At 41.6% G+C, this 118,486-nt stretch overlaps 1 protein-coding gene across 1 annotated transcript; it reads right to left on the bottom strand.

The window, feature by feature from the left end:
* Positions 1-20,415: 20,415 nt before the first annotated feature.
* HFM1 (helicase for meiosis 1) lies at positions 20,416-94,737 on the bottom strand. The gene is made up of 36 exons (XM_060233033.1): positions 94,641-94,737; positions 93,937-94,049; positions 92,576-92,618; positions 85,044-85,309; positions 80,476-80,523; positions 78,500-78,570; positions 76,236-76,368; positions 75,042-75,193; positions 73,211-73,288; positions 72,965-73,126; positions 70,067-70,267; positions 69,888-69,976; positions 69,016-69,059; positions 68,822-68,923; positions 61,448-61,593; positions 58,205-58,299; positions 55,986-56,119; positions 52,257-52,304; positions 50,270-50,350; positions 49,252-49,343; positions 46,898-47,004; positions 45,589-45,636; positions 45,254-45,351; positions 45,018-45,149; positions 44,635-44,720; positions 41,513-41,596; positions 37,334-37,491; positions 37,144-37,247; positions 31,669-31,806; positions 29,446-29,541; positions 28,806-28,924; positions 26,477-26,559; positions 26,233-26,336; positions 24,466-24,702; positions 21,771-21,876; positions 20,416-20,542 (listed from the first exon to the last, which is right to left on the bottom strand). The coding sequence occupies exons 1-36, from the start codon at positions 94,700-94,702 to the stop codon at positions 20,416-20,418; spliced, it is 3,987 nt and encodes a 1,328-aa protein (XP_060089016.1). The 5' UTR covers positions 94,703-94,737.
* Positions 94,738-118,486: the final 23,749 nt, after the last annotated feature.

The raw sequence follows: 118,486 nt of genomic DNA on the forward strand, positions 1-118,486 counted from the left end.
GGCAACCAATTAGTTCCAGCAGCTATTAAAGTATTCAAAGCCAAAACGCTTGCCCAAATCCTCTATGGTATCCCTATATGGATCTCAGCTTTTACCAGGAAAGTGGAGGGCATTCAAGCCTCATTCTTTAGACAAATTCTTGGTTTGCCAAAATGTGTGTCCTACTTTGCTCTCTGCTCTGAAGTGGGTCAGTCTTTGGTGGAGACAAAAGCCTGGATTGCAGTGTTTAAATTCTGGCTCAAAATTCATTTTAGAACAGATCCCAACAGCCTTCTTGATTGTATGAAAAGAGACCCATATATTTCGCCCTGGACAGCACTGCTTCTGTCTAAACTCAATCAATTGGGGTTAGAGGTAGATGATTTTTCTACCTCTGAAGAGTCATATATCTTCAGATGTATTAAACTGAGTCTGTGGGAATTGGAGGAAACGAAATTACGGCCAACTCTCCCTTATACTTGCTCTCCAGCTTCCTTAGGTCTTTATGCTTTTTGTGGCAAAATGCCCAATTATCTATCAGACCTAACCACTCCAAGTCATCGCAGGGCATTTATGCTGGCCAGACTAAACGCGTTTCCCTCCAAAGTTTTACAAGGGAGATATCAGCGAGTCCCTTTAGCCGACAGATTTTGCTCCTGTGGAGCGAATACCCCTGACTCAATCCAGCATATATTGCTTGATTGTTCTTTTTACCATAACCTCCGTAAAGATTTATTTGGCAAGCTTTCTTTTTCTCCAGATTTGTCTATTCTGCCACCCTGTTATTATTTATTGAGTGATACTGAGGGGTTGGTTAGTGAGGCTGTGGCAAAATTTCTGGTTGACATCCTTAAATTTAATTCTGACCATGTTTGAATGTATCTGTAAGCTCGGTTTTATTTTGATTTTATCTCCAATGTTTAAATTTTTATATTCTGTGTATTTTTATCTGAATCTATTATGCCATTAAAGGTTTGGTATGGTATGGTATGGCCTAATATGCAAAGGAGTTCCTGCTATTAAAAAAACCCATGGACACACATCTGAACAACACCTGGACAGCGTATTCAAGATTGCTACAGCACAATCATACCCCAGAGAAAGCAAGCAATGTTTACTCCGGTGCCTTGTCTTCCTTTTATATGACTCTCAGCAACTCTCCTGACTGTTCAGGTGTTGTTCAGATGTGTATATGTGTATTTGTAAAATGCAAACAAAACATTATAAGAGTGTTAATCTGTTAAGCATGTTTTAAGTTTTTTTAAAAAATCTTTGTGTTAATCTGTGTCTTCTATAAAGTTTACATCTCCGCTACCTGTCATTACATTTTATGACACATACAGTCCAGCCCAGCAAGGTCTCATTTATATCAGATCCAGCCCTCATAACAAATGAGTTCCAACACCCCTGAAATAGGGCATAGCTGTGACTCAGTGGTGGGGCATCTGCTTGTCATGCAAAAGGTCCCAGGTTCAATCCCCAACACCTCCAGTTAAACAGATTATGTGGGGGGGGGGAATTAGAAAGACTTGAGGCCCTTGAAAGCTGCTGCCTGCCACAGTAGAAAATACTGATTCTAACTCAGTGTTCCATTCCTACCTTCTACCATTCTTCTACTGCAAGTTAAGAAAACAATACAAAGAACATGACATTGTCTGTTGAAGGGAAAAAAACCTTCCCCCAACACACAGACTCAACCATGGGAGAATAATTCTGAGCTATAAAATTCACATGCTATGTACTATTGAGCTAATCTAATTGTTAAAAAATATGACAGCTTGAAATTTGGCAATTAATTTAGATGAAGCAATTCCCCATGCTTTAAAAAGCTGTGGCAAAAACATTACAAATGTGGAGTGCCTGCTACTCTCTGAAAAAGGTTAGACAACACACACTTTGACTCACTCAGAACCACAACATCCCAAAATGCATGTCAGTTGAGTATTTACAGCTGAATCCAGAAGGAGATAGTGGTTCTAACATCACTCCCATTAATGAGAAAAATGTCAGTCTCCAGGAGCAATTTTTTTTGCTCCTGGTTATCAGATCCTTCAAAAAGCTGATAACTAGTCTTTATAGATTGTGAGAGCCAGATATAACTCTGAATCTATTATTTTACTGGAGCCCTCGGGGTAAACTTATCACCTGGAAAGCATTTTACATGGACAATTTGACTTTCATGTGGAGTGTCATAATGTACCCTAGATGGAAATCTAAAATAAATTATATGGCATGCAGCCTTCCTGGTGCAGGAATTTATCGTTCCCACACTACAATAATTTTGAAATCTGTATCCCTTAAGCTACAAAGATGTGAAATATTATTAACTGCCTGAACTTAAAGAACATTCTGATTGGCTGGTGTAAAATGTAGGGGCTGGGATTAATTTCTATAGAACCACAAGCTTATCGCAAACTGTTTTTCAACCATCTAAACTGCCAAGTTTATCTTCTTGCAGGACACAATGTTCATTTTATCACCACCATCCCCAATGTATGCTGGCATTTCAGTAAAGCTGTTCAAGGAAGTGAGAATGCCCCAAACCATCCATTGGCGTGGTTCTGTGAGACAATCGTACCCCAGAGAAAGCAAGCAATGTTTACACCAGTGCCTTGTCTTTCTTTTATATGACTTCAAATTCTCAGCAACTCTCCTGACTGTAGAATGTGTCATCTCAAGCTGGCATGGGCTGAAGCATGCCTGTTTCATTACCCATGCTTTTTCCAGTGATGAAGAAAATAAAAGTAATTAAATGATATATACAAAGGCAGGATTGGTCTTGGTCAGTTGTGCCCATAAAGGAAAGGAGAGAGGTGGTTTGTATAAAGCAGGGGTGTCAAACTCATTTGTTATGAGGGCCAGATCTGACATAAATAAGACCACGTCGGGCCGGGCCATGTGTGTACCTGTTTAAGATTAGGTAGCAGAGATATAAATTTTATAAAGGATGCAGACAAACACAAGTAAAGATTTTTTTTAAAAAAAACTTAAAACATTAGCATGTGTTGGGTTTAAAGGTGCTTTTTCTGTATCTCTCCCATGCAATCCAGAAAACTGGGCAGAGGAAGGTCTGGCTCTTGCCTTTTCTTCCCCAGGGGACCTGGAGAGGGAAAGCCTCAGCCACTGGAGAAAATTGAGGTTTTGCTCTGCAGCTCCTGAGCTGTTAAACAAGCCTGACAAAGCAAGCTGCAATGCATAAGGAAGTTAGAGAGAGGGAGAAGGAAACAAATAGCCAGTTGCTCGGGGGCCTGATAGGAGCCCTCCGGGGGCCTGATTCGGCCCCCAGGCCACACATTTGACACCGCTGGTATAAAGTTTCTCAGCACTCATGGTACTGGGTGGCAGTCCAGAATAGATCCTCTGCACTGGGCTTGGAGTATCTTTTAAAATGGTCTTAATGCTAACAACAGACTATGTAGATAGATACATAAAGGCGCATGGCCAGATTATTGGTTCATCTAGCTCAGTATCATCTAATGTGAACAGGCAGGGGTTCTCCAGGGTCTTGGGCTTCTGCTAGGGACTGAACTGGGGACCTTTTGCAGCATTTCAAGCCTGTGGCAAGCCAACTATGGTTCCTACTATAGAGACAGGAATGTAACAGCAGTGGCGCAGCCCAACCCACAGTATTAAACTTCCAATTGCATTCAATATAGTTGCCAAAACTGTTCCTGGAGATTCTCTTTAATAAGAAAGATAAGCTTCTCATTAGAACTCCCATGAGTTGGAGCAGAGAAGAGCTGCTACACAATAAAGTGGGGGAAATCCAATCCTGCAAAAAATAACCTGTCAGACTTCACAACCTCTTCCCTCTCAGAGAAGCTTAAATAGGTCCTCAGACAAGAAGGGCAGGAGGCTGTAAACTCACCTATTTCCTCTTCTCGGGTCCAGTTTAGAGACAAATCCTTCTTGACCACCTCATGCCTACTGTCAACTCCCGTCTACATTCCTTGCTGGAGCTGCCACTTTGCTTGCTTATCCAGGACTGAAATACTGGATTTTTGTTTACACAAGAACTCCCCACATCATCTGTTGGTCAGCTGACAACTTCGATGGGCCAAGAACATTTCTCAGGCCTAGAGATGCAGCAAATGTTTTGCTTGGACCATTGAAATAAATATCCCTTTGTCTTTGGAAATCCATTACAGTAACTGAAGTGGCCAGTTTCAGTTCTTTTTGCTTGATTTAAATAATGATATTTCTCTAACACCGTGTCCTCTTAGAACAGGAGAGAAAGAATTTTCACAGTTGGGCATTTCTGCTGCTATCCTTTCTGAACGTTTAGAAACAGCTTGGATGGCTGACCTATTTTTTAATGTGCTTTTTTCCCTTAAAAATGGTAGTTTAATTAGTGCATGTTTAAAAATATACATCCTTTGACTGGATACATTGACACCACCTACACACATTTGGAAGTGTGATCAGTCGCTGCCACTGACAGGCAGTAGCTTAGGAAAAAAAATTACACAATCTGACCTTAATATGTGTGGCTCTCCAGGCTTTCACCGTAGAAATGTATATTTTTCAATATTCCTCTCTGAGCTGAAATCATGTCATTTATATGCAAATGAGCCCACATTCCGCAGCTGTTTCTTCTCTGCTGAAGCCCTGGGAATTATTTGCACTTAATAAAGCCTCATAAATAGGTTTTGCCTTTAAACAGGTGGGGGAGCAGCAAATCTATCATATCTATTTGCAGTTCCAAGCCTCTTTCATATCTTGAAAGTTATATGCATCTTTTAATAGAAAGTTTCACAGTTACAAGAGAAACACAATTGCATTTACCCAAACAAAAGCATTTGTCCTTCTTCCTAGCGTATGTTTCATTTTGCCATTGCCTATAGGAAGAGGGAAAGAGCTTTTAAACATTCAAGAATAATGTAATGTTTTACATTTACAAAAAGAATCACTGTGAGGCAAAAAAGAACGTCATCTTCCCAACCATCCTGGACAGTGATTGTCAAACCTTTTCTCACTACAGGGTGTGTGGGCAGCTTGCTTGCTTTAAGGATCTGGTCAAATAAGATGTAATATGGAAGATATGTGCTCAGGCTCTTACACTGCTTGCAGTGCTGGAGGTGTATTTAAGCTTTCTCTTCTCTCTAAATGAAGTGTGGCACAGAGGTTAGAGTAGCATAGAGAACAAAAACCTAGGATCTGGGAAGCTCATGTTTGAACTGAACCAATTTGTTGTGGATACTTAGTAAAGAGCCAGTATGATGTAGAGGTTAAGAGTAGTGGACTCTGATTTAGAGAACTCTGTTTGATTCCCCACTCCTCCACATGAAGCTTGCTGTTTGCTTGCCAGATTCATATATTTTGAATGGTATTTGTTTTGGGATTACAATAATCTGCTAGGTGTTTTAGAACTTTTTCAAAGTCATTCATCCCCAGCATCTTGGAGAGTGCCAAATATATACTTCTTCCCCCACACAATACAAACCAGAACTTTGTTTTTTTAAGGCAACAGAAATACTCACTGAAGTATATCTCTGTATAGGACAATGTAGCAGCAAAACCAAAATCAAAAACATCCTTATGGCCAGGGACCACTCTGAAGTAGTGATAGTAGTGATAAAATTGCCCTGCTGTAATCCAAGCCCTCAGGCATGGCAGTAGAAAAACACTTAAAGGGATATAGCTGTGGCATGGGACTACAAGACCCCATTGTGGTAAATAATGATAAAGTTAGGGAAGAGTTAATATTTGGAGGTGAGGCCATTTGCCTCCTGGTGCTGTCTAGAAAGAAGAAGCAGGGTTGTGGTGGTTAAGACAGCTTCTGGAGTGGTTGTGGTGGTTAAGACAGCTTCTGGAGTGGACCTCTAGACCAGGAGTGGGGAACGTCAGGCCCAAGGGCTGTTTGTGGCCCTCGAGATCACTTGGTCTGGCCCTTGGGGATTGCTGGGCCAAGCCGAACCATATGGCAGCCTCCCTGGGGCCTGGTTGACCAGTGAGGATTGTGGGACCCAGCTGCGCTGTGTGCAGCAGTCCCCCCCCCCCCAGGGGCCTGGCTGGCTGTCAGGGATTGCAGGGCCCAGCCATGCTGCACGGCCTCCCACCCATTTCTTTCTGTTCCTTGGTAGAAAAAAGGTTCCCCACCCCCTGCTCTAGACCCAACTTATATAATATGTAAATAAAACCTTTGACAAGTGGCTGTGATCAGTTGTTTGCGGAATAAGGATCTTCTTAAATTCTCATAAGACTCATAACTGGCAATGTACTGTTTATCACCTTTGGCAGGAGATCCAATACAAGGTGCCCTGGGCAGTCAGAGGGCTAGCTTTTTGAAGGGTGATTTCAAGGAATTCTAAGCAGAGGCTCCTCCTTCTAAACCAAATGATTTCAATACACTTAAAATGATGTAACTCTAATTAGGATTGTGCAGTTAGACCAGTCTCTTATCGGGATGAATTAGGTGATTTTAAGACCACAACCAGACCCTAGGAATTCATAGCTCTTTGATATTTTTTTAAAGCAACTTGGAAGAAGAGTCCTGTATGCTATTTGCTCAAGAGATTCCCCCCAGCTGATATTAGCTCTGGAAGGGAAAATAAACAGGAACCAGATCCCCAGCATTTCAATGATTGGTTCCTCATTTCAATGATTGGTTTAATCATGTTTGTGGTCTGTACAGCTTTGTACCACCGGCTCTGAGCCTAGCAGAACAGATATTTGAGTCTTGCTTGAAGCTGAGCTCATAAGACTGACTGGGATCTCTGTCACTGTTCACCTTACTCTGCTCTCTGAAATCTGGGAGATACCAACAAATAATCTAGGAAGGACAGATATGTAGTAACTTGAATAAAGTAGGGTTGAAAGGAGGTCGTTTGCCCTGCTTGTTTTCAATTTCCTTCTCCCTCCAATGTAATCTGTGTACACCATAATATTTTAGGATAATAGAACTACCATACAATCAGTGTTCTAAGCTGAGATAGCGTGAGCTAGCTCACAGATTTTTAACCTCCAGCTCACACATTTTTGTCTTAGCTCAGGAAGGATGACCCCAGAGCACAATAATTTATGCAGTAGCTCAGAACTTTAATGCCAGTGGCTCACAATTTTAATACCAGTAGCTCACAAAGTAGAATTTTTGCTCTGCAGCTTAGAGGGAACACTGCATACAATGCCTTGCTAAGGGGCATGCTGTTTTTATTGTGGCACAAAATCCATTCTGCCAAGTATGTTCTTCGCAGACCAGCTCCAGATTCAATCTGGTGCTGACATTTGTCCCATCTTCAGCTCCGCTCTTTGTCAGCCAAACTCAGAAAGCTACAGAGGGGTAACAAAGGAACTTGATGTGGGTTTCTTTGTCCAGTTCTACAAGACCTAATAAATATCAAGCAGCTAGTATGGAAAATTTCTTTATAGCAATAAATGTAATGGAACTGGCAATAGAAAGTGTTCTTTTTGTATCTTTTCATTACCACTTTGAACTCCCATGTTTTAACATCTACAATATAATCACAGAAAATAATGATAAAAATAAAACTGCATCACATTGTTAAAACACTGTGTCCCACTGCATTCATGAGCTTATCTGATGTGTGATATTGTATGCTTCAACGTGTTACTGGAAGCATGTCTAAGCACTGAAAGAATATATATTTTATGGCTGTCCTTTACAGATCCTGATTTTCAGCTACGAAGTAAAGTTTCCCCTCCCCCATGTTCAGGTGCAGATCTTGTCAACCTCACTTTAGAGTCTGAAATCAATATATCAGATCGAACCAGGAAACATATAAGGGAGCTGAAGTAAAATTAAAAGCAGGTATCAGCATGCAGTTTAATACAGAGACTGAAACGAGTAAGGTAGTAAATGTGAATTCTTGTTATATTGAATTTTGCTTTCCTCTATATTATGAAAGTATGGTTATAATGCAAATTATACAGAATCTTCTGCCGAATAATGACACAGTATTTTACTATATCACCTGGGGAACTAGCTATCCTATTCCTTTTCTTTCTAAACAAAGCCCTCATTTGATGTTACATTTCTGTTCAAGAAATAATACCTGTCTGCTTCTACAGCTGAAGGCCTTTGACTTATTTACTAAGTTGTAGTAAAATTGTCTGTGGCATGTAATTGTGTGTTTTAAGACCTACAATGCTCACAATACAGTGTGATAGCTGAAGTGTTCAGATTTAGCTATCATTATTGTCATTATAATTTCAAGGATTTATTACCACAACATACTATAAATAGGATGGTCTTTGAAGAAACTTAGAACAGGGCTGTAAACTACAAAGGGTCAAGGTAGTTCAAGACTCCAGTGAAATTTCCTGGCCTGCAATGAAGCGCAAGTTGGACTTGGTCTGCCTCTGTTTCCTTCTGCTTGTGAGTACAACAAGAGGGATTAAAAAACCCGCATTCTCAAGTGAAGACAATGCCTACGTTCACAGTTCTTTTCCTGAATCATGACTGGTACTGGCTGACAGAAGGAATGCGATTGGCTTCTATCTTAATCTTTGAGCTGTTAGGTACATAGCTAGGTTTACTTGTTGGCTTACAGTTGAAAATATCTTTCTCTGCTTTGTGATATATTCTTTCAACCATGGTATGGAGCCCTGATTGCATCACTAATGAAATGCACTGCAAGCCAATGTTGCATCAGTAATTATGTTGTTCTGGGCTGACAGTGGAATGGTTTGTGGGGGGTGAAGAAATGGGAGTGCCATAAACTTCAATTCCAACTTGTTGCAGCAGTGTTCATTAAACCATGTACCAAAATACCTATCATTACCTCAAAGAGATGGAGTAAATTTCATATGAGTGAGGTTTGTGAAAACTTCCTGTACAAGTTTGGAGAAATGCATTCAAAAGATAGCTTGGACATGCTTCCCATAAAAGTTTCCAGATCTTAGAATAAATACTACCAACTGAATATGCAAGTGACCTACCTATCCAGCCACTGTCATTTATTTTTAACAACTGGAGATACAATTCACAGGATTCTAATATGCCTACTACAGAGAGGCACAAACCAGCTTACAAACTAAAGTTCATCACTAATTTTGGCTGGCGGTTCATGGTTTAGGAAGCAATGTTCACAAACCGAAGAACTGCCACAAACTTCCACAAATTTTGTGGTGATTCAGCTGTTTGGTTTAAATGCCTCGGAGTCATTTAAACCACTGCTTTCTGCTCCTCATGAAAAGCCATAGGGAGCAGAAAGCAGGGGTTTCCAAACAGCTGAGTAGTGGTGAGCACCACTCAACTATTTGGTTTAAGTGGCTCTGAGCTATTCAAGCCCTGCTATCTGCTCCTTGCATAAAGCTGCTGGGAGCAGAAAGCAAGTGTTTAAAATTTAAATGGCTCAAAAACTGTTACAAATGGTTCAATTCGTGAACTGGTTTATCATACCAGTTCCAGTCACTGGGCTTCTGCTTTCCTCAGATCAAACCATGGATTCCCCACCAGTTGTTGTGCGGGCGCATTTTGACTCACGACTCCCTCCAGTTCTTCCTGATCTCTAAAAAAACAAGGTTGGGAAGGCACGGGGAGAACTGGAGGAAGCCACAGGTCAAGATGCTCCCATGCAGCAACTGGTGAGGAATCCATTGTTTGATCGCTTGATCTGATGAAAGCAGAAGCCCAAGGGAGGAGCAAAATAACTGCGGAATCAGTCCAAGTTTGTTGTTCAGCCATGAACCGTGCCCATCTCTCATGCTTACTAATATACAAGAGATACTTCAGTACAATACAAATCTTGTTTTGGCTTGGTTGACCAACCCTAACACACTCCAGTCTTTGAGGGCATTGACTGAATTATCTCAAATTGAGTAAATGGAAGCAATCAAATATCCCCTATTGGCTCACTACAAGACAATACTGTCCACATATCAGTTCTCCACCATGCATCACAAAAAAAGATCAAGTGCATTGGTTAACTGTGTACAGGATAATTGCCAGTGAGAATCTGTGTAATTCATGTTCTGGCACACACCCAATGTCCATTAGTGTCTGTATGTTCACAGGGGTTCTATCTGTGCCATGTTGCTCCTGGTTGTAGAAGTAATCTCAGTTCAGCAAGGCTTTCTCCCACGTGGACTTATTGGAAATGGCCTCAATTTCAATCCTTTTTTTTTTCTTTTAATCTCTTCTATAAAATGCACTTTGTGTCACTGTGTGCAAAACACTCTTAGGGAACCATGCTAATCGGTGGTTTTATCACCTTTGATCTTGATCAGGTATGACAATTACTTCAAAACCAAAAAGGTAAGCAACTGGAAAATGTGTTAGAAGAGTGGATGTAATATAAAAACTTCCTTTGAAAGAAGACTTCAGAATATTTTTGCTTCTATTAAAAATTTCAAACAATTTTATGAAAGGGAAATTAGACTTTAAAAGAAACAAAACCCAAGTATGAATAAGTGATGTTTAACAAAAATGACAAACAAAGCAAGATAGTAACCCCCTCCACAAAGTTTTCAATGGTAACATAGGCTTTGCCTATAGATCAAGTTTTTCTGGAAGACGTTCATTATGCAATCAATCTGAAGATGTGAATGTCAACAGTAAGAACACTGTATGATTCTGATTTGCTATGAAAAAAGTGATATGACAGCAAAAAAAAGTGTTTCAAATAACTCTTTAAATTAATGGAACTAATTTATTTCAAGGTATTTCTTCGACACAATCTACCGGGAAATTTTACTGCTCAGGACCCACAGAAATATAAGAGAACATGAACTTCCTGGCAGATTGTACCCTTGGTCTACGTCTAAAAATGGAAATTAAAGCCTCTTAAAATCAAAAGAACAGTGACAATATATTGCAAAAAGAAGTGAAGCTATTCCCCAATGTATGCAGGACAGATTATTGATGAGCAGCATATGAAAAAATGAAAGGAATATTACACAAGAAGAAAATGTTATAAGAAACTTTGAATTTAACTTTTGAAAATTAATCACTTTTAAGATTGAAATAAAAACATTAATAACTACTAATCCCCTCGCAGGGCAAGATTTAATTTATGAGGGGGGAAAGGAAGTAACTTGGAGAATAACTTTTTTTTTAACATGATGTTATCAGGAATAAAAAACTATGCTCTGTCTTACAGAAGAAGAAAATTGTACACAGTTAACCAAATCATATTTTCTTCTTCACTTAATTTTAGGGTTCAGACAGACATTATTGGTTATTACAAAAGTTATGAATAATAGAATCAACTAATCTCCAGGTTGCCAGCAGAAGGTGCCTAAAGCTGTTGCAAGTTGGTTACTTGGGTGTTTTCTACGCAGGGATAGGCATATGTAGTTTCCCCACGGTTGCTTCAGCTGCCAATACAGCGCAGCAACAACAGGCTTACACATTTCAGGTTTCCCTGTCCTGGTCCTCTAGCAGCAGTCACTCCCCACCTTGCACCACCAGGACAGTTCCAGTTTTTTTTTAAAAAAAAAAATCAGCAATGTAATATCCTTATATGTTTGAAGTATTATAACAATACATGTAACAGGTTCTCTAAATTCATAGGGTTTTTTTGTTTTTAAGAACCCTCTAGCCCATATTTATTGCCTTCTCTCTATCTCCACAACAAAGGTGCCAGACTTGCTTTTTAAAATGAAAGCTGGAAATTCAGATAATCTGTTACACATATTGTTATAACATAATATTGATATAAAGACACTCAGTGGCCAATTAATAACAAAATGCAACACACACAGTAGTGGGGAAGGGAATGATCTCTGTGGGGAAATTGGGTGAGACTGGAAAAATTTGAACTCCTGTGCCTACATGGCAGCCACCCAGGATTTGCTGAGACCTTTCCCAAAACTTTGGGAAAAACTGGAGAAAAGCCAGGGAGGTGCATAAATGTACAATGATGCTGTAGGGAAACAGAGTAAAAACCTTCTTCCCTAAAGCACTGAACCCGGGACAAACAACCTGTGTGAAAAAGGCCTTGATTCTATAATTGTGTGGTAAAGGTCAAGTATGCCAGAAACTGTAGCTCCCCAGTGCCGGCAGCACTCATGCAGCCCCAGACCATGACATTCTCACCACCATGCTTGACTGTAGGCAAGACACACTTGTCTTTGTATTCCTCACCTGGTTGCCATCACACACACTTGACACCATCTGAACCAAATAAGTTTATCTTGGTTTCATCGGACCTCAGGACATGGTTCCAGAAATCCATGTCCTTAGTCTGCTTGTCTGCAGCAACCCGTTTGCCGTTTCTTATGCATCATCTTTAGAAGAGGCTTCCTTCTGGGACAACAGCCCTGCAGATCAATCTGATGCAGTATGCGGCGTATGATCTGAGCACAGACAGGCTGACTCCCCACCACCTCAACCTCTGTAGCAATGTCATGGTCTGGGGCTGCAGGAGTGCTGCCAGCACTGGGGAGCTACATTGAGGGAACCATGAATGCCAACATGTACTGTGACATACTGAAGCGGAGCATGATCCCCTCCCTTCGGAGATTGGGCCACAGGGCAGTATTCCAATATGATAACGACCCCAAACACACCTCCAAAACGACCACTGCCTTGCTAAAGAAGCTGAAGGTAAAGGTGATGGACTGGGCAAGCATGTCTCCAGATCTAAACCCTATTGAGCATCTATGGAGCATCCTGAAATGAAAAGTGGAAGTGCACAAGGTCTCTGACATCCACCAGCTATGTGACATCATCATGGAGGAGTGGAAGAGGACTCCAGTGGCAACCTGTGACGCTCTGGTGAACTCTATGCCCGAGGGTTAAGGCAGTGCTGAAAAATAATGGTGGCCACACAAAAAATTGACACTTTGGGCCCCATTTGGACACTATTACTTAGGGGTGTACTCACTTTTGTTGTCAGCAGTTTAGACACTAATGGCTGTGTGTTGTGTAATTTTGAGGGGACAGCACATTTACACTGTTATACAAGCTGTAGACTCACTACTTTACATTGTAGCCAAGTGTCATTTCTTCAGTGTTGTCACATGAAAAGATATACTTAAATATTTACAAAATGTGAGGGATGTACTCACTTCTGTGACATACTGTACCTAGGAGGTAGATGATCTTTCCTTGCAGTGATAGCTCCTTGCTTCTCAAAGATGCTGCTCCAGAGAGCCCTCAACACTGAAAAAATGATTTATTTTTTTTTCAAGAAGACTCAGGAGCTACCACTGGAAATGGAAATGGGAAAGATTAAATCTCACAGGCATGTATAACACTGCATAAACATATGAAGCTGCCTTAAACTGAATCAGACCCTCGGTCCATCAAAGTCACTATTGTCTTCTCAGACTGGCAGCGGCTCTCCAGGGTCTGAAGCTGAGGTTTTTCACACCTTTTTGCCAGGACCCTTTTTTTTGAGATGCCGGGGATTGAACCTGGGACCTTCTGCTTACCAAGCAGATGCTCTACCACTAAGCCACCGTCCCCCCCCCCACTTCATTGTGCATGTGGCACAATGTATCTAAGACAGTATCTAGATGCTCACTTCTATATTTCGCTATATAAAAGTTATTGTAGTGATACCAGTTCTTTGTGGCACTATTCCCTTTGGCAACCTGAACACAGGTTTTGCAATATTTTGAGGAACATTCTTCACTGAAAATGTAAACCCAATGCTAAAGCAATAAAACATAATACAAATTCTGATTACAATCCTTAAAAATAATTTTGAGATTATAAACTAACATTGTTCCTTTTTATTTTTTAAACTCATTGTTTCACATACTATATGGGGATCACAAAACCAATTTAACAAGAATAATGGCAAAAATCCATATACAGGGTATTTTTCCAGATACAACATAGTAATTGTTTATTTACAAGATACATATTACAAATATAATCTTATTTCCCAGAGTAAAACTGGGTATAATTTGAAACCAACAAAACAAATAGTTTGGCTTATAACCAATCCCCTTTAATAACAGGGTTTCAAAGAACCTTATTTCCTACAATACTAGGAGCAACACTAGAAGGAAACCATGTGCCATTTTGGTCATTACTGTGTAGTGTATGCAGCAAAACTGTATATTAATGAATGGCTGTAAACAAGCTGATTTGTATTTGAAGTCCTCATCCTGAAAATGTGTTTATTTCTCAACCCTGCAACGTGCCTGGTTTATTTTAGAAAATGCCATCAAATATTCCGAGAAAAGGCTTGAGATCATCATCATCAGGGAAGTGATCCCTAGCAAAATGAACAGAATAAAATAAATTTTATGTTTAATATAGCAAACCTTAAGAAATAATAATATTTTATCTAGAGTGAAACCTAACATATTTTAGAGTGCAATCCTTGCACAGAAAGCTGAAGGCAGCCATACATGCGAGCTCATGATCTTTCTGAAATATCTGTTTAGATGCAATTATGCAAACTGAAGACAAAGCTCTGGCAGTGCATGCACAAATCTTTTTCATTACCTGAGATCAGCCTCTTTTGTCATTCCTTTGTTACAGATAAAAAAGTCCCCTTTTCCAGTGAATCTGTAAGATCCTGAGACTGCTTCTGAGGCTGTAGTCAACTGTGGTGAACTGTTTACTTCTTGAAAGCCAAACTATAAGAGTCATAAGAAACAATGTGAATTTCAAAATAACCAAGTTAAAGAGACTATCACTAAAACCAGGATTTTTTTTACACACAGAGTAGTATCAGACCTGATAAAGAATGCTAATAAAATGAATTTACCCACAGGATTTTTAGGATTCTATACAAGCAGGAAATTCAGTTGTACAGTGGGCAACATACAGGAGCTTACAAGGGGGTGTGACACCTCATTTCCCCCTGCATCCCTCTCCCTGCACTATTTCATTCTTCCCTCCACCTGGCAATCCTCAAATCCTCACCCTGCTCCTTTCTCTCCTTTCCACCCACATACCAACCCAACTTTTATATGCCTTGCTTCAACTAGTTATTAATTTACTTCATTTATACCCTACCTTTTTCTACCATGGGAACCAAAAGCATCTTACATCATTCTCTCCTCCCTTTTATCCTTAGAAAAAACCTTGTGAGTAGGAATGAAAAACCCTGGAAAAGGGGTAGGACTGCCAAGCCTCTAGTCCAGGCAGGAAATCCCCCGCCCGGGAGGTTCCCAACCCTACATCGCTGGCACGATGACGTCACCCAGAAGCAGAGGACTTGGCAACCCTAAAAAGGGGCCCTTCCCTCACCCTGGCCCTGTCCCCCAAAAAAGAAGGAGACAAAGAGAAAGATGCAGCCTTCCTGACATTGTTCTGACCTCCCAAAGGGGAAGGAAGTGTAAGCCAAAATGCCCTCCGAAGAGTTTGGGGAATTGACAGGTGGGCAACTTTGGCTCAAAAGGATCTAGAATCTATGTACACAGGATTCGACTTCCAGAAATTCTTGCTAAATTTACAGAGGACACTAATTAAGTAAAACAATTATGCTTTTATTACAGAAAACTATAGAACACACATCTCTCTCTCTCTCGGCTTGGCTTCGCGAACGAAGATTTAAGAAGGGTGCAATAGTCCACGTCTGCTGCAGGCTCGCTGGTGGCTGACAAGACCAATGCGGGACAGGCAGGTCCGGCCACAGTGGCTGCAGGGAAAAGTCTGATTTAGGGTTGGTGCTGTAGCAGTGCGATTCTTCCTCAATCTCCTTTTGTCCTCAAGACCAGCTATGCGTGCGTTCTCAAAAGAAGAGACAGCCTGGTGGATGGTGTGCCTCCATGCTTTGCGATCTGAGGCTAGGTCAGACCACTGGTGATGGTTGATGCGACAGGTGCCAAGGGATTTCTTCAAGGAGTCCTTGTACCTCTTCTTTGGTGCCCCTCTATTTCGATGGCCGGTGGAGAGTTCGCCATACAGGGCAATCTTGGGAAGGCGGTGGTTTTCCATCCTAGAAATATGCCCTGCCCAGCGCAGCTGCGTCTTCAACAGCAGTGCCTCGATGCTGGTAACCTCCGCCCGCTTGAGAACTTCAGTGTTGGTCACAAAGTCACTCCAGTGGATGTTGAGGATGGTGCGAAGGCAGCGCTGATGAAAGCGCTCAAGGAGTCGCAGGTGATGACGGTATAAAACCCACGATACAAGGTAATGGATACATATAACATACATACAGACCTAATAATATATACAGAGGTAACACAAGGATGGATGAACAGGGTGATAAATACCGATCGTAGTCTTCAAGAAAGGCTCCAATGGCAACAAATGAGGGAGATGGGGGAACGGACCGTCAACTGATCAGGTATCAGGGGTGTATTTAAACAGCAGGATTGGGGTACTGTAAGATGCACACCAATGGGGAGTTGGGTCAGAGGTTATAAGGACTACCTTGAGCCCTTAGGGGGTAGGAGGTGCAGGGGCGAATGACAGGCGGTCAGCTGGTACATGACCTCAGGAAAAGGGGAGGTGCGGTGGCCAATGGCCAGTTTATTCGGGGTATCTGATTGGATGCCCATATCCGGCCAATGAGCTGACCTGGCCCCAGTTGCCTGATTCGGTTTCTAGATGACAATGGGCAAGGGGGAGGCTCCAGTATGACAGTTAGGGCAAGGCATGGGTGGAGGTATTGGGTGGAGGTGATTAGACAAGCTATCCAAACTTATCTATAAGTGACAATAGAGAGTCAAATTGATACCTAAGGCGACACCCGATTTATACAAAGAACTCTGGCTCTGAGTGTAGATGTTCTTCCTCTTCTCTACTCCTCTACTGGCACCATCTTTTGTCTTGGGTTCCGTTGGACAAAGGCTTAGGCAGTTTGGCAGGATCCATGCCTAAGATAAGCTTGATTGCCTTATGCAGAAGTGACAGCTGTTGCGTATGTGAGCCTCTCACTTCGTAGTCATGGAGTCTGGCACTGCAGGAAGATGGTCGCTGATGATGTTAGCCTACCAACATGGCTTTCGTGGTCAAGGCTGGAAACCACTTGTTCGGACAGTTTCTGGCGGCGCAACTTCTTCCACTGCAACTGCTGAGATGGTACACGCACGGAGCGGCTGGAAACCCATCTGTTCTTTTGGCTAGCACTCTTCCAGAGATATAGAGTGCTGTTGTAATGCTGAGGCTGTTAGTACTCACATAAGTATCTTCTACTCTGGTAGATAAAACCCACATTTCTCGGCAGATGTGTGTGAGTTGAATCTCCAGGTACCCTGGCAACCAAACGGGTGATTACGATGTCCGTATATTACTGAAATTAGGGGTCTTTCGCTCACAGAAGGAGGCAGAGGCAGTCTCTCTAACTAATTATCTGGGTGCTGCTTTCATTGCCTTGAACAGGGCTTTGCATATCAAGACACACTCCCTGATGTAGCCAATCCTCCTGAAGCATACAGTAGACCCTGCACTAAGAGCCTTGTAGGCTCTGAGTCTTGGAGAATTGGCTACATCAGGGGTGTGTGGCCTAATATGCAAAGGACTTCCTGCTACAAAAAAAGGCCTGTCTGAAACTATAATCACTATACCATACTGGCTTTCATGGGGTAGCTACTATTGGAACATTACTAAGTATCTAAACCTAGGTAAGTCACACAAGTTGTGTGGTGTCAAGACACCCAATAGTTTCTGCTGCACGTGGCCATGATAAGTCCTCACTCAAAAGCCAAAATAGCACTGGAAAGGGCCTTGCCCCTCCCCCTGCCTTTTACTGACAGAAGCCAAGTCTGTTTTGTTTGCCTAGCAAATGGCCACTGGCATCCATTTCTTAATGCTACAGGTAACCCTTTTCATTGGGGGGGGGTGGTTAACCCCCTTTTAAACACCTTTTTCTGTAAATCCAGGGCATTTTTTCAGGTTTGTAAGATCTGTCTCATCTGTTTATCTCTGGTTTTAAGTATACACAGATTTGGCCAAGTTGTCAATAAGAATACATGATGATAATGATAATAAATGCTTAGTAAGAAGTGTAGTGATTCTATGTCAGAATTTGTGACCTAATGGCAGCTTTATAACCCGACTCAGAATGTTGCTCTGATTGACTACAGTGCTAGTATAAGTGTAATGGCCAAATACTAGTTGGTGAGAAAGCTATACTGTTACACAAGCAAACACAGGATGATATGGGATGTGGAAAGGATAAGTACCTCAAAGCCATTATGACTACCACAGCCTAGCCACCTCATATGTTTAGAATAACCTTTTATAATGCAATTACAACTGACACAAATTGTATGGGATTAACAAACATAAGATGCTACTATAGTTTTGCTGGTACAAGACACTGTGTGCATTGCCAGTACTATACATATGTATGTATATGCACATACGTGCTGTCAAGTCACAGTCAAGTTATTGTGATCACAGCAAGGGGCTTTCAAGGCAGGTCAGAAGCAGAGATGGTTTACCACTGCCTTCTTCTACAGAGCCTTATACATATCTTTAGCAATGATTAAGAAGATGGTAAAACTAAAACACAACTATGATTCTTGAAAACATTTGAGTCAATGGGAATCCTGGGTTTGAACTTTGTACTTATTATTGACCCTACTAGAGAAGGAGGGAATAAACTCAATTAAAACAATATTTATTATTATTTTTATATCTGTAAAATGGCTCAGAATGGGCTCAGGGCGGATTCTAACATGGTAAGACAATTAAAACCAGCAATAAAACAAACAAACAATCAAACAGTTAAAACAGTTAAACTATTAGATCAGAATTAATTTAAGGCAGCATGAATGGTGTGAACACATAAATAGAGACATAATTGTCACAGGCAACTTAGATGTTCAAAAGATGTTAACTGTATCAGCCCGATTTTTAGCAATCAAGATGGCAGTCAGTGCTGGGAGGCCAATTAGATGGTATAATAAAATCCAATATAAACACCAACTAGCTTTTTAAAAGATCCAGGTGGGCAGCTGTGTTGGTTTGAATCAGTAGAACAAAGCAGGAGTAAATTTGCACCTTTAAGACCAACAAAGTTTTGTTCAGAATGTAAGCTTTCGTGCGCTAGAAGCATACTTCATCAGATTATAGTATGGAATGGCAAACAGTCCTAAATATAGAGAAAGTGGGCAGGGAATTATTATGCAAAATCCTGGAAATATTTTTGAGCAGATTAAAAGAATCACAATTTGGGGTCTGTTGTTTGTTAGTTTGTGTTGACTGCTACAAATTATTATAAAACTTGGAACAAACACCTCCCCAGAACTGAAAAGGGATATTGTTTTTTTTTATCTCATTACATATACTAAATCCACTTTCACCAAGTATAGCTATATATCCATAGTATTCCAATGTATTTCTCTTTTAGAATAGTGTATCAGAATAATGGGGGGTTTTTTTGTATTGGCATACTCAAATAAGGGATATTGGCTGTTTATCTCATTACATATACTAACCAATCTTTCACTATATTTTAATGTATTCTTTTTTTCCTAATGGCAAACTAGAATGACGTTTAGGTGTGTGTTACATGTTTAAATTAACCTCTGAAAAACTAATACCCTCGTTTTAAACCTAGAGATAACATTACAACAGACTCTTATTTATTGCACTTCACGCCTAATGACATAGACATCAATTTGCTATTTTGATTTTTATTGCCTTCTTGCTGTTGCAGCCCAGTGAACACAAACTAACAAACACCAGACCCCAAATTGTGGTTCTTTTAATCTGCTAAAAACATTTCCAGAATTTTGCATACTAATTCACTGTCCACTTTCTCTATATTTAGGAGTTTGCCATTCCATCCTATTGTCTGATGAAGTGTGCTTCTAGCACACGAAAGCTTACATTCTGAATAAAACTTTGTTGGTCTTAAAGGTGCAACTTGACTCTAGCTTGTTAAAATGAGTTTTTGAAGAAACCTTTCCAGTAAATGCACATGAAATGAAACCCCATATATTCCCAGATAAACAACAAGAGCACAGAAACTTATAAATAACTAGTAATAAAATATTTGAAATATAAATATTCACACAGAAGCAAGGGGGTTTTTTGTAGCAGGAACTCATTTGCATATCCCCCCCCCAAAATGTAGCCAATCCTCCAAGAGCTTACAGTAGGCCCTGCACTAACAGCCCTGTAAGCTCTTGGAGGATTGGTTACATCAAGGGTATGTGGCCTAATATGCAAAGGAGTTCCTGCTACAAAAAAAGCCCTGCAAAAAAGTATTGACTGGCAAAAAAGATCTGTATTTTTACTTACATTGATTTTATTTCCATATTCTGTAGGTGATTTCATATATGATGGAGAATTCAAGGAGGAAATGTCAGGATTTTGTAGGCAGGTATCAAGTTTTTCTTTCAATATGAAAGAGCTTTAAAAAGTGAAAACAATAAAAATGTTGGGGAAATAAAATCTGAAAATGAGGGAAGTTTAAATAGTTTTAAATCTGATGACCCACTTGTGTTTGATGAGTTGAATACCATCTCAGGGTGCTATTAGTCTACATACACAAATGTGTACATTCTACAGAGTTACACAAATACATCTGTTTACATTGTATACATCTCTGCTTTTCCTGTACATTTAAGAGATGCAATACATTCAATGAGGAAATAAAAAACCATAGCAAGTTATGGTCCTTTATTTAGAAATGATGTGGAGCCTGCATGATACATTTCATAACTGTGGCACATGTACAGCTCAGAGCAAAATGTACTGCCTTTTCCAAAGACACTTTCTGCATACTCAAGCATTCTTCTAAAGCATGAAATTAAGAATAGAAGACTATTTTGTACATTCTTTTATTATAATTAATCTTTACCAATTATTGCCCAGTCTCCAAGGAAGGCTTGAACATATGAAGCACATTTCATACATGATTGTACATGAATATGAATTTCAGTTCTTCTGGGGTTCAGAAACTTTTATAAATCTTGATGGCTGTCACAGTATTATTAACCACTTTAAGTAGTTGTGTGGAATGGCTTTCTCTGGGCCAATGTGATATGCTCAAGTGGCTTTAAAACACCTGTGCCACTGCTATTGCTATTGAAGTCTTATCATATCCTAGCTGGCAGGCAGAGGGTGTGATCATATGGGCTTTCTGGCCTGCCATCCAACCTCCAGATTTAATAGGGGTGCTCTCATATGCGCACATCTGGCTCCTCATGCCATATTTGCTAATTATGCTTGCCTCAAATGAGAGTTTACAGGGGAGTGACAATTCTGACAGCTGATACGTTTATGCAGCAGTGGGTTCAGATTTTTCACTGAATCGCTGCTCTGAATTTTCTCAGGATCTGGAATAAGGTGTTCTTCATGGAAGTCTATGGGTTGTTCTCCCTCAAACTGTGCTTTGAATGGGTCTACAGTTGCATGACTTCCAGGGCAGGCTTATCTACTTCAAGGACAGTGGTCCTTGGGTTGGATTACAAGGTTTGAAAGTATTAAGGAAAGGTATTAATATCAACAAGTTCAATACACTGCAAAGTTTGTTGCCTTTGGTATCAGCTAGGATTCGAGCAATATACAGCAGTTCTAAATATATCAAGATAACACCATTAACCCTGTTAACTGTTTCTAATTTAATCTAATCAAACCTGTAAAACATCCTAACCAAATTTCTAGTAGGGGAACCCTATCAGAACTCCTACCAGAAAAATACTGAAATATAATTAATATTACTACGTATATACAATGCTTATTTTACTCAATCAAAACAATGGTTACTGTCACAAACATTCTCACAGTGTAATTCCTTCAAAGTTCAAACATTTATTAATCAATGTAAATATATTTCCTCAGGTTTTAGGATTTTTCTTTTTACTCTCCCATATTAAACCAAATATAAATAATTATATTAGCATGTAAAAGTTTTTAAATGCCCACTTTTCTAGCAGTTAGTTTTCCAACATGCAGTTGAAATAGCAGCCACACTAAATATACAGTTCATGGTTTATATGTAGTATCACTACATTATATTTACCTTTTTAAATGTGCATCTGCATATTTTCTCTGTGTATCATGGAAATGGTATTTAGTTCTTCCTGAGCTCTTAAGGCATGTGTTTCTAGATCCCAGGGGGGAAGGCTCTAAAATATAAAAACAACCCAAAATATGTTGCATTAGAGCAATAGGTCCATTAGAGTGGAATTCTAAGGGGGGGCAAACTAACAGCTACGTTGGCAGAAGGCCAAGTTGCGCCGCTCTAACCCCCTCCACACCTGCGCAAATGGGACTTGTGGATATCGTCAGGTGCCTCAACGTACGCCTGCCCATGGTTGCCAGTGGAGCAGCACCCTGTCCTTCCTGCAGTGCAACTGGGGTGGAGAAAGCCATGCTGACGCAGGAGGGGGTGGCCCCAGAGGCATGGCCAGCATTAGTCAGCTCCCTAAGACCTTCCATCCTGGGAACACCCCTGTGAGAGGTGTAAAGTTACGACAAGGAAAATGCTGGCATATCCTATAGACACTCATTGAAACAGAAAACAAGGTCCGCCACCACCACCACACAAGCTTGCAAACCCCTTAGGGAGCCATGTGATTGCCTCACCAAACTCCTCATGCCCAGGCCTTGGCGAGCCCCTTCCCCAACACCCAATCGCCGCTCTCTGCCTCCTAGTAAAGCTTCCGTAATGGCCTCACAAAACTCTTCAGGTAGGGTAGGGCATGCGGCACGGGACTTTGCCACGGAGCTCCGTGCCATGTGGACTTAGTGTCAGGGCCAGAGCACTTTGGTGGTGGGAGCTGCACAGAGAAGGCACATAGGCAGTACAGTGTGAGCTATTTGACTTGAGAGAAGAGCAAAGTCTCTACTCTGTGGATAACCTCTCCCGTTTCCAAGCACCAACAGATATCCGGCCTCGTTCCCACTCCTGGCAGGGCAACAGAGGGGTCTGGCAGCTGCTTCATTGCCTGTGGGGAGGCAGGTCAGCGACTGTCCCTTTAAGAGAGTCCCTGGCTAAGACACAGCCCCATGCTGCAGCTACCGTTGCTGAGGAATTACAAGTGAGGCAGGAATGCTTTAACCCAGGACAGGTGGGTGTGCGTTGGCTGGTTCCATCATGTGCTGCAGGGTTATTTTTTTTAATTCCCCCACACACCTCTGCTGCCCCTTTCAAGACAGGACCTCCCTGGCTGCAAGTGGTGTGGCACTCCTCCCCGAGTGCAATGGGTCTCTTTCTCTGTTTTGCGGGTGTGGATTCAACAGAGGCTTCCATGTGTGGCAATTCAACCCCCCCTCTACTCAGCCAGCTGTTCCTGCCCTCCCCTCCAAGTGCAGCCTGCTCTGCGAGACTTTCCAACTTGCACCCAGGATGCTCTTCTACTTGGTTGCAGCACAATAAAAACTTAGATGTGCAGCTACTTTGTCTCTCCTGCTTGGCTTCTGCTTCGCTCTTCTCTGCCCCTTTCCTCCCCACCCCCCACCACACTGTCAGTGGACTCCCCAAGGGAATGTCTTGGCAGGTGGGCTTGCTTGTTTCTTGGGGGGGGGGGACTATAAGCCATCCCACCACGAGGCTGGACAGGGGAGGGGGTCTTTGCCCCACACATCCCATGGGAAGGGGGGTGGCCTTGGGGCCATGTGCCACATCTCAGCGTGGCCAGCCCAACAGCCTGTCCAACCCCACGGAGCTAATAGAGTAGATGCATGGCCAATGTCTCGCACTCTGAGTTTTGCGGCCCATGGGGGAGGAGTTCCATGCACACAGCAGGGTGACATGGAGGGTCTCTGAGTCTGTGTTGGAGGAGGTTGCCTGTGGGACTTGGTGGCATGCTGGGACTCTGTCTGCTTGTTCCCGTACACACATTCCAGCTGCTGTGCTTGGAAGCGGACTCATGCACTTTGTGCTTCCTGTTTTTTGTGGCTCACCAGGGGAGCATGCCTCTGCCTATCTGCCTGCCATTGGCACGAGTCTTTGACAGTGGGTGGGCACAAGGGGGTTGACAGCCTCTCAGGGGCAGGCTTTCCACCTCCCCTCCTGGGCATGTGCAACAGACTGGCCAATCCTGTGGTCCTGTGCTGCTCTGTCCTTCCCCCCACCCCCACCTCAGCAGCGAGCCAATAGCGCACACGCAGGCAAGATCACCATGCTGCTGGCTTCTCTCTTGTGCCCGCTCATATGCCTACGCTCTCCCCCCCACCTGGCGTAACTTCTCCCCTTTGGAAGCCAACTAACGCCACCTACATTAGTTCTACACTCAGGCGAGACTCCGTGGTAGAACTCAGGATTGGTCTGTTAAGGTTTCAGTACTCTTTTAAAGCTACAATATACGATCCACACACAAGTTAGGCATTAAAGTTGAATCTAAGCTGTTTGTTTATTGGTATCAAACTCACAAGGACCAATTTTTACTTGTTTATATCCATAAATTCAACATATCAATTCAGAAAGATGTAATATGATTACTGAGACTAGGAACTAAAATGCACTTCATTGTTATAGGGGCCTGAGGATTACAGCCCGAGTCATCTGCCTGATGAGTGGCCATGACCAAATTGTTATCATTTTCAGAAATTGTGCTTTGCCTCCCCAGATTCAAAAGTACTCTTTGCATCTTTTGTACAGTGGGTTAGGGAAGAGATTTTTTTTTTTTGGCCAGATTCTGAAACTGAGTTCTGCACATGTAGCAAAAATAGTTTTTATATTAAAAAATGTATATTATAGGCAGCTGCTTTACCTGATTTCTCCATATCAGCACTAAAACTGCTGGCATGTAGTAAACTCCCTTCATCATAATCATCCCAAATCTCATCTCCTAATTCAAAGTTCACATTCAAAGGCTCTGAAAACAATGTGTTGCCTTTATCTGCATCTGTCAAGTTATTCATTAAAGATTCTTTGAGATTTTTGTTTGAAATTATTGTCCGATATCTCTTTTCCTTTAAAGTTGCAGGTTGTTTGCTTACAAAGAAACCTATAATCGAGCATAATACAGGTGAAACAGTAAAATGATTTGAACTAATTTAAAAAAAAAACTGGGGGATTTAAGATATACTTGAAGTACAGTGCTGTCTACAGTTTTTTCAACATAGTTTGGGGAGACAGGTATGAAGTATTTAAAAAGGAATAGGCATTATTTTAGAAATTAACCACATTATTCCACATCTCAACAGCATTTAAATTTCATGGGCTGTACAAGGAGTCAATTATCAATCAAACATTTAAAAACACAAGGTTGATTGGCTGAGTGATTCTGAAATCACTCATGGGCTGTACAAGGAGTCAATTATCATTTCATGGGCTGTACAAGGAGTCAATTATCAATCAAACATTTAAAAACACAAGGTTGATTGGCTGAGTGATTCTGAAATCAACAGAAATATATCACAAATATATTATAACAAGCAGAAACCTACAAGAACTTGTGGGAGGGATCTCATTCCCCCCTCCCCCATTATTTGCCTGCTTCATTCTCTCCTTCCCATGCAACAATCAATGTAACTTTATCTGACCTTCTGTCTTCAGCTCACCCCCACCCCCAGCAGTCTCTATCTAGGAAAACTGGCCCAAAATCACTCCATGAGCTTTCACAGAAAGATGAGGATTTGAACCTGGGTCTGCCAGACCCTACCTTGAAGCTCTAACTGCTACAGCCCATAGGCTTTCATAGGGCTGAACAGCAGGAATCAGCCAGGTAAAGCTGAGTCATGCAAGTCAGGTAGTATTAAGTCACCCAGTGGTTGCAGTCAGGTGTGGCCATGATGCCTCCTCCCTCAAATGCCAGAACAGTCCTGGAAATGACTCTGCCTATTCACCTGACCTTTTACTCAGAGAAACAAAGTCTGGAATTCTGTGGTTCCCTAGCAATGGCAACTGAAGGAATATGGTTCATAAAACTACAGGCGCCATTTTAATCATTTTGGAGGGTTTTTTTTTTTAAAAAACCCATGTATTTTAAAAAAAAATCACATTTTTCTGCAAACCTTCGGCATTTTCAGGTTCGTAGAAAGATCTGTCTTGCTCATTCACAGCTCCAGTAATCAGATTTAAGTATCCTCAGATTTGTACAACTTGGCTATTAGAATATACATGTAGGTAGACAAACTAAACAGTATCTTTTAAGAAAGCAAAATAGCTTTTATGTTCCCCAAAACTCTTTATCAGGCAAGAAGCTGAAGGACAAAAGGATATTTCAGGCTATGATTTTAAGGCCACTTGTTTGTATTTTGTACAGGATGTGTTGCTGTCTTAATTAGATTAAATTATGCTAGCTGGAGCTGGCAAGTGTACATTTGGCACAATCACCAAGTACTGGTTTTCTTCCCATGCTGCACTCCTGCCTTACTGACTCTTCAAGGGAGCTGGGATGATGGGGGCTATGGATGATAGAGTAGGTCCTTCCCTTCATTTTGATATGTGCTGTCCACTGATTCAATTACGCAACTAAGGTCAACAGGACTTAAAATGTTTAGTTTCAGTTTGACTAAGCTCATTGGCAACTTACCAGTATCACTGAAATCTTCAGGTTGCAGCTGAACTCTTCCAGGAACATCAGATTCATTTCCCTCATCTAATGAAGTAAATTCTGAATGTGGTGCATATTCTGACCTTCATTAAAATGAACATCAGCACACACAAAAAAATCCAAATTAAAAATAATTTTATATAGAAAACAAAATAATGTATGTTAATAGCAGAGATAGCAAGGAAACTGGACAAGAATTGCCATTGTTTTGGTAGCACTGTACCTTGACAATCTTGGAAGTAAAGATTTAGGAGTATAACCAAATTGCTTAAGCTGCAAATTCTGAGATTTAGTTGACAGATTCATCTAAAATATAAATTATAGATTATTGTTGTGTACACATATGATAAAATATATCTGGTAGGTATGTACAAATCAATCTACAAAGTGAATAATTCTGTCACCTTGTCAGGAATGAAAAAGTTACATATGAGCAACATTACTTTCCCCTACCTTATGAGAGAAGTTTTATATAGTTAGAAAAGTCTGCAGTTTTTTTTTTTAAAAAAACACTCATGAATTAAATGAACCAATTTAGCCAGCTACTGCTATGTAGGAATATCAGCAAGCCCATGCTGGCTATAATCTGTAATTTTACTAATCACATTTCATTCCCTATTACCACTTCTCTGAGTTACTCTTCTCTGAATTCCTGCAGCAAGAGAATAGCATTTCCAAACCCATATATATTTTACTAAGAGCAAAGTGATCCCACAGAAAGACAAACTACTTCATTAGGAAACATGCAGGAAATAAATTTTATTTCTGTCAAAATGTTAATTCTACTGTATGTTTTACACCCACACACACTCATATGCATTCTCACATACATATCTATTCATTCATCCCCACTTTGGTTTTCTATTCTGTTGCATATCCCATACAACTTAAATCAGACAATTTATTAGAGAAAAGTTCCACATTTCCAAAGGATTCATTCCTGGCAGTTAGATTTACTGATTCCAAAGGGGGGAGGGGATGAACTCTATTATACAGAAAATGAGTGGGGGAAAATGCATTTTAAAAGTTAGAAGAAGGCTCTTTAGATTGGAGGAACTCTTCACACTTGAGCCAAAATAAAAGGTGGGGTATAGTAAGTATTTAAATGCACACATACATACATACATACATACTCACATACACTAGGCTTCCCAACCCTCCCGCTCTGGCAGGGGACGCCAGGATTTCCACCCTCTTCCCCCGCTCCCCCAAAAAACGGAAGCGGGGGGAGGGGGGAAATGGTGCCACGACCATGGCGAGCCGCCCCATCCCGGAGCAGGCAATGCCGCCCCCTCCCCCCACAGCTGCTCCTCCGTGGCGCTGTTGGGCCAAAGGTTGCCGAGGGCAGGCAAGCAGGGCAAGGGGGCTCTGCTCTCAGCCAGCAGGGCGTAGCTGGAGGCCAGCACGTTCTTCTTGCCCTGCGCGCACATCCGCCCCACCACCCTCCCGACCACCTCATGGGGGCTGGAAACGCGCTCAGCGGCCGGCGGCGCGGGCAGCCCCACGAGGCACTGGGCCAGCAGGCCGCAGTAGGCCGGTGCGTCTCCCTCCTGCAGCAGCTCCCGATTCCAACCCAGAGGCGGAGCGCGCGACGCCGCTGCGCTGCTGCCCTCCCCCCGCAGCTGCTCCTCCGAGATGGGTCCAGCTTGAGCCCATCTCGGAGGAGCACCCACGCTCCCCGGCGCCGTTTTTCCCCCTCCCCCTAGCTCCACCCCAGTGTCTCCTGGCTCCACCCCCAAAGTCCCCAGATATTTTTTAAATGGGACTTGGCAACCCTAACACACACACACACTTTACTCACTGGACTGGAAGGATAGCCATAGGACACAGAACAATGCAGATACTAGCTCACAAAATAGATAATGATTTACTGGGAAATCAACCAAAATTCATTTTATAATACAGTGAGATATTACAACCACTGTACCTTATGTACAGAAACATCCTAGATCTCAATGCTACCTACTGACTTATAGTTGTTTTTTATTTGAACAATAAATGGGAGTGTTTATAGTTTACTTTGGAATTTAATTTTTAAAGAATTGTAATTTGTTTGTGGTGCATTGTTTTTTAATTTACTAAAAATTGTTTGAATTTTTTTAAAAATTATTAAAACATTTTTATTTAATGTATGCTGTTACTCAGTATTCCTATTGCTAGATATGTATTTTCTCAATCCCCAATATACACATTATGTATGAAATTTGAAATTACCTTTTTTAACATACATTTTATATATAGGCATTCTATACTTTCCTGATTTTTGATGTATCGATTACACCCTTTTACCCCAATCCTAAAGAAATCTGCTTGGAATTAAGTCCTAATAAATACAGTGAAAATTACTTCCAATTACACATGCATGGGATAATTTCCATTATCCTACTCTCTTTTCTGTAATAATTCTTAATCAGTTTTTTGCCTCTTACTATTTTTCAACAAACAGTTGACTACATTTCACTAATGTGCCTACATTTCACTAATAAAATGCATCTGCAAAATAAGTTTGTCAGTAAAAGTATAGTAATAAGACAATTACTGTAGTTGTGCACCTTTAATTGTTTGACTGGGGGAACAGCAGATACAGCATCCCGGTACCTCAAATCAGCAAGATATGAAGAAAATTTTGACTCTTTCCTCAAGTCATATTTCTTTGAGACTCCAATTTTACCTTTTAAAATAACATATTTCTATTTTAGACTTTTATTTAAAATATAGTACCTAATACAACATAAACACAATCATGCATCATAGTTTTAATACAAACAGGTACCATATATTTTAATAATTCTATTTTTATATATATTTTTAATATTTAAACTCAATATACTTGTATATATATTTGGTTTTTTGTTTTCTGTGATTGATTGTAATGGCCTTTGGCTATACACAATTAGTGCTATCACTAGTAAATGTATACATAATGGAAGCCAAGGGACAATGTTGTCTCTCTGCCACGTTTCTTTCCTTCTGTGTGTCCTGATGCATGTTCTCTCGAAGACCCCCCACCCCTCCATATATAATGGTGTACATGTTTGGAAAACTAACATTCATATTTCTATATGTAGGGAGCTGATAGGATCATTTCATTGGGTGGTTGTTTTTTAAAATTGCATTTCCATAAGTAAGCAAGCTGGTCCTTCAAAAATAAAAGTTACAAAAATAAAAGTTACAAAATGGGATGAAACTTACAGCAGTCATGTCCACATATTTCTTTATTTTTACAATGATGGTTGCATTTTCTGTTTCCATGCTTTATGTCGAGGATCTCTTTGTTGCAAGTAGCTCCTAAATTAATAATATGTATTTTTAATACAATGTTATTTTTATTGACATTCCTTAGATACAATATGGAAGAAATAAACTATGTTGTTGATATTTGCTCTTTCCTCAACAGGCCATGACTTCTTAAGTTATGTTAGTCATGTGAACACATGAACATATACTTTAATCATTGGTCAATCAAGTACAATCTACTCACTCTTGTAATGCCTGTGCAGAAATCTTGAACAAAAGTCTTCCACATCCCTCATGACTTGATGCTTTTAACTGGAGATGCCAAAGATTGAACCTGGGACCCTTTGCATGCAAAGCAGATGCTCTATCACTGAACCATGGCCCTACCTCTATAGGCACAGCTTCACCTCCATGTAATTGCAGACATTGTTCAAAAACAGGAACATATGAAGTAACTGCCTTATCCTGTCTATCAGTTACTTAACAATATGGAAGGCAATATGAAAAGTGATAAACCTGTTGCAAATTTTGGTGAATTGTGAACTCTTGTAAAATCTTTGTTCCTATTCACCTTTATTCTAAAGTTAATGTCATCAACTGACAGTCTTTGTGTATGAATATTTTATTTCTTAAAGCCCAGTACCAGTGAAGTCCCATTACTGTGAACAATGTTTCCTGAGGGAAAGTGGTTTAAGGAACATAAATCTTCTAAGGCATATCTATTTTAAAGAAAACATCATTTAAATCAACAGGGTTTAATTCTATTCAGGATCAAGATGTCTTCCTATTTTTTATTTAGAACAAAGTTTGAGTCCAGTGGCACCTTTAAGATCAACAAAATTTTATTCACAATATAAGCTTTCATGTGCAAGCACACTTTGTCAGATACATCAAAACAGTTTCTTCAAGTCTTATTTATAGCAGGTGGGGTGTTTGGAAGGGCCACTTAGAATCAAGGTGCATAAGTGCTGAGTGATTATAGCTGAGATTGGATGCAAGAAAAATCAGTGAATGGAAGTACATTAGCATACAAATACAAGAGTTAACAAACTGTGAGAATGAGGTTTAAGTCTAGTGGTAGCTATAACTCAAATAAAGGGTACAAGTGAGAACTGACTTAGTTTGTACACTCCTTCAGATTCACTGAAACAGATTTTCACAGATATTACATATAAGTACAGAGAGTTACCGGTAGTTGCCAGGAAGAGCTAATAAGAGTCAAGATGCATAAGTAACTGAGCAAAAATATGGCTAAGATTGGAATCACACATTAGGTAAGACACTTAAATAGCAGTAAATTTGTATACAGATAATAAAACGAGTTAACAATAGATGTGAGAACTATGTTTGATTCTAGTGGCATCTTTAAGACCAACAAAGTTTGATTTCTGGGTAAAAGTGAGAATTGAATGACTTGGCACTTGCTATATTGCTATAGCATTGGAAAGCTATAGTGACACAACAATCATTTTAAAGAGAGAGAGAGAGAGACTGGCCTTTACACCTTGAATGTTTGTCTGTGCTCCTACTAGGATTTTCCATTGACAACTGGTAAGGTAGATGTGCCTTAATCTTTGCAGCTGCCCACTCAAGCCTGGCTGGAGAAGAGCCCACCTCACCAGCACACAATTCCTCTGCCTCTCTAATGATCCACACAAATCTCAGTGCAAATATAAACTCAGTTCAATACTTTGCCCCCTCCCCCCACTTGTCCCTCTATTTCTCTCCTCCTTCTTGGCACTCACTTTCTCTTTCTCTCCCATGCACATGACAAACATGACTCTTTCTATCCCCAAGCCACTGAGAGTTGGGCAGAATGTGCACAAGGGTGGAGAAGGCCTTGCCAGGTGAGCCCCCCCATCTGGCACTGATTTTTTTTAAAGTCTAAAGAACCTCAATTAGAAGGGCAAATAGGGGGGAGCCCTAGAAAATGGCATTGATGTAGGTGGGAAGATCTGAAAACTTGCACCTCCTTATCCTCATGGTGACTAAGCCCACTTTTAGTACAATCTTTTTTGAGGGGGTGGGGAAATGCAGCAAGGAAAAGGAAAAACTGGAAGAGGGACAGTTGCATGATGATATTGTGTGAAAGCTGTGAGAAAATATGCTGCTGTTTGGGATGCTGGGCAAAGAAAATCATCTATGTGAAAGCAGCCATCATAGGAAACTCTTGCTTACCTTTATTAATCTTGGCTGCAGGTGAACTATCAGATGAACATTCACCTTCTAAGTTTCCATTTATGCTGATTGTTTTATTTCCATACCTCTTTGGTCCTATGTAAACAGCTTTAAATTTTTGCTGAATATCTAGACCAACTTTTACAGAAAAAAACCGCAAGGACTTATTTTTCAAATAATTCAGAATCATTTTCATAACGTTTCCTACCCCCCCCCCCCCAGCATAAATAGTTCAACAGTATTCATGAGTATTATTAGAAAAGGAAATGTATTTTACTCTTAAATATGAAGTACTAGAATTTTATAATAAAGCACAGGTTTACACATTCAAAAGAAATTTCTCATTCACTGTTGCATTTTTCTTTCCTCCATATATCAAAATTCCATAGCTGTCTTATGGAAATGTATGATCAACTTTGCTTTGGATGGGCTAATAAAAAAAAAAGTGGATGGGCTAATTTTAAAAAAGGATAAAGGTAGTCCCCTGTGCAAGCACCAGTCATTTGCGACTCTGGGGTGATGTCGCATCACGACATCTTCACGGCACACTTTTTTACATATGAACATCACAACATTTTCATGGCACACTTTTTTACGGGGTGGTTTGCCATTGCCTTCGTCTGTCATCTACACTTTCCCCCCCCAGCAAGCTGGGTACTCATTTTACTGACCTCGGAAGGATGGAAGGCTGAGTCAACCTGGAGCCGACTACCTGAACCCAGCTTCTGCCGGGATTGAACTCAGGTCGTGAGCAGAGCATGGACTGCAGTACTGCAGCTTATCACTCTGCTCCACAGGGCAAATTTAGTACAAATATTTACTGTCACTTGGTGTCATCTTTAGTCTTTGACGTTAAGCAAAGACCATCCTGAGACTCTGGCATTTAAAAGGTTATATGTATGTTTTGCTATTTTTGATTTAAATCTGAAACCTTTCAGTGATTACTACTTTACTGTTTCCAGGAGAAGAAACCCCACAAGCTCATCAGTTCTGTTTCAGTCTGTTTCAAAGCAACCTGGCTTTCACTGAACTCCAGCTGATTCTGCACCCGCTCCCCCACACTTCTAGCACCTGAGCAAAATACTTGGTTTACCTGATCTTTCATGCCAGCCTCTCACTTTAAACAAACATTTGAATCTTATCTAGGAAATTTCTGCATTTGTCCGCAGAGGGGAGAGCCAGTTATGACTGCAAAATGGAATGGGAAAAGCTCTTGAGCTATACCTCAGGGAAACATCCATTCTTTTAGAGATTTATCTTAATCATTGCTACCAAAGAGAATGCTATTTGAATAGCCATTAAGCAGCATAACTCTAACAGCACCCCTTAAGTGGCAGAGGGTCCAGGGAATGGTGCAGAACACATCCTGAATACCCACCAACAGCATGTTCTGTCATAAGTAAATTGTATAGTACAATATGTCTTTAAGAATGGATACAGACGTTTTCGATTAACTGGACATATATTATAATGTGAATTGTCACACTGAGAAACTTTTCTCCAGAAAATTAGTGCTTGGAATCTTGCTGTCCACTACTGAAGGGTAAATGTTGTGGTTTTTGACTTTTTATAACTGTTAAATGTCATAGATATGGACCTATTTGTGTACTATTATAGACATAGGATAGCAAAAAATGAAATGGCTGGACAGCGTTACTGATGTAATTAACATGAATTTGAGCAGACTTCAGAGGATGGTGGAAGACAGGAGGGCCTAGCGTGATTTGGTCCATGGGTCACAAAGAGTCGGAATCAACTGTGCAACTGAACAACAACAATAGATATAGACTGAAATTATGTCTCTCTGAGGAAGAATTAATTGAAAATGACTCCACAAGTCAATGGTATCCGTCAAAAGGCTTGAAAATGTCCATTCCATTGGGAGATACCTTTCTTTGAGAAATCACAGAAACATAATGTAAAAAACAGGATTTATTTGGAAGCCCTTTATTGAAATTAGAGGATCAGCACTAGCACATTTTGTACCTACTCATTTGAAGAGGCTGGAACATACTTCAAGGACTGCTATTTACTGTATATTCTATGTGGAAAGAACTGCACATATTTATTGTATTCTATGTGGAAAGAACTGCACACATTGCACTTTATATTGTCTTTATTGGATTGCTTTATTGGATGTTGTAACTGTTCTATAATTCACTTTTGAAATTAATATGTAGTGCATTAGTTACTTATATTCATGGCTTCTTATTTGTAGTTGCATCTGCTATACCGTGAATCTCTCTTGATTGTAAGCTCCAGGTGATGGCTGGAGATTTTCTGGGATTACAACTGATGTCCTGGTGACAGAGATCAGTTCAGCTGGAGAAAATGGCCACCTTAGAAGCTGGACTCTATGGCCTGATACCCCACTGAAGCCCCTCCTCAAACCCTGCCCTCATCTGGCTCACCTGCCAAATCTGCAACCTGGAGATAGTAACCCTTTTTGTAACATGCAAAAAGTTGTGGGAAACACCTACTTTGTTCTTATTTAATTTTTCAGACTAGCCAACACCCAAAATATAGCCATTGCAGTATTTTTATATATTTATGTTACTTACTAGGAATAAGGCCCATAGTGGGAATAAATACAATGGGCTCTAGAAAACAGTAGAGTCCAGTAGCAGCTTTAAGATTAACAAATTTTATTGTAGTATAAGCTTTCAAGAAATACAGCTCTCATTGTCAGATGCATCTGACAAAGAGAGCTATGTTTCTCAAAAGCTTATGCTACAATAAAATTTGTTAGTCTTAAAGCTGCTACTGGACTCTTTACTATTTTGCAGCAACGGACTAACATGCAAACTCCTTGGGCTCTAGAAAGAGGCTCAGGGTGAGTGCCCTGGCCTTGGCCAGGGAGGGAAGGAAGGAAAAGATAGAGGGAGGCAAGGCATGCTTCCCCACCTACTTTCCTATGGCTGATCTCCTTAAGGTAACTCTGATAATAATGAAAACAGCTCGCAAAACTTCTGAATTTCTAAGGTAAAAGGGTCCTAACTTCTTTCTGAAATATCAGGTGTAATTAACGCAGTGTCTTTGTATCTGAAGATTGACAGCTCTAACTTAGAGCAATCCTGAACCATTTATAATATTTACCCTTTTGTACCTTCTATAAAAGATCAGAATAACATTCATTATGCTAGAAGCTACATTCCGTTGTGGCTCATTTCGCTAAGATAGGTAAACAACTGTTCAAGAGTTCAGCATCTCTGGGCTGCTTTGAACTACTTCTACTGTGATGACAAACCTTCCCCATTAATTAAGAAATACACACTTCCTGGAGAAAAAAACTCTTGTGTGAAAAGCTGTGTAAAAAACTAAAAAAGGTGAATGCCACATAAATGCATTTTAAAGAGTTGAAGTTTAGTTTAATGTACTTCTGAATTCTCTGCCTCCATTTCCCTTTCTCTGAGATTGATATAGATCTAACATGTTTTCTGTCTTGGCTAACAAGCCTTAAATTAAGGAGGCCACCCCATCCCAATTTTTTGTTCACCCAATCTAACAATACTCAGAAAAAAAACTGCATTCTTTAAAAGGGGGTCTTCCAATGCAAATAGTTAGCATTAGGCACAGTTTTTTGTCTTAGCTTAGAATCGAGGCTCTGAGCTCAACACCGGACCATGGGCCACCAGCACAGTGACCGCAGGCCATCCCCCCAACAAGGGAGTTTTTCTTAACCTACACAGCTGCCTTCTTTCAACCTGTATAGTGTCATCACCCCCACCCCCACCATGAACTCAAGTATCCACAGTTTCAGTACCCAAACTCTGACACTGCTTCACAGAAAGGAAAGGCTCCAACCCCCAGCCTGATCTCTCCCTCTTTTCTACCCCCACCTCCATCCACAAGGAGCCTCCCCCAGCACCCTGCCCTGCAGCCCGCTCACATGCCTTTTAGAAAGCTTTCCACCTGTGAGGATCCCTTGCCTCCAGCTGTACTGGTAACCACTCTCAACTACCCAGAAAGCATTCCATTTGTGAGGAACCCTTGCCTTCAACTGCATGGTTAACCACCCTCAACTACATCAAGGCATTCCTCCAGGACACCCTCAGATTCCCTCTCCTCATAACATTATTTCACAACTTGGTGGTGATTGCCCCAGGCCTCCACTGCCTCCCTCAATGCCCCGTTCTCCTCAGGTATGTGCCTCTCTGGCCACACACCCCTCCAGCCACTGGGTGCCTGGACCAAACTTGGCCTTACCTTGGACTTCCAGCCACAACTGCCTTCCTGGGCCTCTCCTCACCTCCTCCCCCTGTTCCAATGTAGTGGCCTGCTCCTGAACAATCGCTTTCATGGGAAGCCCAGTTCCCTCCACCAACTGCCACCCAGCCTGCCATCAATGAGCCTTGCTTTCACTTGGTGAATTATCACCATGGCAACAGGGCCAGTCTGCATATGTCAAAAGTGAGTCATTAAAACATGGGTTGCCTTTTATATAAACAGGATAGTAGGCCTTTCTCACCTAGACTCGGAGTCAATATACGGAGTGAATGAGTAGGTTTTGTGGCCCAATTTAGGAAACAATCTACAATAGCTATCCTAACTGCAAAGATTTACAAAGCACTTTTATTTAAATAAGTTCCCACTTTCTTCTTATATACAGGAAACAGGTTTTACAGTAATAAAATTGAAAATGAAGAAATAACATGGATTCACTAATATACATATAAAAGGAATGAAATACAGTATAACACTTATTTTAAAATGAATATACCGTATTTTTCGGACCATAAGACGCACTTCCCCCCCCCAAAAAAAAGTGGGGGGGAAAGTGTGTGCGTCTTATGGTCTGAAGGTATGTACCTTCGGGGGGGGGCGAGGGGGCGATCTGCTGCCTCTTCCTCCGATCCGGCGCTTCCCCCGCGCCTGCTTGCCTGGCTCCATATTCTTCAGGCAAGCGTGGGATCGCTCCACGTGGCCCCAGCGCTTCGCAAGCGCCGGCTGCGGAGGGGGCAGCGTGCTTCCTACTTCCCTGTGTGCCTGCCTTCAGCTGTGATGTTTAAAGCAAGCGCTGGGATCGGTCCCTCCCCCCTCCGATCCCAGCGCTTGCTTTAAACATCACAGCTGAAGGCAGGCACACAGGGAAGTAGGAAGCACGCTGCCCCCTCCGCAGCCGGCGCTTGCGAAGCGCTGGGGCCACGTGGAGCGATCCCATGCTTGCCTGAAGAAGATGGAGCCAGGCAAGCAGGCGCGGGGGAAGCGCTGGATCGGAGGAAGAGGCAGCGGATCGCCCCCCAGGAGGAAGGTGCGTCTTATCCTCCGGTGCGTCTAATCGTCTGAACAATACGGTACTTTTATTTTACTTTTAGCAAAGTAAGCGCTTCTAATCATGTTTATTTGGAATTAACTTCCACCAAATTCAATTAACTGAGTCCCTGAGTACTAGGGATTTCAGCCTAAAGCAAGAGCTTCTCAGTTTAAGCAATTAGCACTGTTGGGTTTAGGATATGGTCACATAAATTAACTTACCATATTCAGAACTGATTAGATTAATGGAAAGCTCCTCAGATTTAACAGCTCTCCTTACTTCAATCTTTTTAGTCCAATTTCCAATTTTTAGCATAGCAGAATCCCTACAAAGTATATAAAATATCTAATATTAAATAGATACAAATGGAGACATTTTTTTAAAAAAATCAACATTATTGAAAATACTCACATAATCTTTTGCTTAAAAACCACCTGATTATCATCATCTCCAATTATTAAAGTTACATAGTGATAATCCGGAGCAGTTCTCTTTATCTGCAGCTGCTCAAAGTTGGTTAATATGACTGATACTAAGATTTCAGCTATTGTTTCACTGTATTTTGGCAACTGGAAAAAAATATAAAAAGAAATAATAAAAGTTATTATAATTTTCCACATATTATATGACAGGGCTTTTTTTTTTGTAGAAAAAAGCCCAGCAGGAACTTATTAGTATGTAAGGCCACACCTCTGACATCACCATCAATTGCATACTAGACCACACCTCTGACAACACCATCATTTTCATACTAGGCCACACCTCTGACATCACCAAAAGTTCTATTTTATATATATATATATATATATATATATATATATATATATATATATATATATATATATATATATAGCCATCCCAGAAAAAAAATCAAATTCCAACACAATACTCAATCACAAGAGCCAGCATGGTGTAGTGCTTAAAGAAAGACAGAAAGAGAAATAAAGCAAATAGAGGAAAAAGACTGACTTACAGAAAGAGAGAGAGAGAGAAAGAAAGGGGGGGGAATGAGAAATAAGGCAAACTGGGAAAAAGAAATATTGACAGAAAGACTGACAGAAATAAAGTGTGGGGCAATGGAAAATAAGGCAAATGGACAGAGAAAAAGAAAGACGGGCAGAAAGAAAAAATGAATGAATGAATGAAAGAAAGAAAGAAAGAAAGAAAGAAAGAAAGAAAGAAAGAAAGAAAGAATGAGAAAGGAAGGAAGGAAAAAGGAGGGAAGAAGGGAAAGAAAGGAGGGAAAAAAGAAAGAAAGAGAAAACAAAGGAAAAGGAAGAAAGAAACGGAAAGGGGATGGGAACAACTCACCTTAAAAACTGCTGACTCAGTGCCACACGGCTTGGCCCTCTGAGCTCCGCCGGCCTGTGCGACAATTGGAGGCCCCCACACAGGCGCGGCTTGGCCCCCTGAGGTCCCCCAGCTGTCACAATAATGGGAAGCCCCCGCACAAATGTGGTTGGGGCCCCTGAGCTTCACAGTCAGTGGGATGTCAGGAGGCCTCCATACAAATGCGGCTTGGCCCCCTGAGCCTGGCGGCCAGCCAGGAAGCTGCCTGGGGTGAGCCAGAACACTGACGTGGGCAGCTGGAATGCTGCTCCCGTCAGCCAGAACAGTGTTCCAGTGCATTCTGGATAAAAAACCCCCACTGTTATATGGTATAAAACTACCAAGAGTCTTATTGATGAACTCATTGGATAGCTGTGGGGTACATGAACATCAAATGTTTTTCCACAGGCAATGTCTAATAATATATACTATAAAATTTGTGGAGTTCCTGGGTGGAGTCACTGATTAAATTTCCACTCCTAGGATAACAGAGTCTCATTAAAGTGTTCACTTCACATTATTTGCAGTGTTTAGCTACACTATTATTTATTTATTTATTTATCTGAGATTTATATCCCGCCCTTCCCACTAGGTGGCTCAGGGCGGCTTACAACAAGTAAAACTAACATAAAATATAAAATTAAGCATTAAAATTAACATTTCATAATTTATAGTTAAAAATCTAAACAATTATATTGGATTGTTATAAACAATTATTAATCTAAACAATTAATCTAAACAATTAATCTAAACAATTATTATTGGATTGTTATAAACAATTATTATATACATAAACATAAAATAAATGTGCTTCCTTCTCATAATTTATAAAGTTCAAAAATACATCATTGTCATTTAATTTCCATGTACTGAGGTGCAGGGCTTTTTGCATGAAATACATGAAGTTTTGTCACCTACACAAAAACTACTTGCCTTTGCAAGACAATTGCAATGCAATCCTATGTAAATGTATTCTAGTCTAAGCCCACTGATTTCAATGGGTTTACATTGGGGCAACTCTGCATAGGATTACACTGTTAAAGGAGCTGGCACTTGCACCAGAAATTGTTTATAACAATCCAAATACTGAATTTTTTTTGAAGCATCTTCTATACTTTTCAACTTTCCCCCCATTTTTTTTCTGTAGAATTTCTTTCACACATATGCATCATGCAGCCATTCCAAAAACCAACACAAAGCAAATAACCTAGCTGGCAAACAGCAGCTGTGTTCAAGCATGGTTCCTTCTGAGAAGACAGGGCATGGTTGTTATATCAGAACAAACTGTCTATTCCTGTCAGCAAAGATCTACTTTTGGAGAAAATAAGCTCCTACCCATTAGGTGCTGGAGTGAGCAACTCAGCATTCATGGACAGTGTGGATCACTCTAAGTGCATCACTCTAAGTGTGTATAGGTGCTATCTCCTTTAATAGGATGTCTCTCTTTAACATAACCTGGGAACTGCCTTCTGACCATTCTTCGTTTTTCGCTTTGAGCTCTCACTCATTTTACATGGCCTTTCATGGAGACACATGTCTCTACAGGACAGTACTGCATGTACAATGCCCTCATACTCTTGTACACATGATGATGGATTACCTGGCCACTAGTGACGGGGGAAGTACTCTTTAAATTAAGCTTCTTTCTCTTCTTTTGACTGCAACATGAATGTGAATGGGATCTTCTTGAATAAACCTAAGTTTACCCTTTTTTGTAAACACTTCCTGGGAGATTTATTAACTGCACTCAGTATCACGCTTCTATGACTGGGCAAAACTCTGTTATATTAACCAAATATATCAATAGAAAGTCTTAGCTTCCAGTTTGCTCCCAATCTCAGTTCAAAGTATAAGCTTTTATTTTTAAAGTCCTGAATAGTTCAGGTGCACAGTACCAAAAGGACTGTTGCCTCCCCTATTACCATGCCTGAACTCAGAGATCAATGTATGGAGTTCTCTACCACGAACTTGCCTTGACCAGAAAGGACTAAGAGGAGAGCCTTTGGGGCTACTGCCCAAGCTTATGGAACTCCCTACTCTAGCAGGTAAAGGCGGCATCATCTTTTCAGGACTTTCAATAAATAAATAGATTACAATGAAACTACTTCTGTTCCAGAAGGCCGTTAGATAAACTGATGCTTTCGAACTCTTTTATTGTGTTTTTATCCTGAGCTCATTATTTTTAAATACTTACATTATTTTACATTGTTATGAGCTACTTTGGGGGGCCCAGATGGGGGTCAGAAGATGACATATAAATTAACTAAATACATAAAACTCCATAAGCATGCCAAATTACTGACTAATCAGACAGGTCTACTTCCAAATTTCAATACAATCAAGATGACTAAGGCGTTGAAGAACCTTTCCTATGAGGAATGGCTGAAGAGTCTGAGACTTCTTCTATTCATATTCCTAATACATCCTGTACTATTCTTTGCATGTTCTGTATACTACATACTACAACCATTAAAAAAAGTATCTAGAGACAACTAAAAAACAACACGGGGGGGGGGGAACAATGGTGCAGAAAAAAGTTTTAGACAAATCACCACTTCTCGGACTTATTTTGTTAAAAACCTCAACTGCCTATTTCTGTCTCCTTACATTTCTTCCATGCAGTTATCATAACCTTACTGTTATTAACTTGAATGCCTTATTCAGGAAACAACATGGTTGCACTGAACACAACATGAAAGAACGTTTTTGTGATTTTTAAAACAATTAAATAACCAATCTTTGTGAAAGATAGGGGTGGAATCCAAGGTGCTCTGCCCTCTGCAGATAGAATGTGTTTTCAGCACACAGAGGAAGTGTTTTACATCCATAATAGTGCAACGAGAAGTTAAATTAAATCCTGAGGTGTCCAGTGTTCCCTCTAAGCTGAGTTAGCGTGAGCTAGCTCACAGAGTTTTAGCCTCAAACATTTTTGTCTTAGCTCAGGAAGGATGACCCCAGAACACACTAATTTATGCAGTAGCTCACAACTTTAATGCCAGTAGCTCGCAACTTTAATACCAGTAGCTCACAAAATAGATGTTTTGCTCACAAGACTCTGCAGCTTAGAGGGAACATTGGAGGTGTCCTGTTGAACTATATGAACTACTACATAAATCCTTGTATAAGATTTTATATAAGCATTTTCAGAATAGTCCTTGTGACTGTTTTCTTTTGCTCCATAGAAATAGGTGGTTGGGTTTTTCTACCTATACATCTATTACGGAAGATCACAAAAGCATGGAACTGTACCAAATAATTTACCTGTTGTACAGTAAGTACATATTTTGGAAGATGAGCTATGGATTCTTTGATTTGATTTCCAAAAGGAGGGTGCCTATTCAAAATCTGCAGGTAAGAGTTCATATTAATTCACAAAGTGCTTTAATTTGCAAACATCCTAATAAGACACAAGATCGGTTCATAAAAGGTAGTATCAGTATGTGAATGTAATAATCATTGTTACCATTTTCCCCAAATCCATCCAAAAAGATTTTTGAGACTATCTAGTATATTTCAGTTGACAGCTCTAACCAAACGTCATAAATGTTCTAGAGCAGGGGTGTCAAATGGCCCACAGGTTGCAACCAGCCCACATAGGGCTTTAATCAGGCATGTGTTCCTGTCTCCCCCCGTTGTCCTCACCCTTTGAAGCTCCAAAGCAACCAAAGTTCCCAGTTCCTTCTGCCACGTCTTTGCCTGCTTCAGCAGGAAGTTCTTCTGGGCCTGAAAAGCTGCAAAGAAAATGCAGAATGAATTTTCCATTAAGGTCTCTGCACCCAGACACACTACTAGTCTATCTGGACCCAGAGACCTTGATAGAAAATCCATTCCATGTTTTCCTTGCAACTTTGTCTGGGCTGCAATGTATTTCAAGTAGTTTCGCTTTCCAGCGTTTGTATGGCCAGTTAAAGCTGCTGCTTGCTGGAAGAGTGCTGGTGACTGCTCTCTCTCGGCTTGGCTTCGCGAACGAAGATTTAAGAAGGGTGCAATAGTCCACGTTTGCTGCAGGCTCGCTGGTGGCTGACAAGACCAATGTGGGACAGGCAGGTCCGGCCACAGCGGCTGCAGGGAAAAGTCTGATTTAGGGTTGGTCCTGTAGCAGTGCGATTCTTCCTCAATCTCCTTTTGTCCTCAAGACCAGCTATGCGTGTGTTCTCAAAGGAAGAGACAGCCTGGTGGATGGTGTGCCTCCATGCTTTGCGATCTGAGGCTAGGTCAGACCACTGGTGATGGTTGATGTGACAGGTGCTAAGGGATTTCTTCAAGGAGTCCTTGTACCTCTTCTTTGGTGCCCCTCTATTTCGATGGCCGGTGGAGAGTTCGCCATACAGGGCAATCTTGGGAAGGCGGTGGTTTTCCATCCTAGAAATATGCCCTGCCCAGCGCAGCTGCGTCTTCAACAGCAGTGCCTCGATGCTGGTAACCTCTGCCCGCTTGAGGACTTCAGTGTTGGTCACAAAGTCACTCCAGTGAATGTTGAGGATGGTGCGAAGGCAGCGCTGATGAAAGCGCTCAAGGAGTCGCAGGTGATGACGGTATAAAACCCACGATTCGGAGCCATAGATGAGGGTTGTCATCACAACCGCTTTGTAAACATTGATCTTTGTGCCTTTTTTCAGATGCTTGTTGCTCCACACTCTTTTGTGCAGTCGGCCAAATGCACGGTTTGCCTTTGCCAGCCTGTTGTCAATCTCCTTGTCGATCTTGGCATCTGAGGAGATGATGCACCCCAGGTAGCTGAACTGCTGGACTGTCTTCAGAACTGATTCACCCACAGTGATGCAGGGAGGGTGATAATCTTCCTGGGGTGCAGGCTGGTGGAGAACTTCTGTCTTCTTCAGACTAACTTCTAGGCCGAATAGCTTGGCAGCCTCTGCAAAGCAGGACGTCATATGCTGCAGAGCTGATACCGAGTGGGAGACGAGTGCAGCATCATCAGCAAACAGTAGCTCTCGGATGAGTTTTTCCATTGTCTTGGAGTGTGCCTTTAGTCGCCTCAGGTTGAACAGGCTGCCATCGGTGCGATAGCGGATGTAGACACCATCGTCCTCATCTAGATCTACTGCGGCTCTTTGGTGACTGCAGTCTTTTTAAAAAAGACTGGAGGAGTGCTGGTAAAATAAAGGGTTGATGCCTTCAGCCTACTTGTCTCTGCTGAATGAAGCTGAGAACTGTTGTCTAGTGAATACTTTAACCTGGGAACCCACAGCCAGAGGGGGATATTATACTAGAGTGCCATTGCCAATCTAAGCAGACCTGGGGGGGGGGGGGGGGAGAGAAGCTTACAATGCCCAGCCGTTTCATGTTTTCCTGGGCTAAGAACATTTTATATTTTTAGTTTATATTTTTAGTTTCTGCTGTAATCCTTGTACTTTGTATTGATATTTTATTTTAAAAGTTGCATTGCCAGTTCCCACTATTCCCCCACCTTTCCATTTTAAATAAAATATTGCAAAAGTTTTACATATGTCTGTATTTTAAGAAAAAATAATGTTTTTAATTGTCTTTGTCTGTATCCTTTATAAAGTTTATATCTCCACAACCTGGCATTACATTTTATGATATATATGGCCTGACCCCACAAAGTCCCATTTATCTCAGATCCAGCCCTTGTAACAAATGAGTTCTACACGCCTGGTCTAAAGTATAATACCCTGCTTTCACACTGACAAATAACTGTGATTCAGAGAACATTTATACATGCTTACAAAGCATACACCATATACCAGTCTTTTTAGCTTATATGATCTTGTAATGCACTATGACCAGTGAAAATGCATATTAATTAAATAAATGAATAACAACAAAGGCCATCTCCATTCAGTCTGTTCTGAGCTTCTCACATCTCACTACTTACTCTCCCTCCCCCTGAGCTGTCTGACATCATTTTTGTTTTTCTTCTGCTAATTATATCAGTTTTATTTTTTGCCAAGGCTATACGTGGAATGTAAATTGTAAAACAATATTTATTGTGGAAAATGCTATAGATATTCTCTTCTTAATTACAGGTAATTATTTTTGTTAAAACCAGAACTTCTTTAGTATGGAATTTCAAGAATTTTTACTGCACTGTTGTGTGGGCAAGAAGACACTTTTGTACATGGCTTTAAAAATACACCCCATTATGCTGGCTATATACTATACTGTTACATTAGCAATAGTTCTATCTAGAATCCAAAGAATATATGTTTTTTTAAAATAAAAGCAAAAATTGAGGGGTCATGATTTGATTTCCTGATTCTAGATACGCAGGGCAACCAGGAGACTACCAATTTGAATGCCTGATACAGATAATGACAATTTCAAAATACAGGAGCACATTAATCAAAGTTATAGATTAATACTTGTAATACAGCTTTAAAATGAACAATTTTTAAAAATACCAATTCAAGTTCCCTTGCATTTGTATCTTCTATTTTTCTAAAAGATGTCAGGCCTGCACTCATCATTGCATTTGACAATGTCACACCTGTTGAAAATTGCACACTGTTAGCTGATACTTAATCAATTGCATTTTAATGAACTATAGCTGCCCTCACAAAGAGCAAGCAAATATGAAATGTGAACACCCATTTCTCTTAAACTAGGCCTTTCCCGAAGTGCTCTCTTAAAGTACTGCCGCAATTATTCATTATTAAATTCCATATCCCCAAAGAATTAAGCATGCCAAAGCTTCCCCATTGTCCTTTGCATCCTACCTGGCAGTGGAGGGACCCACATGGAAGTCAATTACAAAAGAAACTTTATACTTGGCTGTGATACTTACCAATTTTTTCCAGTTGTTTAGATACATACAATGAGCTTTCCCACAGTCTACACCTGAAGCACTTTGCTAAAATTAAAGCATTTAATAATGCAAGGAAGTTGTTTTGATGGGAGGACAGAAATTCAGACAACCCTACATAACAGAAAGAAAAACAAACATGGAAGCGCTGCCTCCATAAAGACTTGTAATAGAGATTATTAAATAGTTTTAAAAGTAATAGTTAAATTTTACCATACATTTTGTAACTCTTATGCCATTTCTGAAAATCTTCCCTATATCTTGTGTCAATGTAAAATCTTGTATGGGAAGGCATCCTAGCTGTGCCTGAATAAGACTGAAGGGGGGAAAAATATTTCTTCAAAATATAAAAAGCATTAGAATGCAACTACAATTGTAATATTCAGTAGTGCTATGGAGAAACAAAAATAAAACTCAAGACAAAAGCCACAGAATAATGTATTTAAAGATGGTATCCTGCCAGAATGAATTTACCACCTTTAGCATGTTGAGTTAAATGACAGCAGCCAGCACACCAATGTAAAAGAAAGAGCTAAAAGGACAAAATACTTACCAGTTCACTTTCATTTCTCTTGTTTTTATTTTTCCATCCATTGGATATCTGCACAGAAAATGTACATTTTATTTCACTTGAAATGGAATGGAAGAGTCTGTTCACTTACCATAAGTCTTCCTTCTCTGTGGTCCCAAAGTGGGCCAGTCCTTACTCCTGGGTAATAGCTTCTTGTCTGCCCTCGGAGAGGAGGAGCTGTTACCCAGGAGTAAGGACTGACCTACTCCTGGGACCACTGGAGAACACAGCACCCAGTGAAAGTTTCACGGACAAATTAGGACATTTATGTATTCAATTATGATTAATTTCCTACATAGAAAGTTAGTATTGGCAGAGGTCTTTCACATTACTTACAGCCTTGTCCTTTTAACAAGAGATGCTGGGGACAGAACCTAGGACCTTCTGCATACAAAGCAGAGACTCTTCCACTGAGCCATAACCCCTTCTCAGTATATACTATTCTGATGCATTATATCAGACATTATCCTTAACTAATGTTCCTAGATTGCTTGAAGAGCTTATAATACAGAGTTACATTTTGTAACTCTTATGCCATTTCTGAAAATCTTCCCTATATCTTGTGTCAATGTAAAATCTTGTATGGGAAGGGATCCTAGTTGTGCCTGAATAAGACTGAAGGGGGTAAAATTATTTCTTCAAAATATAAAAAGCATTGGAATCATGGCACACAAGGGGTTGAATCCTAATGGCCTGGTTTTTCCTGCTGGAATGGAATATCAAGCACACTGCAGGCCACAAGAAATGCTCAGTGCATCATCTTTATCATTGTGTGCCATAAGCCATGCAGGTCATTCTTGTGTTCCTAGAAAAGAAATCTATCAAAATTAGCAGAATCATTTTTTAAAAAATGCACATAGATATCTACAGCTATCAGTACCAACTGTTAGTTCTATTAAGTGCTATAATCCACCTGAAGAGCCCTGTATTTCTGCCACTCATCACAGCTGCTCAGGATTTTTCCTGTTCCAAATATGATTGCTTTATAGACAGAGGGTGAATGAGGAGTCAGCAGTACAGAAAGAAGGTCAAAATGGGGCTTTCCAAGCTGACTGTAGCACCTTCCAGAAAACAGTTCTATGGTCAACTAGAGCTCATTGACCACATGAAGGCTGTTTTTACATCACCTGGGTGAACTGTGCCGTAGCTCTCTAAGTCAGTGCATTTATGACACAGTTTCTATAAATGCCTAAATGAATATGGTATAAGCACATGTAACTGTATGCAGGATACCAACAGCCAATAATTAACATTATTTTATTTTGAATTAATCTGCTATATCATGTTATACCTTATGCTAATCTTGTTCTTGTCTCTATTCAAAGTATTCAGTATTTTTTTCTCATTTGTTCTTAACTTGATGTCTGAAAATTCATTACAGCTGGATAACAACGTGACCTGCAATGATTTGTTGCATTATTTTTAAATTTTCCTATCTTGCCCTTTTCAAAATGTTTTAATACTATTTTAAGCACAAATGTTAGAATTATCAAGTCACTTAGATGCAGCTGTTTAAAAATGTGTGATGCTTCCATTCCACTTGATCCAACAGTGTAAGAATAGCAGCACTACTTATGTTACTTCATCAACAGGGGGCTAGACAGGAGATCAAAATGTTTAGTGACAAGTTATAAATATAAGAGATTTGTGTAAGACAACGCTGTCTCATAACACATTATATTATTTTCTAGTGCTTTTATCCAGAATTAGAAAATTCAAAATGTCACAAGAATTTCAAGAGGGGTCATTCAAAATTTGGATCATACAAAACTAAAAGACCATTTCTGTGCTGCTTCTCATAATGTTCTATTGATCCACTGACTCAGGAGCAGATTTTCAGGTGGTGCAGGGTTCCGCAGGAAATAAAGGGAGGCAGGAAGAGCCATTTTATATGCAGTGTTCTTGCCGTTCTCTGGGCCCAACCAAATACATTTTGTTAAACATTCCCCCCCACACACACAATTATACTATGTGCGGAGTCAAGTGGCATGACTAAAACTGTAGTAGTGCAGACATATGCTGTGTATAGAAAGTAAGGGGGAGGGGAAATGGGCCAGAAAAAGGAAGTACTTTTCTCCCCTTCAAACAATGCAAGAACTTGTGGCCACTCAACGTAATTAATAAGCAGTAAGCTCAGAACAGATAAAAGGAAATACTTCTTTGCCCAAAGACTAGTTAACACATGGAATTCACTGCTGCAAGAAGTGGTTGTGGCTACAAACATAGACAGCTTCAAGAGGGAATTGGATAAACATAGGGAGCAGAGGTCCATCAGTGGCTATTAGCCTCAAGGTCTAGATGGAACACAACATTTGGAGTGTCAATGCTCTGTAGTCTTAGTGCTTAGGCAGCAACAATGGGAGGTCTTTTGGAGTTCTCACCCTGCTGGTGGACCTCCTGATGGCACCTGGATTTTGGCCACTGTATGACACAGAGTGTTGGGCTGGACGGGCTAGAGTTGCCAAGTCCAATTCAAGAAATATCTGGGGACTTTGGGGGTGGAGCCAGGAGGCTTTGAGGGTGGAGCCATAAGCAAAGTTGTGACAAGCACAGTTGAACTCCAAAGGGAGTTCTGGCCATCACATTTAAAGGAACCGCACACCTTTTAAATGCCTTTCCTACGGTAGAAATAATGGAGGATAGGGGCACCTTCTTTGGGGGCTCATAGAATTGGACCCCCTGGTCCAATCTTTTTGAAATGTGGAGAGCATTTTGAGGAGAGTCAACAGATGCTATGCTGAAAATTTGGAGCCTTTACCTCAAAAAACAGCCCCTCCAGAGTTCCAGATACCCCCAGATCAATTCTCCATTATATCCTATGGGAATTGATCTCCATAGGGAATAATGAAGTGCCTAGCAGACATTCCCACCACACCCTGGTTTCTGACGACTCTGAAGCGGGGGAGGGCCTGCTCCCACCTGGGGATTGGTATCTCTACTCATGAGTTGCTGAACATCCAACTTCTTCAAAGTAACACAGAGCAACCAACGGTTCAAGTTTATCTTTCCTATGCAAACGACTTCTGAAAAGATTGTACAACCAACAGAGGTTCTGGACAACTTTCACAGTCACTGGGAGCAGCCATGTTGTTCTGCCTGACTCCTCCCCCTGCCCCCATTCAGCCTTAAAGACACATGGTGGCTGTGGGGATGGGGCTGGGAAGGAGCCTGGGAAAGTGGGAGGAGCCTGGGAAAGTCCCCTGCTGGGACCTGGGGATTGGCAAGCCTAGGATGGGCCATTGGCCTGATTCAACACAGCTTCTCTTATGTTCTTATGTATACACTTGCCAGAATTATTGTTACAGTTGATTTTAAAGGTTTTTCATGAGAAATGCTGCGATATCAAGATTAGGAAGTTCCATTCATTTGACAAACACAGGGCTTTTTTTTCTGCTGGAGCCCACAGGAGCAGCCAAGTGGCAGCCACATGCCCCAGGCCAGGCAATGTGGCCTAACATGCAAATGAGTTCCTGCTGGGCTTTCTCTACAAAAAAAGCACTGGACAAATATATAATGCAACCAATATCGTATGTAACTCTCATTATGGGTTTAATAACTCTTTTAAAACCCACAAAACTATAAAAGAAAAGAGGTTATCAATTCAATCAGATAGATAGTCATAGTTTGTTTGAATTATGAAATTACCAGCTCAGATAAAGACTCTGTTCCCTTAATCATGAAACATTTTTTCAAGGTATCAAATGCAATATAATACCAAGCCATTAGTCTCCCAGCTTCTATGGAAAAAAAAATAAAAGCTCTTTTTAATGAGACAAGTAAATGAAGCATTCATTTTTTCTATATTATATACATGTTATCACTCATAAGAGACTTCCCAGAGTTTTAGTTACTCCCATTTTCAGAGGAGAAACATCACTAAGCATCACTAACAACAGAATTTTGTTCTGATAACAGAATTTTCAGTGTTTCTTTAGGGGGAAGGAATCCTGGCAACAATTACTACTGTGCCATTATTCAAGTGACGCATGCAATCCTGAGAAGAGTTACAGGTTCTAAAGAAGTCCCCTGAACTCACAAGAGTGTAACTTCGGTTGAAATTAAAATTCTGTATGAGAGTGTTTATTTGTGTTGTTACTTTTTTAACACCCCACTTTCCTCCCCAATGGGGACTCAAAGTGACTTAACATTCTCTCTTCTCCCTTTTATCCTCACAACAGCACTGTGAGGTTGATGACTGAGCTACCAATGTGGTAGAGAATACCCCAACACTACACTTGGGCTTATGTAGATAGTTGAATTTGTACTGGTCTTATGACAATCTTTCTTCAGAAGCAAAAGACAAACCATGTGGTTTTAAGGTATCACATGCTTGCCCAGTAGCTGATTCTTTGGCTGACATTCTCAGAGGACCAATGAGCATCAACAAGACAATTCCACAGTGAAGTAATACTGTACTCCAGCCTCTGGCATCAACACTCAATTTCTTATGCTTCTGATTTGAATCCATTTTGCATTTTTCATAGTTCACAGTTACAACAGTCTGAGACATATTTTCAAGAGACTGTGCTCAGGAAATCACAGTGGACATGGGAATTATGAAGGCCTAGGCCATTTTGATGACATGGACTTATTAAACAAATATTCTAAAGTTTACAAAATTAAACTTCTGTTTGTAATATATATGTTATGTAATAAATATTACCTGTTGGTTTGAAATTAAGTTCTTCATCCATCTTAATTAGATCAAATGATGATAAATCATTCAAATTCTTCAAACATAATTCTGTTCAAGTTGAAATGATAATTGTACAATACAATCAGGGGAAAAGTATATTTTATAGATAGCAGGGGGGGAGCCATTAAAAACAATACAGGGAATGAAAACAGCATAAACAAACACTGAGCAGCTTAAAATGGTATTAATAAAACAGTCCTCAGGTCAGAAGCAGTCATAATACAGCTAAATAGAACACCCTTCAATTGCAAGCTGAGTAAAAAATAAATGTTTTGGCTTGGTATTGTAGATGCTAGGGGAGCCCCAAAGGGAGTGCATTCCAAAAGGGAGATACCACCAGTGGAAAAAACCTCTTTTGTTGCCACCCAACTAACCTCTGCAAGCAGAAATACAGAGAGAAAAGCTTGAGAAAAGGACTTGAACTGATGGGTCAGAGGCTGTCCTAAAGGCCCAATCTGGCTAAAATGAAGCATGTTTGTCCTACTGCATTTAATAGGAAAGGTTTACACTGTCAACATAAAAACAGTTAAGTCCATTGACTTTAATGGACTTAGCAAAGCATAACTGCTTAAGACTGCACTGTTAAACACTTATTTAATTCTTCCTTTGATATCAAAGAGCTTGATTTTGTCTGGATAAACTAGCTTACAACTCAGTAACTTCAGCAGTTAACTTAAGCGCCACTTTTAGGGATGGGCTCGTACCAGAAAAGAGCACAGGAACCAAACCTGAACAGGCCTCACATGAATTGAACCAGTCCAGCAAGTGTAGTTCCCTTTCTCCTAGCTGTGAGGACTGCCTGGGAAGGGATTTCCACATTTCTCCTGGCTGTGGCTCATGAGGGCTAGTAGAAAGGGGGGATGGCCCAGGAAGGGGTTTCATTTAATCATGTGGTTTTGCTCCCCCACCCAAAGTGGCATGGAGCAAAACCAAAGGATTACATGATTGCCTGCTGCTTCACAGAATAACAGAGTTGGAAGAACCATCTAGTTTGTCCCCCTGAACAATGCAGGAAATTCACAAATACATCCACCACACACACCCAGTGACACCTGCTCCAAGCCCAGAAAATGGCAAAAAAAAAAAAAAAATCCCACAAAACCCACCCTCCAGGATCCCTGGCAAAACTGGCCTAGGGAAAAATTGCTGCTTGACCCCAGTAAACAGAATTTCCCTGGGCATGTAAAAAAGGGTCATGAGAACTAAGCACCATTGCAACTTGTCCTGCCCTCCTACTCATGATCTGCCTAAGTTCACAGAATCAATATTGCTGTCAAATGGCCATCTAGCCTCTGTTTACAAACCTCCAAAGATGGAGAGCCCACCATCTTCCAAAGATGCCTGTTCCACCGAGGAACCACTTTGTCAGAAAGTTCTTTCTAATCTTTAGTCCAAAAACTTTTCTGTTTTAATTTTAACCCACTGGTTCTTGTCCAAATTCTGGGGCCATAGAAAATAACTCCACACCTTGCTCTATATGACAGCCCTTCAAGTACTTGAAGATGGCTATTGTATCACCTCTCAGTTGTCTCCTGTCTAGGCTAAACATACCCAAGTTCTGCTTTGAAGGAGAGCAAAAATGAAGGGTTAAATAGCTGCCTGCCAGCCATTTAAATCTAACAGCTGAGTGGTGGACCCACTGGCCCCGAACCCAACTGGCCATAACATAAGTCTGCTAAATGTTCAAGGAAGGTGTCTTCCCCAAACAATGGGCCCAAGTTCAGCCCAAATATGAGCCAGTTCATTCTACAGCTTCATTAACATGGTAAAGTTCGACCAGTTCCAAATACTTTTATTGGCATAAATGGTAAAGTCCTCATATGGTGCCTTTGCCCAGTTGAAGGTGTTGGGTTTTTTTAAAGAAAAGAGTTACTGCATTCTGTATGTAGCAGATGGTGTCCTATTTAAAATTTATTACTCTTTTTGTTTTCCAGTAATGCAAAAAGCATCTCACCTTGTAATTTTGCTTCAATTGCAGCTCTGTCGCATCCAACTGAAAAACCTTCATGAAAAGAAACATTTCAATTTGTTTATGGGTTTAATAAACTGACTAGGACATAGCTGTTTCATTGTAAAAACACAAGTAAAATCTTAGATAAAATGATGATCTAATTTCAACAGATCTATATTATGAACATTTGATATAAAAAGTGCATTATTTGCTATAATGAACAGATTTTTTGCAGACATAAATTTCAGGCCTAATCAACAATTCAAAACACAGGAATGAATTGAGTAGTTACTGTAAAAGTGTGCAGACAACTTGATCAAGCCAAAGCGCAAAATCCTTAATCAAGTTCCCACCTTCTTCAGAATGTCAGATGTAAATGCATTTCATCTGGGTCAGATCATGTAAGCATTTTTTTTCAAGAGCTGAGATTTCATAAGAACATAAGAAGAACCATCTCCAACAAATGCATCCTATATTCACAGAATTCAATTCTCTGTCACTAGGGATCTAAACTCATGGTGATCAGCACTTAACTGCTAATAAAACAGCAATATTACAGTAATTCTGCATGTAACACCATTGCAACTTTGTGGTGTGTCAGATGACTTGTCAACTAATGACCTGAGGTATACTGGGACAGTTCTACTTGTGACCCAGCTGTCAGGGATGAGGGCAACTGAAATGTGGAAAGGGAAACAAGTTGTGAACATGGACCAGCTGAGAAAGCACTTGTCCTGTCCCTTTTCATCAGAGCTTGCCAGAGGAGTAAAGGGCAAGCGTCAAGGGGCTTGTAACTGTGATTCGTCACCTGAGGCCAGGTTTGAGCTCCATTAGCAGAAGGTAGCAAGAATTTTATTGGGTTATCTTCCTCACTGGAACAGTAAGGTCATGGCTGCTGTGACTGCCAGATCATCAATTAGGGATGAGGATAAATGAAAGCTGTAGCCATCTGGACCAAACTATGTTTGTTCACTATCTGAGTTAGCTGATTTTCTGAGCCAGCCAGAAGACCATTCAACATCTCTGAGGAAGGGTTCTGAGCAGAGGTGTACAACCCCCCAACCCCCCCCCAAAAAAAACCCCAATCTGGTATTTTTCTGGTTCAGATAAAAAAAAATTGGCATTTCCTGATATTCCCAAATCCCGATATCAGTATGTTATTTGAATTCAGTAAATGTTTGGGAAAGCTGATTTCCCCCCAGCTCCATTATACCCTTATGGGGACCATTATAATCAATAGTTCCCATAGGTTATAATGAAGAATACATCTTGGGCTCAGAGGGGCTGTTTTTTGAGGCAGAGGCACCAAATTTGCAGCATAGCTGTTGGCGCCTCTCCTCAACACTCCCCCCCCCAGGTTACAAAATATCAGACCAGGGTGTTCAATTCTATGGAATGTGGTCCCTTTAAATGCCTTTTGCAAGCGACAGCTGAACTCCAAAAGAACTTAAAAGGCTTGCAGACCCTTTAAATGACTTCTCCAAGGTGAGTTCACCCAGAAGGCATTTAAAGGGACTGCAAGTCCTTTAAGAACCCCATGGCGCAGAGTGGTAAAGCTTCAGAATTGCAGTCCTAAGCTCTGCTCACGACCTGAGTTCGATCCCGGCGGAAGCTGGGTTCAGGTAGCCAGCTCGAGGTTGACTCAGCCTTCCATCCTTCTGAGGTCAGTAAAATGAGTACCCAGCTTGCTGGGGGGAAAGTATTGATGACTGAGGAAGGCAATGGCAAACCACCCTGTTAAAAAGTCTGCCGTGAAAACGTTGTGAAAGCAACGTCACCCCAAAGTAGGAAACGACTGGTGCTTGCACAGGAGACTACCTTTACCTTTATTTTTTAAACCCTTTAAACACCTTCTGGGTGAACTTGCCACTTGGAGAAGGCACTTAAAGAGACCACAATTCCTTTAAATGCACATTAAGTTTGGCGATCTGGCAGCCCCAGAAATCCCAAAAGCATGTAATACAAATGGTAAGAATATATTATTATTTTGAACATTTCCTATTTATTTTTACAATGGTTTTATATTTGTCTTAAGGCATCAAAGTCAGCGCAAAAGCAGATGTAGAGAAAGGTGTTAAATGTCCTATATGATTTAAGGGCATTTCAGCAAAGTAACTATTCCGTTTACCACTTCTTCCCTTTATTTCACAGCTCTGAAAAGCAGCTGTTCAATGTTCAGAGAGATCCCACTGTGCTGAACAGAATGTCTTATGCTGCAAGTGCTGACAGCAGTTGGGATCAGTGCAGAAGTAGAGACTCTGCCTTTAGGGGAAAAATGGATCTGTTTTCATTCAATATGAAATGCTGTTCTAAATTTTAATGTCTTTATCTGACCTGCTGTAAAATAACTCTATTAAACAGAAAACTCACTTGGTATTCAATAAAGGTGAATTGTATTTCCTTCAAAAGCAGCCTCACAGCTTAATATTAACTAGCAGAGATGATACAGTAACAGTACCTCATTTCACTGTGCTTCTGATATTTTTATGGAATATTGTAAAAACACTATTCGTAAGGAAAGAACACTACTTTAAAATAGGCAAATCAAAATTCTACATCCTAGAAGGGGGAATTCAGGTACAAAATCTTTCTCATTTAATATTAGCTTTTCAGTTCAGGTTCTGGTCATATGCAACAGGTCTACCATCTATACTTGATAAAACCCCATTCTCGGCCCCAGGGCATCTAGGAGGCTACAATATATGATTGGTGTGCAATATACAGTTCAAGAACTGCATATTTGACAAGTTTCTTCTACAAACGTACAGCTAGATCCTAAAGATGCCCGCTCAACAATACATCCTACTGATTCCAGTAGGGCTGATTTCCTAAGTATTGTTGCAACCATAGCAGTACAAACCTTTTCAGAATTACCCCAAGTCCATCAGTGGACTTAGGATGGAACAACTGTAAAAGACTATTCTGTAGGGTTTCTTTTTACTTATTCCTGTTAACAGGTTTAGGAATTAGGACCCTACTATTAAGACCTGGAATGGGAGGTCTGAGTGCTGCTGTTCCAACCACATTACAGAATTTCACTAATGCTCCTCTACCATTTACTCTGGTGGTGTTCTAGCCATTTACCAGCTTGCCCCCAAACAGAAAAAGCAAACACAGTACTCATATATGATGGCACTTAGTATCTACAGGCAGTTTCCCTATAGCTATTTTATTTGATGAAAGAACCCAAAGAGGCCCTCTTCAAGGGGTCAGTTTTCTCTTTCCATGGCTTCACAGTGGAAGGACAGAGAAGAAATAAAATAAAAGCAAAATAGAAAGCTGACATATGAGACAAGTGCTAATACAAAGGTTCCAAGTGTGAGTAGTCATAAAAAACTGTGGGAATGCGTTGAAGCCCTGTTACAGCACTTGACACCAGGTATGAGTTTTAAGATTCATACCTTGCTCCAACAAAGAGTTTGTGATGCTGCCACAGATGCATACATCATCTATTGCTGTACCTTGCAGAAGGGACGTGAAAGTGGAAAAAGGTGTGCCACATTTTCACACATACTTCAGCATAACCACTGAAAGAGGTTTTCCTATAAACGCTACTGAAAAGGAGAACCTATGCAAGGTAAAAGGAAACACCATTGATCTTTTGTGTAGTTTGTTATTGTTAAGAAATAATTTCTCAAGATGCTGTTACTCCATTGTAATGGCTTTATTAAAACTGTATCACAGTGTATTTTAATTAAGTACTAGAGTCCAGAAAGCTTAAGAGCAACCAACCATAGTGAGCTGGATTCTTCAAAGCTCTTATGTAGAGGAATGTTGATCGTATCCATTCTAAAGCTATGTTCACATCAGTGATGGTGTACAGCACTATTTCAGCATTTAAGTGTTCAGTAAGATGCTTGTGTAAACTAAGAAAAACAGATAGCAAGTTAATTTAAAAAAAACTTTTATCTATCACCAGGAGAAACACACAGGTGCCCCTCAATTTTTTGAGAATTTTATTTCTACAAAGAGGTTCTGGAACTCAATCCCACCGCATTCCCCCAGGAGAAAAAAGCCCTGTCTATCACTATGCATCTTATTCTTACAGTGCACCTCAACTCCTCAGTCTCATGACAAAGCCAAGATGCAGTAAATAGGACTAAGCAGCTGAAGTGCACTAGGGAGAACTCTGCAAAAACAATTGTCACTGTTCACTCTAAAAATATATATATGTAGCAAAAATGATGGCTTATATCCTACCACTATGCTTAGGCACTTAGAGCTCAGCCCAAGGAACTTTCTCTTCCATTAGAGGAAGGTTTGTTGAGCAGAAGGAAGGTTCCAAACTTGGCTGAGCAGAGTAGAAAGATATAAGGCATTTTATCAAGAAATAATGCAACACTAGGTTATCTGTTTACTGTAGTGAGTAAAGATCTCCTTCCTATTCCCTCTAACTAAAGAATGGTTAATTTACCTTTTTGGTAGTATACACACATCTGATTGCAAACTATAGTTTTTATTGCAAACTGTAGTTTTGAAAAATTACATAGCCCACATTTTAATGAACTACATAACTAATGCAAAATACTACAAATAAGATACAAAACCTAAGCATAGCTATGCTACAGTCCAAGATACAATTATTTAGGATTAAATCCTGCTTAAAATACCTTTAAGTTAGTGTGCTTAGAATTAGAGCTTTTAATTAAGAAGTGATTCTCACACAAAACCTAACTTGGATCAGATGCAGTTTACACGATTTTCAGTATTAGCCACATAAGTTTTCAGCATACAAAATGATTTTTACATTCTCTGGTAACTTTTCTCCTAAATATTAAATACATAAAAGTATTTTCTATCTATAAAATAGAAAACAGCTTGATATTTGAAAGTCAACTTCCAATTCTAACATTTTGCAGAAAATTTCTGTTGTCACTGAATTCACTTATGTTTTAACAAGAATTTAAAACTAGACTTGCCAAAATAGAGGAAAAACAGAGTTACCCCCAAAGACACAGACAATCTGATTCTACCTGGTTTCTTTTCTCCTCCCATCCACTCTTCTCCAGCTTCCATCATCCTACCTTTCCTATTACATCAGTCATCTATTTTGGAGTGCAAAAGTACAGGCTGGGAATTGTCCTTTTAAAATGCATTTTCCAGCACTTAATAGATGACAAGTGTAGGCCCATGATACACATGTGTAGGGAGATTCCCTCTGCCCACTTTCTTGCCAGGCCCAGCACAACTCAGGGTCTGCACTGCTGCTGGTGGCATCCCCAGCATGACTCCTAAGTTGACTCCCAGCCTCTCTTCCAGCTGCCTCTAGGCCCAGCATAGACCCTGGGCTGCTTTGTTGCTGCCTCTGCTGGGTCTGCTGCAGCCCCAGGAATGCTTTGTCATGCAGAAGGTAGGTAATAAGGAGCATTCTTTGCTTGTGCACAGAGAATGCTGTTTTTTACCAAAAATGCTGTTTTTTTACCAAAAAAAATGCATTTTTTGGTAATTTCAGATTTTTCTTCAAATGTAGGGGATCACAGAATTTTGCAGAAAAATTGGTTCGTTAATTGTGGCTCCAATCCATGGATTTAGATATCCACAAATAGGGGGTACACCTGGGACACAGATATATAGATGCTGATTCTCTCTTCATAGAGAATAAAATGAGGAAGCATACCAGTCGCCTTTTTATTTTGCTTTAATTTACTTCTTTCATATTAAAATATTGCATTATACACAACTACAGCAGCGTAAGTTTAATTGAAATGAATGGGAACTAGAAATATAAATTGCTATTTCCTGGACTGCAAGCAAAGCTTGGTTCTGTTCTAGTCAAATTATTACAGGAAACATTAATAGAAAACACTAATATGGATTTTCCCCCTGATCAGCTTCTTCTATACACAAGGAAGATAAACATTTTCTGCCCTTTGCCATTCCCCACAGGCTTCCTTCTAAATAAATGAAGACATTATAGAGAATACTTCCAAGCATGAATAAAAATAGGTTACCTGCTTTCTATTGTATCTGCCCCATTTAACATCTGAACATACTTGTCTCTTGTATTTAGCCTGGTCATGATAACTGCTGTTGCTGTTGTATCAAACTGCAAAAAGACATACAGATGTTCAATTTAAACAGAGCAGGAAGTGGCTAAGCTGCACACATTTATTTTTGGTAACCCTAACAGGTTTCATCATAAGTAGAGTTGCAACCTAAGATTGTTGGCATCAATGAACTTGGAAGGGTATAACACTGCTAAGGACAGCACAAAAAATTATCTCAGGGTGTTTATCATTATTATATTCAATCACAGAACTATTCCACATCAAAATTCCTCTCACAAACCATAATGGCAGGAAGAGGAAGGTTAACAAGTTTGCTTGGGGAGAAATATGCATTAGGGACAGACACAGAATGGGAAAACAGTGGTTCATGTTGGTACATGGTTTGTTCGATTGCCCAAACCAGTGCTTAACTTCATTTTGTGATTCATATGGTTGCCCAAACCAGTTCATGGCTTGTTAGTTCTGAAGGTGTAAAAGCAAGTCTTCAGCATGCTCTCCTCCACCCACCCTCCAAGCTTGGCAAAGATTAGATTTGGAATGTCTGAGTTAAAGCACCCCCCCCTCCCAAAGCAGGTGCCCCCAGGAAAGCTCAGCTACAGCTCTCATGACAACTAACTCTTCTCCCTTCATGCCACCACGTCAAAACAACAGATTCAGGGTGTCCACTCCCTTAGAGCAAAACGGGAGCTCTGTGATGGGCTATGGATGACTGCTATGGGTGTTTCTAGGGCTCCCAGAACCCTCCCCCCCAGCTTTGCCTAGGAATTGATTGCATCAGCACCAGGCTGTCTGGGAAAACAAACTGAAAAATGAACCACCAAGGAAAAAAAGGCAGTCCAGTTCAGGCATGGCGCAAGCAAACAAACTGGTTCAAAATGAAGCACAAACCAGCCTGATTCGTGCATGAATCACAATTTGTGGATCAGTTTGTGTCCATCCCTAATACACAGTTATGAAGAGCCATGTTCACATTTCCAGCATTCATGGTAATTTTCTCATCCATACAAATGTGCACAAATCCTCTCTATTATTATTTTAGAAATGACTGATGAGAGAGGTCTGCTCCAGTCATAACCTGGGAAGCAATGGGAAACTACCCATTTCATACTCTTTTTTTTACCATATGTGAATCAGGAAGAATTGTTTATGCTAGAGATGTCTGCATGAATAAGGCCTACTTTCTACAAGGGTCCTAATTCACTATGAGAAACCAAGCACAAGATGGAAACCTTTTTCTCCCATCTCCCATGCCTCTTCAAAAAGAACTGCAGGGCTTAGATTCTAATACCTTGCCAAAGGCCAACACATACACATATACATACTTCTATAGCATGGAAGAAAAACAGAAGTATGAATTAAGTAGACAAATAGGGGGGGGGGAGTTTACTGAGAAGTCCTGGAATACCAGGCACCAGTAAGTAAAGTCTTGTTGTTCTGCAACTACCTGCCAGACAATGTTGATACAGTACATGAACTAGAGGCTCTGTAGCCATCTTTGTATTCAGTATTTAACACCAGCTAGCTCTTGCTGACTGATATCCACAGAATCTTGGTTGCTGTTAGGCCTACCACATGACTCCTAGATCTGTGTTTCACATGCCTGATGAAAGCCAGTGGTGAGGGAATACAGGGCTTTCTAATCGATATTATCTGTCTGCCCCTGGATTCACAGGTCTATCCTGAGGGCATGAAGGAGGCTGCAGTAGTAGTCCTGAAAAAGCCATCTTTGGGTCCCTTAGGGACTGAGAGCCCTTTAAATGCCCTTTAACTGTGGTTATCCAGCAGTCCTGAAAAATCCCAAATATTTTTGGGATTTTGGGGGTTGGCCATTTTCAGATAGCCAGATAAGTATGGCTAACCAGCTGAAAAAATACTCAAAAAATACTAATAAGGTATTTTCAGGTATTTTTTCAGCTTGATTTATGCCAAATGCACACTTCTAATGGTCATGGTAGACTTTTTAAAAAGACATAACTGTTCACAAAGGTAATTCCAATAACATAACTGCATTTGCAAACTTCCACTAGCATCACTTCAAGAGATATAATAGAAGCACCATTTCAGTTTATGCACAAGGAATATCAGCTTCACAATCATTAAGCTTGATGTTTGATCTACAGAGAATTATTGCTGATCACCAGCAAGGCTACTCCCTCTGAATACCAATAGTAGACTACATCCTCATCGTTTATACCAGCGGTTCCCAGCTTTTTTATGTATGGTATCTTTTTACAACAAACGAAAATATGGTCACCCCCCACATGATAAGTAGTTGTACCATTACTATCCATTGATAGATAGAAGACATAATGAAAAACAATCAAAAAGACAATGCTCAGTGCATGTATGGATTCATGGCTCCCTTGCAATAACTCCACAGCCCCCAAGTTAGGACCCACGGCTTTTTAACCAAAGACTTCTTGCAGTTCACTTTTAGGCATTCAGTAGGATGCTGCTTACTTTTAGAATAAGCAAGAGTAGCACTGTTAATAACAGCCTAAGGAAAAGCAGACCACTGGACACTCTATGGTGAGCATGGGAGTGAAAGGCCTGGCTACAGTGCAACAGTGTGCAAGGCAAATGAGAGGATTATTCTGCACTCAGCACACAAAGGATGCCAGATTTCATCTTACAAGAACAAAGCAACAGTTCATAAGACCAGTAACTATCAAAAAACTCTTGCAAAATGAAGGAATCTCGGCAGTTCCACCTTGTTTTGTTTATTTCACACTGCTGTTGCAGGGTGAAAACTGGCACAGAGCCTCATTTAGAAAGGCATGAATATTTTTCACAGTAGGTTCAAGAAAAGTAAGGATAGCTCATAAAATATGCCCAATGGATAGATGTGCCATGTTTTGAAACACAGGAGATAAATTGAAGATACAATAGATGGTTGGTTTTTGTATACAAACTTTACTCTTTTATATAAATATTTGGTATAAAACAGTTAAATAACTCAGAACTTCAGCATACAGTTCAAGCCTGTAGCATCAACTTTATAGGCTTTCTAGTAAACAAGGCTGTATTAATTATTCAGATAAAGCTCTGCTGAAAATAAAAACTTCACAAACAACTATGATTACAGAACTTTCAGCTAACATTTTTTCTTACTCATATCAGTGTAAATACATGGCAACTTTTACATTTGTCATTTAAAAATAATCCTTAAAATTAGATTTGACTTACTTGAGGTCTCCCTGCTCTTCCAATCATTTGTAAAATATCAGTTTCACTGTACTCCTGAAACATTCCTCCAGCATAATGCATTGTTGATTTTATAACTACAAGGTGTGCTGGCAAATTTACACCCATAGCAAGAGTACTAGTAGTAACTGCAAGCATTTAAATAGGACTGTGTATTATAAAAATTATTCAGAAAGCAACAAATTTAAAATACAGTTCTGCAGCGTGCTGGACATTCTCCTCACCAGTCAACAAAAACATACCCATTAATCTAGCTCCATTATGTAAAATAATCTAACAACTAGCTGCCATCATTACCTGCTAGCCCAGAGGTCCTCAAAGTGGAGTCTGTGAGCACAATGGCACCCATCAAAACCTTTCTTAGGGCTTGCGAAGTGTTTTTTTGATAGGGCTTTTGCCGTACATGATTTCTGATTGACTGTGTGAATTTTTTAAAAGAACACTGATATGGCAGCTGCCACTGCCACAGCATGATCACTGCATGATTGAAGGCAAGTGTGTATATGAAAAAAAAAAATTAAACGATAAGTTCATTTTAAAAGGCACCCTGTTAAACAGAACTTCTGCCTGAAATGCTGAAGATTTACTATTAGAGCTACATATAATGTCACTCCCTAACAATTTATGGTTGGCTCCACCTCCTGCAGCAGCCATTTTGTGGCTGCGCCCACCATTTTGTATCGTAATTCCAGATGTGCCCACATATTGTTTTAAATTGTTTTAAAGTATAACCGACTGTCCTGTTGCTTTATATTTGAAATTAAGATGTTGGTTTTTATATTATTGTTAGCCGCCCTGAGTCTGGTTAGAATGGGTGGGATATAAATGGAAAGAAAATAAAAGCTTGGGGATCCCTGTGCTTGTTCCTCCCCATTCATACCAGTTACACTGAGTTCATGTGATACTATGGAATGTTCACAAATATGGTAACTGCTAAGGAGAAAAGTTTAATCCAGGGGTGTCGAACTCATTTGTTATGAGGGCCAGATTTGACATAAATGAGACCTTGTCGGGCCGAGCCATGTGAATCATAAAATGTAATGCCAGGTAGCAGGCATATAAACTTTATAATGGGCACAGACACACAATTAAATATTTTTTTTTGCTTAAAATAAAACATGCTTAAAATATTAGTCCGCTTGTAATATTTTGTTTTACAGTCTCTGATAAATGTCATCTCTTGCTATGAATTATTGCATCAAAAACAGCAGACAATGTCTGTGCTGTACCAGTCTTGAATATGTGCTGTTCAGGTGTGCACAGCTGTAAGTTGCAAACCTACGTTTGATTCATTGACATTCATTACAGACATCTCATGGTCAATGCTTTGAGCCTAAGACTCAGAGGAACATGAAGCAGCTGGGCATTGTGAGCTTGTGTACAGAAGTTGCTTCAAGTAGTAAAGAATATGTGAAGGCACCATGGCACAGACTGAGGGCTATGTGCTTGTCTACAAAACTATAATTTTCCCCAGAAAAATGACTACAACTCAAAAAAAATACAACTCCCCCCCCCCAAAAAAAAAACAACTACAAGAACAGAGAGACAGCCATATACAGTGGTCAGTGTCAGCCTACTATCTGGGAAGTCTAAATTCAAGACCCCCAATCAAAGGAAAATGTGAAAGAAAAAAATAAGGAAAATTTTCTGGGCAAACCTGGGGTGGAACACACTCTCAGCCTAATGCTGATATTTCTCTTCTAAATAGTTCACATGCTTTCCTATTGAGAAAGACTGGAGGGCATGAGTACAGTGAAAAAGACTCTCTCTCTCTGTAGCAAGGCAAAAAGCTCATACCTTCACTAAAACGTTGCTAGTCTTAAAAAGCATTCTTTGTAGTGCTTCTGATGGTGGGGACTGGGCAAAAAAAGCTTTGGCTCTTTCTTTCCTTCCCCAGGACAGGAGGAGGGGAAGGAGCCTCAGTCATTTATTAGAAGGAAGAGGCTTGTCTCAGTAGTTCTGCAGAGTGATTAATTGAGCCTGGCAAACTTAATCACCCAGCAGAGTTATAGAGCCAAGTTCCCTCATTGGCTGAGGCTGCTCCTCCCTCCTCCTCCCTTTGGGAAAAGGGAGGGGGAGAGGGAAAGGCTGCTTTGCTGCTCTGGCCTGTCAGGGGAGAAACACAAAACGGCGACCGAAAAAAGCAGGGAAGGGAAAATGAAGCAGATGACAGCCAGTTGCTGGAGGCCCTGATTGGAGCCCTCCATGGGGCTGATTCGGCCCACGGGCCGCATGTTTGACACTCCTGGCTTAGTCAATAGGCTGATAACAAGCAGGACTCTTTTTATGAAGGAAGGAAGATGTTAGTTTTGTCCAGAGCATGGAATGGGAGGCACTGTATGCTGTTAGTACAATGTAGTTGAGTACCAACAACTGTTGCTATGAGGCAGTTCCAGTGAAAACAGAGACATCATGGTCCAATCAAAACAGGCACATCACTACCAAAACAGTGAGCAATTGTTAGCTTTGAGTTAAGATGAGGATGATATCTAATGATTGTGCTGAGTGGACTAGCAAATTATGATACTCAGGGTGAGCCCTGGTAGAGGAAGGAGGAGGAAGAGGAACCTGCTGAGTTGCTGTTCTATTATATGCTGATAATTAGTTCCTCTAGACAAAATATCTGGAACTTTTTGTCAACAAGAATTGCTGAAAGTAAATGTGTTAGCTGGTGCCTTTATGGATCTCAGCAGATTTTGACCCAATGCCTAGGCAAAGACTATGGGGCAAACTGAATAAATCATCTTCTGACAAGTGTTTCCTCTTCCTGATCCTAAAAGTATATGATCAGCCTAATATCACAGTGAGATATAATCCATCTGGTGAATTGACCAGGGCTATTCCATTGAGTAGAGGAGTCAAGCAAGGATGTATCCTCGTTCCATTGCTATTTAACTTATATTTTAATGATTTAACTTCTCATATTTCTGGAGATGAATTTCATTCACCTTGCCTAGCTCATGCTAAATTACTCTGTCTCTTATATGTGGATGTTACCACCCTCTTGTCAAGATCTGTGGTCAGCCTATGCAAGATTATAGTTTCTCTTTGGAGTATTGTTCCAACGAGGACTTAGCTATTAATGTTACTAAGTCAAAGGTTCTTTTTTTCAGTAAAAAAGCACATGATAAAGTATAAGTGGTCAGTAGCAGTTTAATCTGCATGTGGAACATTTCATATATTTAGGAATTATTTTTCAAGCAGACCTTTCTTGGAAGGTGCACATGAACTCTGTTGTAAGAGTTGCTATTAGTACTGGAAAGGCCATCTCAAGATTTTATTACACCTCTGGTGGCCAATATGTTCCCGTGGCAGTTAAAATATTCAATGCTAAAGTCACTGGTCAGATGCTACATGCTGCCAGGGTTTGGTTCAAAGCAGTAGCAGACAACATCAATAAACTACTATTAAGATTCTTAAATGACATCTTGGAAATTCCTCAGTGTGTGTCTCAAACAGCTCTGAGAGCTGAAGCTAGGGAGACATCCTTTGAAGCAAAGGCATGGGGAAGAACATTCAATCTGAAAATCAGGATCCTAAAATCATACCCAGAATCAAGCCTCCTTGGACTAGTTACGTTGGGCCATCACACAAGTTACTGGGACAGGTTCTCTGAACTCATGGCTTTCATTTTCAAAAAGCCCATGTCAACTTTTGATATCAATAGCCCCTGTGGATGTGGAGACATACCCTTCTGCTTATATCTTCACAATTAAAGGGATAAAGACTTTTTTTAAAAGTGAAAACTGGAAATCTGAAGACCCAGAAACACAGATTGTCATAAAGAAATTCAGTTGCTGAGTTTAAAAAAAAATATCTGAAAAAGCCTCCTGAAAGAAGGGGAAGGAAAGGCCTCCAGGAAAGGACATGGAAAATGGCTACCTCATGGGTAGGACTGAGAAAATCTAAACTCCGCCCCCCCAACACACACACCCACACACATGGTAACCATGTAGGCTTTCCTGTGATCTTTCCCAAGACTTCCCTGAAAAAAGCAGGTTTGAGAAAGATTAGAGAAAGCCCAGGAAGGGCACAACTGTACAATGTTATGGGAAGCAGAAAAAAAACTTGCTTCCCAACAGTATCAAATAATCCACATGGAAGAGGCCTAAGGCACAGTTGAGAATTCAACCCATTATAACTTTTACTGCCCTTATATAAAAATTCTAGAGAGATTTTTTTACTGGCTTCCTTAGTAGAATACTAGGTTAATGGGTTTTGGGAAAAAATCTGCTACTTATTGTAGCAGACAAATACATGATTCTTAACACATTTTGCTGCAGCAGTTGGAAAAATCTGAACTAAACACATACAATCTCATGCTGTTTCTTGAAGAGATGATCACCAAACTGAAGTTTAAATGTTTGCACAGCATATTATGATAGAGGTTTCCCTACTGTGATATGCTGGTTTGATGTAATGTCTATTAATGTATTGGTTATTCCTGTGCAATCTTCTCTTTTGAATATTGTTTTTTGATCATCTATGGTTCTACGGAAATCAACTGAACTCAGCCAGTACACAGAAGAATGAGATCAAAAACATCTGACATATCCTATCAACAGCTATCATGACCAATCAATCAGAAATGGGAGGTGTCATAAAATTCTCCCTTTAACACTGAAATACACCGAAAGAATGTAATGGGGTGCTCAAGAAAAGATTCTGTACTGTCTCCAAAAAGGAGTTTACTGGAGTGGGTCCAGAGGCTCCTGAAGGACAGGCAAGACTAGAGATGTAAAATTTCAGAGGAAGGAAGGAAGGAAGGAAGGAAGGAAGGAAGAAAGAAAGAAAGAAAGAAAGAAAGAAAGAAAGAAAGAAAGAAAGAAAGAAAGAAAGAAAGAAAGAAAGAAAGAAAGAAAGAAAGAAAGAAAGAAAGAAAGAAAGAAAGAAAGAAAGAAAGAAAGAAAGAAAGAAAGAAAGAAAGAAAGAAAGAAAGAAGCCACCAAGGGGGAAAGAAACAGAGGGGTTTTTTTTTTGGGGGGGGGGGTTAATTTTGGAGGAAATTCTCCTTTTACTGATATAACAGCATAAAATGCATAATTCATAGTTTAGCAAATAAAATTGTATTACTTGGCATCTTTACAGAATTTAAACAATAGATACAATTTCTCATATTCTATTTGAGTGTCCTTTATATTCCAACTTAAGATGTTTCATTTTACCGTGGTAGGTAAATTTCTATGATTCTAATGCAAGCAGGGTGGTCCCCTTCCTACTTTCAGATCAAAATCCTAATATAACTTTGGACATTGCAATTTTTTAATTCCTTTTATCTTTGGAGACATAAATAGAGATTACAAATGAAATTTCAGATTGTTATACTTTTCAAGGCATTGAGCCAAAGAAGCTTTATTGGACAAAGGAAAGGAAAGAATTTAAACATATAAATGTCTTCATTGCAAACTGCTACACTCTATGCTACCATAGCACATGTATCTTCTCTTTTGCCATCTCAGAGGCACGAAAAAATAAAAACTGAAGTTAGAGTACAAATTCTGTATCAAACAAATAAAAGAGTATTATCTGGACAGAAAACACTCTTATGCTGTCGCAGTAGGCAGAACTGCCAGCATATTTAGATATTAAGTTAAATCTTGCAACACTGAAAACATTATACTTAATAATATATTATCGTTAAACAACATTATAGCACATTAGTTGTTCCCAAAATCCCTCCCTCTCTGGGGGTTTGTTGCCCTATGCACTACATGGCAAATAAAACAAATAATGCAAACACCTCATCAATCTCCAGCCCCTGGAACTTTGCATCGCTTGGAAAAGGTTGAAGCAACTAATGATATTTTTGTAAATAACTACTTCTGCTGTGCACTAATTAGAATCACAATAATTTCCTGCTTTGGGAGCCAAAATAGACACGATCAGGGCTCAGATTCAGTGGGAACTCAGAGGAGCGCAGCTCCTGAACCTTTCTGAGAGTTCCTCCTCCTCCTTCTGAGAGTTACACCTCCTTGTCCATTGAATAGTATGTGCAGTTGCATAACAATCCCTGGATGAGCTCCACCAACTATTTTTCTACAAAATGACCCCTGGACATGATAGTATCCCTAAGTCCACCATGGGGACACCTCTGCCATTTTAGGGATGAAATTCCTTCTGTCTGAGAAAGCTGTGGGAGCCTGATCCTGATCAGGGCTACAGTGTGGGAGGAGGGGCACTTGTTTTCCCCTGCCCATGCAACATTTTCAAGCACCCCAAAACAGCAGGTTAGGTTCTAGAAAGTGGCATGTGTTGAGGGGCAGAGGATAGGAACCTCTCTTCCTCTCAATCTGCAGTTCTGATCAAGATCAGACCCCTGTGGGTTTTGCAGACAAAGTGAATGTCCCTAGAAGGACAGAAGCATCCCAGTGGCAGGCTCTTGCACACCATCACCTCTAGTTTGATCAGAGTACTGGGGTTTTTTTTCTTTTTCATATTATGTACTGCAATAGTTCCATGCCTAGCACACTGTTGGTGCTCCAGTTTTACATATTATAAGTACTTCTAGAAATAGAATACTGGACACAAAATGATATATAAGTGAAAATTGTAAACATTACTGTTTGTCAGCATTCTTATGCCATAATTTTTCTCTAAAAGTATATATTACTAACTTTTGGGGGAAGATAATGAGTAAAAATTGTGTTAAATGGTATCTCAGTTACTTCACTGTTTTGAATTTGTTCTAGAAGAATAATTTAAAAATATTATTTATATTATAGTGTTCCTCAGAAAAGGGAACCATTTGACACTGAGCATGAGGGTCTGTAATTCTATACAAAACCCATGAAAGCCAGTCATGCACTTGGGCTGATAATGGGAATGCTATGAACATGTTTATCACTTATTATTTCTTAAAATAGCATACCCCTGGGATATTGGAGGGGGGGCGGTAATATATTCTATTCACGTTTAAAGATATGGCACTTTTTAAACAAAACAAAATGATGGCCTGGATCCCACAGTCTGTCAGCGGAAGTCACTGATGTTCTTCTTGGCTTTCTCCTCCTCCCCAGCAATCCTTTTCAACCCTGGGAAAATTTATACCCAGTATTGCAGGACCCATGCAGAATAACAGCCATGTGAGAGAAATCATTCCCTCCTGCCTCATCTGTGAGCAAAGTTCCAAACATAGAAGAAAGTGAAAAGGGCCGTTTTGCACCTTTCCCCTCTTTACTGTAACCTCCCTAGCGGTTACTCCACATAGATCCACAGCCCTGGGAACAAACTTTCCTGGGGCTGGAAAGAACTGCTGAGGGGAGGGATAAACCAGGGGAAAGATCCATGGTCCTTGCATGATTCTTGACCTGAATCCTACATAATAAAACTTTTGATTCTTCAGATGTTTTTACTCACAAAGCACTGGTACGTCTCCCATATTAAAAGCTGCTTCAGTTATTTTTCTATCAGACACCTCCATTCCAGCATGATGATAAGCTACTCCACAGATCAAAAGATCTACAAATGAAAGTCAGAACACCAAACTATTACCAGATATTCTCACCACAGACACATTACCATACTTGCTCCAATTAACACATCCTACATACCCTTGAGTCTGGCATCTTTTACTGAATTTGCAGACTTTTGTAATCTGTAAAAAAGAAAATTATTAATTGCAATATTAATAATATACTAAAATACGTTACAAAAATAAAAATGCCCATTGTGGATGCTATCATGATTCCTTTGTAATAATATACTTCATACTGTACAGATATGAAGTAGAAAAGTCAAAGAAAAATTTGCAACCCCTTTCACTCTCTTTCCTATCTAAATCAACAGTGTCATCCTAAACAGAGTTTGAGTCCAGCAGCACTTTTTATTCACAGTATAAGCTTTTGTGTGCACACACACACTTCTCTTTTTTGGTGTCTGCTCTCTTTTGGGCTCTTTTTAAAAAAAAAAAAACTGATGAAAATGTCCCTTTTTTGGATTGGAAGGTAAGGAATATTCCTAATTAGTAGCAATTATCACAACTTAAATAGCAGGGGTATTTAAAATAAAACTTGTCATAGTGATCACTTGTTTGAAGTAGTCAGGAAATAAGTCCTCTTTTTTGCTTTTCAAAATATGGTAAGTTATAACCCTATATTAGGATAATCACCTGGTGATTGAAATAATATCAGTATAAATTTCATTTCACGTAAAAGGCTTATAGGCTAGAAACCCTGATGTTGCCAATTTTATAAACTGGGTCTCTGTAAACAACACTTGTTAAATCTGACACTGACTATAGAAAGATCACAACTGCATTGAAAAGCACAGAAAGCTTGAGATGCAAATCAACATTTCTATCAATCAGTTACAAAGTACAAGTACATTTAAAACTGCCTGTTTTTCACATATGAACAGCAACAGAGGGAGACAGCTAAAAAGCATTCAGTCACATGCTAGGATTAATCCTGTGTAGTAAAGATACCTTTGTTTCTGTTCTATATTCATAATAAATTTAGCATCTTTTGCTAGGACAGAAGCCGCCTGCTGAACTCCTTTCCTTGTGGCACAGAACTGTAAATAAGAGAATTCATTGTTGGTGCGAATAACAGTAAAATACACACATGAACATTACAATTACAAGGGGAAAGCAGAAGTATATACCACAAGAGCTGGTTTTTGTTCAGAATACGTTTGAATAACACTAGCTACTTTGTAGTTAAGTGTTAAGTCAAATTTGAATTCTGTTTGGTTGCTACTGCAGGGAAATCCAAGAACTATTTTGCGGAGCTTCACAGGTCGGTGTCTTTCATCTATTTTCAGGCATACAGCAGGGTTCTTGCCATCTGAAAGCCATTCTGCAATCTTTAAAGAGAAAAGAAAGCATGTTAGGCTTGAAACTGGAAAATACTGCCCTGGGCTGAAATCTTGAAAGCACTTGCCCAATCAGAACTGCACTTAAAGCATGGAAGCTTCAGTGAAACAAATATTTTTAGGTCTATAGTATCCTCTTATTCAATCTGCTCTTCTTGCCTATGAACATAAGATATTGACCTGATATATGTTTTACTCTGATTTAGACCACTTACTATCAACAAGGAGTGGTTAAATGGTAAGCATGTCCCCTCACGTCAGGACTTGTTTATAATATGATCATAGGACAGGTATTTATGAAACCTACTCATAGTCTAAAAGACATTCTGTACATTTTTCAGTACAGAAATATATGGCACAAATATATAACTAAATATAAAATATTTTTCAAGAGAAAGCCAGTCCAACTCCAGTGGTCAGTAGCACTCATATACCCTGGCCTTCACTTTAGAAATGATTAAAAAATGAATGTAAGAAGCTGCTTTACACAGAATTAAACTATTTGTTTGTTTAGCCCAATATCAACATGTTGAGCCAAAACAGGGAGAGAGGTTAATTCAACTGATATTTCCCCTTGGTGACAGGAGACCCACCTTCACAGCAAATGTCTGTCTCTTTTTGAGAAAGGGTGCATAACAGTTCACAGGGCAGGTGTTAGAGGGAAAGAAAAAACATGAACCAGCTGACTAGGAAACCAATAGGAGTGTCAAACTTCCACTAGGAGCAAGAGATCCCCTGGTTTGAGGGTCCCCAACCTGCTGGCACAGAGCAGGCCACTGGGAGGGATCCCTGCCCAGAAAGAGCTCTATCGTCATGCAACATGCCTGGCATGATGACATCATCCGGAAGTGACATCATCACACTGGGCATATCATGCCGGGTACACTCCAGCCTTTGGGTAAAGACTCTATGGTACAAATCCTAGAGTGTCCCTGGTGCTACATGCCCAGTGCGATGACATCACTTCCAGATGACATCATCATGGAGCGCATGTGAGAATGATCCCCCTGCCAAAGCCAAGGTAATACCTCAGAACCCTAGAAACCAATCCAAAATTTATTTGTCCATATCTAGTCACATAAGCTCTGACTTGGATGGCCCAAGCTAGCCCAATCTCATCAGATCTTGGAAGCTAAGCTAGGTTGACCCTGGTTAGTATTTGGGTGGGAGATCACCAAGAAAGTCCAGGGTTGCTACACATAAGTAGGCAATGGCAAGCCTGAATATCTCTTGACTTGAAAACCCTACAGATTTTGCCATGTGTGATGAGGGCACTTTTTTCATCACCTCAGTCACATATAGTTAACTAGATAGGAGAGAATGTGGATGGAGATAAATCCTTAAGTACACTTGATGTTAAAAACATGCAACATGATTAGACTACACCTATATGCAAACATGCATCCACACCCACATTCTGCTGCAATAACTAGTCAAATACATAACTAAAGTTAAAGTAAGGCAAAAGTCTTGCCAGGGCACTGAAACAGCAAAGACGGTTTGGCAAAAGACGGAGTGTTAGCACATTTGGTTAGTTAATGCATTGTTAGCACTTCCTCTTCTCCACTCAACACCCAATTCAGAATGATGGAATGGAAAGATTTGGATTGTTCTTGTGACAGCATCATGTAGTGTAATATCTTGAACAGTTATGGTTCACCCTGACATCACCAAGTTCACATTGCAATCCTGTTTACTAGCTTGGATCTCTCAGTGAAACCTTTCAAGTAAAAGAAAAAATTGTGCAGTAGCAACAGAGTAACAGAGAAACAAATGTCAACATAAATGAAAAGATTTTTGGGAATCTCCCCCCCCCCCTTAGAATTTACATACACACATGCAAAAACACAGAATCTCACAAGCAGCTTTCACATCAAAAAACCTCACAAAATCCTGCACAATATTCTAAAAACACCTTGCCAGGAAACGTCAGGAATTTAGTGGGGGGGGGGGGGGGGCAGGGAACAAGTTGCTCATGATTTGGCACTACTGGAGGAGTCACGTCAAACCAAGAAAAAAACCCTGCAATGCATGTGCTGTACCATTCCTCAGGTGGGAGTGGGGAATCTCCCGATTTCATAGGTTCCTGCCTGGATGAAAGCCCCGCCCCCAACAGCCACAACCCCAACATAATAACATCATGCAGAAGTGACATCAACACACAAGAGATGTTTTGCAGAGACACTCTGGTTTTGGGGCAAAACTCTATAGTTTGAGCCCAATTTTACCATAGAGTTTGCCCAAAACCAGAGTATTCTGGATGTGATGACATCACTTCTGAGTGACATAGGGTCGTCACATGTTATGGTTGCCCCACCCCCCCACTCCTGGAGAGCTCTCTCCCACCCACCCCTGCTCCTGCAAGGTAGGGACCTGGGCAACCCTATATACCACCAAGCCATTATTCCTTGCTCATTAGTGCATCAAGTAAAGGAGCTTATTATTAGTGTCATAAATTTTGTGTTCACCAATTCGAAATTAATAAACTAAGGAGAAGTAAAATGTTTGTTTTTAAAGTGTACATTTACATTACTGCTTAATTAGAAGACTGTCAAAACAATCGGAAACTCCAAAGTAGTACCTTCTTTTCCCATTAAACACAATAATACGAATGTATATTTTTGTTAAGAAAAAACACAACACCAGCATTTTGAAGCGAGAGGAAAAAATGTAATGAACTTTTCTTACATCTTCAGCATTTGGGATTGTGGCAGAAACCGCCACAAATCTCATAGGGTGGACTGTGTCATGGTTCTTAGAGCTATGTGAAAGGGAAGAATGAACAGTTTTCATCCGGCTAACCACAACCTCAAGAGTAGCACCACGGCTTTCATCTTTCACAACATGTACCTATCAAGTAAAATTAAAACATATATGAAATAATATGCACTGCTTAACAGCTCTAACATTATGAATCATTCGTTACTGATATACCTCATCAATGAGAAACAATTTCACTAGCTGAACTAAAGAGTTATCTCTCCACTTTCTAGTCATGCTGTCCCACTTTTCCTGGAGAAAAAGAAAAAAAATGTATATTAATTACAAATATTAAGCATCATCCATCACTACCTTTCCTCCACTAATTTAAAAGGGATCTTGCAACAAAATTGTTAAATAGTATATATTATCATCATCACAGTACCACCAATTTACACATCAAACCCCAAAATAGCATTTCATAGAAATCCAATTAAACATATTATTTAATTACTAAGAATAAGGCCCATTGTAATGGAAAATATAAAGGGCTCTAGAAAGAGGCTGTGAGTGAGTGCCCCCCACCTTTGCTGTCTTCTCACCCACTCACCCAAGTGAAAACATTTATTCCCCCCAACCTTGGTGTCTTCCCACCCACCCAAGGCAGTTGTTTCAGAGCCACACGACAGGAAGGAAGGAAGGAAGGAAGGAAGGAAGGAAGGAAGGAAGGAAGGAAGGAAGGAAGGAAGGAAGGAAGGAAGGAAGGAAGGAAGGAAGGAAGGAAGGAAGGAAGGAAGGAAGGAAGGAAAGTAGAAAGAAAGCAACTTTGACTTTAAATGCATTCTCCAAGCCAGTGGATGACCTGTGCTGGGAGATGGACTGGAGTGTGACACTGTTAATTCTCCTGGACATCTCACTGACTTTTTAGTACCATCACCCAAGGTATCCTTCTGGTCTGTCTTTCTGGGTTGAGAGTGGGAGGCAGTGTTGCCTAGTGGTTTTGCTACTGGGGACCACTGCTCAGCTCTGTAGTCTTTGATCTGTGGCAGGGATGGCCAAACTTACTTAACGTAAGAGATGTCTAGGAGAATTAACAGTGTCACACTCCAGTCCATCTCCCAGCACAGGTCATCCACCAAGGCAACCAAACCTGTTTCAGTTCCATAACTGGAGCTTGGAAGTTATACAAGCAGATAAGAAGCCTTGAAATTCTAATGGTTTGAAAGACATTTAATAGAGTAAGGGTTAAGGGTTCATGTAATTAAGAAATTACTAACCCTAACCCTGCAAGGACTTTGGCGGGGGCATCCCATTTAGTCTCCCCCGCTACTTCTTCTTTCCCTTCCCTGAAAGCCCCATTAGACTATCTGCTTTCCCAGCTTCATTTGTTAGGTTGAGAGTTGAGTGACTGGCCCACAGTCATCCAGTCAGCTTTCCTGGCAGAGTAGGTATTCAAACCCGAGTTTCCTATCTCCTAGTCTGAAATTCCAACCACTATACCACACTGGTTTTTGTGGAGTGGCTGTTGTTGAATACTAGCAAAAAGTCAGGCCTGGGTGACTCATGCAGGTTGAGGGGTAGCAAGTCACCAGGTGATGGTTGGTGGGCCTGACCCTAAGGTGTCCTACCTCAAAGCCTAAAAAGACTTGGATATGGCCCTGCTAACCACACCAGCCTTTTATTGACAGAAAACACAGCTTGAAGGCTGGCAATACTGCTGTGGTTGCCTACCAACGGCCACAAAGGCCACTGAGAGAACATCTATTTCTTAAAGGTAAAGATGCTGCTTCTATTACATTGTAGGTTTTATCTCACAACCCTCCCCCTTTTTAAGATTTCAGATTTTTCTGCAAACCTGGGGCTTTCCTCAGGTTTGTAGAAAGATCTGTCTTGTCTGTTTACGTCTTCAGTGTTGGATTTAAGGTTCCACAGATAGGCTCATGTTGAGAATCAGATATCTTTATAAGAAATGAAGTTCATATAATAGGATCTATTATTATTCTTATGTACAAAAATGCATATTTTAATAGGTCAGCATTATTGCCAAGGCACGTGTGAAACCTACTGGTGTAGTCAAAATAATATGAGTGTGTTGTATTTCGAATAAGTCATCCATTGCTGTATCTCCTGTTAGTTCCTTACATACAAGTCCAATAGGTTCAAATTTTTCTTTCCAGTCCTCAAAACGCTGACTGCAGAGAGCTTTTATTGGTGCCACTAAAAATAAAAAGAGCAGTGGAGGAAAAAATAGAAAAATAAGACATGATTAAACCGGTCTTCAAACACACTGTACTGAGCTTTTTAAAATGCTCCCATTCTTTCCTCACAAACTAACTTTATATTCCTGTACATTTCACATGCTCCTCTTCTTACAAGCCCCAGCTTGAATTAATCTGTTTTGGACCTATATGCTAACAGAAGTCTTCAAAGTGATGAACACATTTATAGATAGTTTGTTAAACTTCTGAAAATCTACTTGCAGACATATCATTCATTGCATGGTAAAACCAATATGCAGATGACACTCAGCTCTACCTCACACTTCCAGCTGATCCTAGGGAGACTACAAAAACCCTGAACTGGTGCCTGGAAGCAGTTTTGGAGTAGGTGCATTCAGTGTTTTTGAATGGGGCTTCTAACAGAGGAGGTGGGCTTAGAATTCATGCAAGAGGCAAAGAAGGGTGAGTGTGCATCTGTTTGCTTGAGAGTGTGTGGTTTCAGAGAATATTGTCTGTCCAGAGCCGTCCCTGCCACTAGGCAAACTTGGCAATTGACTAGGGCACAGGCCTTCTGGAGGCGCCAAATTGGGTACCCCTGATGTGACTTGGTGATGTTATCAGTGCAGGGAGGTGGCAGAAGTTAGCCTTGCCTAGGGTGCCAGACAGGCCCTGTGTCTGTCTGACAATTAATTTCTAGCTTTCAGTGTGTGTTCTAGAAGCACATGAAGAGTGAGGAATTAGCTGACTGCTATTATCTAATTCCTGGAGGTGGAGACTGACTCTGTAAGAGGCATGCAGGTTACCCGGGAGTTTACATGCCAGGGTTTCAGAGCTTACTAGAGAGCTGAGCTTGGAAGGTCAGTGAGGGCGGTCAAAGGGGAGCAAGAGAGAACCCCTCTAGTTTGACTTTCTTGAGAGAGTATGTACAAGCTCTGCATCAGCTAGGAGGGTGATATGCTACAGAAATCTGCACAGATACAGGATTTATCATTCTTGAGCATTAATAATAATATATTTCTTTAACAACGTGGCATACTTACTGTAGACAATTTTAATATTTAACCAAGGCATTGGCACTTTGATTAACAACCTGGTAATTGCAAGCTCGAACATCACAGTCTTCCCAGAACCAGTTGGAGCGCAGATCACAAAATTTCTGTCTGTATAAAGGAGCTGGGGGGGGGGGGCGGGCAAACCACAGGAGTAAATGCAACATACACAGTTGGGTGCATCTGTTTTAACTAATCTTCTTGGAAATACTGGTACACAAAGAATGCATTGTTTCAGCACTGATGCACGTTTTACCAAATCACAGCTAATACAGATTTTCAAATATGATATTTTTTGTTACCAGATGTAAACTTTTTATTTTGTATGAGAGTAAAAAAGGTAAAACAGAAGCAAGAGTTTTTCCCTTGCTATCTGCCACTGAGCAATTATGAAGTATATGTGGTTTAGCAGCTAAGGCCATTCTGCAGTAAAGACTGTTAAAGTATTACGAACACAAATACATTTTCGAGTCCCAGGAGAAAGCAGCACTCACAGAAGTATATGGGCACTGACACAAGTCTATCAATAAAATATACAGTAAGTTTTGCTCTTCAACAATTTCAGAGGAAATTCCAATTTTTTTAACAACGATTTCAGAGGAAATTCCAAGTCATCATTCTTTAGCAATTTTACACCCATAAATCATAAGAATAACTGGAGCATTCAGTTTGTGCAAAATTCTAATATAACAAAAGGAAGGGGAAAACTCTATCTATGAAACAAGGTCATGTTCTATAAAAGGCATAATTTTTCAGCATTCTTAATGGCATATCTTGCATCATAAATGAGCACAGATATTTTGGAACCCCAATAAGTGGCTACTGCTGAGATGGTTTCCCTGCTGGAACCAGTGGGACTGTTAATGTGGGACAACTGAGGGGGAAGAGGAATTTCTACCCTTTCCTGAAAACCCTAGAAGGCAATAAGGGAAGCAGGAGCTGCCTTAGTCAGTTGCTATATAAGCATGCAGTTGACTTAAGTTCCTGGAGCAGGCACAGGCTGCCAGTCAGCAAAATGAGGTATCAGGATCTGCATGCCTGTATAATGCTAACAGAGGCATCCCCATCTTTTCTATTTTCTGTTGCTTGCAGGTAGGATATAAGCTCCCTGCTCACAAGGGTTGCCAGGTCTCCATAATGCCAAACCCTGAGATTCATAGGCAATGTCCTGGCAGGACTAGGTATTTTCACATGGAATAGCACTGTGAATGGCAGTACTTCCACACATCAGCATACACAATATGGTGTATGTGAATCTGTGATGTCACAACTGTGATTTTGAAGAGTCAGAAAATTCACCACACACAAATTTTTAAAACATGGAAATTAACTCTGTGATAAAGTTACCAGCTAAACATAAAATGTAATCTGTTAGTGGCAGTTTATAGCCTCCCAACTCCAATTTACATGTGGAGTAGTTACCACAGCCAGGAATACGTAGAAGTCTTAAAAGAATCCATCAAGGAAGTGTATGGGCTGATTGTCCTGAGATTTCAACCTGCTAATGTACATTGGGGCCCTGATGGCCAAGTTCAAATATCTGAGAACCTGAAGACAAAGCTTAGGACCTAGTAATCTTAATGCTCTCCATCAATTGCAGTGCTGGTCAGCAGTCCCAACTTGCACATTGCCTCACCAACTGCCACTAGCTGCATCTTATTGCATTATTTCAACGTCAAAGTGCATGCAACAGTGGCATGGTTGGTAATGGTATGGTAGTACACTGCTTTGTATGCTTTTCTTAAGCACTTATTTCACTCGATGGTACAGCACATAAAAGAATCAGACACTGCAATCCTACACTTCTGTCCCTGCAAGCATATAGTCTACTCTCTATGTATGACAGCCTATCAGTATACCACAAAATAGAATTACACCCATCTAATTCCATTCCATTCCAGTCATAGAATCATAGAGTTGGAAGGGACCTCCAGGGTAATCTAGTCCAACTCCCTGCACAATGAAGGAAATTCACAAATACTGCCCCCCCCCCCTAAATTCACAGGATCCGCATTGCTGTCAGCTGGCCATCCAGCCTCTGTTTAAAAACCTCCAAAGAAGGAGATGGGCATAGAAAGGTCTAGTTTCATAGCATTGCACTGTTCTCTTCAATTTAGTGAGTCACAAGTTGCACAGGCTTTGTTTGAAGGAAAAGGAAAAGGAAAAGTGAAACGTTATGAAATTAGCAACAAATGCTCATACATTGTCATAAATGCATACATAATAATTAACACTTAAAACTAATCTATACTTACATCATCCAGAGCCTTGGACTGAATATAATTGAAGTATGGGAACTCTTTGAAAATATTTCTAAACTGAGCAGCTTAAAATCATACTAAGGAGTCAAACTATTAACTGAAGAATGGATAGAAGTATAACTTCACAACAAAGATTTAAATATAGATGTTCTGTTGCTACAATACAATACAATAAGGATTTCAATATAGATGTTCTACGTTTATATATTTGTTAGACTAGAGGCTTGGAAACGTTTCAGTTGAGATAAAAAATCTGCAGGTACGGTATTTTGAAGCCACTGAGTTGTTGTTTTTTTTAAAAAAATCCCAAGCAGAAGACAGAAATCTATAGGAAAAGATGAAATACATGCAATACTGATTTATCAAACCTAACACACTGTTAAGCACTTCAAGAACATGAGCTCCATTATGAATACATTAGTCAGCAATAGCCATTAACACAATAGCCATCAACACAACATTTATGAAATAAAAAAATACTTTTAAAAAATTGCACTGAAGTAATAATTACAAAAATATGCAGTTTTGTTTATTTAAAGATTTATTAGCTGCCTTTCTACCTTGTTCCAGTGCCTCTCAGGAACAGCAACTGGTCACACAAAACCTGGCAGAAAAAGGACAGGGCCAGAAAAGGTCGGCCTTCTCTTTCCTTCCTAACTTCACCCCAGTTCTTCCAGAAGTTTATCTTCCTGTCTTCCTCTTGAGGAAGCTAGCATCTGCACTATTGTAAATATTAATTTCTTTCAAAGTTTTATATATTTACGGCAAACAATTTAATGCAATAATGCAAATACTTCACTGCAATTAATACTTTTGTCTTCCATCTGCAAGTTCTGCAAATGATGGGATATAAAAAAGAGCCCCAGTTCTCTCTGGAACATACAGAGAATTTCATGTGTGGTGTGTGACCCATGTCTCAAAGGCACTTTGTATTCACTGTTTTTTGTGATGGGGTTGTATAAAGAAGGCATACAGAAGTGCAGATGCATGTCCATAGGCCCCAAGTCACATATGACAATACATGCAGGGAATGATGATATGTGGAGAACAGGCTCCTAGGGTCACCCAGGGCTCTTTCCAGCTTCAAGTTCTAACCCAATCAAGAATCAATACCTATTTATAAACTCAGAAATTATAACATCAGTTATCCGCTAGATTGCAATTGACACCCATTCATTCACTTTATAAAAGACCAAGAGTTGTCACAGAGCATATAAACCAAGGCTTGTTTTTAAATCAAGGTAGTATGCACTGGCCCTATGCACATGTGCTCAGGATCCATGGAAAGATCTAAAAGCAAAGGACATGCAGCAACACTCTTCCTACAGTAGAGCCACTCCAACAGTGGTTAAACTATTCCACTAATGCCTACTTTCTTCAGAACAGCATTCTAAAACCCTTCTCCATAAAGGACTATGGGTGTGCACACTTTTTGATCACTAGATCTTTAATGAAAGCTACTTCTGAATAGAGCTGTAAAATTTCTGGAAATTTTGGAGTCACTGGCGGGGGGGGGGGAGGGGACTTTTTTCTTCTTTTTTTCAGGCAAAAAACATACATTTGAAACTAAATTGAAATAAATGTAATATTTACTGTCCTAACAAACCTAAATTAATTTTACTGCACCACAGCCAGAAGCTTATTCACACAGGGACCACGTGTTCCTGTGCGGCAGTGTCCCCTCCACCCTTAGTACCACTAACACCACCGAACAGATCATGCAGCAGGGCAGGAGGAAGGGTATGTGTGCCTGCACAGAAGATAATTGATGAACAGCAGTTATGGTAAATGCAACTGTTATCATCATCAATCTTCTGTGCAATCTCACATGGAGATTCTAGCAAGCTACATCAACAGGCAGAGGGGTATGCTCATCTATTTAAACAGTGACTGAACAACAGCCTTGCCAATGTTTAGGCTTATGCTTCATATCATATTTTTAAAAGCAGGTCACAGTACATAAAGGATACGGATTTCAGTCACAGGTCGCAAAATCATCAATTCCTTTTTAGCTGTTCCTAATGAATGAATATTTGTTTTAATTAACATTCATAACAAAAAAAAATAACAAAATATAAAAAATCTTTACAACTTGTGAGAAAACCATAGATTTGTATGTGAACTCTTGGATTTGTATGCAATACTCTTTTTTATACAAGTTATCTTATTGGCCAACTATAAATCTAAGAGACATATTAAGGATCAAACATGCTTACCACTGATACTCTAGATCATCTCAACAAATCATGTAACAATGATGCTGCAAGTGTATACACCAACTTTTAATGGAAGTATGAACTTGAGAACAGAAAACATAAGCAATTTCTGTGATTTTTCATAAATGGTATTTCAATGTACCAACAGCACAGAACTAAACAAAACTATTTGCTTCTAACCAGTATATGGAACTAGTCAATTAAATCGGCCAGGGGGCCAGCAAGGATCTACGAAAGTATAGGCCAATTAGCCTAACATTTGTTCTGGGTAAATGAGCAGAAAATGTTATTAAAGATAGAAGTATTAAGCACACAGAGGAACAGTGCCTGCTGAGGGAAAATCAGTATACCCTCTGTGGCAGAATGTGCCTGCTCTAGCCTGCAGGTCCCGTTTCTGCCTTGCCCTCCTCAGGGTTCCCAACTCCCCTGGAAGGGCTTTTCCTTTTACTGTTCCAGTAGCTGCTATCACCACCTGATCAATATAGGGGTTTTCCACTGAGAGGATCAGGACTCCCAGTTCCCCTTCCAAACAGAGGCCTTGCGCCTTGGCATCTCCCACTAGTCTGGTGCCTGACTATCATGGGGACAGATTAATGCCTTGTACACCCCTGGGGGAATAGCTAGTTGCCAACTACTTGCCTTCCCTCCTCCTGGGGCTGCCTTTTAAAATAGCATATCTGAAACAGTGGAAGTCTATTTGGTATAGCAAACCACTTCCAGAATCAAAAGTTTAAAGTAGTTATTAAAAAGAAAACATTTACAAGCATATTTTTAGCACCACAACAGAGAAGCAAGGAAGAACAAAAGACATTGGTAAAATGCAATTCCTCTGTCCCTCTCAGCTATGTGTCCTCACAGCTGCTGAACTAGGACAGGCTCTTTAGTTTTAGTAAGTTACTGCTCCCTACCAAGTGTTCATTACCTTGAGGGTTAGTCCAGCTCTCTAGGACAGCCACATGGTCCAAAATGGAGGCTAGCTCCCAACCCCAGACAAGTGGTTCAGCTCAGCATCACAAGGAGCCCACTTTCCCCTTGCAAGGTGGTTTTAACAAATCTGTGTTTTGTCCACCTTGACCCCAGTCAGTCCAGCTTAAGGCTTCTTTTCCTGTGATCTCCAAAGTGTTACTTCCTCAAGCCTCTCTAGAATTTTACACCTCCCAACTCCATTTCTTGCGTGAAGAAGAGGAGAGGGGAGGGGGATGACTGACCATTTCTTTTTCTAAATCCATTAGCATCTGTATGAAGGTGAGCTGATGTGCCAGCTTATGGACATACTCTTCTGACCAAAGAAAAAAAAACTGGTAAAACACACAACGAAGGCTTTTGCTGCTTGCCAGCCTCCCTCCAGGAGAAAATGCATTTCTCCACACCCACCATAAAGAGAAATCCTGCCTGACCAGCCTTTTGAAGTTTTTTTCAGAAGATTAAGCATTTGGTTAAGGGTGTTTCATATATTTGATGTCCCACAAGGTTTCTGGTTAAAGTCACTGAAGACTCCCAACAAAAATTAGTCGTTATGGGGTGGTAAGTGGATGAGACAACTTCTGAATACCAGTGTTAGGGGACAACATCAAGGAAAGGTCTCTATGTCCTGTTTGTTGGACATCTAGAGCAATTAGTGCAGATAAATGGACAAGTCTTCTTACGAATTAAAAACTGGTTAAACAATAGAAAGCAGAGATTATTAAAAAACGGATAGTTCTCCCGGAAGGAAGGTAGTGGGGTCCCACAAGAATCAGTATTGGGACTGCAGCAATTTAATTTGTTAGTAAATTATCTGGGATTGGAGATGAATAGTGCAGTGGCTAATTTTACAGATGATATCAAATTATTCAGGATAGTGAAAAACCAAAGCAAACGGTCAAGAGCTCCAAGAGGATTCCTCCAATCTGGGTAGATGAGCAACAATGTGGTGAATTATTTTCAATATAGGTAAGTGCAAGATGATGCACACTTGAGCAAAACATCCTAACTTTAAATATATGCTGATGGGGTACAAATAGTTGAGTCCAAGACTGAAAGAGACCTTGGGATAGTAATTGAAAGCCTGATGAAAATGTGGAGTCAGTGTGCAACAGAACTGTAAAAGGAAAACTCTACATTAAGTATTATCACAAAAGGAACTGCAAATAAAACACCCAATATAGTAATGCCCTTATATAAAGTTTTAGTGAGGCCTAATTTGGAATACTGTGTACACTGCTGGTTGCCAGATTTTTTTTAAAAAAAGTATTGCAGAGGTAAACAAAGCGCAGAAGAGGGCAATCAAAATGATTAAAGATTTGGAGCCCCTTTCCTATGAGGAAAAGCTAAAGAGTGAGGCCTTTCAGTTAGAAAAAAGGCAATGAAAGGACATGATAGAGATTTATAAAATTAAGCATGGGACAGAGAAAGTGGATAGAAAGAACTTTTATTTCCTTCCTTCATTATACTTGATCTCAGGGGTACCCAATAATCGGCAATAGAGTCAGGATGAACAAAACAAAGTATAGCACTTCTTCACTAAGTGAATCGTTACTCATATTCACATGGCTGGGGTGTAAGGCATTTTAAAGACTTCAAGACATCCTATACACTGATTTACTCTGGACATAAGGAAAATTCCTGGAAGTCAAGCCTCTCTTAAGAATTCTATGTCTACAAAGGGACCATAGAAGTATGAAATAAATGCTGTTTTTTTATCCCTAATCTGAATTTACCATAGAAATTAAAAAGAAAAAGCACCAGTTTCTGAATTCCAGATTCTGTTCCCTTACAAGTATGAGAAGAAAAACTTCTCCCATCTTGTTTACAGACTTCTTCTATCCAGTTGCTCTTACTGTAGCCTCCCTCTCTTTGGCTCCTCTGATGTCAACCAAAAATGTCTTTCCCTAACAAAGATGCCCTCATTTCAATCCATCATACAGTTCTCATGAATTCTAATACTTTGTTTCTAGAAACTGACTCTCAGAAAGATTATTTGAAATAACAAAGTCCAAGAAATCTTCAGCTGCATCCACACATGGTTTGATATTGTGGCATTTCAGCAACCATTCAAAACTAGATTCTACTATGTGCAATCCAGTTGTTAAAGACTGCTATAATAACATGCAGAGGGGGTTTTTTTGCAGAAAAAGCCCAGCAGGAACTCATTTGCATATTAGACCACACACCCTGATGCCAAGGCAGCCTAACAACTTGTGGATGGCAGCCTACATTTCAACAGCTATCCTTCCTGGGTAGATGTGGTCCAAGGCAAAATCCAAACTGGAAAAAGGTTATTTAAATCAGTAAGAGAATAAACAAAGAACAGAGAATAATTAAAGAACTACGGTAACCAGAGAATGAGCAAAGAGTAAATTAGTAATTGCCCACAGAAATAGAAATTTACAAAGATTACTTCAGAACTGAAGAGTCATTTTATCGCATTCTTCCTCCACACCCATGTATAAAATTAAGAAGAACAATTGCTTAGGGAATGGGAAAATAATTCTAGATCACAACAGTACAGCTTAATAAAATGTAAGGAGTGAGAGAGAAAATAGGACAATGTAAGCAGAAGAGGAGGAGGAGAAGAGATTGGATTTATACCCTGCCCTTCACTCAGAGTCTCAGAGCAGTTTACAATCTCCTTTCCCTTCCCCACCCCACAACAGACACCCTGTGTGGAACTGAGAGAACTCTGACAGAAACTGCTCTTGAGAGGAACAGCTCTGAAAGAACTTGTGACTGACTCAATGTCACATCAGCAGGTGCATGTGGAGGAGTTGAGAATCAAACCCAGTTCTCCCAGATTAGAGTCAGCGCTCTTAACCACTACACCAAACTGACTCTCTGGAAGAAATGGAAAGGCAATGCATAACCTTCTTTTCATCAGTTCTCATGACAGGACCTGCCTATCCTACATCCTACTGTCATCAAAACAGCCACATGCCAAGCTCTTTGAGACATACCTTTATTCAGGGGTCATTTTGTAGAAAAACAGGTGGTGGAGCTCACCCAGGGATTGTTATGCAGCTGCACATACTATTCAATGGACAAGGAGGTGGCACTATCCAAAGGAGGAGGTGGAGCTCTCAGAAAGGTTCAGGAGCTAAGCTCCCACTGAATCAGAGGCCTGCCTTTATTTACAATTAGTGGATCCAGTTTACTTTAAGCATACTTTTTGTGCTTAATATATTTTCTTTTAATCTGTTTCTATCCTTCTGCATGAATACTGTTACCTACTTTATATGTCTATTGTTCAGTTCATGAATATACATTATTCATAGATATAGCATGAAGACTGTATTGTAATAAACATTTGTGCAGGAAAAAATTACAGAGAAAATCCATAAATTTACCTTCTACACTAGAGCTCTTTGAAACACAAGGAAATGACTGTACTTTTTCAATTCCTTCTCCATTTGCAGAAGTTGAAAAAACATCATTTACACTAAACAGATTAAAATCTGAATACTGTGTGATCTGCGTATTGTTTTTCCATAGGTCTCCCATTTTCATCCCTTTGTTGTTAGAAACATTACAGTATGCGTCTATTCCTCTCTTGGCATTGGTGTTCTCCTTGCAGTCTGTATTTGCATATGTATAATCAGTTGGTTTAAATAAGCTATAACAAATACAAAAGGATGTTTTCATATTATATACATGCACACAAAATACACTCACTTTTAAGACCATTCTAATACTGTGTAGTTTCTAATACCTGCTAAAAACAAAATCAGGTTTTTTGTTACCCAGGAAGCTAGACACATCCCACAAGCCCTGCATGGCAGCTTTCCAGATGCTTGACAAGCCATTCAGCCATTCTGTTTTGCAGACAAAGCAAAACTAGGAACAAGGAAGCAGGCCTGTAGCTACAGGGGGTGCTGTGGGGCCCTGCCCCCTGACTTCTGGGCAGGGCTCCCTGACTCAGGGCCCCCAACCAGCTGCAGGGCCTCAGCTGTCACCTCTTCCCTCCCAGGCAATTCAAATTCACCGGAGTGGCAGGAGTAGCTGCCAACTTCTGGGAGCGATTTAAAGACCCCTCCAACAAGCTGGTTGGCAGGGTCTTTAAATCACATTTGGAAGCTGGAGGCTGCTCCTGCCACCCCTTCCATGCAATTTGAATGGTAGGAGAGGTGGGGTGGTCTCAAGCTATGCCAGGGATGGGGCAGTGGAGAAGGAAGGTCGGGTGGGGGCACAGTAGCAATTTTTTAGGTGGGGACACTTTTTAACAATTCAGATGTCCCCTGAATTTTTAAAAAGCCCCCCCTTCAACCTAAAAAAGTCTGGCTATGGCGCTGCAAGGAAGTTTATTCGGTCCTTGCTGGGCAATGATACAGGGCTGTTGGGCATTCTGAGACAGTCACAATCTGTATTCTGTAAATATAAATTTAGTTCCATTCAAGTAATGAAACACTGGACCTTACTTGATTTCTTCTCTTCAGTGGGGCAAGTCATCCAAGCTGGTTAAGGTCATGCCTTCCCCTGCTCCAGGCAGGGCTATGTAATTTTTTGTATGACACTCCTGGGCCTGAAGAAGGCTGATCCTCCAGTCATTATACCCAGCTCCCTGACCATTTAATGATTAGTTATTGTTGGGGGGTTTTTGAGGGGGTAGAGTGGATGACTTTGTCCCATTGAAGAGAAGAAACCTTTAGGTAAGTTCCAATGTTTCATTCTCCTTCAGTGGGGGAAACCATCCAAGCTGGTTATATAACCAAGATAGCTGAACAGGTGGGAATTCCATAACCATAAATTCTTAAGGACAAAAAAGGTTGTTGTTGTTGTTTTTTTAAATGCAACTTGTAACAGAATTTAACTGCTCTATTCTATCATGTCTCAGAAATGTGGAAAATCTGGATCTAGTAGCTGCTCTGAAAAATTTCCTCCACTGGCATTCTAGTTAAAAATGCCACAGACATGGCTGCTGCCCTGGTAGAGTGTGTCATAACGTTTCTAGGCTTTCTAAGGCCTGGTATTTCATAACCCTTGCCAATGCAAAGTTTTTATCCACTGAACAACGGTTGCTGTAGACTTCTTGCCTAAATTAGCAGCTGTCAGACACAAATCAGACACAAAAAGGTAATCTGGACCTCAAAAGTGAGTTGTTCTCTATAAATAAACATGCAGAGCCCTACATACATCCAATTTGTGCCAAATTTTCTCTCTTGGATGAGATGAATTTGGACAGAAAGTAGAATTAACTGTTGGTTTATATGATAAGAATTAACTTTTAGCACAAAAAAGGGTTCAGTCCTTAGTACCACAGAATCATTATGAAAAATATATAATTCTTTTCCAACAGATAAGGATCCAAATTCAGAAATCCTTCTAGATGAGGTAATTGTGACTAAGAAGAAGCAAATTATTCCACGAGATAATTTTTTAACTCTATAGACTTTAGGGGTTCAAATGGCATTTTTGTCAGTGCCTGTAACACCTTCGAAAGACTCCAGGTAGGGAATCTCTGACTGCAGGTCCCAGATGCATTGTTCCTTTTAGGAACTTTTTACGTTTTCAAAAAGTTTTATTGGTTTTAGATAAGAAAAGGAATAGGAAAAAATAAAAAAAGCACAACACAGTCCGGTATTATTATGCATAGGAATACTTTCAAAAAGAAAAAAAAAATAATTCTACCATATTTTTACATGAACTGTTCCCTATTATTTTATCTCAACTACACAAAATCTGTTTCCAAATGTTATAGTATAAACCTTTTGTTAAGGCTGTTAATAATTTTAACAATTCTAATAAATATAAATTTTATAGTATAAAACACAGGGAAAAAAGAAAATAAGTTCACATCAGAGAATCTTAAGAGTCTTGATTATCTAACCAGGTATAAAATTTCATCAAATATTTTCTTGCTTCTTCTTTAGATTTCCCAGCTAATAGCTGGGATAGGAAGTACAACTCAGCTGTGTCCAGAACTTTTCCATCTTCTTGGGAATTTCCTGAACTTTCCATCTCTGTGCCAAAAGGATCCTAGCTGCTGTGTTAAAATGTGCCAACAAATGTCTCATCTCTTTAGAATAGTCCTCAGGGAATATATTCAATAAAAACAATTCTGGTTTGAAATGAATCTGTGTCTTCATAATCTTCTGTAACATTTCATGCACCATTTTCCTATAATCTTTCACAGTCTCACATGTCCACCACATATGGTAAAAAGAACCAATTTGTTTAGTACATTTCCAACACTTATTGGACATATTAGTATAAATCTTACAGAGTTTCTGCGGGGTCAGGTACCATCTATAAAACATCGTATATAAGTTTTCTTTGAAAGTTACTGACCTAGTTAACTTAACGTGAAGTTTCCATAGTCTCTCCCAGTCTTCTAATGCTATATTGTAACCAAAGTTTTTTGCCCATTGAACCATACAGTCCTTTACAACTTCATCTTGTATCTTCATTTGAAGTAAATATGCATATATTTTGGAGATTAATTTTTCTTGTGGGCCCAACAAAATTTAGTCAAATACATATTGCTCTGTGTTAAAACCTGTCGCTTTGTCTTTAGCATATCTAGATTCGATTTGCATTCTCAACCACCAATTCATTTTAATATCCACCTTTTCTAATTCTTTTTTGGTTTTCAGTTGATTATCTTTTCCCAGCAAGTCTTCATATCTATAATTCTATTAGGTTTTAGAAGGTTTGGATGGGTAAATGCCTCTACTGGAGAAACCCATCTTGGAATTTTTTTCTGTCTTTAACCACGACCACGTATGGTACAAAGATTTTCGAAACCAATGATTCTTAAAGTAGGAGTGGCCTTCAAGTCTTTGATACCACAAATATGCATGCCAGCCCATAGTCAAATCATGTCCTTCTAGTTGCATTTGTCTCTTATCATTCAAAAGTATCCAGTCTCTTACCCATAAAAGCACAGATGCTTTGTAGTATAGTTGCCAATCTGGTAGGCCCATACCTGCTCTTAATTTAGAGTCTTGCAGTGTCTTTAGTTTGATTCTAGGTTTTTTGCCTTGCCAAACATATTTGGCGACCATGCTGTTCAAATCTTGAAAAATGCATTGTTTAAAAATATTGGAATGGTTTGGAATAAAAATAATAATCTTGGCAAAATATTCATCTTTATTAGGGCTATTCTTCCCATTAAAGATAAATTTAAGTCATGCCATTTTTCCAAGTCTTTTTAAACTTCTTTAAGTAGTTTATCATAATTACCTGCTTTTAAATTGCTGGATCTATTTGAAATAACCACATCTAAATATTTTTTTTTTTCATGAAATCCTGATTTCTGCTGGAAGGATCGAATTTGTTCCGTCGTAATATTCTTTGTCAAAAATTTTGTTTTGTAATAATTAATCTTTAATCCTGCATGATGGCCAAATTGTTGAATCTTGTTTATAAGACAATCAATTGAGTCCATTGGTTGTTCTAATATAAAAACTAAATCATCAGCAAAGGCTCTCAATTTATATTGTTCATTTTTTATCACAGCTCCCTTTATGTTTGGCTCTTTCCTTATTTGGTTATTCAACATCTCTAAGGATAAAATGAAAAGTAAAGGTGACCGTGGGCAGCCTTGTCTTGTGCCTTTTTGAATTTTAATAACCTCTTAGTTCGCCATTCACTGTCACCCTTGCATTTTGTGTAGAGTATATTGCTTCTACTATCCTCAAAAAGTTTTCACCACACTCCATACCTTTCAATTGTTATAACATAAAGTACCAACGTACATTATCAAATGCTTTCTCAGCATCTAGACAAATTAAGGCCAATTGCTTCTCTGGGTGTTTCAAAACATTACTAATTGTCCTGACATTATCTTTTAGGAAATCCCGCTTGGTCATAGTGTACTGTATATTGTAAAACTTTCTTCAGACGTGCGCCAGTATTGTAGCAAAAATTTTGTAATCCACATTTAAAAGGGAAATTGGTTGATAATTTTTAATATCCTTCAAGTCATTATTCTCTTTTGGAATCAGAGATATTGTGGCTTCTTGCCATGAAGCTGGAATCTGACCCTCATCCTGGATCTTTTCAATGAGACGTTTGAATGGTAAAAGTAAAGAATCTTCATAAGCTTTATAAAGTTCTGCAGGTAAACTATCTGGTCCAGGAGTTTTGCCACACTTTTGAGATGCTATTGCCTCTCCAAGTTCCCTTATTGTTATTGACTCATTTAGAATTTTTTGTTATTCCTCTGTAAATTTGTTATTTACAGATTATTTTGGTTAATATATTTTTCTAACTCTGCTTTCTGAACTTGCTTCTCTTCATATATTTTTTTATAGAACTGCTCCACAATTAGTCGTATTTCTTGGTTTTGATTTTTCTCTTTGTTATTCTCATCTTTCAATGTCGTAATTAGTCTTTTGGCCTTCTCTTTTCTCATCCTATAGGCCAGTCACCTCCCAGATTTATTAGCATGTTCAAAAAAGTTTCGGCTAGCATATCTTAGTTTAATTTCCATCTCTTCCATAAGAATTAAATTCAGTTTATGTTGCATTTCTTTCACCTTTTTTTGGAATTGACCTTTTGTTGATTGTTTTTCAAGATTCTTTTCAGCTTCTCAAGCCTCCAAAACCAGAACTCCCTTTTAGGAACTTTTAAATATGTCTGTTAGCAGATAATTTGAACAGTCTCCTATGTCCCAAAACAGCAGCAAGAGCTGCTAACTGCCTTTTTAAAGTGTTTGGCTGTAAGCCTTTCTTACATCCTTCGTGTCAAAAGAGAACAACCTTTTTACAAGAACATTTTAAGGGGTCTACATTTTTATTGCTAGTCTCTCTTGAATGCAGATCAAATATGGTCATAATCTCCACAATTGCTTTTGAAAAACCTGACCACTCTAGTTGAAGCTATGGTGGGTCTGGGTGGAGAACAAGTTACTGTGCTAGCAGGTCCCTTTTTACTGGTAGACTCCATGTGATAGCCACTGACCTTTACCAGCTTTGAAAACCACAGGTGTCTGGGCCAAAAAGGTGCTAAGAAAATTATCTCCACCTCCTCTCACTTTGCTCTGTTCAAGACTCTGCTGATTAGCAGAGTTGGAGGGAATAAATACAAGGGTTGCCAAGTCCAATTCAAGAAATATCTGGGGACTTTGGGAGTGGAGCCAGGAGACTTTGGGGGTGGAGCCAGGAGACATTGGGGTGGAGCCAAGAGCAAGGGTGTGGCAAGCATAATTGAACTTCAAGGGAGTTCTGGCCATCACATTTAAAGGGACTGCACATCTTTTTAAATGCCTTCCTTCAATAGGAAATAATGAAGGGTAGGGGCACCTTCTTTTGGGGCTCATAGAATTGGACCCCCTGGTCCAATCTTTTTGAAACTTGGGAGGTATTTTGGGGAGAGGCACTAGATGCTATACTGAAAATTTTGTGCTTCTATCTCAAAAAACAGCCCCCCCTCAGATCCCCCGATACCTGCAGATCAATTCCCCATCATTCCCTATAGGAATAGTTCATAGAGGTGAATAATAGCTGTGGGGGTGGGGCTTCCCCCAACGGCCAGCTGGCTGAGGGAGGGGGGAAGCCTGTAAAACCGGGGATCCCCCTCTGGGACCTGGGGATTGGGAAGCCTAATGCATACAATAGTCCTCACAGGCCCATAGCCATGGGGGAGCCTCTGTGGGAACCCTGCCCTGACCTCTGGGTGGGGCCCCAACTTAGGGCCCTCAACCAGCAGCCTTTGCTCCCTACCACTGCCTCCTCCCTCCCCGCAATCCAAATTGTGTAGGGGAGGCGGCAGGAGCAGTCACCAGCCTACTTGCATGATTTATAGGCCCCACCAACTAGCTGGTCGGCGGTGTCTTTAAATCACATAGCAAGGCCAGTGGCCACTCCTGCTGCCCCCCCCCCCAATTTGGATCATGGGTAGGAAGGGGGTGCCTTTCACGATTTAAAGGCCCTGCCTACCAGCTGGTCGGCAGGGCCTATAAACCATACAAGAAGGCATGTGGCTGCTTCTGCCACCCCCAGCAGCAATTTAAAGACCCTGCCAACCAGCTGGCACTGGAAGGCCAGTCAGTTGCTTCTGCCAGCCCTCCCATGTTATTTGAATCGCTGGCAAGGCTGCTGTCAAGCTTCAGTGGAGGCTGCGGCCGAGAAAGGAGGTGTGTGGGGGGCATAGATTTTTTAGGTGGGAGGGGGCTTTTTTAAAAATCAGGTGCCCACACACACACTTTAAAAATCCTAGCTAAGGCCCTGTCCTCTCAGTCACTAGTGTAGCAGAGTGTCCTCTCCCTCTGCTCTTGGCTTGAGGAATCTGGAAAGGAACCTGGGGTCTTGATTGTTAGCTGATGATGAAAACAAGTCCATTATTGGCATTCCAAACCAAACTGCGATTTGATGGAAGATGTCTCAATTCAATCCTTCCCAAAATAGTGAAGCTAGGCTCACGCATCCTGTTGGAACTCAAGGGTTAGCCCCCTTCTGGCCCAGAAGAATTATACAAAAATTAGCACAGCCCTGCCTGAAGCAAGACGAAGCATGACTTTACCAGTTTGGATGACTTTCTCCCACTGAAGGAGAAAGGGAATAGGAGTCAGTTAGCAAAACTATAAAAAAAGAACTAGTTAATCTTTAAGATGCCACTGTATTACATTTTTTTGCAGGATTTTAAGAGCGAATGAAGAAGTAAGTCAGTTACCTCTTTACTGAAATAATAAACTAAATCCTGCATTTAAATCCTTATAAAAAAGGGTTGTGCCTAGAGCAAATCTAATTTCTGTATTAAAACATCGCCAAAAGGAAGCATTCCATTTTTTCTTACATTTGAAAGAATATTAATGAAAATGCCTGGAGCTCTATTAAGCACTTTCATTTTAAAGATCAAACTCCGTTTTTGACAAATGTATCTAAAACAATGTGTTCAATATTTGATGAATTAGTATAATTGGCTACAAACAAGCCCTTACCTTTTCCTGAATGTTGAACAGGAGCTTTCATCATCATATTCATCTAGAAAAATTAATTATTTTCAGAAGAGGTTTTACATAATAAACTCTTTTTTCATATTGATCAAGGTTAAAATGAAAAACAATCAAACCCATTAATTGCACTGGAAGTAGCTTTATCTCTCCTAGATTTAGCTACTGGAGGTTTTATTAGAATTTATAGCAAAACACATGTATTCACAAATTTTATGATTTGATCCCCCAAATAGTACTTATGGTTTATAATTATTAATGCATATGCCACTGGTAGAAAAACGTGACCAATATGGTACCTATAAATTGTCTGTTAAGCCAATAAAATTAACTACATTATTTCAAAGCAACATTAATTTTTATTGGGCCTTCCAATTTTTCAGTGCTATCCACAAAATGTGTTTTATTTGAAATGTTTTTCATTTCATGGAACAAGACTTATCTTTAATATGCATTTAAATTGTACTTTCCATAGTGCTGATACGAATTTCATAATGGGATGAGGTATGTGGCAATTTAGAAAAGGAAGAGACTGAATTTATACCCCACCCTTCACTACCCAAAGGAGTCTCAGGTGGCTTACAACCTCCTTTTTCCTTCACCTCCCCACAACAGACACCCTGTGAGGTAGGTGGCGCTGAGAGAACTCTGACAAAAACTGTTCTTGAGAGGAACAGCTTTGCGAGAACTTGTATCTGACTCAAGGTCACATCAGCAGGTGCATGTGGAGGAGTGGGGAATCAAACCCGGTTCTTCCAGATAAGAGTCTGTGTGCTTAACCACCACACTAAACTGTACTGCACACTAAAAATCTTAGTGGAGAAACCAACAAATGGCAGGCAGCTATTACTGGCAATTCTCCAAGTCCATAAGAGCTCCCCTGGATCAGACCAGTGGTCCTATCTTGTCCAGCAACTTGTCTCACAGTGGCCAGTTACTTTGGAGAGCCAACAAACAGCCATAGAGGCTGAGGCAATCCTCTGATGCTACCTTCCTGCTCCTATAAGTCAGTGGATCACCAAAACAGGGGACAGAGGGCAGCAAAGTAGTAGTCTGCAACTGAAAGAATAGGCAAAAACTTTCCCTCCTCCACAACCAAAAATGCTGTTCTGTCAAAAAAAACTGCTATTGTGCCAAAAGAACAGCTCTTTAAAATGGAAGCCTTTGTCTCAAGGTTCACAGAGATTCTCAGTGGCCGGGCAGCTAAAACAGACAGCTTCATGGGAAAGATTGCCCAGGTTTTATTCATTCAGGGGGCAAGACACAAAGACTTAGTTGAATAGGCAATTACATATTAGTTCTTAAGATCTATATATCCTCTTATTAAAACTAAGTACGAAACATTTTACCTTGATGAGGGTTTTTTTCAAATTCCATTTGTAGCTTTTGAACCGGTGGAATTTCAAAAACAGATGGAACAGGTGCAAGATACCAGTTTGTTGGCGCTTCATTTTCTAGATATCTGTTTCCAACATATTAACATGAAACAACAAAAAAATGTGTTTCCTACCAAATTAATGATAAACCACATGGGAACATATTGACTGTTGTATCACCTCTAAATTATCCTTTTCAAAATTATGCTTGAAAACATGTCAGATTTAAATGTAAAGCTTCTGTCAACCTACTTTAAAGAAATGTGAGTTTGATACGCAGTGGGGTATAATTGCATGACTATGCCAGCAATCCTAAAGAGGTCTACTGAAACGTAAATCCTAGGAAAGAGTTCTTAGGACTCTAGCCCATATTTCTCAGTACTCAACGATTTTCTGCTGTTGGTGATAAATTTCTGTACACTGGTTTAAATTCCAAAGTCAGTGCTATAAAAGACCTGAACATGTTTCTCAAAATATGTTAAATAACTTTTAAAACTGGGATTGGAATATCTAAGAGTCTAAAATTAATTCCAATGGATTGTGAATAGAAAAATATGGGGTATTAGTTCTTCGAATGTTTGTTGTATTATGGATTAAATGATACTCATTACAGCAGCAATACAGTAAAAATATTTTAACTACTGTGAAAAAGCTAAGGAAAAACACCACTAACTTACTCATGTTGTTCATCTGGTCCTTTAAAAAACAAACTATCCGACGAAAAGGTCATATCCATCATTGTTTGAAGAAATAAGATTTCGGTTTTCAATAAACTGTGAAAATAATGAGATTAACTTTAATACTCATAATCTGATTATAAATAAATATAAACTTTTAGAAGTTTACAATAAATATTGTGAAGATCTTGTTATTTGATTAGTTTCTTTTCAACCTACATCCAAAGGGAGTTATATAAATGCCAAATAGTTCATTAGTAATGGAAGATGCCATTCTGTTCTCCTCAGAGTCAAATCAGAACCAAGTAACAAGCAAACCAGCCATTTAAAAACTTTGTATATCTAATTAAATGCCTATGGATAAATATGTACATTTGCAGCTGTTCACTTAATATTTGGCTAGTTATTCTCACTCTCATCCCCTAAAGCTTCACCTCAGAAAAGATAGATCACATGTCTTCTCAGATTATTATGTTGGCCTCCACAGGCTGCTTGAAATGGTGAATTTGTTTTGTGGGAAGGCAAGAAAGGCTTCTGCCTCAGTCAAGCACTTTTTTTCTTTTTAAAAGCAAACGGTTTCTCCCCTCCCCTTTGAACAAGAAAGCACTGTCTTCATAAATAGAAGGCAATCAGTTTTTTAAAGGAACTTTTAAAAAGACTCAAAAAGGAAGTTGGGAAACAAAGGAAGCTGGGATGAGGGGTTCTGGGAAGTGTAGTTCTTTAGGGAAGACTGTTCTTTCAAAAGCCTTACAAGGTCTTATTTATTTATACATACATACTCATTTCTATCTTGCCTTTCTCCTCAGTGGGGGCCCAAGACAGCTTACATAATTCTCCTCTCCTTCATTTTATCCTCACAATAACCTTGTGAGGCAGGTTAGACTGAGAGTGATGGGCCTACCTGGGACTAGCCCAATGTCACCCAGTGAGCTTCTATTCCACAAGTGGGGATTTGAACCTGGTTCTCCTAAATATAAGTCCCAGTTTTAACCACTGCACAGTATGGGGCAAGGCACACTTTGCATTTGTGGTTTATACCAGGAACACATTTACAACTTAGTTTCACACCATGTAGCTATAGGTTCACAAATATTATCGAATCCTTAGCTATTCAAGTGCTGAAAAGACAAGTCAAAAAAGCACAAGAGGAGAATGTATTATTTGGAACAAAGCCCTTTCATGGAAGGGTTAACGGTGATTTATTTTTGAGAAACGTCCATTTATTTGAAATGCAGGAATTAAAAAAGCAATCCCAGCATCATACAATACGAAACTTCTTCACCATTAGCAGTGGAATACCAAACGATGAAATGAAGTGTGGACGCTCTTTTAAATATTAATTCCAAATATTAATTCCAAAATATATACAGAGCTTCTGCTATGGGTCCTCTGTGGAGGGCTCCTCCCCTAAAAAAGCTCTGCTTTCAATTTAAACTGTATGTTAAGCTTTAGTCTCTATTGTATTGCACAAGGGGCAAAGTTTTCCACGCTAATTTGCTGAGCTGCTGTGATAGCACAGAACATTTCAGCTATTCAGGAAACAAGCCTGTGAGGAACAAAGATTCACAGCCCAAATAAAGTTGTTGCTTTGACCCTCACATAGGTCCTATGGTGCCAGGTTTGGGCTGGGAAATCATTGGAGACTTGGGGATGGAACCTGGGGAAGGTACAGTTTGGGGATGAAAGGGACCTCAATAGAGTATAATGCCATATAGCCCAACCCTTCAAAACTGCCATTTTCTCCAGGGGAACTAATATTTGTAGTCTGGAAATCAGTGTGATTCTGTAATCCAGGTCCTACTTGGAGGCTGGCAATCCTAAAGCTGACTAGGACTGGCTAAAAGATGGTGAGCTGGCAGTGGCAGGATAGAGGGTCCCAAGGGGCAGACAACATAAAGCAGACAAGAAGCAGAATAGCAGAGGAAAGGGGTGGAACAAGCAATGGATTCACCATGCATCCGAGGGAAAGGCAAGAACAAAAACAGGGAATAGGGCATGCCTCACACTTTTAAAAGACATCCCACTTGTACGGAAGAAATTAAGATCTATACTAACACGAACAAATGTATACAGAGATAATATTCAAATAAATTGACGGTATGGAGAGGCTGAAAGCAATGACAAAAGATACGAACATCTAATATGGAACAGGATGCACCATATGGAAGCTCTCCTGACTTCCCAAACATGCTGTTACAACAGAATCATCTTTCCTGGGGCAGAGAGCCACAATAGTGGCACATTACAGTGTACAGATGATGAGAGGAGTGCCTTACAAACACAACCAAAGTCCTTTTCAGATTTTACGCCATGAATATTGGGAGCTCATTGGGAGTGTGAGTTCATGCTATCCACAATGCTCCCAGTCGCCATTTCATGTGAACAGGGCAAAATATGGATTTTTCATGTGCATACTGCTTTGTTACAAGTGAACAAATGACAACTGGAGAAACAACAATTGAGGGGTAACACGACAGAGGTTTATAAAATTATGTATGGGATAGAGAAGGTGGACAAAGAAGCCTCGGCCCTTCCCAGCCAAGCCGCATCGCCGGCGTTCAGGCTGGGGGCCGCATTTGCCCGCCCGGAAGAAGGAGAACAGGCTATGTCAGAACCAGCCCATCCGGGGATTGTAAGTGGGGCGTGGCGACAGGGATATATAAGCCCTGGCCCCGCCCCACTCGGTGCGGCTGTCTTCTTTGGCTCTCTGAGGGAGAGCCTTGTGCGCAGCGTCCTCCAGGCCGTGGGAGCGTCGGCAGAGGCGACGGGGTGTTGGATCGGCAGCGCAAGCGTTGAGACAGCGCGAGCGGCCGGTTCTGGTCTGGAGCGCGGGCGGCCGGTGGAGATCGGAGCGCGGTTTGTTGGTGGAGCTGGGGGCTGAAAGGGGCAAGCTATCGGCTGTGGGGGATTCCTGACGGCCTGAGGGTGCAGTTTGTGGCCGTTTGGGGGGTCGGGCTGGGCTCGGGAGAGGGGAGAGCCGCGTAGCGGTCGTTGGCGGGCGGCCCCTCGGGATCGGGCCCTGATTCCCCCGTGCGGGGCACGAGGCGCGTGCGGCGGCCATTTTGAAGCTGCATAGGTACCGTTTGGATTTAAGGCGCGGGCGGCGGCCATCTTTTGGGAGCGCTTTGGGCGGCAAACCATATTTAAAAAAAAAAAAAAAAAGGGGCGCGTGCGTCGGCAGAGTGAAAGCGCGGGTGAGGGGCATATTGTACAGGCGGGCGCCTCCTGCCTTCCCCCCGCACACTCACCAACCCCCCCCCTCCCTCGTTTGCTCTTTCAGTCTGACGGCTGTACTGGCTAGGGGAGGAAGGTTTTCTGGGCTGCTTTTACAGAGCGGTTTGTGCAAGTGGCGGCCATTTTCTATTCCTGCCACAGCGGCCATTTTGTGCACTACTGCTTTAGCAGCAGGCCCCGGGATAGGCCATCGCTCAGTGAGCCATCCAGCTCCATAGGGTTTTTTAAGTGCTTTCTTTGGCTTGAATCGGTCACTATGGCACCCAGGAAGGGTCAGGACAAAGGCAAGGGCAAACAGCCTGTGCGGCCACCTCGCGTGCGTCCAGGTGGTGAGTCAGGTCAGGGGGAACAGGTCCGTTTGGCCCTTCTTAGGCAGGTTGAGGCATTAGAACAGCAGAGGACGGCTGTGGGGGCTCCTATCTGGCAGGGGCGTCGCCGCGCTTCTGGGCGGTCGACGCGCCTTACATTTGAGGCGGAGATGCTGGCACGATTGTCTGCATTACAGGGCGGAGGATCAGCGCCTGAACAGCAGCCGGATCCGGAGGATGAGGAGGACCCTGGCGAGGGACCATCTGGTGGACAGCCGAGCGGAGGTGGAACCGGAGGCGGTCCTCTACAGACTCCCGAAGTGGGTGGAGCTTCTGGTGATGCTGGGGGTAAGTCTTTAGGTCAGCCAATGTCAGGGTGGCCTTGGGGACCCACCCAGAATCCAGTTCACCCCCCAAGTTTGGGGAGCGGGAATTTCGGCACAGGGCAGCCGGCGATACCTGCTATTCAGTGGGGGACGGGGCTTCCCTGGCCTTGGGCCACACAGAGCCCGGTTGTGCCTGGACCTATTGGAAGTAGTGCTGGTTTGCAGGCTGCTGTTTCGCAGGCTGCAATGCCAACTCCGGTAGCGCCAACTGCAGCAGTTCCCGCTGCAACTCCCCCCCAGGGGGTGCTGCCTTGGGGGGGACTGCAAGCTGCTCAAATGTTTGGAATGAGTCCCACGGGTCTGGGGGGGGGTGGTTTTATCCACCTAACCCTTATACGAATATCCCAATCCACGCGTTCCCATATGGGGACACCTCGTTGCCTTTGGGTGACCACTTAACAGCGGCTACCCGGGAAAAGATTTTACGCGGGGAGTACGTGGATGTTTTCGGCCTTCTATACAGAGAGCTCGAGAGGAAAAACAAAGACGAGCTTGATGAGAAGGACAAGGAGAAGCTGAAGCGCCGGAAGGTCGATAGGACCTGGGCAAATTGGCTGCCAGGCTTCTTGATCTATGCTGGGGTCATAGCCAGGGCACAGCCTGCACGGGCGGCTGCCCTCTTTCAATACATCGATATCATTTATAGAGCATATTCGGACTTCGTCGGGGCAGCATGGCTGCAATACGACGAAGCATTCCGAATGAGGGCAGCCGTTCATCCGGGGTTGCCTTGGGACCAGGTCAGCCAGCAGCTTTGGCTGCAGCTGATGTCCCCAGCAAAGCCCAATGCTGGAGATAGGTCAGACAGCGGGCATCTGGTGCAAAAGCATCAGCAGCAGCTCTCGACAGGTGCCCGCCAGTCGGCGGGCCAGCCGGTTCAATCCCGGCTGCTATGTTGGGAGTTTGCTTCCAAGGGGGTGTGCCCCAGGAAACAATGTAAGTTCAAGCACGAGTGCCCGCTGTGCAGCGGGCCTCATGCCCAATCCGCCTGCAGTAGGTCTAAGCCTAAACCATGGGGAAAACGCCCCGGGGGGGGAGGCAGCGGTCAGCAGCCTCCTGGAAAAGGGGCCCAGCCCCATTCGGCTGAGGGTCCTCAATAATTTATTGAGGAATTACCCCCGCAAGGCCGACGGACTGTATCTATGGGAAGGGTTTTCCGTGGGGTTTAGGATTCCTTACCAGGGGCCCAGGGGCCCTTGTTTGTCTCCTAACCTTAAATCAGTTGTGGGTCTCGAACATATTGTTCGAGCGAAGATCGCCAACGAGTGCCAGGAGGGCAGGGTCCTCGGGCCATTTGATGCGCCTCCGGTCCCAACGTTGAGGGTGTCCCCATTGGGGGTTGTGCCTAAGAAGGCTCCAGGTGAGTTTCGTCTCATTCATCACCTGTCTTACCCTAAGGGTGCATCGGTCAATGACGCCATCCCTGATGAACTTTGTTCTGTGCGCTACACTTCATTTGACCAGGCGGTCAAGGTAGTGCGGGGATGCGGTATTGGGGCAGAGATGGCGAAGTGTGACATCAAGTCAGCATTTCGCCTCTTGCCGGTGCACCCTCAGGATTTCGAGCTCCTGGGCTTTTGCTTTGAGGGCAAATTCTATATGGACCGTGCCCTCCCTATGGGTTGCTCGATATCCTGTGCAGCATTTGAGCGTTTTAGCTCCTTCATTGAGTGGGTGCTGCGGGACAGGACAGGGTGCAATGACACGGCTCATTACCTGGATGACTACCTTCTGGTTGGTCCTCCAGGCACGGGCCAATGCGCTAAGTTACTGAGGGCCTTCCAAGACTTGGCCGAGGAACTCGGGGTCCCGCTGGCGCAGGAGAAGACTGAGGGGCCCAGTTCGGTACTCACCTTTCTGGGTATTGAGCTGGACACCCACGAACAGTCCTCTCGGCTGCCAGAAGCCAAGGTTCAGGATCTCAGAGCACAGTTGGCTACCTTGAAGGGACGGCGTAAGGTTACGTTATTGGAGTTACAACAGTTGGTGGGTCACCTTAACTTTGCGTGCAAAGTGGTGGCACCCGGTAGGGCTTTCTTACGGCGTCTCTGTGACGCTATGAGCCAATTGCGTTCCCCCCACCATCGTGCCCGCGTGACCGCTGGAATGCGGGCGGACCTAGAAGTATGGGGGTTATTTTTGGAGGCTTTCAATGGGGTCTCTTTTTGGAGGGAGGATTTGAAGATCGAGGCCGAACTTCAGATCTCCTCGGATGCCTCTGGATCTACCGGTTTTGGGGTATACTTCAGGGGGCATTGGTGTGCAGAGCAATGGCCTACGGAGTGGCTGGCTAGTGGGCTCAATAGGGACTTGACATTTTTGGAATTTTTCCCTATCCTAGTTGCGGTTTGGCTCTGGGGGGAGCAACTAGCCAACCATTCTGTACTCTTTTGGTGCGATAACATGGCAGTAGTACATGTTATCAACTCCTTAAGTTCCAAGTCTCTGCTAGTTATGAACCTGGTTAGATGTTTTACGTTGCGTTGCCTACGGTTGAACATTTTGTTCACGGCCAGGCATGTACCTGGGGTCTGCAACGAGGTGGCGGACGCTCTATCTCGCCAACAGATGGAGCGTTTTCGGCAGCTCGCCCCAGAAGCGGATTTGCGGCCGGAGCAGATGCCCTTGGACCTATGGCGGCTTGGGAAGCTGAAGCCGGTAGGGCCATTCAGTTGGCTTTAGCGCCCAGCACGAGAAGGGCGTATGATAGGGCGGCATCTCAGTTTCGTGAGTTTAGGAGGGCTGCCGCGCTGAAGGATTGCTGGCCGCTTCCCACGGCCCATGTTATGCAATTCAGCGTGTATCAGAAACAGAGGGGTCTGGGGTTAAAGACTATTAGAGGTCAACTGGCTGCGTTGGCCTTTATTAGCAAAGCCCATGGGTTTGAGGACAGCACGGCTGATTTTAGGATCAGGAAGATGCTGGAGGGTTGGGCCAGGGAGCGCGGCCCGCGCGTGGATGACCGGCAGCCCATCTCCCCATCTGTTTTGAAGGGGTTGTTTGGCAGCTGGCCGGCCATTTGTTCTTCCCCCTTCGAGGCCGCTTTGTTTCATGCGGCTTCGTTGGTGGCCTTTTTCGGTGCCCTAAGAATTAGTGAACTGGTGATGCAGTCCAAGACGGACGTGTCAATACGGGCGCTCCAGGCGGGAGACGTCAAAATTTTTCAGGGGCGGGTAGTCCTGACTATACGGCGGTCTAAGACCGATCAAGGGAGAAAGGGGTCTGTCATCACTCTGGGACAGTGTGCGGTTCAGGAGTGGTGCCCGGTTTTGGCCGTAAGGCAGTATATTCAGTGCAGGGGCTCGGGGGATGGTCCCTTCTTCCGGCATGAGGACGCCTCACCCCTCACCAGGTACCAGTTCTGGGCGGTGACGAGTCGGGCTCTGGCCGCGATCGGCTTAAAAGGAGTCAAATTCGGTACCCATTCGTTTCGCATTGGAGCTGCTTCCACTGCTGCTGCAATGGGTTATACACCAGCCGCTATACAGCGCATTGGGCGCTGGCGGTCGGCGGCCTTTAAGACGTACGTCCGCCCATTGGGGCCTTAGGGGGCTGGGGGTCAGGCGTGGTTGTTAGGGTTTTGTTAAGTTCACCGGCCTGACTCTTTTTTGTCTTACAGGTGCTGTGGCTCGTGGTGAGAGGCGGCGTATTCTCATCTGCGGCCACAGCATGGTGTTCTGGGCCGCCCATCAGGCTCGGCGGTCGTCGGTTGGCACCCAGTTGGGCCTCAGTGCATGGGCGGTCGTGGAATGGCTTGGGAGGCGAGGCCTTCGGTGGCCTGGTCTTATGCCCTTATTGTTCAGGGAAAGGGCTGGTCCGCCTCCACACATACTGGTTGTGCACTTAGGTGGTAACGACCTGGGGTTGCTGCGAGGGAAGGCGCTCTCGCAGCAGGCGTTGGCAGATCTCCGTGAAATTAAACGGAGATGGCCTGGGGTGATTTTGGTGTGGTCAGCAATGCTGCCACGCAGGGTGTGGAGGTATGCCCTTTCTCCTGGTGGGATTGAGCGCGCTAGGCGCAAGGCGAATAGGGCAATACAAAAAGCCATGGAAGAGGGCTTGGGAATTTTCCTTCCTCATCCGGCCATACGGGTCGATGATGCTGACCTGTATCGGTCGGATGGGGTCCATCTGTCAGAGTTGGGTAACCGGGCCTTTTTGGACGAGATTCGGCAGGGTGTGCGGTCGGCTCTGGGCCGCCCGTTGGGGCGCTAATGCCTAAGCAGAGGCTTGGCATTGGCGGTGGCCGGGGATGGGTTGGCCACAGTGTTTCAGGGGAGCACCTATGGCCTAGCACCTTTGGTGCGTGTGGTCTGTATGAACCGCAGATGGGCTAGACGGCTCAGTGCGGGGAATGCAGATCACGGGGAGCCTCACCTGGGGCGGATCTTTCCATGGGGGATCGATGCTAGCCCAGGTGGAGAAAGGCTGGAGGCCTGGCCGCTCAGTTACAACCCGAATACGGCGGGTTTGTGCTGGGGGCAGGGTGGCTCGCCCTTTGACAAGGCGGGGTCCGTGGGTGACCCCAGGGGCTTGTCTGGTTAGGTCTTATCCCTGCCGAGTTCACAAGTTAATTGAGTTCAATAAAGCGGCCCGGTTTAAACCCAATATTTTGTGTCTGTGTCTTATTTCGACTGGGTGGGCAAGCCTCGGCCCTTCCCAGCCAAGCCGCATCGCCGGCGTTCAGGCTGGGGGCCGCATTTGCCCGCCCGGAAGAAGGAGAACAGGCTATGTCAGAACCAGCCCATCCGGGGATTGTAAGTGGGGCGTGGCGACAGGGATATATAAGCCCTGGCCCCGCCCCACTCGGTGCGGCTGTCTTCTTTGGCTCTCTGCCCGCCCACCCTCCCTTGACAGTACAGGTTTCAACCGGTCGCCTTGTTGGGGGCCAGGTAGGAATTTTTTCAGCTCCACAGAATTGGCTCATGTGGAGTTGTTTTTCGCCTACCTTGTACTGCCTTATAGTGTTAGGTTGTTGGGGGGATTGTAGTTGGTCGCTGGCCGGGGATGGGTTGGCCACAGTGTTTCAGGGGAGCACCTATGGCCTAGCACCTTTGGTGCGTGTGGTCTGTATGAACCGCAGATGGGCTAGACGGCTCAGTGCGGGGAATGCAGATCACGGGGAGCCTCACCTGGGGCGGATCTTTCCATGGGGGATCGATGCTAGCCCAGGTGGAGAAAGGCTGGAGGCCTGGCCGCTCAGTTACAACCCGAATACGGCGGGTTTGTGCTGGGGGCAGGGTGGCTCGCCCTTTGACAAGGCGGGGTCCGTGGGTGACCCCAGGGGCTTGTCTGGTTAGGTCTTATCCCTGCCGAGTTCACAAGTTAATTGAGTTCAATAAAGCGGCCCGGTTTAAACCCAATATTTTGTGTCTGTGTCTTATTTCGACTGGGTGGGCAAGTACTTTTTCTATCTTTCTCACAATACAAGAAATTAATGAGCAGTAAGTGTAGACATAAAAGGAAGTACTTCTTCATCCAAAGAGTAATTAACATGTGGAATTCACTGCTGCAAGAAGTGGTGGTGGCTACAAGCACAGACCGCTTCAAGAAGAACTTACTAAATATATGGAGCAGAGGTCCATCAGTAGCTATTCACCACAAGTGTAGATAGAACACTATGGCTGAGACAGTGATGCTCTGTATTCTTTATGCTTGGGAAGGGGCAACAGTGGGAGGGCTTCTGGAGTTCTGGTCCCGGTAGTGGACCTCCTGATGGCACCTTGGTTTTTGTAACACAAAGTGCTGGACTGGATGGGCCACTGGCCTGATTGAATATGGCATCTCTTATGTTCTTAACAAGAATGAAGGTGTGATGAATTACCTTATCAGGAGAGCCTCGGTAACACACATATGCACTAGCAAAACCTGGAAATATGTGGTTGAAATTGGTTGAAAAGAACTTTTACCATTTAAAGTGGGGCATTTCATCCAACTACAGAATAAACCTTAATAACTAGAAATGGATTAAATGTTTCAGTTAATTCCTTGTCAAAAGTCATGAAATTCTAACTATCAGAAACTCTTTTTGCAGAGCAAAACGCTAACACGAGATCACAGTGTGCCTACCTGACATATACAAATATTCCGGACAACATCCAATAAAAGCACTTTTAACTCCAAAACTGCAATGGCATGAAATTAAAGAGTTCCCAGTGAAATCAATGAGATGTAAAAGGGTTTAACTTTAACTAGATTGTACCCAGTGTACTTTTAGAATCTGCTTTCCTTTTTCTTACCATTAAACACCGTGCTCTCCAATTCTTTTGGCCTCAGGCAAGTTTCCATCTTAGTTTGCAACATCTGCTTTTAGCTGACCAGACTTTAAAGATTAAAGCAACCATACAAACTGTTCATTTTTCAGAGCTTTTTTTTCTTAGAGACTCTTCCCAAGATGGCATCTCCCTCAACATACAAACACACAAATCACATAAAATATATAGCAAAGCAGCCTCCCAACAGCTCTGAGACAGTTTAATTTTTGATTTCCCCTAAGCCTAACATCTGATCAGCCATATGTTTGGAGTCTTTTCAGCTCATAGAGATCACATAACAAGCCACAAACCTGCATGTTTTGGAGCAATGTGACTAGAAAAATCACGAACACCAGAAAGTCATGGATCAATGATCCATGCAACAATAGAATAAGACATATCCCAGCTATGTACAAATTTGTTAAAAGCCTGAGAAGTTCTATGGAAGTTTCCCACTGAGTAAAAAAAAACAAAACACTAGGAGTTTTAGAAAGCAATCCTAAAGAGGGCTACTCAGAATCCTACTCTCAGGTCTATTGAAAGGAGCTTACTTCCAGGAAGTGTTCTTAAAACTGCACTGCAAAACACCAAGACTGAATTATTAAGATGGAATCAGGGCTTTAAAGGCTGATGGTACACATCATCCTTTTCACACTGATGTTTACTAGAGTCAGTGGAGTGTTCTATTTGTTCTTTTCAATTAGAAAGTTTTAAAACTTATTTATTACCTGTGGCAAATAATACCATCCTAAAATCACTTTCCTGAGCATAATCCACATTGAATTGACCCCAGAGTAGGATTCTGACCTGTTTAGGATCACTCTGAAATTAACAATTATGATCACTCTGAGAGTAAAAGGAATAGGATTGTTTTTTATTATGACAACCAGATTTTTAATGCTCAGGTCCTTTGTTTACTTGGCCTGTTTAATTATCTTTAACATTAACAGTAACTTCAGTTAATACTTGTAATGTAAAATTTGTTTCCAGTTTTTCAGATCATCTGCAGAAAGATCTTGCTCAGACTGTATTCTTTTTATGTAAGTTTACCAACCTCAGAACCCAGGCTTTTTACCACTGTGTCCTGCAAACACTTATACACCTGAATAAACTTACTCATGCAAGCTGTTCCGCTGAAGTCAGTCATGTGCATAAGTGTTTGCCAAATTGGGCCCTAAGAGAACTAAACACAGCTCCCTCTGGACCCCACCAATACTGTTTGTATGTCAGCCAGAGGGAATCTCCCAAGAGTGTTGCAAACCTCTCCTCTCCAGAGGATGAACACAGATTTTATGCAGCACTGCACTCACTCATGCCTGCTCAAGAAACTCACATGTTGAAGCTTGTATTCCAAATGGCAGAATAGTTTTCAGTTAATCTTATTTCCCATTTTGGATTTTTTTTTCTTACAACCTTTCTTCATTTTCTGTCCAAATCAACTCCTTCTGTAAAAGTCACATGAGCCTTTTTTTACTTCAAAATTGTTTTTTTCCTCCAGATAATACACTCAGGGTGCAATTCTATGCACACTTACCTGGGAGTAAGCACCATTGAACATACTGGGACTCACTACAGAGCAGACATTACTAGGACTGCACTGTAAGGGAAGGTAGTATTTATTTTTTATATTCAATTTATAGGGCGCCCTTCCCTGCAAGCAGGGCTCAGGGCAGCTAATGGAATAAAATACAATATAATACAATACAATAATAGTAATAAATCAGAAAACAGAAAATACAATTTTCAGTGTTACCACCTTTATCATAGTTTCACATATCTAAAATACAATCTAGATGCTAAAATACACTAAGCAGTAATCACAGAAATGGCGTTTCTATACCTGCACACACTGGCTCAACGCAGACATCAAACCATGGTTTGAGTTTGAAAACAAAGGATAAACCATGGCTTGGAGCTATTTAACCCCTTTTATTTTTCCATCTGTTCCAAGTCCTTTAGCCTTCAGAATCAGAGCAACAGCCATAACTATGATTTATTGCACTGCAAATCATAGCTAGCAAAAAGCATGGTGTATGAACCCATTTGAAGCCACAGTTTCTGATTCTGGTTTAGTGACTTTTCAGAATGCACGATTCATCAATTCAAACATCACAATAAAACTTCCTTAACTCTGGTATGGCATTAATAGAGTTGCCATTTTCCAGGTGGGGCCCAGAGATCTCCTAGAATTACAAACCATCTCCAGACTACAGATATCAGTTCCCCTGGAGGGAATAGCAGCTTTGGAAGGTGGACTTTACAGAATCAGACACCTGCTGAGCACCCTCCCTGCCCCCCACTCTGCCCTCTTAGGCTCTGCCCACAGTCTCCAGAGCTTCCCAAGCCAGAGCTGGCAACACTGAGTCTGAATGGAGCCAAAAGTTGCAGCCTCCAGGCGGGGTCTGGAATTACAACTAATATCTGACCAAACACTATAAAAGCCCTCCAGAAGTTGCAATCTTGCACCTGGAAAGCACCCTACAAGTGCCCACAGATATTCTATTGTTTTGCATAGTCTTGTAATGATTATAGAAAACACATTTTGGGACAAAACTGTGTTGTGGCTTAGTTCAGCCTAAACACTGCATTTTTCTCCCTACCACCACACCCATGCAGAGAGAGAGAGAGAACACGAAACTGGTTTCTCAAGACTTCTGACATTAACTTTATTATGTAAATGTTATTATTGATTTGAAAAGTTCTAACCCTATAAGCTTCATGCAACATCAATGCATAATTCAATTCTTATATTAACTATTAAATAAGGCTTTTCTCTCAAAACTGTTTCTTAAATTTATCTGTGGTGTATCTTGGATGTTTATATATAAATTCACTTAATATCTGGATTGAGGTCCCCAACATGTTGCCTGTGAACACCATGGTATCTGCCAGGGCTTTTTTTGTAGCAGGAATGTCTTTGCATATTAGGCCACACATCCCTGATGTAGTCAATCCTCCAAGAGCTTACAGGGTTCTTAGTACAGGGCCTACTGTAAGCTCCAGGAGGATTGGCTACACCAGGGGTGTGTGGTCTAATATGTAAAGAAGTTCCTGCTACAAAAAAAGCCCTGGTGTCTGCCAATATCTTTTCTGATGTCTACCAAATGTTTTCAGAAAGTGGGCGGAGCCAGGTGAGGCATTTACCCAGCAGAGCTTCTGTCTGGCCACTGAATATCCATGCTATTTCAGCTGCAGCTGTCACCGCAGTTAGTTTTATACTCTTTCACTCCTCTTTCAAAGTGTAGTTTTTACTACCCCTCTTATTCTCTGCATGTAGGCTTCCTTCATGTGTGTGATTCCATATCCTCTGGCAGCCATGTTGTGGTTGCATTCACCACCACCACCCAGAATAGGCTTCCCAACCCTCCCGCCCTGGCGGGGGACCCCAGGATTTCCACCCTCTTCCCCCGCTCCCCAAAAAAACGGAAGCGGGGGGAGGGGGAAACGGCGCCGGGGAGCATGGCGAGCCGCCGCATCTTGGAGCGGGCAAGGACGCCACGCCGCGCCGCTGCCGCCCCCTCCCCGCCCACCGCAGCTGCTCCTCCGAGATGGGCCCAGGCTGAGCCCATCTCGGAGGAGCAGCCAAGAGGCGGCAGCAGCTCAGGCAAAACCAGAGAAGGGGAGGGCGGAGGCAGGCCAGGAGCATGGCAAGCAGCGAATCCGGGCCCTTCTAGGACCCGGGCTTGCGGCTCGCCACGCCCCTGGCCCGCCTCCACCCCCCCTCCGATTCCACCCCAGAGGCGGGGCGGAGCCGGTGAGACCACCGTGCCGCTGCCACCACCCCCGCCCCACCACAGCTGCTCCTCTGGAGGAGCAGCCATGGCGAGTGGAGAAGAGGAGGCAGCTGCGCAGCGGCGTCGCCCACTCCGAGACGGGGTGGCTCGCCACGCTCCCCGGTGCCGTTTCCCCCCTCCCCCAGCTCCACCCCAGTGTCTCCTGGCTCCACCCCCAAAGTCTCCTGGCTCCACCCCCAAAGTCCCCAGATATTTCTGGGATTGGACTTGGCAACCCTAACCCAGAATTTCAAGATGACTACAGGCTCAAAATGGTTGGGGACTAGGTTCTCCCTGGCCACTGGCAGGTGATGGCAGGGAACAGGGTTGCTAGATCCAGCTTTGGAAGCTCCTGGAGATTTGGGCAGGAAGCCTAGGAAGGACGGGGAACTCAGTGGAATACAATATCATAGAGTCCATCTTCCAAAGCATCCATTTTCTTCAGTAGAATTTCTCTTTGTAGTCTGAAGATGATCTGTAATTCTAGGGGATCCTCAGGTTCCAACTGGAGGCTGGCATCCATACTGAGGACCCCTGCTGTAAATGCTCAGGGCAGACAATGTCTTCCCAGCCCTTGCTATTCTCCTTGTCAGAGCACCACCCTGTGGTGTGCATAAAAAACAAACAAACCCAAAACCCTGCAAGGGTTGCATAGATTTCTCTTTAAAGAGAATTGAAAGAAAAATCTCTCTTTTCAAAGATTAAAAAAATGAACCAATGGCTGTACCCAAAAAAATGAATCTTGGAAGAAGAAATTTTCCTCCCTATAACAAATCTAGTGAAAGTTTTTGCTTTGTTTGGAGAAGCAGTCAGTCATGTGAACCAAAGATGCAGTCTAAAGGAGTACAGGAAAAGGAAAGGTCCCCAGTGCAAGCACCAGTCGTTTCCGACTCTGGGGTGACGTTGCTTTCACAACGTTTTCACAGCAGACTTTTTACGGGGTGGTTTGCCATTGCCTTTCCCAGTCTTTAACACTTTCCCCCCAGCAAGCTGGGTACTCATTTTACCAACTTCGGAAGGATGGAAGGCTGAGTCAACCTTGGGCTGGCTATCTGAATCCAGCTTCTGCCAGAATTGAACTCAGGTCGTGAGCAGAGAGTTCAGACCACAGTACTGCAGTACTGCTGCTTTACCACTCTGCGCCACGAGGCCGCTAAAGAAGTACAACTGAGGTACAATTTTACCACTCTGGTGACTATTTATGAAAACTAGGCCTAAATGACAGATTTGTCAGAACAAACCAATTAGAATATTACCATATGTGCACATTCTAAGTCAACAGTTTACTCAAAAGGAAATTATCCATAAACTTACTTAACCCCGAGTAGGAATATTATAAATTAAAAGACAAATATAGTGACTGAGTGATTTCTCACCACCAGGGACATATGTGCATTCAAATTCCTGCAGTGCATCAGGTTAAAGATATTCAGTTAAACACTCTAGCCTCAAAGCGGAACTACCTTAAGTGACAACAAAGAACTAAGGAAAACAATGTGATACAAAAGGAAGGAGAAACTCTGTCACACTAAATATCTGATAAAATCAGAAGAGGTTATGTACACTGTGGAAGAATTAGAAATGTCGACCCACTACCAAAAGGAAGCAGAGCTGGAAATGAAATACTTTTATAACAAGATGACTGCTGACAATGCTACAGAAAGTAGGTGACAGCATTTCAAAGTCAAGACATTCTACATACTTGTTGATGTGTTTACAATGCAGATGAAAGGATAGTCTCTAGATTTCACAGAGAAGTATCAACTGACGCCTTTGACATTGATGAAGTTATTAAAACATTTTCTTGGATAAAACCATCAAGGTAAACTTTACAATTTACATACTCAATCTAGTGCAGTGGTTCATATTCTTTTACCTTTCTATTCCAGTTGCTATGACATTCTTGAATTCTTTCCCCCACAAAAATATCAAATATCCACTAGAACAAGGGTGGCCAAACTTGCTTAAGGTAAGAGCCACATAGAATAAACATCAGATGTTTGAGAGCCACAAGACATGAACATCGGAAGAAAGGAAGGAAGGAAGATGGGGAGGGAAGAGGGAGGGAGAGATAGAAAGAAAACTTTAACTTTAAATGCATTCTCCAAGCTGCTGGCTGGTCAGAGAAGTGATTTAAAGAGACAAAATGGCTTCTTCAAACTGGCTGAACGGGGGGGCACTTTGAGAGCCACACAATATGTGTGAAAGAGCCACATGGGGCTCCTGAACCAGTTTAGTCACCCCTGCACTAGAATTTTAATATAGCAGTTTTCTAACATATCAGACCATGATATAATCTTCACCATGAGAATTCAAAACTGAACTGCAGTTAAGTCCCAAACTGAATGTGTGAAAGTGATTTAGCCATCACCTTTCCTGGGACCTGCCAAGTGTTTTTAGAAAGTGGGTGGGGCCAGTTGGGGATTTTGCCCAGGAAGACTTATCATGGACCACTGGAGCTTGGATTGGCTGTGCAGATTTTTAAAATGTTACTTTGGCAGCAGCTGCCCCCATGGAACAAGTAGCTTCACTATATGACAGAAGGTAAACTGTGCCAGCCATTTTGTAGCTGGCTCTGCCTTCTGCAACCAACAGCCGTTATGTAGCTGTGCCCATCATACTGTGCCAGAATTCCAGAGATATCCACAGGATCAAAAAGGTTGGAGATTCCTGCCCTAGCAGCAGGCCTACAACTTACCACAAGAACTCCGGGAATTGCATTGTCCTCCCTGACATCTCTCCCTCTCAGGCCAGATTCGCTCCCCACATTACTGGACAAGGCCAAAAAGAACTCTCAAGCTGAGTGAAAAAAAAACTGTGTGAGTGCCTCCCTATTTCTCATCTTTCTCCCCCTTACAGAAGGCACTAGAGCTACATTCCTTAATTTTCTTTGTCTCTTTTGCCCTCGGGCTTCTTTTTTCCTGTTCCTCTATTAAGGCTATGTCGCCTTCATCTTTCTTTTCCAAGGCAGAAAGAAAAGCTGGAGCTTTAGACACCTACTTGTTGAAAGAGCTTGGGACACCCCCCTCTGTGACCAGATATAATACCATGAAGTGTATTGCCACTGACCATCAATTTTCCACTGGTATCATAGTATCAGCAGGCCCCATTTTCTCTAGGAAGAGGAATCCACAGCTACTATGCTTTCTGAATTCCCATGGAAATCTGGGACTGCTTTGAACTGGAAAGGAAAATCTGGGAGAATACTGGAAGGCAGCTTTAACAATGAGGCATAAAAGTGAAGGCAGCCAGAAAGATTCAACAGCTTTAGAGAACTTTTGTTTGAGGAGGCAATCTGGATATTGTTAGTTTGAGAAGAGCAGTTGAACACTTGATTCTAGAAGGAGGAGGACCAGTTCTATATCCTGGGCTGTCCTCACAAGAATGGATACAAGATATAACTGTCTGCCATAGGCTTTAAACAGGTAAGGACACATGGAAACTAACATTGCAATCCTATGCTCACTGCCATCAGTGGGTCCCTGCCTCCAAGTATATATACACAGGACTGGGCTTCAAGGCTGCAATCTAAAAAACCTGCATCCATGGCACAGAGGACTTGGTCTTCCATTCAATTCAGGGCTTGAGCTTCTGTTCCTTGAATAGCATGCCAAATTCCACATGACATACTGTTTGGGATGGGCACAAACTGACCCATGAATAGCGATTCGTGCATGGATCGCACCAGTTTGTGGTTCGTTTCAAACCAGTCTGTTTGTTCACCCTGCGCCTGAACTGGAAAATGAACCGCCTTTTTTCTTGGTTGTTTGGTTCATTTTTGTGGTTTGTTTTCCCAGCCTGGTTATGATTCAATCAATTCCTATGCAATGCTGGGGATGGACTTCTGGGAATCCTAGAAACACCCACAGCAGTTGTCCATAGCCTGACTGGCAGCTCTGGGAGCCAATCATGGAGCTCCCATCCTGCTCTATTGGAGCAGACACTCTGAAATCAGGGGCTGTCTCTACACTCAGGGTTGATTCTGATTTTATGAGCATTGAATCCACCTGCTGAAAACTCCTGTTCAAAAGTACTCTTGTAAAATGAGGAGCAACTCTGGGGTGAAACCACTTTCAGTGCCAATTCAAGAAAATAAGTATAGACAACTTAAGATAATACAAAGCAAGACAGAAGTGATGGCAGTATGCAATGTAGATTAACATTTTAAATGCACACTAAGAGAGGATCTTCTGTCAAGTGTAGAAACAGCCTCTGCTTTCACTTTGTTACACGAAGAGAGAACAGCTGAAGCTGAGTTTTCCTGGGGGCACCTTCTTTAGGGGACTAGAACAAATCCAGTCTTTTCCAAACTTGGAAGGCAGGTGGAGAAGAGCCTACTGAAGACTCCTGGTGAGTTTTACACCTCCAGAACCAAACCAACCAACAAACCATGAACCAATTCAGGCAACTTTCAAATCACAAAACAAAATGAAGCACAAGTTCAGGCAATCAAATGAACCATGAACCACCATTTTCCTGTTCTGTGCCCATCTCTACATACTACTATCAAAGCTGAAACGACCATCAAAAGCAACATATGATATAGACTGAGGGATTCGGCAAAGGCGATAAAACAATCTGTCAGAATTCATGATGTTACTTCCCTAACCATGCAGGGAGATAATACAGGTCCAAATATTTAAGATCAACATGCCCAAGAGTTATTATAATTATTGCAGTGAAGTAAACACCTTTCAGTGCAATCCTAACCAAAGCCACATGCTTCTAGGCCCACTGAAATCAATTGGTTTTGAAGGGTGTAACTCTGTTTAGGAGTATACAATCGTTTTCCTGTCTTCTTTGCCGTGGTTTAAACAGATGTAGTGTAGTCAAAGTAGAATTCCCTGAACGCTTTGCAGAGAGACTGTAGGAACTAATTAGGACATACAATGATCTGAAAATGCAAATGCTATTAAATGTGCTGCTTATATTATAAAGAAAATAAATGTCTCCTTTGAAAACTAAATGTTCCAGATGTTTGTATGTATATTATTTAAATATTACTTGTGAGTACATATATGATTCATGTCACTTTTGAGAATATCTTCACTTAGAATGTAAGGTCACCAAAATAACAGAACAAAAAAACAAAGATAAAACTTAGTATAGATGTCTGGTTTTTCCCCCCAACTGGTTTGTTTCTGTGAACACTATCTGCAAAAGTCCTTTAGTCCTATCCAAGAAGCTTTTTGCTAAGGCAAAATTCTTATGTAGAGCAAGTAACAATTCACTTCATCAGGAGTTAGTTGTTGAAAATGACCCATGGAACTGTCTCATTGCAACAGCAAAAATATTTACAGTCTGCTAAGAAAGAGGAAAGCTGCACTTACCAATACAAACACAATTTTTTGGTACCAGCGTTAGATACTGCCAGGGTATAATATGCAACAGAAAAGCAATTTCTCAATTAATGTCTTCATGTAGTGCAAACAAAACAACTGTTATGGCATAAATAAAAATATTGTGAGTAGGACAGTGGCCAAGAACCTTTGGGATTCTAACCCCAAAACAGGATACTTTTGTGAGGCTCACAGTCAGTGAAAAGTGATTCCACCCCAGTAAAATGGTACAGTTCAGCCCAATTTTAAACAACCATAAACATATATTTAAAATTTCTTCTATTGTAAACAATGAGTCTTAAAATGTTTAACTTTACATGGGTGGTCAGCCACATTCTCTCTTTCTCTGAAGGCCACTGACACTTAATCCCATCATACCATGGGTATAACAGAGAAATATCATGTCCAAAACACTAAAACTTCATCAGCAGGTACCTATTCTTTCTTTATGGTTAATAATTTTTAAAAAAAAAACTTATCAAAACACAAAAAATAAAAAAGGAGTAGCTCAAGGGGTGTGCTATCTTTTCCATGCTGCAAAACAAGTATCACATGTTGGTTATTTGTGGGGTGCTGAAAGAGGTAGGAGAATAAGGGAATAGGGAAGGTAACTAAGGCCGTTTTCGCACTAGCGTTTGCTCCAGAGTAGCGCCCCATTTACCTCCGGATCTTTTCCTGGATTTCGCACCTGTTGCTCCGGCGCTGCGCTTTGCTCCGGCGCTTCAGGGGTTTCACACCGGAGTATGTTTTTCAGCATGCTGCCGGAGTTTTTGAAAACCTCCGGATCCACACCGGATCCACTCCGCGGACTTTGCAGTGGGAAATCCATCCACGCCGGATCGACTGCTTTGTGGGCGGCACCCTCTCCCTTTCCGTCCTCCCACCCCATCCACCCCCTTGGCCAATCATCAGCCTTTCGCGGCGCTTCCCCAAAGTGCCGGCACGGCCATTTTTTTTTAAACTTCTCAGTTTTGCGTAATAGCGATATTTCGAAATTAACAAATAAAAAAAAAACCCTACTGGAATAGCCTCAATTGCCACTTCAATTGGTTTCGTTAGAATTTTTTATTATTATTATTGACTTTAGTTGTGTTATTTCGCTGTTGCGTTATCTCGATAATGCGAAAACGACCATTGTTGGGGGGGGAATCTAGTGCCGGTGCGGGCCAAAGCGTTCATGTGTGCGGCAGGAGGGACGTGCCGGGCCAGGTGGAGGGCAGCCTCATGCGCGAAGGCGCAGCTGTCGGAGGAGGAGGACGCGGCTCGTGAGCTGCGACGGGCCCGGGCGAGGCTCTTGCTGCCTGCCGCTCTTTGTGGCTCGCATGGCCACCCGGGTGCTGAGCATGAGCGCCCGCCTGGGGCCAGAGGAGCCCGTCTTCGCCCAGCTCAAGCCAGTTCTGGGGGCCCGGGAGGCCGCACTCTTCGGCGGCCCCGGGGAACTCAAGCCGCCGCCGCCGCCCGGAGCCGGGGGAGGAGAGCGCCTGGGAAGGATGTGAGTGGAGATTCGCTCGCTCCGATGAGCTGACTCGCCACTACAGGAAGCACACCGGAGCCAAGCCTTTCCAGTGTGCTATGTGCAATCGCAGCTTCTCTCGATCTGACCACTTGGCCCTGCACATGAAGAGACATCAGAACTAAGGCCCCGGGACTTCCTCCTCCATTTTAGCTGCATGCACACATGCCCAGTTGCTGGGTGAAGTTGGGACGTCAAGCATGCAGCACCTCTTTGTGCATCTGCATGTTTGCAGTTTCCCACCAACTAGCGATGTGCATGTGCGGAAGCGGGTTTCTATGAATGTATGGCTGTGTCTAGCGTTGCGCGGAGGGGGACAAACGATACTGTACATTCCAGGAAGATTGTTTTCTAATAAAGTTGTGTGTTCATGTGTGTGTGTTTTAAAAAGGGAATGCCTCCCTCAGCTGTGCCACCAGGATTTCTGGACCTGCACAAAATCGCCATGTATAAAATGGGAAGTTGGAGTCCTGCATTCTTCTCCCTGGCTACATTCCGCTCGGTTAGAAAATGGACTGTTAATACATAATGCTTCTGTTAATACATAAAGGGCTGTGGAGGATTCTACAGCTGCAGCCAATCCATAAGCAGCAGCAGCACACGTGATGCGGTTTGTCCACGAAAAGAAGGGGAGGGAACAGCTCGATGTTACGTTAGTACGTTAGTACGTCATTACGCAACCAGACTTGCGCTTAAAAAAAAAATGATTGACAGGGCATCGAACTCAAGTCGATGCCAGTGGGAAAACGATTTGAGCCGGGGCTTCAGGGAAGGCGACTCCGCAAAGAGTCACTAGTGGGAAAACGAGAAAAATGATCCGGACATAATTGCGCCGCGGAATAAGGGGAGCAAACGCTAAGTGCGAAAACGACCTAAGAGTCCCATTCATGGTATCAGATCTGGACAATACCATTGTAAGAACAGCAGCAACAATCTGAATGCCTATGTGCTTAAGAAGAAAACTATTCACTAACAGAAATTATTTGGAGAATCCAAGGGTTGCCAACCTCCAGGCAGTTATTGGAAATCTCCTGGGATTACAACTGATCTCCAGACAACAGAGATCAGACCACCTGGGAAAAAGGGCTGCTTTAAAAAAACTCTATAGCCCCTTCCTCTCCCAAACCCTACCTTCCTCAGGCTCTGCCCCCCCATATCTTCAGGTATTTTTCAACCCAGAGCTGGCAACCGTACCTATGCCCAAACCCACCTAGACTCATACTGGATCTAGTTCCTCTTGTATCCTTGCAACAACTACTATCTGAAAGCAGGACATATATTTCTGAATCAGTGTTGCAAAAATTGCCAAGCTGCTTGATGTCAACACTGTCAGCATAAAGCATTCTGCCATAAATCCCACTGCTGAAGAATGTGGTCAGACACAATGTGGGCCACCAGTACAGACTCACACCTCTGATTTCTGATAACAAGGGGGATTGTTTAGATAAGTGGATTCTGAGCTACTCTTTCCCTCTTGTAAAAACTCAGGATGCTCCTGCAGCTGAAAACAAACCCAAAGGACTGAGCTGTCAGAAAGAAATGCCACAAGGTCCTTTGCTATCAAAATGCCAAATACTTTTTAAAAAATCATAGACGATGATTTATTAATTACAATCCATTAAGCTTATTTACTATCACTGTACTTCATGTATACAATATGCCCTTGTGATCTCAAAAATATCTTCATAACCTGTGTTAGTAATACTTCTCTGTGAATAACCGTTCTTTTTTCTCCTCTTTGTCTCCTGTCATCTTTTGCCCCCGCTTGCTTTTCTATTATTCTCTGAATTCCTGTTGTCTAAATTTCACTCTCTGTTCTTTTATCTGAAGGGTAACCTTCAGCCTATATTCTAAGTAGGTGCTGAGGCTTCTGTAGTGGAAGGATTTAAGACAGACATGTCTCCTTCGGCAACAGAAGTAGAGACAGCAGGAGAATCAAGGAAAACACACTGTTAGAATAATTCCCTTCAGAGAAATCATGTTGCCAAACCATTCCTTCCAGCTACCGCTCTCATAACAGAGAATATTTATTCATTGGTAGACGAGGTTCAGCAGACAGTCCACATTAGAATTAGAATTTCTAACTCTGACTGAGTCTTCCAAGTTCTCTGGGAAAGGGGAGAGCAGGAAGTCAATAACATAAGTGTTAAGAGCTTAATCCAAAACTTCAGTGTCTCTCAAAAGCACTTGTTATTTCATTGGCTTTCTGTGCATTTTCTCCCAAATATGACCTCTCCCCAGGAACTCCTTTGCATATTAGGCAGGAATCCCTTTGCAGGAACTCCTTGCATACTAGGCCACACACCCCTGAATTGTAGCCAATCCTCTAAGAGTTTACAGTGAGCCCTGTAAGAAAAGCTCTGTAGGCTCCTGGAGGATTGGCTACATAAGGGGTGTGTGACCTAATATTCAAAGGAATTCCTTCTTCCCACTGCTGGTGGCAACTGGCGCACTGGGCTGGTCAGGTCAGAAAGGCAACAGTGCCAGCGTGTTGCTGGCTGCCTTCCTGGCAAGGCTCCTGTACGCCTGCTGGCAGACTGATGCCATCTCTGTGGGGGGAGGTGGCAGCAGGAGAGTTTCTGCCCAAGGAAAGGCCACATTGAAATGTCCCGTCTCGGGGCTGGGGCTACCTGGCCTGGGTGTAGCTAGCCTAATGGGACACATGATCTCCAATCCCAGCCTTTCTCCTCTTTGCCCCAGCCCCTCGATGAGTCCCAATGAGAACACACACAAAGTGTTTCACATCTTTCACCAGGCTTCTCACCCACCCCACCGTGTCTTTCTCTCACTCCTCTTCAGCCCTGCAAAGCCCAGGCACACTGCACAGAGCCACATCCTTACAACACCAGGCAAAAACAAAAAAACAAACCACGGGAGAATGCTGCTACAGTAGGAAAAAAACAGGAGGAGGAAAGAGAGGAAGAATGACAGTGGAGCCAGAAGGGTTACCTGGGGGTTAGATTGGTGGGGGCTGGATCCCCACAGGGCCCCCTGGCAGCTACAGGGCTGTTTACACTATACTTTGGATCAGTAGTACAC

The sequence above is a fragment of the Heteronotia binoei genome, chromosome 2 (assembly GCF_032191835.1).
Source record: "Heteronotia binoei isolate CCM8104 ecotype False Entrance Well chromosome 2, APGP_CSIRO_Hbin_v1, whole genome shotgun sequence".
NCBI classification, from domain to species: Eukaryota; Metazoa; Chordata; class Lepidosauria; order Squamata; family Gekkonidae; genus Heteronotia; species Heteronotia binoei.

Coding starts and splice junctions, on each gene's coding strand:
- HFM1 (XM_060233033.1), bottom strand. CDS start 94,702: ATGATGGATATGACCTTTTCGTCGGATAGTTTGTTTTTTAAAGGACCA. Junction 70,268..72,964: donor CAATCCCAAATGCTGAAGAT/GTAAGAAAAGTT, acceptor TTCTCTTTAAAG/ATTGCAGAATGGCTTTCAGA. Junction 45,637..46,897: donor AAGAACAAGATTAGCATAAG/GTATAACATGAT, acceptor TTTTCTGTGCAG/ATATCCAATGGATGGAAAAA.